General features: G+C 46.1%; 2 protein-coding genes and 1 long non-coding RNA gene across 5 annotated transcripts; 2 read left to right on the top strand and 1 right to left on the bottom strand.

The window, feature by feature from the left end:
* The first annotated feature begins 33504 nt into the window (after positions 1 to 33504).
* Positions 33505 to 80881, top strand: RFX8 (regulatory factor X8). 2 transcript variants are annotated; one of them, XM_055539060.1, is made up of 11 exons: positions 33505 to 33576; positions 54431 to 54541; positions 55568 to 55621; positions 59604 to 59717; positions 61221 to 61371; positions 63567 to 63625; positions 64933 to 65089; positions 66420 to 66514; positions 71083 to 71197; positions 75327 to 75643; positions 80518 to 80881. In XM_055539060.1, exons 1-11 carry the CDS (start codon positions 33505 to 33507, stop codon positions 80710 to 80712), a joined length of 1440 nt encoding a protein of 479 aa, XP_055395035.1. In that variant the 3' UTR covers positions 80713 to 80881. The 2 variants fall into 2 exon arrangements, with proteins under 2 accessions (XP_055395035.1, XP_055395036.1); XM_055539061.1 differs by lacking the exons at positions 33505 to 33576; positions 54431 to 54541; positions 55568 to 55621; positions 59604 to 59717; positions 61221 to 61371 and adding an exon at positions 62329 to 62918.
* An 11276-nt stretch (positions 80882 to 92157) lies between these two features.
* CREG2 (cellular repressor of E1A stimulated genes 2) lies at positions 92158 to 120992 on the top strand. 2 transcript variants are annotated; one of them, XM_055539461.1, is made up of 4 exons: positions 92158 to 92731; positions 95404 to 95573; positions 107451 to 107564; positions 120627 to 120992. In XM_055539461.1, the coding sequence occupies exons 1-4, from the start codon at positions 92324 to 92326 to the stop codon at positions 120694 to 120696; spliced, it is 762 nt and encodes a 253-aa protein (XP_055395436.1). In that variant the 5' UTR covers positions 92158 to 92323; the 3' UTR covers positions 120697 to 120992. The 2 variants fall into 2 exon arrangements, with proteins under 2 accessions (XP_055395436.1, XP_055395435.1); XM_055539460.1 differs by lacking the exon at positions 120627 to 120992 and adding an exon at positions 109775 to 110311.
* Positions 109748 to 116769, bottom strand: LOC129622798 (uncharacterized). The gene is made up of 3 exons (XR_008700136.1): positions 116630 to 116769; positions 115726 to 115918; positions 109748 to 109918 (listed from the first exon to the last, which is right to left on the bottom strand). It is a non-coding gene; the product is annotated as an uncharacterized LOC129622798 (long non-coding RNA).
* Positions 120993 to 144179: the final 23187 nt, after the last annotated feature.

The raw sequence follows: 144179 nt of genomic DNA, 5'->3' as shown, positions 1-144179 counted from the left end.
CTCCAAAATCACTGCAGATGGTAACTGCATCCATGAAATTAAAAGATGCTTACTCCTTGGAAGGAAAGTTATGACCAACCTAGATAGCATATTCAAAAGCAGAGACATTACTTTGCCAACAAAGGTCCATCTAGTCAAGGCTATGGTTTTTCCAGTGGTCATGTATGGATGTGAGAGTTGGGCTGTGAAGAAGGCTGAGCGCCGAAGAATTGATGCTTTTGAACTGTGGTGTTGGAGAAGACTCTTGCGAGTCCCTTGGACTGCAAGGAGATCCAACCAGTCCATTCTGAAGGAGATCAGCCCTGGGATTTCTTTGGAAGGAATGATGCTAAAGCTGAAACTCCAGTCCTTTGGCCGCTTCATGCCAAGAGTTGACTCATTGGAAAAGACTCTGATGCTGGGAGGGATTGGGGGCAAGAGGAGAAGGGGATGACAGAGGATGAGATGGCTGGATGGCATCAGTGACTTGATAGACGTGAGTCTGAGTGAACTCCGGGAGTTGGTGATGGACATGGAGGCCTGGCGTGCTGCGATTCATGGGGTCACAAAGAGTCAGACACGACTGAGCGACTGATCTGATCTGATCTGAAGAAAGCACAAAATATGGTCATTTGTAGAGATGTGGATGGGCCTAGAGTCCTTCATACAGAGTGAAGTAAGTCAGGAAGAGAAAAACAAATATTGTATATTAATGCAAATATATGGAATCTAGAAAAATGGCACTCTGTGCTTCTGAGATTGACTTTTTCTTAGTCTACATATAAGTGAGCTCATGCAGTATTTGTCTTCCTGTGTCTGGCTTTTCCCACTTGGCATAAGGTCCTTCTGGTTCATCCACATTGTCACAAATGGCAGGGTTGCTTTCTTTTTTATGAATAATGTTTATATATATAATATATATATACTTTATATATATTATATATATACTTTATATATATATATATAGTAGTATGTTCTCCATCCATCAAGGACTTAGGTGGTTTCCATGTCTTAACAAAGAAGGCTGAGCACCAAAGAATTGATGCTTTCAAACTGTGGTGCTGGAGAAGACTTTTGAGAGCCTCTTTGACAGCAAGGAAATCAAGCCAGTCAATCCCAAAGGAAATCTACCCTGAGTATTCATTGGAAGGACTGATGCTGGGCTCCAATACTTCAGCCCCCTGATGCAAAGAGCCGACTCATTGGAAAAGACCCAGATGCTGGGAAAGACTGAGGGCAGGAGAAGGGGGCAACAGAGGATGAGATGGTTGGATGGCATCATCGACTCAATGGACATGCGTTTCTGCAAATTTCGGGAAATAGTGAAGGACAGGGAATCCTAGCGTGCTGCAGTCTGTGGGGTCAAAAAGAGTCAGACACGACTTAGTAACTGAACAACAAACATCTTAACTATTGTGAAGAGTGTGGCAATGAAAAGGTGAGTGCAGATGTGTCTTCTAGATACTGATTCCATGTTTTTGGATGCTTATTCAGAAGTGAGAGCTGTTCTAAGTCACTGTGTTTGTGGCCCTGTGTTATTCAGAAATAGAAACACTAAGGAATAAGTAACACAAGTATGCTAAAGTTTACATAAACATTATTAAAAATCGGCAATAATTGCACCAATTGTTTAGGACATAAGCCAAAAAAGATTCTTGAAGGGAGGACTATTCTATCACTGATTTTGTTTGAATTGCTTGAGCATGGCAATAATAAAAAGCTGATGGACTTTTAGTTGGTCTTATTATTTTAAAATTATTTGCAGATGGTGCATCTCCTTACTGCCTGCAGCTGCGGCGGCTGCTCCCTTTGTTCTGCTCTTGGTGAGCCGCTGAGAACCTGGGACCCAAAGGAAGGAAGAACTTTCTGGATCAGTTACTTCCCAGCAGAGCAGAAACACAACCAAGAGCCCCTTCCCCTCATCCCAGGTGGCGCTAGTGGTAAAGAGTTCACCTGCCAAAGCAGAAGATCTAAGAGCCGAGGGTTCAATACCTGGGTCGGGAAGATTCCCTAGAGAAGGGAATAGCAACCCACTCCAGTATTCTTGCCTGGATAATTCCATGGACAGAGAAGTCTGGAGGACCCCCAAAGGTGAGAGGAGTGAAGAAAAGAAAGCTCAACTACCATACACTTTTGCCGAGAGCAGGTACTAATTACTTAAGATTAAAAAAAAACCCAAATCCTACTGACCCATCACGAGCATCCCAAGAAAGTAAGTACAGAATACCCTCTGTTTGAAGTCTGTGCATATCTCAGAAACATCTAACTGTTCCAGGGGGCCTTTTGGGGATGATATTCTGGAATAAATAGCTCACGCACACTCGTGTGTGTGTGTGTGTGCGCGCATGCGCGCACACGTGCTCACTCGTGTCTGACTCTTTGCAACCCCATGGACTTTAGTCCACCAGACCCCTCTGTCCATGAAATTTTCCAGGCAAGAATACTGGAGTGGGTTGCATTTCCTCCTCCAGGGGATCCAAACTCGGGTCTCTTTTGTCTCCTGCATTGACAGGTGGATTCTTTACCACTAATGCCACCTGGGAAGACCCTGGAATAAACAGTGACTAGGATCAAGTCCCTGCCTATAGGAACCTCAGGAGCTGGGCAGTACATCTCTCCTGACCACCTGTCTACCCAGCTTTCCCATCCTGTCCACCTGGCCAGGAGCCTGGTTGTTCTGTTGTGATGATTGAATTAGGCTTTCTTCAGAGGTAGAGGACAGCTTAGCCTTCCTGCTCTGATACCTGTTTCCAAACTTACCTTGAGTAACATTATTTTGATACATATTGCACAAAAATGTTTAAAGTGTACTTTATAAAACAATGCGAAAGCAGATACACACTACTCTGCATAAAACAGATAAATAAGGTCCTACAGTACAGAATCTTGTTTTTTAATTTTTAATGAAATAATCTGAAAGCTATTTCTGCAAATAGACTAAAAAGAATTATTTCTTTAAAAAAAAGCAATATGTCTTCTCATTTTGCCATTCACAAGATGCCTGAGAATGATGTGCAGAAATACTTTTCTGAAAGGTTACAAAATAACTTGCATTGCACTCCATGGCTCTTTGATTTGGTAATAAAAAGCAATCACAGTAGCTTATTCACTTACAGAGACTAATTCAAGCCCGGGGATGCAGTCTAGAATTTGGTAGGCAGTTACTAACAGCTGCAGAAAAACACCGTGAATCCTGGGGCGGAGAAGAATCATCATAAAAATTATAGCAATAGGATCTGCAAGGATTAAGGAGCAGCAACAATTAAACTGCACCCAGATGAATTTCACTGTACAAAACATATCATACAGATGACTGGCGTCCCTAGATTCAACCTCAACTCAGGAAAAAACGGAGAGAAACTAGGATATGCCAAGATGAGTTGTTCTTGTTTAGTTGCTCAGTCATGTCCAACCCTTTGCAACCGCATGGACTTTAGCCCACCAGGCTCCCCTGTCCATGGGATTTCCCAGGCAAGGATACTGAAGTGGGTTGCCATTTCACTCCCCAGGGGGTCTTCCTGACCCAGGGATTGAACCCAGGCCTCCAGCATTGGCAGGTGGAGTCTATCACCGAGCCACCAGGGAAGCACATCCCAAAGTGTACATGGGCCATATAGACAAAGCAGCTACGATTAGACAGTGCCTCCCTTCCAGAAGCACAGTGGAGGAAATGACTAATTCTCACCAAGGTTTGGGAAGATTTCTGAGAATAAATGCCTTCTGTCCACCATTTGGACATAAGGTAGAGAAAGAAGAAAGGAGGAAACCAAAATATCTTATGGCATGAAAGCCCAGATGTCAAGACAGTTGAGCCTAACTAACCAAGCCTCGGGCGCAGGCTTGGAAGGGTGTCTGCCCACCTAACATTGAACATGCCCGCAGGATTTTCACGTGGTTCTGGGGGAATTAGAACGACAATATATTTTCTATTTTTTGTAAGACTACAAACACACTCTATTTCATACAAAGAAGGCGGGCTGCCAATCTTCTGGAGCTGAGATTCTTAAATTATTCTTGGCTATAGACTTGAATGTGTGTGAACTCAGAGCCCTTCTTTGTTTTCTTATCTCATTCCGGGGGAACCCAGATAATTTCTGGTCACAGCTGCAGATCTGGGGTTGTAAGTGATCGCCTGGAAAATCACCGTTAAGTTGCTGAAATTATCCTTTAAACTTTTTATTTCATTTCATGACATAACACACTTGAGCTTTGTTCTTATGGCTCCATCTCGATTCCTGGCATTTCCCCAGCCATGCTGTATCATCAAAGAGCTTCATGCATTTTTAAACAAAATGATCCTACTTTCCCAGAGCCTTTCATTTCTTTTTTCAGGGTCTTTGACTTTTTAAAGATCAATTACACTTGCAAAAAAAATAATTCCAGAGTATTACTAACTGTGGCTTCCATTATCCACCACCTCATATGTGAACTTTTAACTTCTTTAAATACATTCTTGAAAAATTATTCAATCTTTTGTTCTTCTAATAACGTCATCTCTTTCTCAGCGTGCCACTGTTTATGACTATGAAATTAATTTTTCCTTCCAGACCTAAATTTGTTGACTCTTAATAATTACCCAACTTCCAGAGTATCCAGAATATATCAACAGATAAGGATGTTACATCAATCTCTACTTTCTAAGAAATTCTAAGCTGAAAAAGCATATATATATTATTTTCTCTTGATACTAGGATCACAAATTACATGTTTAAAGATTAACTACATAAAACATAAGATTTTTAAAGATTAACTACATAAAATATAAGATTTGTTCACAGCAAAAATTTACCCAAACAATAAATTAATTATATACTTAACAAAGCAAAGGAAAGGCACAGGAAAATGTTTGCAGAATATCCATGTGAAATGAATAGCATCCAAATTACATCTTACTAGAGAAAGGAAGCCTCCTATACTGTTGGTGGGAAAGTAAACTGGTGCAGTCACTATGGAGAACAGTATGGAGGTTCCTTAAAAATGAAAAATACAGTTACCACATGATCATACAATTCCACTCCTGGGCATATATCCAGAGACGAACATGATGCAAAAGGATATATCACCCCAATGATCACTGCAGCACTGTTTACAATAGCCGGGACATAGAAGCAACCTAAGCGTCTATCAACAGAGGAATAGATAAAGAAGATGTGGCACATATATACGATGGAATATTATTCAGCCATTAAAGAGAATGAAATAATGCCATTTGCAGCAACATGGATGGACCTAGAGATCGTCATACTGAATGAAGTAATTCAGACAGAGAAGGAGAAATACCATATGACATTCCTTATGTGGAGTCTAAAAAGAAATGATACAAACGAACTTACTTACAAAACAGAAAGAAACACACAGACTTAGAGAACGAACTTATGGTTGCTGGGGAGAAGGCTGGGGGGAAGAACAGTTAGGGAGTTTGGGGCGGATATGCACACACTACTGTATTTAAAATGGGTAATCAGCAAGGACCTGCTGTCCAGCACAGGGAACTCTGCTCAAGGTCGTGTGGCGGGCTGCGTGGGAGGGGAGCTTGAGGGAGAATGGGTTCATGCGTGTGCATGACTGAGTCCCTTTGCTGTCCATCTGAAACCATCACCGCATTCTTCATCGGCTATAACCCAATACAAAATAAAACACATACAGATCCTTATGAAGAGCTGTTACAAATCAATGAGAAAAGAACAAATATCCTAGTAGAAAAGCAGGTAAAGAACATGAACTGAGAAAGGAAAACAACTTTATTAATAATCAAAGAAAGAAAACTTAAAATTGAAATGAGACAAAAGGTACTGATTAGATCAACAACTTTTTTGGGGGGGGGGCGCAGGTAGAATTGGCTTACAAGATAAATCAGGATATGAAAACATAGGCAAGCAGGTGCAAGGATTGTGTGTTTCATGAAAAGTAAGAATAACTTTACCAAGGAGCAATTTGATGGCCTCTATTAAAAATTTAAACATGCTTTGGGTTTGATCCCTGGATGGGGAAGATGCCCTAGTGGAGGAAATGGCAACTCACTCCAGTATTCTTGCCTGGAGAATCCTATAGACAGAGGAGCCTGGCGGGCTACAGTCCATGAGGTCACAAACAGTCGGACATGAGTGAGTGACTAAAAAAGAACAAACATGCTTCTTAACCCAACAATTTCATGTCTAAGAGACTATATTGAGAAAAGAATCATCCACTTGTAGACAGAACTCTGTAGAACTGTATTATTGCTCTATTGTTTAAAATGAAGGGAGAGGATGAGATTTCCTATTTGTTTAAATGACAAAAAAATACTGCCTATTAAATATCAACAACAAAGCTAGTATTATTGAAGAGGAAATAAAGTACATGATTGAAACTTTTCCAAAAATGAGTAGAATTCTTTCTTATTTATACTGTAGTGTTAGTCGCTCAGTCGTGTCAAACTCTTTGCGACTCCATGGACTGTAGCCCACCAGGCCCCTCTGTTCATGGGATTCTCCAGCAAGAATACTGGAGTGCATGGCACATTTATAGAGAAGCAAATAATTCCTCATTCACTTGACATAATTTGGGAAACCTGAGAGGTGACTGAGTGCTGAGAGTGTCTGTCAAACATTAAAACAACGCAAAGGTCAGTTTAAACCAGTGTAATGTTAATAGCTAAGACAGTTCAGTTGGATCTATTGTCACTTATGACATCTGCTGGATCATCAAAAAAGCAAGAGAGCTCCAGAAAAACATCTATTTCTGCTTTATTGACTATAACAAAGCCTTTGACTGTGTGGATCACAATAAACTGTGGAATATTCTGAAAGAGACGAGAATACCAAACCACCTGACCTGCCTCTTGAGAAATCTGTATGCAGGTCAGGAAGCAACAGTTAGAACTGGACATGGAACAACAGACTGGTTCCAAATAGGAAAAGGAGTATGTCAAGGCTGTATATTGTCACCCTGCTTATTTAACTTATATGCAGAGTACATCATGAGAAACACTGAGCTGGAGGAAGCACAAGTTGGAATCAAGACTGCCAGGAGAAACATCAATAACCTCAGATATGCAGATGACACCACCCTTATGGCAGAAAGCGAAGAAGAACTAAAGAGCCTCTTGATGAAAGTGAAAGAGGAGAGTGAAAAAGTTGGCTTAAAGCTCAATATTCAGAAAACTAAGATCATGCCACTGATCCCATCACTTCATAGCAAATAGATGGGGAAACAGTGGAAACAGTGGCTGATTTTATTTTGGAGGGACTCCAAAATCACTGCAGATGGTGACTGCGGCCATGAAATTAAAAGACGCTTTCTCCTTGGAAGGAAAGTTATGACCAATCTAGATAGCATATTAAAAAGCAGAGACACTACTTTGCCAACAAAGGTCCGTCTAGTCAAGGCTATGGTTTTTCCAGTAGCCATGTATGGATGTGAGAGTTGAACTATAAAGAAAGCTGAGTGCTGGAGAATTGATGCTTTTGAACTGGGGTGTTGGAGAAGACTCTTGAGAGTCCCTTGGACTGCAAGGAGATCCAACCAGTCCATCCTAAAGGAGATGGTTATTGGAAGGACTGATGTTGAAGCTGAAATTCCAATACTTTGGCCACCTGATGCGAAGAGCTGACTCATTTGAAAAAACCCTGATGCTGGGAAAGACTGAAGGTGGGAGAAGGGGACGACAGAGGATGAGATGGTTGGATGGCATCACCGACTCAATGGACATGAGTTTGGGTAAACTCTGGGAGTTGGTGATGGACAGGGAGGCCTGGCATGCTGCAGTCCATGGGGTCACAAACAGTCAGACATGACTGAGTGACTGAACGGAACTGAACTGATATTAATTATTCATATGAAAATAGCTCTTATAATGTAAATTTAAACATCTATGGGGAAAAAATTAATATTAGTTTCTTAGATCCATTTTTCCCACAGTACAATGACTTGATTTAAACCAAGGGCTAAAATAAGGAATTCCCTGGTGGTCCAGTGATTAGGACTTGGCACTTTCATCGCTGAGGGTATGGATTTGATCCCTGGTTGGGAATTCTTCAAGCTTCGTGACATGGTCAAAAAAGAAAAGTAAGCCAGTGACTAAATTAATGGATGAATACTTACACATTTATTATAAATTTTGTTGTGACTTTTCAATCTATACATAAATTGAAAGAGGCAATACAAGAGTTTTACTCTTATTAAATGAAATTTGCAAATAACTTAATCTTGGAGAAATTCCATTGAGTATAATTCCAGACTGACAATTCTCTAATACACATTGTAGATCACTTATTTTCCTAACCTCTTGTATTGTCTCTTGTTTGTTTTTACATTTTTGGTGTATTTGTTACACAGGTGAAAAAAAAAAAAAAAACTATGCCAAATTGGGATTACGATAAAAGACTGACTGCATTTCCTTTCAGTATTATTTTGGGACATTGTTGAACAGTCCTGCTCAAAGATTATTTGATTCTCTAGGGAACGTAGCTTTGTTTGTTATTAAGTTCTACTAACTATGGCCCAGATTCTTAATTGTAGGTTTTTGTCCAGTAGACTTGCAAAGATTTGTCTGGTGAAGAGAGTTCCACCAAAGATTACCGTTTTCTTGCCCTGTCAGGACATAATTAGCTTTGTTTCTAACAGTCTTATGGGCTGAATGTTGTACCCTCACCAAATTCATATGCTGAAGTCCTGACCCCCAGTGCCTCAGAATGTACTTGGAGATAGAGTTTTAAAGAGGTACTTCGGTTAAAATGGGGTCATTGGCGTGGGCCCTAATCCAGTAGAAATGGTGTCCTCTGGGAAGACAGGGGAAGAGGAGATCAGGATGCAGTATACACAGAGGACAGACTGCATGAGGACACAGAGAAGCCGGCCATCTTCAGCCCACCCGAGAGGGCAAGGAAAAAGCTGCCCCCCAACACCTCAGCCTCTGACCTCTAGCCCCTAAGATCACGAGCTACCAGATTTCTGTCATGGAGACCTGCAGCCTGTGCTACTTTGCATGGTAGCCTTAGTAAACCAATACACTTAGCAAAGTTATTTCAGCACAACTTTCCTGACTGAATAAACAAATTCTTCCAAGAAGGAGCTTTAACATCTTGCTGAATCGCCAACTAATGTGTTAAATAAACACTCTATATTTGAATGAAAGTCAAATAAACTTTTAACGTTTCAGACATTGCATTTTGACAAAAAGTGATAAATCTTCTCCCTGTTCTCCTATTGGACATTTATTCCATCCAAGTCTTCGTTTCCAAATGTCCTATTGTTATTTCTTTTGATATCTGATAACACACCCACCAGTCAGTCATCAGCCAATATTTTTATCAGCTTTTTTGTTTGTTTGTTTTTGTATTTTTTTTTTTTAGCGTCCTCCAGAGACTTCAGTTAGAATGCCCTGTGCCAGCCCTTTTCCAGGTCACCCAGATATTTTTCCTGCCTTCTTTGTGTTATCGTAGGTCACAGGTTGCTGACAGATTCTTGCCCACTAAAAGGTCCAAGCCTTAAATTCCAGAGGGCAGGCAGGTGAGGGAAACTGAGGCTTTTCGGGCTTAAGAAAAGGTGTTAGGGGGACTTCTCTAGTGGTCCAGTGGTTAAGAATCCGCCTGTCAGTATAGAGAATGCGGGTTCCACCCCTGGCCCAGGAACCGAGATCTCACGTGCTGTCGAGCAACCAGGCCCATGTGCCACAGCTACTGAGCCTGTGCTCTAGAGCCGGGAAGCCACAGCTACTGAAGCCCATGTGCTCCACAGCGCATGCTCCCCAACAAGAGAAGCTGGGGCCTTGTAAGGAAGAGGAGTCCCTGCTCACCGCAACTAAGGAAAGCCCTTGTGCAGCCAAAAGTAAATAAATAAATAGATAGACACTTAAAAAAAAAAAAGCTATTATGGAGCAGTCATCTGGCCCATCATGGGGGTTGTTCTGCAGGGAGCGTGACACTAGGGATTCTGTGTCAGCCCCATTTCAGTGATGTTAGCAGACATAAAGTCTAATAGAGCCCTGTTGCAATGCATCTGGGACCTTATCTGTAATCTCACCCATTAGAATCTGACACTTTATTCACAGCAAGGCACTCTCTGCTTATATTACAAAAATAGCTATTCCACATCTCTAGGGTGGATTCGGTTGGGGCCATTTGCTGAAGACAGGGAACAGGCCTGATTCCTTACAATGCAATGGGAGGTAGTTGTTTCCAACTAAAGAAAAACACGAGTGTTAGTTGCTCCATAGTGTCCACCTCTCTGTGACCCAGGGCCTGCAACCCACCAGGCTCCCCCGTCCCTGGGATTTCCCAGGCAAGAATGGCCACCACCGGTGGTATCCATTCCCCTCTCCAGGGCATCTTCCTGACCCAGGGATTGAACCCAGGTATCCTACATTACAAGCAGATTCTTTTCCATCTGAGCTGCCAGGGAAGCACCCCCACCGAAAAAAAAAGCCAACACTAAATCCTTTTCAATTAGAAAAACATGTGTTAGGTGACTCAAGGCACTTGGAGGCCACAAGGAAGCCCTTAGCCCAGGGGAGAAAATGTTTCGCAGTGTCTGGAATAATTAGTTATTAATAGCTATGTAATTGAATAATTCATTGCAAATTAAATAAATGATTCACATAAAAATAAATAAGTAAAATTATATTTCAATTGTAATTACAAATTTAACAGAATTAGCTGGCACTAATTTAGAGGACTGCTGGATTGGGGCAGGCACACAGGGCCAGAGACGTCAGTCTGGAGGCTCGGCACCCAGGCCCAAGTGAGGAGGCCCTGTAACAGGAAACAGAGACACCACCACACTTATTTTCTTTTATCCCCAAGAGGAAACAGCAGGAAATATGTTATGTGTCTGTCTTCTGTAAGGTGCTATGCTGTCCTGTCCACTGCCGAGGAGTCAGGTAGGGGGTCTGCAGGGCCATCCTTGAGCCAAGATAACAAGAGTAGGCGCTGCCCACATCAGACACGTGACGGTCATTGTCTCAAGTCACTTAGCCTTCACAGCTAGCCCTGAGGAGGAGCTACTCTCCCCCTCTTTACAGGTGAGGGAACAAAGTCCATGACGTTAGGAACCTCGCTCACAGTCACATAGTGGCCAAGCTGGGTGCTAAATTCTGAACTCTGGTCTCATCGATTCCCCAAAGTCATCCCTTGCTGCTGCTGCCGCTAAGTCGCTTCAGTCGTATCCAACTCTGTGCAACCCCATAGACAGCAGCCCACTAGGCTCCTCTGTCCCTGGGATTCTCCAGGCAAGAACACTGGAGTGGGTTGCCATTTCCTTCTCCAATGCGTGAAAGTGAAGTCGCTCGGTCGTGCCCGACTCTTAGCGACCCCATGGACTGCAGCCCACCAGGCTTCTCCGTCCTGGATTTTCCGGCAAGAGTACTGGAGTGGGGTGCCATTGCCTTCTCCAAAGTCATCCCTTAGGCACCGAAAATTCCAAAGTGAGTCATCAAATGAATTAGGCATGACTGGACTCAATGAGCATTTTTTAAATTTAATTAAATGAATTGATATATTTATTTTGAAAATTCTTATTGGAGTATAGGTGTTTTACAACGTTTTGTTACTTTCTACTATACAGCAAAGTATGACCCCATGGACTGTAGCCCACCAGGCTCCTCTGTAAATGGGATTTCCCAGTCAAGAATACTGGAGTGGGTAGCCATCCCTTCTCCAGGGGATCTTCAAAACCAAGGATCAAACTTGCATCTCCTGCATTGGCAGGCAGATTCTTTACCACTGAGCCACCAGGGAAGCCCAGGGGAATACAAACCACATTTTGAGTCCTTTTGGTGACTCAGAAAATCTCTAATGCTGAAGATATTTTTGAAGTCATACTCTATTACTAGAGCATCCACACATCCGACAGAAATGAAAACCTTTTGTAAAGGAAGACAACATAACTCTAAACTTCAAATTATTTCTACATATTATTTCTCAAACAATATCAAGCACATAATGAGGAATAGTCAGGTACGACATCACACCCATTTAGATGACTATTAAAAACAAAAAGAAAGAAAGAACAGAAAATAACAAGGACTGATGAGGATGGGAGATACTGGAGCCCCGGTGGACTGTTGGTGTGAATGTAAAATGGTGTGGCCACTGTGCAAAATACTATCCTGGTTCCTCAAAACATTAAACATAGAATTACCATGTGATCTAGGTCCCACTCCTGGGTATACACCTCAAAGTTGAAAGCAGCACCTCAAAGGGACATTTCTATACCCATTTTCATAGCAGAAGTATTCACAACAGCTAAAGTGTAGAAATAACCCAAGTGTTCATCAGTGGATAAGCAAACTGTGGTCTCTACACCCAGTGGAATATTATTCAGCCTTCAAAAGAAAGGAGGACTTTCCTGCTGGTCCAGTGGTTAAGGATCTACCTACCAATGCAGGGGACACAGGTTCAATCTCTGGTCCAGGAAGATTCCACATGTAGCAGGGGTGGAGGGTGGGCAACTAACCCCATACACCACAACCTCTGAGTCTGAGCTCCAGAGCCTGGGAGCCTCAGCTACTGAAGCCCTCCTGGCTACAGCCCATGCTCGGCAACAGGACAGCCCAGCACAATGAGAAGCCCGTGGACTGCAACTAAAGAGTAGTCCCTGCTCCCTGCAACTAGAGAAGGCCTGTGTGCAGCAACAAAGACCCAGGGAAACCAATAAATAAATAAAATTTTAAAAATAAAGAAGTGTTTAAAAAAGGAAGGAAATTATAACACTTGCTATGACGTGGATGAAACTTGAAGCCATGATGCTAAGTGAAATAAGCCGGTAGCAAAACCACAAGTACTGAATGGTTCCAGTTCCATGAGGTACCTAGAGTAGTCAAATTCACTGAGACATAGAAGAATGGTGGTTTCAAAGAGCTAGCGTGTGTGCAAGCTAAGTTGCTTCAGTCATGTCCAACTCTTTGCGATCCCACGAACTATATCCCTCCAGGCGCCTCTGTCCTTGGGATTCTCCAGGCAAGGCTACTGGAGTGGGTTGCATGCCTTCCTCCAGGGGATCTCCCCGACTCAGGGATCAAACCCATGTCTCTTATGTCTCCTGCACTGGCAGACGGGTTCTTTACAACCAGCGCTACCTGGGAAGCCCTCAAGAGCTAGAAGGGAGGAGACATGAAAGAGTTATCATTTAATGAGTATACAGATTCAGCTTTGTAAGATGAAAACAGTTCTGGAAATGGGTGGTGGTGAAGGTCGCACAACAATATGAATGTACTTACTAGCTCTGAACTGTACACTTAAAAATGGTTAAGATGAAAAAAAAATGGCTAAGATGGTAAATTTCATGTTAGGTGTGCTCTGCTGTCTCAGTCGCTCAGTCATGTCTGACTCTGCAACCCCGGGCTCCTCTGTCCATGGGAATTCTCCAGGCAAGAATATTGGAGTACGTTGCCATGCCCTCCTCCAGGGGATCTTCCCAACCCAGGGATTGAACTCAGGTCTCTTGCATCACAAGCGGATTCCTTACCATCTGAACCACCGGGTATTTACCATAACAAAAAACATTGAGAAAAATATTTGAAACAAACTAAAAATTACCAGGCATCCAAAAGACAGATAAACAGTAGCAACGGGAACGCCAGACAGGGGAATTGCCAGATTATAAAGAACCACAATCACTATGCTCAAAGAAGTAAAAGCTTGCAATGTGGGGCATGGAATCGGAAGGTATAAACAAAATCAAGTGCTCGCTAGGGATTCAGGGGGAAAGAGTGGAGGACCGAAAAGCACTGGGGTTTTTAGGACAATGAAATTGTTCTGTATGCTATCCTGGGGATGGGTACATGACGTCATGTTTGTGCATGTGTACCTAAAGACTCTGCATAGGATGAAGTGTGCACTGCATTATTCAAAACATCCCAAACTGGAAGCAACCCAAATATCCATGAAGAGCAGAGAGGATAGATAAATTGCAGTATAATTAGACAACCATGCAGACTGCTCTACTGCAAAGAACATGGGCTAACAGCAACTAAAGGAGGCCACATGGATGAATTTTACAACCATAAGTTAAAAATGTCTTGCTGCAAAAAAATTAAGTGATTTCATATATAGTGCCCAAAACAGTTAAATTATCTGTACTGTTTAAGGATGCATACCTGGGTGTTCAGGCTGTTTAGAAAAGCAAAGATGAGATTATCATAAAAGCCAATATAGTGATTCTGTTTGTGAGAGCAATTATGATTAAGAAGGGCTGAGACAGGCAATATTTCATTTCTTAACTTGGTTGATGGTTACAGGAATGATTACATATTAGTATAAGTGACTGTAGAGTCAACAAACTATGACCTGTGGGCTAAATCCTATCTGCCACCTGTTCGTGTAAATAAAGTTTTACTGGAACACAGCCTTACTCCTTTGCTTACATATGTAAGCAAGAACACTTAGTCTCTATTTCACTGTTTACACAACCATGTGGGGCTCCATGGCCCCTATTTTCTCTAACACATTTGAAGATTCATGGTGTGTTTTTAAACATGTGTATTGTCCAAAGATGCTCAATTCAGTTCAGTCGCTCAGTCGTGTCCGACTCTTTGCGACCCCATGAACCGCAATACGCCAGGCCTCCCTGTCCATCACCAACTCCCGGAGTTCACTCAGACTCACGTCCATCGAGTCAGTGATGCCATCCAGCCATCTCATCCTCTGTCGTCCCCGTCTCCTCCTGCCCCCAATCCCTCCCAGCATCAGCCAAAGATGCTACAATTCATTAATTCGTATTTGTAGTCCATCCCATCCTTAAAGCTAAGTGACTCCACACTCCAGTGGGGATCTGATAGCCCCTCCTCCCTTGACCTGCCTGTGGATTTGCAAAGTGACTTGACTGTCAACTGTGTTGTGAATGTTCCTCTCATTCTCAGCAAAGCTGCTTTATCCAGGAAGAAGAGTCACCTTTCTTGGGTTTGAGGAACTCTCTTCTTTGTGTAAGACAAATAGTTTTTCAGCTACATGAGAGCTGAGTTTGGGCGCCATTGTTTAAGCTTTCCTGTGCTGCATTTCGTGATAAATTGAGACTTTTGTTTTGTTTTGTTTTTCTTCCTTGCAGAGGAAATCAAGTACAGGAGACGTCTTTATGGTGGGCTATATCTGATGCAGCAAGGGCAACAAACTCAGGAAGTTCAAATGTTGTCTCCTTGGATGGGCCCAAACACAAAAACACCACCTCCATCTAGAAAAGTAGAAAACACTATGCTGGAGCAAAAGATGCAAGAAATGGTCTTTTTAAGAAACACAGTATCAAGGTTTTTTTTTTTATCACCTCTTCTTAGAGGCCCTTTCTCATTAGTCATTGAACAAACATTACCCGTATCTATCCAGTACTATGCTAGGAACTCCCCACATTAAGGAGCTTACATTATAGAGGAGGGATAGGACTTTCTTGGTGCTCCAGTGGTTAAGAATCTGCCTGCCAATGCAGGGGACATAGGTTTGATCCCTGGTCCAGGAAGATTCCACATGCCATGGGGCAACTAAGCCTGGGCACCACAGCTACTGAAGCCTGTGCACTCTAGCGTCCATGCTCTGCAACAAAAGAAGCCAGTGCCATGAGAAGTCTGCACACAGCAACTAAAGAGTAGCCCCCACTTGCTGAAACTAGAGAAAGCCCATGCCCAGCAATGAAGACCAAGCATAGCTAAAACTTAATTAATTTAATTTTTTAAAACGTATAAGAGGAGGGACAGCCCAGTGTGAGCAATGCTGGAGTGGGGTTGAGCCCAGGTGGGTATGGAGGACACTGGGGACCCCCGACTTAAACTGGTTGAAGAAGAGGGGGGCCTGGGAAGTCCCCAGGACAAGGGGAAATTGAGCTGAAGTAGCCTGAACACCAGTTAGCCAGAAGATGAGAAGACCCAAAATTCCAGGCAGTCAGAACAGCTTGTGCAAAGGCCCTGACCTGTGCAAATATGTAGCTCCTCACGAAACTGCAAGTTCTGTGCTTTAGGGACGTGAGTGAGATAGGGCTAGAGTGACAAGTTGTTCAAATCTGAATAATTTCTATACAAATATTCGAAACTATTGGCTTCCATCTGTAGGGAAGAAAAGAAGTCCTAAGGCATGTGGTCATGGACTTGTCCTGCTTTTTGGTAAACAGGACCCAGAGTGTGACAGAAATGTGCACAATCAGGGCACATTTAGTTGCAATAAAAATTGCAACTGTATGATCCTGAGCTAAATGCTCCACTTCTCTAAGGCCTCAGTTGATTTACCTACAGAGCAAAAAGCATGTCTATTCCACAAATGGCTGCACATGAAAGGGTTCTGCGAGCAAATGTGATGTGATGGGAGCCACGGATGCACTAGGTCTCGCTGCGTTTCCCATCAGTGTTATGATCACAATTTTTGTAATTATATTACTACCATAGTTTTCACCATCTTGATGAAGTCAATCACTTCCCAGCATGATGAGCGATGAAAAGAAAGGAGAATAGAGAGGATAAAGTAGAGGGGGAAGGGAGGAGAGGCCCAGGGACTCCAAACCCCAGAGTCCCTGGGGGCAATGGCAGAGGGAAGCCTGCACGCAGGGCCAGGAGGAAGGCCACAGGTGGCGTTTGGCTGGGCCGTATGAGGGGCAGGAAGGGGAAGTGGCTCGTTGTGTGGCGGGCAGAGAAATAATAAAAAAAGTGAGCCTGTGAGTCAACAGTTTGCGGCTCTCAGCATATTTCTTGAGCAGCTATGATCACACTCTGTTTTTTGTTTTTAAACGAATAAAAGCAAGGAAATCCTAAAGTGATGGGTCTGTTCAGGTTGCATGAAGCCTTCCAGTGCATAGCCAACACGCGAGCTCAAGTGCCGACTAGAGGAAAATCCCAGAAAGTCTATTCATATCCTAGCAGAATGCAGAATGTATAAAACACGACTCCATATGTGTTTTTAGTTCCATATGTTACCTCTCCTTGGACACAGCCGAAGGCTGGCACAGATCCTGTGACAGAAGAAACGGCACTGCGTGCAATCGTGGGGGGCTGGGGGTGTCAGGCCTTCACCCCCATACCAGGGAGAGCACATGTCCCCAGCGCCTCCTGTTCACACTGCTCCTGCGGGCGGGGTAGGCGCAATGAGCTCAGGAGGTGCCTCCCCCGATCTCTGGCTGTGGGGTGGGCCGTGGGGAAGAGGTTATAGAAGCAGAGAGGTGCTCAAAGGAAGCCAGAGAGTAGGACCATTTGTTTAAAGCAGGCTGGCTTCTGGGACATCCGGAGATATCTGACTTATTCCACACCACAGCTCAGTGCAGCTCATTTGCCAGACTTAGTGCCGTGGAACCCCAGGACCCGTCAAGAGGCTCGTTTGTGGTAATCAATGTCATGCAGAAACAAATAAGCCAAAAATGGGGGAGGGGTGGGATTCTGCAGACAATGAAACTCAGAAACAAGAAATAAAATGGAGTGAAACAAACCTATTTCCCACAGGACCTCTCAACAATACAGTGATACCAGGTGGCACTAGTGGTAAAGAACCCACCTGCTAACGCAGGAGACACAAGAGATGCAGCTTCAATCCCTGGGTCAGGAAGATCCCTAGGAGGAGGGCATGGCAACCCACTCCAGTACTCTTGCCTGGAGAATCCCCTATGGACAGATAGTCCACAGGGCCGCAAAGAGTTGCATACAACTTAGCACTCACACCCATGAATCATCAAGATAGGATTTGGGAGTTTCAAAAGGAGAATCTTTTTCTTTTGGCAGAACGCTAAACCAGAGTCCTCATAATGCCATATTGATAAAACACTAGTGTTAATTATACTGTTAATAACATAGCACATTTGAATATCTGACATGTTGAAGAAAGTTTTTAAGGCAGACCTGAAACTACTTTGTGTGTATATGAATGTCTTTTATGGATCATCCCCTAGAATACAGCGTGTGTGTGTGTGTGTGTGTGTGTGTGTGTAGTCATGTACAGATGTGAGAGTTGGACCATGTAGGCTGAGCACCAAAGAATTGATGCTTTTATACTGTGGTGCTGGAGAAGACCCTTGAGAGTCCCTTGGACTGCAAGGAGATCAAACCAGTCAATCCTAAAGGAAAACAACCCTGAATACTCATTGGAAAGACTGATGCTGAAGCTGAAGTTCCAAAACTTTGGCCACCTGATCAAAGAGCCAACTCACTGGAAAAGTCCCTGATGTTGGGAAAGACTGAAGGCAGGAGAAGAGAGGGTGAAACAGAGGGTGAGATGGTTGGATGACATCACCGACTCAATGGACATGAGTTTGAGCAAACTCCGGGAGAAAGTGAAGGACAGGGAAGCCTGGTGTGCTGCAGTCCATGGGGTTGCAAAAAGTCAGATGCAACTTAGCAACTGAACAACAACAGTACATATATGAAATAACTGAAATCATGTTAACAATTTCTTTCCAAAGGCAGCTGGACATAGGTAACAGTCACAAGTTTACTGAGCACTTACTGTGTGCCAGGCACCATGCTGAAAGCTTCATCCACCTGCTCTTAACCTCTCAGCTACACTCACTGGTAGCGAGCGCCCTATTTCAGAAACAAGGAAAGTGCCTCTTAGACCTCCCCCAAGAGTGGTCAAGCCCATGGCCCTCTGCAGCCATGTGACTTTGAATGTGGGTCTACAAGCCTTGTTTTCCTCCCTGTAAAATGAGGCAAATAGTACTATCAATTCAAGTGGACTTACAGCCTCGTGAATAGGACCCTAAGGGTCTATTGCACATTCTCTTGCATGTGTGGGGTGCCGGGTTGGGGCAATCTAAATTTTAGTCCAATCTTCTAGAATTAGCTCCATGTAATGATTCATTCAGCCCTCTGAGCTCACTCCCGGTCTCCTTAGGTAAACAGGATCTCTCTTTCAGTTTCTTTTCCCTCCTCTGACTTTCCCCAGGATGGCCCGAGGCCACATGGGGTCTGTGTGGGAAGACCACATTACTCATGGTTCAGGCCAGGCCACTCCGGAGCATGACTAAGACTGCTAGAAACAGTGGCACAAGGGCCTCAGGCATAAACTGCACTGTCCCTGGCAAACCCACCCCCGTGGGTCCCCTGGCACATCTTGCCCTCTTCTCTGGCTGCTGGGACTCAGAGGCCACAGCCTTGTCCTCTGGTGACAGGAAGGCCAGTGTCTAAGGCTGAGCATGGCTGAACCTCAGTCACCCTCCCTGGAGACTTGCTCCCTCTCCCTCCGGAGGGTTCAAGGAGGACCAAGGAGGTCTGGATGTGCCTACCCCAAGGTGGCTCCATGCCAAGAGACCCACCCTGTGACCCTGAGTCACATGACCTTTCTGCTGAGATCCGCATCAACCACTGTCTGATGTGTTCTATTGTACAGAATATTTGGGGGTAGCCCTGTTTTCATTCCTAGGCCTTAGTTAGTGACAGCGATGGCTGTGGGTACCACCAGCTCAGGTACCGTTGCAATGTGTTCTTACTGAGACCTCTGCAGCCTCGAACATGCATGCCTTACGCACGTGCTTCATAAGTATTCATTGAGCGATGGCTCAAACCTAGCCATCCCTATGCTGAGCCATGATCACCAAGAGTACCTCAACGTGGTCCCCTCCAGGTTGGTGTGGGAGCAACCTGCCTCTCCCAGAACCCTCCCTGAGAAGATACAAGTGTTAAAACCGCATCCATTCATCATAAGGAGATCTTCTTTAACTAGCTCAAGTGCAAAGGCAGTTTGCTGGAAAACACAGAGGAATCCTGCAGAACTCAGCTTCAGGAGGGACAGCTGAGCCACCTAGGGAATAGAAAGTCCTCAGGCATCAGCCCTCTCCAGCTCTCGCCACCTGTATCCTTGGCCCCTCACTGCAGGGAGCTTCCCTCAGCTCATCTACCTCCTGGACAAGGTCCTAAGAAGTGTGGCCAAGCTAAGCGATCCAGGTTAGCTGAGGCTGGACATGGCTGGACCTCGGTCACCCTCCCTGGAGACTTACTCCCTCTCCCTCCAGAGGGTTCAAGGAGGACCAAGGCGGTCAGGACCTTACATGGATCTCCCTCGACTGCTCAGGTGCATGTAAACATGGATAGAAGGGGTTATGTAAGCATCTAGGCTTCTGGCACAGTGATGACATGTGAAAATTATATTTGAGAATGACGATCTTGACAATCTGTTTACAGCTTGGATTGGCTCTTTGTGGTCTTTTTTTTTTGGCTGCACTGTGCCACTTTTGTGATCTTAGCTCCCTGAAAGGATAAGCGCAGAGTCCTAACCACTGGACTGCCAGGAAAGTACCCTCTTTGGGGTCTTAATGTGAGCAATTTTTAACCCAAGTGGAGACATGCTTCTTTTCATCAAACAGACTTGAACAATCTTCAGGCACCTATTGGTATGAGTACTGTTGTCTGGAAACAAAGCATCCAGGCAGATGCTCTTTATAAGACATGCCTCTGTTTTTAGATTTATTTTGTAATTATAAATTAATTATTTATTTGGAGTATAATCAGTCTACAATGTTGTGTTAGTTTCTGCTGTATGTATCAGCTATATGTATACCAAGATACAGCTATGAAAGTGAGAGTGTTAGTTGCTCAGTCATGTATGACTCTTTGCGACCCCATGGACTGTAGCCCACCATGCTCCTCTGTCCGTGTGATTCTCCAGGCAAGAACAATAGAGTGGGTTGCCATTCCCTTCTCCAGGGGATCTTCCTGACCCAGGGATAGAACCCAGGTTTCCTGCATTGGTAGGTGGATTCTTTACCATCTGAGTCACCAGCTGCTGCTGCTGCTAAGTCGCTTCAGTTGTGTCTGACTCTGTGCGACCCCATAGACGGCAGCCCACCAGGCTCCCTGGTCCCTGGGATTCTCCAGGCAAGAACACTGGAGTGGGTTGCCATTTCCTTCTCCAATGCATGAAAGTGAAAAGTGAAAGTGAAGTCGCTCAGTCGTGTCTGACTCTTAGCGACCCCATGGACTGCAGCCCATCAGGCTCCTCTGTACATGGGATTTTCCAGGCAAGAGTACTGGAGTGGGGTGCCATGGCCTTCTCCCCTGAGTCACCAGGGAAGCCCCTATATACAGCTATATGTACACATATATCCCCTCCCTCTTGAACCTCCCTCCCTCCTACAGCGCCCCCATCCCACCTCTCTGGCTCATCATAGAGCACTGAACTGAGCGCCTTCTGACAAAGCAGGCTTCTTGCCTCTCCAGGCTGGGGAACTCTGTTTGTTAGTTAGCAGGAGGGGGGTCACACATCCACTTGAAAGGTGTCTACTGTCCTTCAGTTGCTTTCAGAGAGATGTGGCAAACAGTGACTCTGGGGATGCTTTAGTGAAAGTTATTTCATGGTGAGCATCATGAGATAATTCCATGCAGACAGCAAGGAACAAACAGCTGTCAGAGTATGTTTTTACCAAAGAATAACATGAACTATGAAATAAGACAAAGGTCTGTCATACCAGAGAGTCAGCTCATGCTACCATTTTAAAACTGCTTAGAAAATACTTCCTCCACACTCATGAAAACTTAAACAAAAAAAGTATTTATGAAGTCTGAATTAATTGCTGGGGGTTCCCCAATGGCTCAAGCAGTAAAGAGTCCACCTGAAATGCAGGAGACTCGGGGCGATCCCTGAGTTGGGAGGATCCCCTGGAGGAGGAAATGGCAACACACTCCAATATTCTTGCCTGGGAAATCCCCTGGACAGAGAAGCCTGGCGGGCTGCAGTCCACAGGGTCACAAACGACTGCGCACACAAGCACAGCAATTGCTTAATATGCTTTTGCCCATTCTCTTGGGAAATTATTAAATGTGTCAAGGTATAATTTATGATTTTGCACACGATCATGATTTGAACAAGTGCCTTCTGAGGTTATGTGACATCTAAAAAGACGACTTCTTTCATTCCTATGTTCCTTTGAGCACAAGGAAGCCACTTTTCCTTTTGTTTTTGCTTTGTGTTCTATCAGGCTTCCAGAAAAATCCCACTTTGAATGTAACAAAAGAGTTCAAATGTGTTACTCTACAAATTACAGTTTGCAAGCAGTCAGTGAGGAACGAAGTCCATTCCTTCTCTTTCCACACATTCTGAGAGTTGCCGGCAGATAGTACCGTTGGACACACTGCAGGTGGCCCACCTTTCACATGAACTGAGAGGAAGGGAGGCCGTGGTCAGTGGAAAGCGAGCTGTGCGGAAATGGCTGCCCCTGCACGGCTCCAGACCACAGGCTGCAGAGCAGGAAATGGCAAAAAGATGCTTGCTGCCATCTTGGAGCTGTCCGTCACCCGCATGCCTGGGAGTGTCATGCCCCCATCAGTTTCAACTAGAGCTTGATCCAGACACTCAGAAGGTGAATCCAGACCAAGGAAAATTTCAACATATGGTAGTGATCTGGAATCTCTCCAATGAGATTGTCTTGATCCAGCACAGTTTGAAAGTCACCATGGCTTATGGGTTTAGAGCCCAGTGATTTTAAAAGGTCCCTTTTAGGGGCTTCCCTGTTGGCTTGGTGGTAAAGAATCCGCCTGCCAATGCGGGAGACACAGGTTCCATCCCTGATCTGGGAATATTCCACATGGCTTGGAGAGTTCCAGAAAAACATCTATTTCTGCTTTATTGACTATGCCAAAGCTTTTGACTGTGTGGATCACAAGAAACTGTGGAAAATACTGAAAGAGATGGGAATACCAGTCCACCTGACCTGCCTCTTGAGAAACCTGTATGCAGGTCAGGAAGCAACAGTTAGAACTGGACATGGAACAACAGACTGGTTCCAAATAGGAAAAGGAGTATGTCAAGGTTGTGTATTGTCACCCTACTTATTTAACTTATATGCAGAGTACATCATGAGAAACGCTGGGCTGGAAGAAGCACAAGCTGGAATCAAGCTTGCCGGGAAAAATATTAATAACCTCAGATATGCAGATGACACCACCCTTATGGCAGAAAGCGAAGAAGAACTAAAGAGCCTCTTGATGAAAGTGAAAGAGGAGAGTGAAAAAGTTGGCTTAAAGCTCAACATTCAGAAAACTAAGATCATGGCATCCTGTCCCATCACTTCATGGCAAATAGATGGGGAAACAGTGGAAACAGTGGCTGACTTTGTCTTTCTGGGCTCCAAAATCACTACAGATGATGACTGCAGCCATGAAATTAAAAGACGCTTTCTCCTTGGAAGGAAAGTTATGACCAACCTAGACAGCATATAAAAAAGCAGAGACATTACTTTGTCAACAAAGGTCCATCTAGTCAAGGCTATGGTTTTTCCAGTGGTCATGTGTGGATATGAGAGTTGGACTATAAAGAAAGCTGAGCACAGAAGAATTGATGCTCTTGAACTGTGGTGTTGGAGAAGACTCTTGAGAGTCCCTTGGACTGCAAGATGGACTGCATCCTAAAGGAAATCAGTCCTGGGTGTTCATTGGAAGGACTGATGTTGAAGCTGAAACTCCAATACTTTGGCCACCTGATGTGAAGCACTGACTCATTGGAAAAGACCGTGATGCTGGGAAAGATTGAGGGCAGGAGGAGAAGGGAATGACAGAGGATGAGATGGTTGGATGGCATCACTGACTCAATGGACATGGGTTTGGGTGGACTCCGGGAGTTGGTGATGGACAGGGAGGCCTGGAGTGCTGTGGTTCATGGGGTCTCAAAGAGTCAGACACAACTGAGCAACTAAACTGAACTGGAGCAACTGAGCCCATGCACCACAACTACTGAGCCTATGCTCTAGAGCCCAGGAGCTGCAACTATTGAGCCCTGCAACCACTAAAGCCCTCGCACCCCAGAGCCCGTGCTCTGCAACAAGAGAAGAAACCACAACCAGAAGCCAGAACACGGCAATGAGAGTAGCCTTGCTCGCTGCAACCAGAGAAAACCCTCACAGCAACGAAGACCCAGCACAGCCAAAAACAAAGAAATAAATTAAATTATTAAGAAAGGTCCCTTCCAGGCAAAAATGGAACATACAGTTGTCTGTTTTCTAAAATGCTCTGTCCGTGCAGATGCCAAATACATTCTACATTCTTGATCGAGTGCATCCGACTCATTAGCTGTATTTAACACTATACCTATTGCCCAGAGACACCTGGTACATCAACAGAAAGTGAATAATTGTGAGGATTGAATGAAATTAAGCACCCTGGATCAGAGATGGTTTTGTGCAAGGAAAAGGCACAGCTGTTGCCCTTTTAAAAGGTGAAATGTGACTAACTGGATCATCTGGAAATCAATTAGACTGAAGTAGGCCAAAGATATAGCTGTTTGGCTAAAAGAGAGATATTCTCTGGCAGAGGGGAGACAGAGCTTTGTGTGCACAAAATGTGACATCAGGCGCTGGAATTCTGTGGATATAAACTTTAAGATTTCCTTTCCCTTGTGATAACAAGGGGACATTTTGAGGGCAGAGGCTGAGCCTGAATTAAGAGAGAGGTTGGACTTTTCAGGTGCAAGAGAGCCTAGAACTAGGTCTGACTGCTTCATGAAAATTTTTGTTATGTCTGTTGCAAGGCCACATTCTTTGAAAAGAAAATGGATTTTATACCTAATTCTATTTAGCAGTCTATGTGGCTATAAGCTCAACTCAAATGAAAGCTGTAATTATGCTGCTAGTGGAAGGATCATGTACAGAGGTAAGTGTCCTTTCCACATCCAGCACATAAGGAAGGCAGAAACTGTGAAAAAAAAAACCCTGACTGTTACAGTGCTGACATGTATCTATTCAAATGCTTCATCTTAAGGGACTGGTTGAACTAGAGACACCAGCGGTGGTGGGTGAAATTAACCCATCCTTTGGGTGGAGGGTGTGAAATTGACCCAAAGGCCTCATTAGCAATGTCCTCTCACCACCAGACCTCAATAGCTCTGGAGCAAAACGAGGTAACGTGTGCACTTTACAGCATCTCATATTTGATGCGGTAAACAGCAGAGAGACCAACCGTCAACCGAAGAATCCTGGTATCCTACTGTATTTCCAGGGTGTCTCAGTGCTTGGTGCTTGCTGGGGCTCAGTAAATATGCCAATGTTACATAATCAGCAATGACACAATAGGACCACAAGTTGCCCTTGAATAACAGTGAGCTCGCCTCTTGGTTATTTCCAATGTCTATAGAAATGGGTGGGCATCTTGGGGAGCTTCTTGGGTGGCAGGGAGCTACTGCAGGATGGAAGCAGACATGCTCTCAGCTCCCACCGGCCACCAAAAAGGATGTCCACCGCTGGGGACCCAGGATCTGAGCACTCAGGCCAAAGCAAAGCCCATGAAGGGGCCTCACAGGGCCCCCACCCAAGTGGGTGCTACCTCTTCTCAAGACAACTAGAGAAGGGCTGCCCTCAAGGTACCTTGGAGGAGCTGCCATGTCATTTTCCCTGTGGCTTCCTCTCTCCTCCTGCAGGTCCTCCTTCACCTCTGCCTTTCTGCTTTCTCCATCAGCGGTGCTTCCTGGCACTGCCTGAAACCTGCGCCAACCTGCTCCTTGCCCACGCTGCTGGCCTCCCATGCTTGCTCCATGAAGGAGTCTCTACAGACACTGTTCCCCTCAGTTCCTGTCTTGAGAGGCTGACGTGGGGTCAGGCTTTCCAGGTGACACAGTGATGAAGAACCTTCCTGTCAATGCAGGAGACCTGGGTTCCATCCCTGGTCAGGATGATCTCCTGGAGAAGGGAACGGCAACCCACTCCAGTATTCTTGCCTGGAGAATCCCATGGACAGAGGAGCCTGGCGGGCTACAGTCCATGGGGTTGCAAAGAGTTGGACACGACTGAAGGGACTCAGCATGCACACATGATGTGGGGTCAGCTGTTCCCTGCTGGATGACTTTTTAAAGAAGTCAGTCCATAAAAAGGACATTCAGCTGAAAAGAGAAATAGGGCAGACGGCGGTCCCATCACTTAATACAAGTTCTTCCAACATATCCGCCCATCCTACTATTACCTTCCCCAAAAAAAACCTCCCCAATTTTCAGGACCAGGGTGATCCCTGGCACAGCTCAGCAAAGGAGAGTCAGGTACCATCTGGGGTCAGCTCCATTGACCTGGTCAAACCTCAAGGCTCGGACTCTGCAAGGAACATCCTACGATGTCTCCACTGGGACTGCCTTGGAGCCTTCCCCTGACACCCTGATGATGGGACCCCCTGACAACGGCATCACAGAGCTGTCACGCGGAAGGCAGTTGACACTGTCTGTGGACTGAATCTCTGCCCTGCTTCCAGAAATGGTTGTCAAATGTACATGTAGTGTTATTGGTGGTGCCTCGTTTCTTATTTTGATCTGTTTTTTGACATTTTTAGAAATTTTGGTAGAATACACATCAGTTCAGTTCAGTTGCTCAGTCGTGTCTGACTCTTTGCGACCCCATGAACCGCAGCACGCCAGGCCTCCCTGTCCATCACCAACTCCCAGAGTTTACTCAAACTCGTCTCCATTGAGTCAGTGATGCCATCCAACCATCTCATCCTCTGTCGTCCCCTTCTCCTCCTGCCTTCAATCTTTCCCAGCATCAGGGTCTTTTCCAATGGGTTAGCGCTTCACATCAGGTGGCCAAAGTACTGGAGTTTCAGCTTCAACATCAGTCCTTCCAATGAACACCCAGGACTGATCTCCTTTAGGATGGACTGGTTGGATCTCCTTGCAGTCCAAGGGACTCTCAAGAGTCTTCTCCAACACCACAGTTCAAAAGCATCAATTCTTCGGCGCTCAGCTTTCTTTATATCCAGGTCCCACATCCATACATAACTACTGGAAAATACACATAGAACATAAAATTTGCCATTTTAACCATTTTAAAGTGTACAATTCTGTGGCATTAAGTACTTTTACATTGTGATGCAACTATTCCCACTATTAATCTCCAGAACTTTTTCATCATCCCAAACTTAAATTTTGTATCCACTGCACAGCTCTCCATCTCTCTTCCCCCAGCACCTATATATATATACTTTATATATAATTCTTTGGTGATGGACAGGGAAGCCTGGCATGCTGCAGTCCATGGGATGGCACAACTGAGTAACTGAACTGATACAATTGTTTATATCTAATATATACTCTTTATCTTTACTCTTTTAAAAAAAATAATAGCAATCTCAATGAGTATGGCATGGTAAATCAGCACGGGTTTTGATTTGCATTTCCCTCTTGATGAAAGTGAAAGAGGAGAGTGAAAAAGTTGGCTTAAAGCTCAACATTCAGAAAACTAAGATCATGGCATCTGGTCCCATCACTTCATGGGAAATAGATGGGGAAACAGTGGAAACAGTGTCAGACTTTATTTTTGGGGGCTCCAAAATCACTGCAGATGGTGATTGCAGCCATGAAATTAAAAGATGCTTACTCCTTGGAAGGAAAGTTATGACCAACCTAGATAGCATATTGAAAAGCAGAGACATTACTTTGCCAACAAAGGTCCATCTAGTCAAGGCTATGATTTTTCCAGTGGTCATGTGTGGATGTGAGAGTTGGACTGTGAAGAAAACTGAGTGCTGAAGAATTGATGCTTGTGGTGTTGGAGAAGACTTTTGAGAGTCCCTTGGACTGCAAGAAGATCCAACCAGTCCATCCTAAAGGAGATCAGTCCTGGGTGTTCATTGGAAGGACTGATGTTGAAGCTGAAACTCCAATACTTTGGCCACGTCATGTGAAGAGTTGACTCACTGGAAAAAACCCTGATGCTGGGAGGGATTCGGGGCAGGAGGAGAAGGGGACGACAGAGGATGAGATGGCTGGATGGCATCACTGACTCGATGGACATGAGTTTGGGTAAACTCCAGGAATTGGTGATGGATAGGGAGGCCTGGCGTGCTGCGGTTCATGGGGTCGCAAGGAGTCGGACACGACTGAGTGACTGAACTGAACTGAATGACTAATGATGTTGAGCATCTTGTGCTTATTGGCCATCTGGATATCTTCTTTGGGAGAACAAAATCCTTTGCTCATTTTTTAACTGGGCAATTCTATTGTTCTTACAGTTTCCCTGGTGTCTCAGAAGGTAAAGAATCTGCCTGCAATGCGAGAGACTTGGGTTTGATCCCTGGGTCGGGAATATTCCCTGCAGACGGGAATGGCAACTCACTGCAGTATTCTTGCCTGGAGAATCCCATGGACAGAGTAACCTGGTGGGCTACAATCCATGGGGTTGCAAAGAGTCAGACATGACTGTTCTTATCATTCAGCTGTCCAATGTGTTTTTAATCTAGATGAAGAAGTCCTTTCTAGGGACTTTGGAGCTGTCAGGGGCCCAAGTAATAGTGGCCTGACTGAGCCTGTGTCCCTGCCACCTGCCCTACATTTATGGGCTGCTTAATAATACACATGCCAGGCCCCTGAGAAGTGGGGTTAGGCAAGACCAAGCAGCTGGTCTCTCCGAAAGGTAGTCATTAAATAGTTCTTGAGGGAAGGACCGCTAAGGCAAGGCTGCAGGTGGCCTCACTAGGCTCCAGTTGGAGTCGCCCCCACCTCCCCTCCCTCCAATTCCCAGCACCAGAGGTTCTCACCGCAGGTCGCAGGTTAGCATCACTAACCTCTGAGGAGCTTATAAAAGCGGGTTTGAGCAAGCCTTCCCCTCAAACCCCAGACCCTCTGGGGGTGTCTCTTGGGAGGCTACGTCTTTGAAACGTGCCCAAGTAACTCCAAAGCGCAGTCAAGGTTGAGGACCACCGTTCATCAGATGCCCTTACTCGGTGCGTGCACTGGGTTTTGTGTGTTGCAACCTTGTCTGACTGGTTGGAAGGGGGAAGAGCGCTACGTGTATTTCTGTTCTACGGTCTTTGGATCTGGGAGAGGCGAGGACACCGCCCTCCAAACCTTCCCAGCAGGCGCGGGGCGTGGCCCAACGCCACCACAGGCCCAGGGGCCCCCCGGACCACCCGCCCAGGCCCGCAGCCCAGCTCCCTACGCGTCCCCCCCCCCTGCCCCCAGCAACCCCCACCTCGCGCTCTCCAGCCCTCCTCCAACCACGCGCCCCCCATGCGCGCCCCGCCCCTGATGTCCCCCGCCCCTGCCCAGACCTCCACGCGCCCCCTGCGGACCCCCGAGGTCCCCAGCCCCTCGCTGCCCCCGCGCGCCTCTTCCCGACCCCCGCGCGCCCGGCTCTAAAGTAAACAGCAGGAGCGGCGGCGGCCCGACGGTGCCGCTGCTGACTCGCCTCCTCGGAGCAGCGGGCGGGTCTAGCCATGGCCGAGGGCGTGCCGGCCTCCCCGTTGGGCGGCGCGGGCGGCCGGGGCCTGCACAGCGGCATCATCCAGTGGTGAGCGGCCCGGAGGCGGGGGGCGCCCGGCGGAGGGCAGGGGAGAAGGAGGGGCGAGGAAGAGGGGCACAGCTCCCTCCGCTGCTGCCCCTGGGGCCTCCGGCCAAGTGCCAGGGGCCACCGCCTGCGTCCGGGGCAGATAAAAGGCTCGAAAGGACAGCCGTTCACTCTCAGGAAGGACCAGCGCTTTCTAATGTTGGTGGGATAGGTCTAGAGACACACACACACACACACACACACACACACACACGATGGGCCATGTGGTTTTCCCACTTACCGCTGATGGAATGGGACTAGACACACACTATCGGCCATTTGGGTTTCCCGCCTGGGGGCTACCTTGCTGGTCTCTGTCATACACACACACACCATGGGCCATGGGGGTTTCCCACCTGGGGGCTCCCTGTTGGTCACACGTCCCTGCAGGAAGTAATCCAGCCCGCCCTCAAGGGGCTTGATGGTGGGTCTGGGCTACCGTGTACATGGAGAGCACCCAGCTAAGCCAGGAGAGTATTTTCTCTGAGTGTGCCATTCCGCCTGGGAAGTTCTCTAAGTTAAGGCAAAGCCGTTTTTTTAGCTCTAACAATGCACTCCACATTTGCTTGTGAAGTTCACTTCTGGCTATTTAAATAGAGGAAGAAGAAACTGGAAGAAAAACACCGCCAGCCCTTGGGACTGATGAACTCAGGGGTTTGTAGCTCTTCCTAAGTAGCAAAATAATTCAAACCAGCCCTAAAATCTTCGCTTTAGAAGTTGAACAACGAGTAGACAGCTGATTACTTCTCTTTTTAAGTTTTAAGGCTTATTTCTCAAGAAAGACTTTCTGGAAAGTTTCAATGGGTGAGATAGAAACAATGAACAGTGTGTTTGTGATTGGAACCCCAAAAGTCCTAATTGGCCACCCCTTTTCTCCAAAAGGAGATTCTCAATGTCTTTCCTCTGGCATAAGAAAGAAAATCAAAAGAATAAATATTTTTTAATGTTTTAAAATAATTTTAAAATATTGAAAACAGTAACCACAGTACACACAGTATTTTCAAAGTGTTACAAGCAGGCCTCTGCTTCTTTCACACTCAGACCCCTCATCATATCAGCAACCTTCTTACAAAAAAGGGCTCTGAGGAGGCCGTTGTCAATTTTCAGGTCACCCTTTAGTCAATTAGACTTTCTAGGACTGGAAAAAGTCTAGAGACTCGAAAGAATGATTAGAGATTCAAAAAAATACCTGGACCTTCTCCTCAGGTCATTTGTAAACTGGTGAGATGCAGGCTGCCCACAAAGCTGGTGCCCTAAAAGCAGGATGGTGTTTAAAGCCTGTGTCACCAGTTCTGCCCCTGCAGGCCTGGGATCCTGGGGTGGGGTTGTGCCCTTCAAGGTTGGGAGGGCAGGAGGTGAGGAGGGGCAGAGTTTCCCCAGGATGACTGATCTTTAGGCATCCAGTCTATGAAGTGCTAGAGAAGACTCCTGAGAGTCCCTTGGGCTGGAAGGAAATCAAACCAGTCAATCTTAAAGAAAATCAACCCTGAATATTCATTGGAAGGACTGATGCTGAAGCTCCCATACTTTGGCCACCTGATGCAAAGAGCCGACTCATTGCAAAAGACCCTGATGCTGGGAAGGATTGAGGGCAGGAGGACAAGGGGATGACAGAGGATGAGATGGTTGGATGGCATGAAGAAATTAGAACCCTTTTGCACTGTTGGTGGAATGTAAATTGGTACAGCCACTATGGAAAATTATAGTGATTCCTCAGAACATTGAAAAGAGAACCACCGTGTTATCCAGTAATTCCCCTTGAAAGCAAGGATTGGAACAGATATTTGTACCCCCATGTTCATAGCAGCGTTATGCACAATAGTCAGAGATGGAAGTAACCCAAGTGTCCATCAGTGGATGGATGGATAAACAAAATGTGGTCTATACATAATGCACCATTTTTCAGATATAGAAAGGAAGGAAATTCTGATGCAGACAGCAACATGGATGAACCTTGAAGACATTATGCTAAATGAAATAAGCTAGTCCCAAAAGGATAAACACTGTATGATTTCACATGTATGAGGCACTGAGAGGAGTCAGATTTGTTGAGACAGAAAGAAGAATGGTGGTTAGCAGGAGCTAGAGAGCTTCCCAGGAAGTGCCAGCAGTAAAGAACCTGCCTGCCAATGCAAGAATCTTGAAGAGATGAGAGTTCGATCCCTGGATCAAGAAGTTCCCCTGAAGGAGGGCACGGCAACCCACTCCGGCTTGCCTGGAGAATCCCATAGACAGAGGAGCCTGGTGGGCTACAGTCCATAAGGGTCACAAAGAGTCAGACATGACTGAAGTGACTTAGTACGCACACACATGGGCAAGGGCAGGGAATGGAGAGTGTTTCTGACCGGTACAGAGTTTTAGTTTTGTGAGACAGCCGGAGTTCTCTGGATGGATGGTGATACACAGCAGGGCACGAGCAATTTCACAGTAATGAGGAGATACTTAACGGCATTAACTGAACTCTGCATTTTAAAATACGCTTTATGTTATATATATTTTATCAGAATTTAAAAAAATGAACTGTTAAAAAAACAAACAAACAGAACCCCTCAGCTTGTAACGGAGCCAGCCTGGTGTCCTGGAGGATATTGGAAGATGGTCTTTGCAGATGTAACCAGTTAAGGGCTCTCACTGGATTTGGGGGCACTGGAGTGGAGCATCCATCCACAAGCCAAGGAAGGCCAAGGGTTCCTGGCATCTGCAGCAGTGAGGAGGGAAGGACAGAGCACATGCTCCCCCAAGCCTCAGGAGGAACCGACTCGGCTGAGCCCTGGTTTCTGGACCGTCGGCTTCCCCAGCTGTGACAGCGTACATTTCTGTTGCTTAAAGCCACCTGGCCTACGGTAGTTTGTTACCTGAGGAAATCAAGACAGGGTCAAAGCTTCCCTCCATCCCTATATGTTGACTTTTCCTCCTTCCAGAAAGCAGATGGGATTAACAACTGTGGCCTCTAGCTTGCAAGGAAATAGGCCTCAGCGTGCCTCATCCCAGAAAATAAGCCGTAGGTCATCAGTAAGAAAGGAGATGCATTGTTGGTAAAGTGTTAGTCACTCAGTCGTGCCTGACTCTTTGTGACCCCACGGACTGCCACCCACCAGGCTCCTCTGTCCATGGGATTTTCCAGGCAAGGATACTGGAATGGGTTGCCATTTCCTTCTCCAGGGGATCTTCCCAACCCAGGGATCAAACTCGGGTCTCCTGCCGTGCAGGCAGATTCTTTACCGTCTAAGCTACGAAGGAATCCCACATTGTTGGTAAATTCCCTGCTAAAAAATGCTTCTGTGTTTAAAAACTGTGCTGGCTTCGCCAAGGAGGGAAAGTTGGTGGGATGAATTGGGAGATTGGAATTGACCCATATACACTACTGATACTACATATAAAATCGATACCTAATGAGAACCTACAGGGAACTCTCTTCAGTGGTCTGTGGTGACCTAAATGGGAAAGAAATGCAAGAAAGAGGGGATAGATGTATATGTATAGCTAGTTCTTTACTGTCTGAGCCATCTAGTTTTGGTCCCTAGGTCAGGAAGATCCCCTGGAGAAGGAAATGGCTACCCACTCCAGTATTCTTGCCTGGAAAACCTCAGGGACAGAAGAGCCTGGTGGGCCACTGTCCATGGGTTGCAACTAACACTTCATGGCTAGTTCACTTTGCTGTACAGCAGAAACATGTAACTGTAAATCAACTACACTCCAATACAAATTAATTTTTAAAAATTAATCAAATATGTAGTGGCTGCCCTAAGTCACTTGGGTTTAAAAGTTATGTAAACAACTGTTTCAGAGAAAGAGGGGCAAGGAGGGCTGTGTACACATGTCCCAGGTCACAGGCACATGGGCACTGGGAAGCCACATGGGCTCCAGCTGTCACCCTCAGGGGTGTTGACTCTATGGGGGCAGGGGGAGTGGCCTTGTTTTGTGTCCTGGTGAGTAAATAATCCTGTGTCATAGTTACAGAGATCTTGGCTGCCACCTTTGTAAAGTTACATGAAGCAGTGTCTGCTGAAGCCAACAATTTGGGCTTCTTATTAATATGCCTGCACACCAAAAAGATATAAAAGCAACAGTACTGCACCATATTGGAAGTTTAAAGTCACAGTCAACATATTGATATTTAACTCTGGGCTAAGCACGAAAGGGTACATTGCAGATACTGACAGATGAGCCATGGCATTCATTCAATAAACTAAGCATATTTCATTTAGTTAGATCCACCCTTGTCTCTGACCCTTATGAAAGCATCCTGCCCTAGAATCACTGATGCCAACCTCCTCTTCCTGTTCTTCCTCCCCACCCCACCCCACCCCCAGGTTGGTTGACAATTTCTGCATCTGCGAAGGATACAGTGTGCCTCGCTGCCTCATGTATGAGATTTATGTGGAGACCTGTGGGCAGAATGCTCAGAATCAAGTCAACCCAGCCACGTTTGGGAAGGTATGTTGTGAAGATAAAAATACGGTGTCCACTGAGTAAAAAAGTATGCAAGTTATTAATAATCAGTGAGGAAATGCTGGGGTTTATTTGGGTCTAAGTGGATATAACCGGCTTCACCCTGGAAACCAGCCAGATGATTAGCCTACTTCCTCACACCTTCCCAAAGCCATCCCATCCTTTGTCCACACTTCATAGTGAGGGGCCAGGAAAGGGAAGGGTGGGGTTACATTCACCAGAGAAAATGCAGCTCTGGCAGCCCCAGAGATCCCCAGCGCTCAGCCAGGCTTGCCAGGTCATTGTTCCCTGCATAGACATGCCACAGCTCAGGACCCCACAAGTGCTAAGAGCTGCCTTGTGAGGTCAAACAGCTGATCCTTCCCACAATTTGCTCATATCTAGAGAACTCTTGGGCTCTCAAAGGTTTCTTCTGGGGGTTAAGAGCTCCGTCAGGGGCTTTGTTTATACCACGCAATACACAGCAAACGATAGCACAAGGATGGCCCATCTAAGACCCTCTACATCCAACAAATATTCATTGAGCAACTGCTATTTCAGCACTGTTTTAGATGCTGAGAGTACAGCAATTAACAGAGAACAGAGAGAAATCCCTGCCTTCACTGCACTTATTACTTTTTTATTTAAATTTACTGTATTTATGTATTTATTTTGTCTGCACGTGGGCTTTCTGTAGTTGCAGCAAGCCAGGGTTTCTCTCTGCTTGTGATGCTTGGGTTTCTCAATGCAGTAGCTTCTCTGGTTGCAGAGCACAGTCTCTAGAGTGCAGCCTGACTAGTTGTGGCACATGAGTTTAGTTGGTCGTGGCATGTGAAATCTTCCCGGACGGACCAAGGGTCAACCCATATCCCCTACCTTGGCAGGCAGATTCTTAACTACTATACCACTGGGGAAGTCCTGTGTTTATTATTAATATATTATAGTTGATGGAGACAGATAAAGAATATAAAATATATAGTCTATTAGATTGTGTAAATGGAGAAGGCAATGGCACCCCACTCCAGTACTCCTGCCTGGAAAATCCCATGGACGGAGAAGCCTGGTGGGCTGCAGTCCATGCGGTCGCAAAGAGTCAGACACAACTGAGCGACTTCACTTTCCCTTTTCACTTTCATGCATTGGAGAAGGAAATGGCAACCCACTCCAGTGTTCTTGCCTGGAGAATCCTGGGGACAGAGGAACCTGGTGAGTTGTCTATGGGGTCACACCGAGTCAGACGCAACTGAAGTGACTTAGCAACGGCAGCAGCAGATTGTGCAAATGCAAAGTAGAGTAGAAAGAGTAAAGGGTGTGTGTGTGTGTGTGCCTGTGTGCATATGTATATGGATGTGTGTGTTAGGGGAAGGTCTGTAATTTGAGGGGAGGCAAGAAGTAACTTTTGAGTCCAGACTTCCAGAAGATGAAACAGTGAGTATGGGGTTATATGAGCAAAGAGCAGAGCAGGCAGAGCCAATGTCAAAGACGCGAGGCAGGAGGGGGCTGACACAGAAAGGAGGCTGCAGTGGTTGGAGGGCAGAGACCAGGGAGAGAGGATCAGAGGCTCAACTCTGGGAGGTGGGAGAAGCCCAGGTGTGTAGGGGTCAAATCCTGGGTGTATTTGGAAGACAGCCAATAGGATTTGTTGATGGAAAGAATTAATAGAATCACAGAGCTTAATTGTTATTAAAATAACAATAATAGCTTTCATATTGCATCATATTTATTTTCAGTCTGGTTTTCAAGAATAGACAGAATCCACTCAAAACAAGTTAAAAGGAGAATTTTGATTATTATCATTTTTAAAATTTTCTTTTGGCTGCACTGGGTCCTAATGGTGGCACGTGGGCTTCCCTAATTGCAGCGCTTGGGATCCGTTGCCCTATGGCGTGTGGGATCTTAGCTCCTGAGCAGGGATCGAACGTTTATCCCCTGCATTGGGAGGTGGATTCTTAACCACTGGACCACCAAAGGTCTCGAAAGGAGAATTTTTTTAGAGGGATATCTCATTTAATCCAATGGCAAGAAGTTTGACTGGACCTCATAGAATCTAATCTAGTGCTGCCCAATAGAAATGTAATAGGAGCCAGATATATAATTTTTAAATATTCTAGATCCTCCTTTTCAAAGTTTTTTAGGTGAAATTGATTTTATAAATTTTAAATTTCATCCCAAATATTCAAAATACTATCATTTCAAGATGGAATCAGTATTTAAAACTCACTGAGTTGTTTTGTTCATTCTTCATGCTAGATCTCAAAAATCAAATGCATTATTTTACACGTTGTTCTTCAGTCACCTAGTCGTGTCCGACTCTTTGCAACCCCATGGACTGCAGCACACCAGGTCTCCCTGTGCCTCACCATCTCCCGTAATTTGGCCAAGTTCATGTCCATTGCATTAGTGATGCCATCCAGCCATCTCATCCTCTGACACCTTCTTCTCCTTCTGCCCTCAATCTCTCCCAGCATCAGGGATTTTTCCAGTGAGTTGTCTTTTTGCATCAGATGACCAAATTACTGGAGCTTCAGCTTCAGTATCAGTCCTTCCAGTGAGTATTCAGAGTCGATCTCCCTGAAGATTCACTGGTTTGATCTCCTTGCTCTCCAGGGTACTTCTAGGAGTCTTCTCTAGCACCACAATTCAAAGGCATTAATTCTTTGGTGTTCTGCCTTCATTACAGTCCAGCGCTCACAACTGTACGTGACTACTGGGAAGACCATAGCCTTGACTGTATGGACCCTTTACATGTATAGCCCATCAATCAGACCAGCCCATTTCAAGTGCTCAGTGGCCACTTGTGGCTGCTGGGTCCCCTCTCAGACAACCTAGACTAGATTCTGAGTCACCAGGCATCTCCTCTCTCCCTCTGGTGTGCCTATAAACCACTATGATGCGCTTCTCCTGCCAGGCCTGCTCCAGGCCCATCCCAGAAGCCAGCTTCCTCCTCCAGTGTCACAATTTCCCATGATGGCTGCTTGTATGGTGCTTGCTTCCCAAGATGCTTTACTTGACCTTCTGCTCCAGGGCCTGACCCTGTAACAATCTGCAGGCAAAAGAGGCCTGCAGGAAGGATGGGTGGGTGGGAGCAAACAGTTGGCATCTTTAATGCTTGGTGTTGTGACCACCATCCACCGAGGCAGATAGCATTAAAAGTCAAGGAACGAACCATGAGTGACTACGGTCAAGGTTCCCACAGCCTGCTACAACGCTGGGGCAGTTGACTTCATTATGGACTTCATTCAATTGACTTCATTCAGACCTCTTTCCACCTGTTATTCCCTCAAAAGTACCCAAAAGTACTGAACTCCCAAAAGACCTTGGCGGTCACTGGTCCAACTCCACATCCAATGACAAGCCCTTCAAAGTCACCTCCAGCTGGGAGCTTTGTATGAGAACAGAATGTCCTCTGGGGGCAGAGACAAGCCTGGGACTCAGAGCTGTGAGGGGGCAGCGTGTTTTTATGTCTCCATTACAAGGAAGTGACTCTTCCCCTGGACAAACAGTCCTCCCCCAGGATCCGTGCTTGGCAAGCAGAGCACAGGCGGCTGGAAAGCCGCCTGGCTCCTTGCAGGCCTTGGGGCAGCTCATAGCCTGCAGGATCAGACCCCCACAGGAGGCCCCTAGCTGGTGCTGAAATGACCTGGGGATAAGGAGCCTGCTCACGGGCCGCAGAGGTGTCAGTCCAGCCTCCCTCCGTTTTCCAGTCTTTCTTCCCTTCCTGTCTGCTGCCTTTCTCAGTGTTCCTCAGTGGACAGAGTGGAACTGGTTCCTGACATGCCCTCATCTTCCATCCACTCACGGCCTGATTCTCTCTGGTTCTTTTGTTCTTTTAAACAACATGATAAGCATCTGTGAATCCACCACCCTATAGGAACCATGTGGTCAGAAACCCCTCTCCCCGCCTTCCCCAGCTCCTGGCAACCATCAACCCCTTCATCATTATCTTGCCTTAAAAATTTTTTTTTAATTTTTTGGGCTGCATTGTGCATTATGTGGGAACTTAGTTCCCCAACCAGGGATGGAACCCGTGCCCCTGCATTGGCAGCGTGGAGTCTTAACCACTGGACCACCAGGGAAGTCCCTTTCTTGCCTTTTTAAAAAGAATCTTACTACATTTATATCATTTCTTTTTTTCTTAAACTTTTGATCCCTTTAACCCATTTTGCCCATGCCCTACCCCCCCTGTGACGTCTGGCAACAACCAATCTCTTCTCTGTGATCAGTGAGTTTGTTTGTTTGTTTGTTTTTAGTTTTGCTTTTGTTTTGTCACTGTTTCTTAGATTCCACATATAAGCAAGATCATACCATCTTTGGCTTCCTCTGTCTGACTTATTTTATAGATTACATTTCTTTCAAAAAGCCCAGTTTTAATTTTTGTGGCTTGAATTTTTTTAGAAGGGAGATCATGTTATGTGTCATCTTTGGGGACTTGTTCCACTTACTCTTATATCAAGACTCCTCTACATTCATTTGACTGCTGCATAATATTTCAGTTGACTCGTTCGCTCTCCAATTGAGCATTTGAGTTGTTTCCCGATTTTGCTGTTGTGAACATTCACATGTGTCTCCTACTGTGCACGTGGAACCGTTCTCTTGGGCGTGTGTCTGGGGGTTAATTTGCAAGTTGATGGGTTGTTTGACATCATTTTCTGAAATGATGGCTCCCATTGGGCTCCCAAGGGCAATTCTGTGAATTCCAGTGATGTTTCCACTGATATTCACTTCTCCACTGAATATTCTTGGCTCCCAACTTTTAATTTCCCTGCCCATTTGTTTCATTAAGACTTCAATTTATTGGTGTTTCTCTTCAAAGATAGGTTCCCCAGGGGTACAACTCAGTGTCTCAGGAGGGCTCAGGATGGAGCTTTTATTTTTATTTTTTGTTACTTTTTGGGTACTAACCTTTTTATCCTTCCCTGCCATTATGTTGGTTTCATTTAAAGCTTGTGGTCAGCAAAAGTAACCCTTCATTATTTTTTTTTTTTTAACACATGAATTAGAAGTAAGGTGGCTTAGTGATGAAGAATCCACCTGCCAATGCAGGAGACAAAGGAGATGCGGCTTCATTTCCTGGGTTGGGAAGATCCCCTGGAGTAGAAAATGGCAATCCACTCCAGTATTCTTGCCTGGGAAATCCCATGGACAGAGGAGCCTGGTGGGCTACAGTCCTGGAGGGTCGCAAAAGAGTCAGACAACACTGAGAGACTGGGCACAGGCCTCCCAAAACTGCTTTGTAAACTGTAAAACACTCCAGATAAATAGAATATTTTGTCCTTGTTATCAGATTGTTGTCAATGCAGATGGGTGTCGGAACCCAAGAGTGGCTGTTTCCTTATTCTAAGTTGCAGCTTCTTACTTCCGACCTGCTGAATCTTCTAGACTCAGAGTCATCCAGCCGTGTCAGCTGCTGAAGCTCACACTTAGCCCGCCCTCAATAAATCAAAAGTGATGTGGGCATGAATGAGGTGTTAGGCTCTAGAGCTCCCTGAATGTCTCTGGGTGAGGTCTTCCAACTCACCAGGAACTCCCCAGCTGTCTTATCACTCAGCCCACATTTTGCCCTTTCATCACTCAACATATTGATTGGGACACTTCCTCTAAGGCTTTTGAGTCTGGGCATCCTGGCACTACAGCACTTTCCTTATCTGGCAGCCTTATCAGATGGGAATGGGGTGACTTGAGCTTGACACATTTGGGCTCTGGATCATCCCTGCCTCCTTTTTTAAGAAACCTAAGGCTCCTGTTCAAAACCTCTCTTGGATTTCCTTCTCAGTCGTTTCTCATCCAGGGTGGTCCCACTGCAGTGTTCCAAAGAAAGTGTTAAAAAGAGCCTCCGGTATGATCGAGGGCATTTGTCCAGCGTTTTTGATCTTCTGACTTCCTTTCAAATCCATCTCCCAAGACACTGGGGTCCTGGCTTTCAGTTCCTGTTGGGAATTTGCCCAAAGAATGAGCCAGTTTAGTGTTGCTGGTCTTGGAAAGGGACTCTGAGTTGCTGAATCTGTGACTCAAAGAAGGGAGAGGAAGGGGAAAAGGATATGATCCCAAAGCTTGTTTACAAGAGAAACAACAAAATACCCACTTCTCACTTCCTGCCTCTTCCCCTGGGAATAGAGTTGATTCCAGGTTCCACACAAGTTCCTGTGCAGATGTTGGGGTGTTTCTTGCTCTGCTCCACAGTCCCGGGTACATGACGGGTCATCTCACTCCCAGTGCAAGTAACAGGCTTATGAGGATGAGGAAACTTCCCAAACGCTGACTTCCTTTTTTGTTAAAGTAACATTTCCTGATGCTTTTCTGATTATGAAATAATACATTCCCTTAATAGAAAATGTGGAGATTCAAGAAACGTGTACAAAAGAAGAAGGCAAATGTTGGCCATGGCCTCATTGTCCAGAAATGCAGCCTGACCTCCCTAGAAATCCTTGGGTGATACAAAGCCCTATTGTCATTCTAGTTTACCAAAGGGTACCTGTCTAACAAGGTCCAGCCCCATGTGACAGCCACACTCTGAGCTGAGGTTAAAGTGGAATGATTTCCCCAATCCTCCAGCAAGGTTTCTCATGAGCAGGCTACTAGGAATGGGGACCTGCTTTTCCTCCCGCCCCTCTCCCACCACCTCTCTGGGTTTTGGGAGAAGTAAAAGTGGACGGAAAATTTCTACCACACATCTTCACATTTGGGGGCTAGGCAGACCCTTGTCTTCTGGTCCCCCCGGTGGCTTCTGCAGGGCAACCCTTGAGAATGTTCTAGAATGCATCCCTGGCTTTAGTGAATAACTCATTCCAAAACCTGACTGCCCATCCTGAGGCCTTGCTGGGCAGAATCTGGCCCTCTCACCTGTCAGCTTTTGTTTTTTTTATGATTTTTTTTTTAATATGGACCATTTTTTAAAATTTTCTTAAAAGTTTTTTATTGAACTTGTTACAATAATGCTTCTGTTTCATGTTTTGGTTTTTTGGCAATGAAGCATGTGGGATCTTAGCTTCTTGACCAGGAATCAAACCCGCATCCACTGCATTGGAAGGTAAACTCTTTACCACAGGACTGCCGGGGAAGTCCTCTACCTGTCAGCTCTTTACCACTTGTGGCCAGCGTCTGGGTGTGGAAACTTCTCAGCCATCCTTGTCTTGAACAGGCTGTGGGTATGTTGGGGCCAGGGCAGTGACCACAGTCCTCGGCCTGCCCCCAAGGCCACTGGCCAGCTGTCTCTCGTCAACTTGGAGTCCGGTGCCCAAGCCAGACATTGAACGCAGGGGCCTCAACATCAGTCCTTGACGCTAATTCTTGAATCTTCTTCCCCAGGGTCTGAGGTGATTGGACCACCCCATCCTACCCACTGTTCACAGGTCAAGGGGTGATCTGAGGGAGCTCTGAGGGAGAGAGACTCTGAGGGAGCTGTGAGCAAGATAAGGTCTGCAGGAGCGCTGAGCAAGCAAGGCTCTGAGGGAGGGAGGGCTGGCTGAGGCAGCCAGGCTTTCAGGGAGCTCTGAGTGAGAGGGTCTGAGAGTCTGAGGGGGCTCTGGTCCAGAGACTCTGAGGGAGTGCTGAGAAAGGGAGGCTTTGAGGGAGCTCTGATCCAGAGAGGCTCTGAGAGAGCCGTGAGCAAGACAGGGTCTGAGGGGCCAGTTTGGGAGAGAGGCTCTGAGGGAGCAAGTCTGCGGGAGCACTGAGGGAGGGAGAGTCTGGGGGAGCACGGCTCTAGGGGAGCTGGAGTGAGGAATGGTCTACTGGTCTGAGGGACCTCTGATCCAGAGAGGCTCTGAGGGAGTGCTGAGCGAGAGAGGGTCTGATGGCCTGAGGGAGCTGTGATAGAGAGAGACTCTGTGCGATCTCTTAAAGAGGGACTTTTTTGAGGCAGCTCTGATTGAGGGAAGCTCTGAGGGAGCCGCGATGAAGAGGCGCCGAGGGAGCTCTGAGTGAGGAAGGGTCCTCAGGAGCTCTGAGTGGAAAAGCGTGTGAGGGTGAGGGAGCTCTGGAGGTTAGTTGGTCTGAGTTAGTTCTGAGGAAGAGAGGCTCAGAGGCAGCTCTGAGTGAGGGTGGGTCTGAGGCAGCTGTGAGGGAGGGAAGCCCTGAGGCTCTGAGGGAGGGAGCCTCTGAGGGAGCTCTCTCCTGTGGCTTATGTTTTGCATCCCTTTCGGTTCTCCTTCCTTGATTTGGCCTCCTGACTTTGATGTTAATTGTGCCAGACCTAAAGCAATTATACTCCAATTAAAACATATGTAAAGTAAATATGGAAAAAAAAATAACGTTCCAGACCTGCCCTCCTCTCCCTTTCTGTGCCTCCACACAGGGTCTGGCGGGGCGGGGGAAGTGGGGGAGCCTTCCTGTAGGAAGAGGTAGGGTCTGAGGCAGGCAGGAGAAATGTTTTATGACATCCAACCCTCCCACTTGGAAGCTGAGAATAAAAGAGAGAGGAAGGCAGACCCAGAGATGTGGAGAACATGGAAGAAATCATTACACGGCCGCCTGGAACATCCTGCCCTCCTGCTCTGTAGTTTTGTAGTTTTACCAGGATACAGGATTTCCCTTTTCAACAGTCATGCACTTGGATACTATGTTTGTCACGGACCTTCAGACAGAACAGACTTCTGGTTTTTAAAAAATATAATTGGTCATAGATATCATATCAGTGCTAACAGAATGTACATCAGAAAGATAGTGGGAGGGAGGTGGGAGGGAGGCTCAAGAGGGAGGAGACGAGTATACCTATGGCTGATCCATATTGATGTTTGACAGAAACCAACACAGATACTGTAAAGCAATCATCCTTCAATTAAAAATAAATAAATTTTTTTTAAAAAAAGATAGTGGGGATGGGGACTTCCCTGGTGGTCCAGTGGTTGGGACTCTGCCCTCCCAATGCAGGTTTGATTCCCTGGTTGGAAAACTAAGATTCCACAGCCACTTGGAATGGCCAAAAATAAATAAATAAATGGTGGGGAGATGAAACATTGAGTCAGAAGTAGCTCTCATTTAATATTTTGTACATTTGCTAACAAAATCTTTCAAATGAAAAGTAAATGAATACATTTTAACATGAAAATGCCAATCACATTGGAAAAAGGAAAGTAGCATGATGGACTGCTTGCAGGGTTAGTAATGCCCTGCTTTTAGAGGATTTTTAATGACAAGGGGAAATGTTTACAGTACAAGGTAGGGGGAAGAAAGTGGGAAGCAGAAATGCTGACACGAGAATTGTGACGATGCCAGTATTTCCAGTGTAGACTTGCAGAATCCACTCGCACAGCGAGGCTTTGGGAAAAAGTCAGGAATGAACTGCATTGGAGTTTACAAGGTGGTTCCCTTGGAGTGTTGTGTTTCCTTCTTTTTACTTGTCTGATTATTCCAAATTTCATTTATTTGTATTTTCTTTATGATTAGAAAAGAGGGAATGCAGGTTAAACATGGCAAAAGATGAAGCTGAAAGTTCTATTTCTAAATTTTAAAATTGCAACTTTAAATCTAACTTACTCTTTTAGCTCGTGCACTTGGTTTTCCCTGATCTTGGCACCCGGAGGCTGGGAACGAGAGGCAGTGCCAGGTAGGTTGATCATTTTGGCTTTATTCTAAATGTTAAAAACATACATTTTGAAAAAATCACAAAATGGATGACCAAAAAGTGCAAAACTAAACAAACTATAAATATCAACTCTTCCCAAAGAATTCCCATAATTAAATGAAATTCCCAGTGCCTGATACAATTCAGGTGATGCCAGAACCGAATTTGAGTCTCTGTCTTCTCAAGAGATTGTGTTAAAGTACAAAAGTCACAGTGTATTTTTCTGTTTCAACAGTTTCAATGTTTAGACATGTAAATGTCTAATAGTTAAGTAATGATAGCCCTAGGACAATAAAACTATTTTAATTACTCTTTGAACTAAAATTGCTAAGTGTTCCATCTAATTCGCATATTTGAATTATATTCAAGAGACCAAGGTACCCAGGTGATATTTTTAACACAAAAGGAAATTCCAGCATTATCGGGTGCATCCTGTTTTAATTATCACTCAGTTATCATTGTTACTTGTTGTTTGTTTTAAATCAAGAAAAGTCAGGAGAAATCAGCGAGAGCAAGAAATCACTAAGAAGGGACAGAAGCCAAGTTAGGGAAGGACTTGCCACCCATGAAGGAGTTGAAGGCATGGGAAGTGTTTGCCAAGTTAAGCATTGGGCAATAGTTAATTTGAAAAAAAAAAATTGTTGGGCTGCTATGAGCCCATACAAGCTGCTGCCTTTCCTGGGCTTAGCAGAGGAGGAACCAAACTTCCTTCTGGGGGTTTGAGAATCTGAGTCCATTCAGCAGAGGGAACACTGGCGTTGGTCTGCATTTCTTTGAGGAAGTTGATGGCAGAGACGACAGGAGGCTTTCCCTGTGGCATCTCTCAGATTCAAGTGTCATAAGTCAGGAAAGCAGAGGAGGACATACGCAAGCTTGTTTCAAAGCTGATGCGTGTGAAATAGTATGAAATGGTCCACCTACCAAAGCCTGGTCGGGCTGAATGACTGATTAGCTTTTCCTGCTAAATGGGGTCAATGATGAAACCCAGAGAACAGCTGTAAGTCCTCCTTGGGTAGGCTGTTCTGTGTCTTCTCCCAAGCCCACTTAGTGGTTTGACACCATCTTTAAGACCATGTTTATTTTTCAGGTATCATTACGACGGAATCTGTATCAAGAGAAGTTCTTTCTTCTATGCCCAGTACTGCTCCCTTCTGGGTGGAAAAAGGTGCACCAGGTTAGTACCTGTCACTTAGGTACTTTGGTCTTGGTCACAGCCTGGTTCATATTAGGACCGTTTGTACTTGCGTTGACTCGAACTGGCTCTTTGGCTGTTGTGCCATTCATCCTTCTTAAGGATGGAAACACGCACATCACATCAACACTCCTCTGACATGGACGTCAGTCTCTGGCAACATCGTCTGCCAGAGAAATGTGTACCGCGTTCATTTCCTCAGTTACGGCTCATTTTCATCATCATCTCAACGGCCAGGGCCATTTTGCACTGTCTTTGTTCTTCTCCTCTGTCAAATTTGACAGAATTGGCCACGTCCTGCTTGAACTTTCCTTTAGCCCTCAGGACTCTGCGTCATCTAGTCCCTTCCCTAGAATGAGCCCTTCCCCTCCCCACCAGGGCAGGCATCTCCACGCTTCATCATTAATGACGCTTTTCCTACATTTTGACCCCAGGACACCGCATTCTTTTCTATCTCTCACTTGCTGCTATCACTTCTCCTGCTCCTCGTCTCACCCACCCCCAGGGATGTTCTGTTTGGCCATCTCCTGGATGTTCCCACGCAGAGGACCCACTGGTCCCTCCCACTGAAGACGTAGAACTTTAACTTCATTCTCTCCCTCCCATCACCTCTGCCTCTTGATGCCCTCATTTCCATCTGTGATCCCAAGAGATAGAACCTATGCAGAGGATCACCCCGCAGCCCTCCCTGACTCCCCGGGTCACAAGTCCTGTTAATTCTCCCTTCCTGGGTCTCCTGATGGCTCTTCCTGGTTACAGGTGTTTCCTGTATGTCCTCATCATCTCACATCGAGATGATTTTCATGGGTCCTGTGTAAGCTCCCTCCCTTCACCTCACCACTATCTGAACACAGCCGTGAGACTAACCTGCCCCCAGTTCTTCAGTTTTTCTCTTTCTTGCTCAGAAATCTCAGGAGCTTGCTCTTACCTCCTGTGTAGAGCCTACAGCCCCCTCTTCCCAGACTGGTGACCTTCCCCAGCTCTTTCTATAGGCACTTCCCATCCACGTTGCCAATTTCTCCCAAATGCACAGCCTTGGTTTCAGCCATGCTCGCTTTGCTCGGAGGACATCAAATGCGTGTCTGTCTTGGCTCCCCATCATCCCGTCCTTGCAAGACGTCATTCCTTCTCTCTCAATCCAGCTATCAATCCAACCGCTTGGATGAAGCCCTAGGGAATTACAGAGTGGGGTGGAGGAGGAAACCATCTCAAAGGGTTCCATACTGTGTGATTTCGTTTATAAAACATTTTGAAATGACAAAGTTTTTTTCCTTTCTAGTTGAAGGGTAGTTGATTCACAATGTTGTGTTAGTTTTCAAGTGTAGAGCAAAATGATTCACACACACACACACACACATATATTCTCTTTCATATTCTTTTCTATATGGTTTATCACAGAATATTGAATGCAGCTCCCTGTGCTCCAGAGCAGGACCTTGTTTATCTACCTATGTATAACAGTTTGCGTCCGCTAACCCCACCCCGCCAAATCCACTCCTCCCCCACCCTCCTTGCCTTTGACTACGTCAAGTCTGCTCTCTATGTCTGTGACCCTGTTTGTGTCTTGTAGATTAGTTTGTTTGTGTCATATTTCAGGTTCCACAAATAAGTGATATCATGTAGTATTTGTGAAATGGCAACATTTCTGGAATGGAAGACAGCTTCTTCATTGCCGGGAGTTAGGGGCATTGGGCTGAGGGAGCAAGAGACGGTGCAGCCGTGGTCACCTTGTGATGAGACACGCACTGTGTCCCAGCCGTGGTGCTGGATGCACGCATTTCCATAGGCGAGCTACATGCCCACATGCAAAAATGAGTTTAAGGAAGACTTGGGAAATCCGAGTGAGATCAGTGGATTTGTATCAGTGTCAAAACCAGATTGTGATATTGTACTAGAGTTTGGCAGGATGTCACCATTGGGGAAGATCAGGCAGAGGTAAAATGGAGCTCTCTGAATGATTATTTTATTTTTTATTGGAGTATAATTGCTTTATAATGTTGTGTTGGTTTCTGCTGTACAATAAAATGAGTCAGCCATAGGTATTTATATATCCCCTCCCTCTTGGACCTCCCTCCTTTCCCCTCGCCCCATCTCCACCCCTCTAGGTCATCAGAGAGTGGATTCTGAAAAAGAAAAACAAATATCGTATATTAACGCATATATGTGGAATCTAGAAAAATGGTGGTGATGAACCTATTTGCAGGGCAGGAGTAGAGACAGACATACAGAACAGACTTGTGGACACAGCAGGGGAAGGGGAGGGTGGGGTGAATTGAGAGAGGAGGATTGACATATAGATACTGTATGTGTGTAAAACAGACAGCTGGTGGGGGCCTGCTGTTAGCGGGGAGCTCAGCTTGGGACCCTGAATGATTTCTTGCTTCTGCTACCTACATTACAAATAATGAATCAAGCCTGACCCTTCAGTCCAGGAAAACGTGTGATGACAGGTCCTAGGAAGTGGCCAGTCTTCCCCTGCCAACGTCTTCTGCTGGCATCCATTCCCCCTTTGGCAGTTAGAGTCCGGATTGTCCTTGAGTCTCAGAGCCCTCCTCACTCTGGCCTGGGTGTGTGTGTGTGTGTTGGGGGCCGGGGGGCTGGACAGGTAGCACAGGTGTTCACACGGTGCCCTAACCAAGCACCTCCCCCTCTGTCCTCACACACCGAGGCAGGCAGGTGGCTGGGTCCGCCCAGGGCACACCCTCAGGTCCCGCTGTTACAGGCTCACTAGCATTCAGAACCCGGAGGGGATCCCCCAGCCAACCACAGACCAGCATCTTCCTTGTTCCCCAGAGTGACAGAGTGACAGAGAAGCCAGGCGCTTCTCTGAGGGTGCAGCCAACTGAGGTCTGATTAGCACTTTGCTGCTAATATTTGCCTCGGGAAGGAGAAGGCATCTGGATTTTTCAAGGGCATCTTGTGTGTGTGTGTGTGTGTGTGTGTGTGTGTTTTTCTGGACCTCATATTAAGGAAAGAAATGGAAACCGCGGATGAGAGCATCAGCATAGAGATTTGGCTGGGAGCCAGGCTGGTGGCTTTAAGGGACTCGGACTCTGGGGGTTTTTTGCTTTCTCATCACTGCCACCACCAGGCACTGCAGAAAAAGCAGATAATCTAATTAAAATCAGTTTAGTCTTGAGATAAGCCCCTGTCTCCTCCCTGTCTCCCCATATTGTCCCTCGGAGCCCCTTCAGAGGAGAAATTCTACTGTCAGCTCTCTGCCACCATCCACCCCGCCCTCTCCCGATGCCAGCGGCTTAGCAGGAGGACAGGATGCCTAGCCCGGGACCTCTTTCACTGGACTCCTCACAGGTGGCCCAGGAGCAAGCAGACCCGGAGCCCTGGTGTCAGCAGCGTTTGTTTTCCCTGGAGGTGAGGGAGGGGGGCAGCGGTGGACGACCGTGTTGTGGTGGATCCCACTGAAAACTGCTGAGGCAGCATTTCCAAGAAGAGACCAAGATTTGATTTGCAAAACCAACGAGCAGCTTGAGGCTTTTTTTTTTTTTTTTTTTAAGGAAAATGACTATAAATATGCAGCGTGTGCCAGATGCAAAGAAGCCCTTTCCCAACTCCAGGGCACTTCCTGCCTTGCTCCCCTCTCCAGGGTAACATCTTTATACAGGGAACAGACCTCCCCAGATCCCAGTCTTGTTTAGCTGGCAGCTGGACTGAGCCCTGGACCAGTGTCTAAGCGCTGACCTAGAAATTCTTGGCGAATGGAGGCCAAAGTATAAAATGCTCTGTTATGGTCAGGGGAAGGGGAGGGAAATGGAGAGAGAGTGTGTGTGTGAGTGTGTGTGTGGTTGTCACATCTAGAGAAGCAGCTCTGCTTAACATGTTTATTCTCCACCTCGTAAGCAACATTCCTGGCTGACATGTCACAAGCAAGACGTTGTCATTTTCCAAATAGATGAGTCCCTGGTCTATCTAATGTGACTTCTGAGATTAGTGGGACGGAGGCCCAGGTTTCTCTCAGGACATATGAAAACTAGCCCTTGCCCTCATCCGTCCCCCAGTCCACACACACGCGCACACACACACACACACGCACACACTCACTCAGCTTTTCCAACTTAGCATATTAAAAGCCTGTAAAAAGCTTCTAAAATCGGGCCTTCCCAAGTCACGCCTGCCTTTGTTCTCTGTGCGTTTGTTCCTCTGCCAGCTCATGAGCTCAGGGGGCTGCCTGGCAGCCCGCAGAACCCAGGACCTTGGGTCCATGGCTGGCCGGTTGTGCCCAGGGGAGCAGAAAGGCTCCGGTTTATCTTTCACATTCATCACCCTGGGAGGGCGAGTTCAAGGGAGCCGTCAGCCAAGCAATCGTGGGCACCGCAGACCCAGAACATCTCAGTGTCTTTCCCACGGAGTCCACGTGGCCCCAGTGCCTGCAGGAGGTAAACCTTCCTGGGGCCAGCCCTCCCCCGACAGCAGGGCTCTGCTGCTTCCCGGGCGGCCTCCTTCTCAGGTATAATCAGGGGTCCAAGTTGCAACCCGCCCTTGGGCCGTGTCCACCCTGTGCTTTGCAAGGCTGGTTGGAACTTGTTAAGGTGTTTTGTTTTTTTTGTTTTTTTTTTAAATAGGCATTACTTGGTTGTTGTCTAGCAGCTCACAAAACATAGGTGTGGAGGATCCCGCCCTGGACTGCACCCTTGCTGGGGGGAGGTTTGAAAAGCAGGTGAAGCTCCCAAACCATCTCACCTGTTCAAAGCACCCCTCACATCCTCCCCTCCATCCCAGACGCCCAGACAAGGTGGCATGCAGTCTGTCTGCCGAGGAGGCCTGGCTTCCGGTTGCTGTTTTCCCTTGTGAACGACAGACTTTCAGCAGTTTCAAAGGTGTCCCGTTAGATCATCATTTTGCAATTAAGTTGCTCATAAAAATCTAATGGGGATAGAGTTAAGCAATGTAAAAGCAACAGCCCCCAGCACAGAAAATAAGGAGTCCACGCCTCTCAGCCACACTCAGCCAATCCAGTTTAAAAAGAAAGCTGTTCTTCCTAAATGGGAAAAGAATGAAAAAGAATAGATATATGTATGTGTATAACTGAATCACTTGGCTGCACACCTAAAACTAACACAACTTTGTTAATCAACTATGTGCCAATAGAAAATAAAATAGACAACCAGCGAGGACCCACTGTAGAGCACAGGGAACTCTGCTCAATATTCTGTAATAAGCTAAATGGGAAAAGAATTTGCAAAACAGTAGATAGATACATGTATTTGTGTGTGTATATATATATATAACTGAATAACTTTTCTGTATACCTGAAACTAACACCACATTGCTAATCAGCTATACTCCAATATAAAATAAAAATTTTAAAAGTTGTTCTTTTCCACTTTGTTTCAAAACCCTCGCATCTTCCTTTGCCCTCCTCATGTGCATTCTTTATTATCACACATATGTGTGTCTTACAGCAGTGGTCCCCAACCTTTTTGGTACCAGAGAGCAGTTTCGTGGAAGACAGTTTTTCCATGGACTGGGGTGGGAGATGATTTCGGGATGGTTCAAGTGTGCTACATTTCCTGTGCACTTTATTTCTGTTATTATTGCATCAGTTATACCTCAGGTCATCCAGCATTAGCTCCTGGAGGTTGGGGGACCCCTGTCTTAAAAGACGAAAGAGTGGAAGAGGTAATAGTGATGAAGATGTGAAGTCAGAGCTGGATTTCTGGCTCTGTGAATTGTTTCTTGTTTCCTGTACGTAATTGGGGAAAATAATGAATTTTTCTCCACTACCTAATGGATTGTTGTGAGGAGTAAGGGGGAGTGAATAAGGCACTTAGCAATGGGTAAATGCTCAGTATATTTTAGTCGTTAGTGTTGTGTGTGTGCTTAGTGCAATCAAAAGTATATTAAATAAAGCTTTTTGCAATCATAAGACCTACCCTGATATGAATATATACATTGTCTATTTAACTTGAGATGTAAAAGTATCAAGTTGATAAAAAAATAAAGTGGGAAAAAAATATATCAAGTTGAGAGGTTGAGATGTAAAAGTATCAAGTTGATAAAAAAAATAAAGTGGGAAAAAAATATATCAAGTTGAGAGGCTTCCCTGGTAGTCCAGTGGTTAAGACTCTGAGCTCCCAATGCAGGGGGCACGCGTTCAGTTCCTGGTTGGGGAACTAAGACCCCACATGCCGCATGGCACGGCCTAAAATTTAAAAAACAAGTTAAGGGTGTCTTAACCAGATTCATTCCCTGGGTCAGGAAGATCCCCTGGAGGAGGAAAATGGCAACCCACTCCAGGATTCTTGCCTGGAAAATCCCATGCACCGAGGAGCCTGGTGGTCACAAAGAGTCAGACACGACTGAGCGACTAACATACACTCCTAACCAAAAACAGAGTTGTTGATTCATGTTCTTTGAGTAAAAATGGAAATGAAGTCCGTCAACGGTGAGAAGATGGAACACCTTCCCTCCGCAGTCTGAGGCTGAGCACGTCCGGGACGTGAATTGGGTGTTATTACATTTTTATCTTCTTACCTTTGTGATTGCTTCACGTTGTTGTTTCACTGCTCTTAGGATGATTTGCAAGGGCAAATGATGATGCCAAAATGATGCAAATGCAAGTCTGGATTAATGACAAATGATGTCAGAACCTGAGAATGTGGATGCAAATTGTAGTTAAGCTAGAAGAAAGTTATATGCCAGAAAGCGTTTTAAGCTAACACAACACTTGAGATTTTCCGGGAAAAGGAAAAAAAAAGGCTGAGTCGTGTGGCATATAATCATGTCCCAGCCCTCTTTACGCTGGACCCTTCTTAGCCAAATTGATAGTAAAAGCTAATGAAAGTCAAATGTGTTTTTTATGTGTCTACACTGTGCTGAGTGAAGCAGACAGTCTGCAGGACCCAGAAGGGACCCTGACCTTCCTCTGACCCTCTTGGTGAGGCTGGGAGAATCCGCTAACCTTCATGCACACCCTGGAGACTCTGAGCAAAGGTTACAGGCTCTGGGGGTTGAAAAAGTTCTTTTAGTGGTGGGAGATTGTTATTGTTTAGACGATAGTTGGTATCCAACTCTTTGCAACTCCATGGACCATAGCCAGCCATGCTCCTCTATCCGTGGAATTCTCCGGGCAAGAATACTGGAGTGGGTTGCCATTTCCTTCTCCAGGGGCTCTTCCCAACTAAGGGATGGAACCTACCCCATCCTTCCCCTTCGTCGGGTGGAAAATTGAAGCTCTCAGAGCTCAAGTGACACAAATAAGAGCAGCCAAGGATGCCTGTTCTGTTGTGGAGTTAGCTGCCACCTCCTTCCCAAGCTGCCCTTCCCTGTCCCCCAGCAGTTAAATCTTAACCGCCTGGGCCCTGCCTGTGGGGCAGGAGCCAAGGGGACAGCCCGCATGGAAGCCAAGTGACCTCTCTGGGCCAACTCACCTCCAGGTAACTCCTGCACCCTGGCTTTGTTTCTGTTGTGGTCATTAGACACCTTTTTTGTTGCTGTTCAGTCACTAAGTCGTATCCGACTCTGCAACTGCATGGACTGTAGCTCACCAGGCTTCCCTGTCCTTCAGTGTCTCCCAGGCTTTGCTTAAATTCATGTCCATTGAGTCGGTGATGCTATCTAACCATCTCATCCTCTGTCGCCCCCTTCTGCTGCTGGTGAGTCGGCTCTTTGTATCAGGTGGCCAAAGTATTGAAGCTGCAGCTTCAGTATCAGTCCTTCCAGTGAATATTCATGGTTGATTTCCTTTAGGATTGACTGGTTTGGTCTCCTTGCTGTCCAAGGGACTCTCAAGAGTCTTCTCTAGCACCACAGTTCGAAAGCATCAGTTCTTCAGCGCCCAGCCTTCTTTATGGTCCAGCTTTCACATCCGTACATGACTGTTGGAGAATGGACTGACCCAAACCTAAGGTCAAGGGAGAGCTCCTGGGACTTTAGAGAGCCTTGGAGGGGATGAAGGACCTTCCTGCGTGAGATGAAAGGCATTTTCCTCCACTTCCTTCTGACTACCACCATCCCAGGCCATCCCTGCCTTGAAGACCTTGCACTTGCATCCAGAAGCAGAAGCAGAGTGTTGGTCTGCTACCTCACACCACGTGCACAGAACTGAATCTACTCTCCATGATGACACGTGGTGTGCTGACATGGACCTTACATATTATTCCTTCTCAGTTTCCTTGTTCTGTGAAAGTGCCCTGCCTCATCCATTGACTCACAGGATATTATTATCATTTCTGAGTTGACCATTTTCAAAGCTCGAAATCAGAAAGTAGAAGACTTCATCTGCATGATGATTTTTCTTTTCTCACCAGAGCAAGTCCTAACCATGAGGACATCATATTCTTGCTTCTAAAGGGAATAAACTTTTAAAAATAAATACGTGGTTGTCACAGTTATACAAATGAATTAAAAAAAAACACTTTAAGCAGGTGATAATCAGCAGTTGTGGAGAGAAACTTGGAGGAGGGTTTTGAAATCAAAGTTGTGTGTGTGTGTATGTGTGTGTGCTGTGTGCTCAGTTGGTTCCGATGCAACCCTATGGACGGTATTCCCCCCACACAAATAACTTCATTGCAAAAGAACCTTTATGCCTGAGCTCAGAAATAGGGGTCTAACTAAAATTATTTCTCTCTTATCTGTTATGTCACAGTGGAGACGTTGTTGCCTTTGAAAAGTCTACTAATTATAACCGCATTCTCCAAGAAGACGGAGCAGTGAGTGTTGAATAAAATAGATTTGCTATGATAGACCCTGAAATATTCAGTAATTGTTGAATTAGATGCAATTATTTTCCTGTGTATAACGTTATTATGGGCAGCCCTTAGCCACTCACCCCCCTGATCCTCAAGGTGATGCTGGCTGATAATGAGGGAGCATCAGGTGAGGAGGAAGCCGGTGGCAGTGCCCGTGGGACACAGTCGGGGTGGCACTCCTAGCCCTCCGGATAGGGCGGGCAGTTCAGAAGACCTCTCTGTCCTCCCGTGGCATGTAGACAAGGGCCTACTGCAAACCCACATCAACGATCTGCTAAGCAAATTGAGAAGCTCAGAAGTGAATAGCTCAGCGAGAAGCTTAGGAAGGCTCAGAGTGCAGAACGAGAAAGCCAAGGAGGATATACTGACCCTGGAGCCATGCTGCCACAGAGCAGGCCATTAGGTTGGAGAGGATGAAGGGGACTCCCCTGCCCCAGGTGCAGTCCAGCAGGGCAGGCTATGGGGCTCAACCTCCAGCTTCCCAGGAATGCTCTCACCTACTCTATTAGCATGGAAATTATTCAAAAGATGTCAGGGAAATCCTGAAGAAATCTTTTGAGTACAGTCCTTCATGCAAATCAGGAACAGCCATGCCTCCCCTTGCTCCGGGGTGGGAGTAGGGCAGGGAGGTGAGCAGCAGGATTGTTGAGTTCACTTTCTGCCGCATGGCCTTTTTCCATTCTTAATGAAAATGTTTTATATTCTGTAATCTGTTCTTCGAAAGGAAAGTCAGTGCCCCTCACTTTCCTTGTTCATTCGGCCCTGAGATTTTATATATGACTGACCATTTCTGTAATCCAGGGATGGTGACCCAAACAGGAGATGGTTTTAGTTCAAGGGCGGACAACCATGTAGACAAGCATTGTAGAATGTGTTTATGGCATCGGATTTTTCATAGGTAGGCTTTTTATTGTTACTATACAGCATTTGTGGGCTTCCCAGGTGGCACTAGTGAAGAACCCACTTGCCAGTGCAAGAGATAGACGCGGGTTTGATCCCTGGCTCGGGAAGGTCCACCGTAGGAGGGCATGGCAACCCACTCCAGTATTCTTGCCTGGAGAATCCCATGGACAGAGGAGCCTGGTGGGCTACAGTCCATAGGGTCCCAAGGAGTTGGACACTACTGAAGCGATTTAGCATGCACACACACATACAGCATTTGTAATGCAAGGTCATTTTGAAATATTAAATATGTGAAATATTAAATCCTAATTGCTCCCTGGTGACTAGAGAGTATAGTCTAATAGAGGAAGGTTAGTATCATTTTCAATGAAACAAGAGAGAATAGTTGCTGGGATCAAGAAAGTGCCCGGGGGTGTGGATGAAAGACTAACCTATAGTAGCAGTGAATAATTATTATCTGACTTAAAGAAATAATCTGTGTGAAAATGGTTTTAGGGTGACAGTCATTCACCGATCAAGACAGAACCCGTTGGATCCCCTTTGTCTGAATTCAGGAGATGTCTATTCTGGGAGCAGGAACTGGCAAAGAAATACTCCTACCACGTGGTAGGCTTGGGACTTCCCTGGTGGTCTGGTGGTTGAGAGTTTGTGCTTCCATTGCAGGGGACATGAATTTGATCCCTGGTTGGGAAGTTGCACATACTACACAGGGTGGGGGAAAAAAAAATTTTTTTTAACAGTAAGATTGCACACATCAGGGGGACTAATGCTCCATGCCTTGCTGCCTAGGGCAGTAAATGGCTTCTTAGTCTGCCAGTGATCACAGTTGTACAAAATGGACTAAGATTTGCCTTCTGCCAGGCCTGTGAGGACTGTCATTCCCTCCTGGGCTGGGTGATGGTCAGGAAATTCAGGGCTTCTCCTCACGCCCTATAAAAAGACTCCACCTGGAATCATGTCACATTCTAGAATGAGGGTCTCCATCACAGAGCAAGAAAGAGGTCTGTGCATTTTCTAGCAACTGGGTCTGGGGGCATGTGGAAGGGGAAATTGGGCTTTAGAGGGAAAGGTGGCAAAGATGGGTGGTCTTTAGAGTGGGTGGTACAGACCCGGAAATAAATGAGTTATGGTATCAAAAACGAAGCGACTTCAATTTTAGTTGAAGTTATGCATTACTCCACATGAAATGAAAATGTCGCTCAGTCATGTCTGACTTTTGTGACTTCATGAACTGTACCCCACCAGGCTCCTCTGTCCATGGGATTCTCCAGGCAAGACTACTGGAGTGGGGTACCACTTCGCATCACTATCAGTAAAAACACACGGCCCCAGGAAAGAGTTTGGCTGATGCCACAGCCAGATGGTATTATTATAGGGCCTGCAATGCAGGAGACCTGGGTTCAATCCTTGGGTCAGAAAGATCCCCTGGAGAAGAACATGGCAACCCACTCCAGGATTCTTGCCTGGAGAATTCCATGGACAGAGGAGCCTGGTGGCCTGGAGGCCACGGGGTTGCAAAGAGTCAGAGCCAGCTGAGCGGCTGACACACACAAGGGCCTCAGCAAGGTCTGTGAGAAGCAGGTAATTCTAGAAGTGGGCTGCAAGCCGAAACGACTCTCCGTATCCTCCTAGGTGGCCTTCCTTGCTGATGAATACTGCAAGTGCTGCCAAGACATTCTGCAACATGTGAGGAGCCAAGAACTCGAGAGGGTAGGCTTTTATCTACAAAACCCAAGCATTTATGACTTGTTCTTAACCTTTCGGCTCAAGACCCCTCAAGGGATGTGGAGTAGGAATTCATCGCACTAAAGTGCTTAGAATGCAGCTGTTTTACAGTCAGTGAGCTCTTGAAGGTGATATGTTTATTCAGTTTAATCATCTGGACATTTTCCAAGGTGCTCATATGGATAATTTTACGCTTTAAATATAAACTCAGCTATTTTTAGATCCTAATTCCAGCTGATCTGGAATAAAGTACTGATGGCCCAGTGGTAAAGAATCTGCCTGCCAACGCAGGAGACGCAGGAAACATGGGTTCTAGTCCTGGGTCGGGAAGATGCCCTGGAAAAGGAAATGGCCACCCACTCCAGTAGTTTTGCCTGGGAAATCCCATGGACAGAGGAGCCTGGTGGGCTACAGCCCATGGGTTCCCAAAGAGTTGGACACAATTTAGCAACTAAAGAACAACAACTTTATTTACCCTGGGATCCTCAGTGATGGTTTTCAGAGCTGTTATTGATACATGCTAATGCACAAGATAGAGAAGGCAAAGGCACCCCACTCCAGGGCTCTTTCCTGGAAAATCCCATGGACAGGGGAGCCTGGTGGGCTGCAGTCCATGGGGTCGCTAAGAGTCAGACACGACTGAGTGGCTTCACTTTCACTTTTCACTTTCATGCACTGGAGAAGGAAATGGCAACCCACTCCAGTGTTCTTGCCTGGAGAATCCCAGGGATGGGGGAGCCTGGTGGGCTGCCGTCTATGGGGTCACATAGAGTCGGACACGACTGAAGCAATTTAGCAGCAGCAGCAATGCGCAAGAAGCAGTTCGAAGCAGGGTGCTCTGACATGGGAATCATCAAGAGTGGATTGTATTCTAGAGTTGGCCATGAAAGGCATGAAGAAATCTTTTAACGATTCTGAATTCTATCTTTTACCATATAAAATGAAACTCCAGAGAAGCAAGTGTACATTTAAATGAAAAGTCTTCTGAGGCTTCAGTGTTCTAAGCACTTCCACTTTGGGAGATAATATTTACTCAGCATGAAGGCATTTCATGCTTTGTAGAAAACATTGGCCTGAGGGAGGGACCAGGCTATCTTCAGAGTGATCCCTGGCCTATTAACACCATGTTATAAACACCCCCCAAGTTGAATATCCAATCCACTTCTTGTCTATGATGCTTCATCAAGTACTAACTGAATACTTACCCTGTGACCAGCACCGTTTCTGGAACAAAGAGGGAGTCTTGGAGTCTTGAGAAGCTGATAGTCTGGTACTGAGAGGAACAGTGTAAGCCAATGAGTGTGATACAGTATGGAAAGTTCTAGAACACAGTGTGATCAGACTGTTCTCGGCTCCCAAGGGAAGAAAAACAGAGATGCCTGGAGAAGTTTCCCTGGAAGAGAAACTCGCCATGTTGCGGGCGAGTCTCATAGAAAAGCAGAAGTCCAACAGATGCTACGTGGGGGAGAAGAGGGATTCTGGGAGGAACGCATGGTGCAGGCAGAGGCAGAGGGTGGTCCCAGGCGTCACAGGACAGGAAGGTCAGTATGACCGGACTTATGATCTCACCGGCCCCGTGGGAAACCCTGACTTATTGAGAAGATGGTGGGTTGGCAGTGACATCGGATGCCTTATTATGGGAGCAGAGGGTGGGGAGGAGGCTTTGCCACTGTCAAGGTGACAAGGAAGGAGGGATGGGTTGGGAGCAGCGACAATGACATCAGAGAGAAGGAGGGACAAATCAGAGAAATATTTCTGTAGCAGGCGAATCGGGATGGATGACTCGGAACGTGGGAGGCGGGACGAGGGGTGGGCTAAGACAATGCTCTCTGATCCAGACCCATGAGCCCCAGAAGCCTCCAGCCTGGGAGTCAAAGGATTACTCCACCCTGCTCAGGCCGTTCTTGTCTTTCTCGTTAAATACCTGAGTCTCTTTGGAGATGTCTTCTTTTGAAGAGAAATCTGAAGAGATTTTCAAATCAGGTACTCCGGGGTCGGCACTCACAGCCTACACAGAAGAAACAGCTTAAGAGTCTGGGGTTCTTGGAGTACTTGGAGTCAGTACTGTGTTGCCTCAGGATATCTGAGCTGCAGAAATCTCAGAAGGCTAGAGTCTTCATGAGCTGGCAACTCAGATGGGCCACCAGGTCCACATGGGAGGAAATAAAGAAAGGGCCCTGCCATTTTGTTCGTCAACAGAAGTCTTTAAAGAAGGCTCCTTAGGCTCGGGGAAGAATGGACACGTGTATACGTGGCTGAGTCCCTTTGCTGTCCACTTGAAACTATCACAGCACTATTAATTGGCTAGACGCCAATACAAAATAAAAAGTTAAAAAGATGCAGCTGGCTTTCAGGAGGTACACTCAGAATAAAGTGGCAAATACGCTATTTATGGAATTATAGGCTCTTTTACCAAGGTTTATAGCATTAACCCAGTTCATGATAAAATGCTATTTCACTTTAAAATGAATAAATATTTTGCTAATAATAAAAAGAAGTACCCTTTGTAGAATCACACTGGCTCTCTTTAGCTGGCACTGTCCTTAGTCAAAGCTATGGTTTTTCCAGTAGTCTTGTATGGATGTGAGAGCTGGACTATAAAGAAAGCTGAGCGCCAAAAAATTGATGCTTTTGAACTGTGGTGTTGGAAAAGACTCTTGAGAGTCCCTTGGACAACAAGGAGATCCAACCAGTCCATTCTGAAGGAGATCAGCCCTGGGATTTCTTTGGAGGGAATGATGCTGAAGCTGAAACTCCAGTACTTTGGCCACCTCATGCGAAGAGGTGACTCATTGGAAAAGACTCTGATGCTGGGAAGGATTGGGGGCAGGAGGAGAAGGGGACGACAGAGGATGAGATGGTTGAATGGCATCACCGACTCGATGGAGATGAGTTTGAGTAAGCTCCGGGAGTTGGTGATGGACAGGGAAGCCTGGCGCGCTGCAGTCTGCAAAGAGTTGGACACGACTGAGTGACTGAACTGAACTGAACTGTCGTAGGTGAATTCCAACATGATATCAAGGAGGAGGCAATGTATCTTCGGTTACATATGGTTACATGTCTTCCTGAGCTGAAAATAATTGAAGGGGTCAGTCACTGAAAATGCATTCTGAACTCTGTTTGTGCCCCCAGGGCCCGATCTTCGTCCTGCTGTAATCAGTAGAGCCCCCTTGTTATCATAACCAGCCTTCCTTCTAGAAAACTGCCTCGGGACCAGTCTTCCACCCACCCAGCAGGTGCCCTCTGATGGATGTAAAATCACTTCTAAAATACAGCTTGGGAGACCTTCCTTAGTGCTCCAGTGGCAGACTCTGTGCTCCCCAGGCCGGGGGCCTGAGTTCCATCCCTGGTCAGGGAACGAGATCCCACAAGGCACACTAAGAGTTCGCATGAAAGTGAAAGTGTTAGTCGCTCAGTCATGTCTCACTCTTTGCGACCCCATGGATGTAGCCCTCCAGGCTCCTCTGTCTGTGGGACTCTCCAGGCAAGAATACTGGAGTGGGTTGCCATTCCCTTCTCCAGCAGACCTTCCAGACCCAGGGATCAAACTTGGGTCTGCTACATTGCAGGGGATTCTCTAACATCTGAGCCACCAGGAAGCCCTAAGAGTTCGCATGCTGCAGCTAAAAGCTCCTGTGTGCCACAACTGAGACCTGGAGCAGGTCTTAGTTATATTATAGATAAATTTATTATTTATTAATAAATATCATTTATAAAGCATTTATTATTAATAAATAATGAGATTTACTTACTTAGATAAACATTTTTAAAAGTAAAATATGATACATTAAATACAGCTTGGAAAAGCCGACAGGCAAAGCTTTCCATGGGTTGGAATGAAATTCATCCAGTTACCGTTCGGGGTTGATGAACTGCCTGTGGGGGACTGGTCTCACCAGGCACAAAAGCAGGGCTCAGAGCTATGTTCTGTCCCTCACGTCAGGTGGAGGACTTGCTGATGTCCTTCTGGAAGTCTCTGCAGCAAGACACAGTGATGCTCCTGTCGCTGCCTGACGTGTGCCGGCTCCTTAAGTACTACGACATGCAGCTGTACAAGGTAGGCTGCTCCTTCCAGGTGCTGGATTGTGTCCTGTCCAGAAGTTGGTACCCAGTGCTGGGGGCTTCCCAGGTGGCACTGCTGGTACAAACCCGCCTGCCAGTGCGGGAGACGCAGGAGAGGGGGGGTTGATCCCTGGGTTCAGGAAGATCTCCTGGAGAAGGAAATAGCAGCCCACTCCAGTACTCTTGCCTGAAAAATTCCATAGACAGAGAAGCCTGGCGGGCTACCGTCCATGGAGTTGCAGACATGACTGAAGCGACTTAGCATGCACACACTGGGGTTAGAACCACAGCCCTCACCCTCTGGGGTGTCCATGGATCTCAGATCTGAGAAATCAGTGGTGGAGCCAATGGACCAGGAGCCTTAGATCTTTCCCTCAGACTCAGTTTTCCTTTCTGAATTCACTGAGAATCCGAGTGACCTCGTGTAGAGAAAAAGCCAGTGAGTGTGATACAGTATGGAAAGTTCTGGAACACAGTGTGATTGGACTGTTCTGGGCCCTCAAAGGAAGAACAGAGATGCCTGGAGAGGGCTTCCCAGAGGAGGCCATGTTGCTGGCAAGTCTCGCAGGAAAGGAGAAATTCTACGGACTCGAAACAGAGGAGAAAACACGTGCAGGCAGGAACACGTGGGGCAGGCAGAGGCAGAGAGTGGTCATAGGCGTCACAGGGCGGGAAGGCCGCTGTGACCGGACTTACTGCCTCACTTGCCCTGTGGGAGACTTGGGACTTCCTCAGGAGACGGTGGGCTGGCAGTGACATTGGATGCCATATTATTGGAGCAGAGGGTGGGGAGGAGGCTTTGCCACAGTCAAGGTGACAAGGGAGGAAGGCTGAGAGATCCGATGACATCAGAGAGAAAGAGGGACAAATTAGAAAGAGGGACGGACACAGGGTGACTGGCCGAATTGAGTCAGAGTCCTTACTCTGATGTTTTAACAAAAGAGGACTTTTAAAAATAGGTAATTGGAGCCGTTGCTTTGGATTGTACAAAGCTTCTGGGGTTTGTAGGTTTGTTTTTTGAACGCTGTGTCTAGAATGATTAATTGTGGTTTGGGAGTCAATTATATGTAATTTCTGGAGTGAAATGTGCTTTCCTTAAGCTTGTCGTGAACTTTTACCTTTTATATTTTTTTTTAGGGGAAAAAAAAAATCTAGGGCTTCTAAAATTTTTAACATAAAGGTTGAAAACTTGAGGCTGGGTTCAGCTCTTAAGTATTTTGGTTTGACCTCAAAACCAAAACCAGTCTCAGCCAACTTTATGGTGTGTACACTTGTGAATCCGTCCTCAATATTTTGAAATCTTTGGAAGAGTTCTGATTCCAGCCTCTGCAGCCTGCTGTCCTGCCCAGTGGGCAGCAGCCAAGACTCCGTGGTGGCTGCGTCCTTAGCTGGGTGGGGGCCCCTCTCTCGGGCTGCGGCTCGCGTGACCCCCGGCCTCTTGTGACCGGAGGCTGCCCGCACTGGCTGGCGGCCATGTGTCTTGTCACTTCTGTTGTAGGGAATTGAGGACGTCCTCCTCCATGACTTTTTGGAAGATGTTTCTATTCAGTATTTGAAATCTGTCCGGTTGTTTAGTAAGAAATTCAAGCTGTGGCTCGTCTCTGCTCTGGAGGGCTTTCCAGCCCTCTTACAGATCTCCAAACTCAAAGGTGGGTTTCCATGGAGAATGTGGATTCTGGGAATGCAAGTGCAGCATCTCACTTTCCACGTGGGGTAGGTCATCTCCCCTTTACTGCAGCCTGAGGCATACAGGATCTTAGTTCCCCAGCCAGGAATCAAACCCACACCCCCTGCAATGGAAGCATGAAGTCTTAACCACTGGACTGCCAGGGAAGACCCGTCTCCCCTCTGGTGTCACTTTGCCTTCGTGCACTGAACTGCAGTCCACAAGTCCTGGCCGCTGCAGCTTTCTCAACTTTTCCTTTAATGCCCATAAGGGAGGCGTGTGTTGATCCATCCACACCCTCTTGCCGATTCCCCAAGCAGGGCCAAGGGGGTGAGGAGGTAGAAAAGGCAAGGGAGAGGCCAACCAGCTCCACCATCCTTGGCTCACTGCCCACCCAAGCAGGGCCAACAAGGGTCCTGGCCTCTCTGTGCTCTGCTCAGGCCGCACGAGGCTCCAAGAGTATCGCTCCTTCCTTAGAAATTCCTCCCAAGGCCCAACTTGCCCACACTCTAGGCCTCCGGACATTCACACCCACGTGGAGTGTGAACACAGGAGGCTGTTGGTCTGCTCAAGCCTGCAGCGGCCGCTCTAGGCCTTCCTGAAGCTGACTGTTGGTGTCCCTCTGACGCCGTGGCCCTCATAAACTCCAGCACACGCCCGCTGGACGGACAGTGTCTTTTACAGTCCTGGAAATACCCTTGTTTCCCACTCCTGCCTTTGTGAGGTTCTCCATCATTGCCTCTAGCTCTCCCCGCCCAGCCCCACCCTTCCTGGGCAGCTCAGGCCTCTCCCGGCACCCAGCCCTCCCCACCTATTCCCCTCCGCCCTGCAAGTCCACCTCCCTGGCACCCTGTGTGTGCCATCTCCCCCGAGGGCCCACAGAACCGGCCATGCCTTATCTTCAATCCCTGGCAACCCCAGCGCCCTTGGCTGCATTGATTGCTGTTTGACCCATTTGAAAACTCACAGGCCCAGGGTGTGTGATCACCAGTCAGGAATGTGCCAGGAAGGGTCCCCCAGAGAGAACCGTGAGGTCTGGTGCGTGCTTGGAAAGGGGGCCCAGGACAGGGGTCCAGTTTTCCGTGGCCCCTTCCCCACCTGCTCTCATCCTGCCCTCCGGCTCTCATCCCTTACCCTCCCAGGCTCTTCAGTAGCTTCCACACTGATGGTTCTGCCTTCAACCTCACTCTCCTTGGTCACACAGCCCTCCCCTCCCATCACCCCAGTACCTCTGGCTGTGTTGATCCCTCTTTGACCCACTTGGAAACTCACAGGCCCAGGTTGTGTGATCACCATGTCCCTGTTGTGTGGGTGGGCCACGCTTCTTCACTGCTTGACCTCTGACCCATCCCCGCCCACCTGCCCCCAGGGACCTCCAGCACCTACTGGCGCTCCCCAGAGACTCCTGACTGGTTGTGCCCAAGAAGCTCTTGTTCCTGCTTCTGTTTGCACCCCATCGGCCTTCCCCAACCCCTTGCCTGGCCAACTCCTACTTACATGTTAAGACCCAGACTAAAGATCCACTTCCAGGTGGAGCTGCTCCCGACACTTTCTACCCCAAGAAGCCTTCGCTCCTTTCTCCCCATGGCTTATGTTGCCGGGAGTGCTTGCCCTGCTGGTGGGAGACTGTGCCTTGGTGACCCGTCCCTAGCCAGAGCCCCTGGACAATGGAGGTCCCTGTCCTTCCTCCAGCCGTGAAGGCGCTGGAGGGAGTATCCCCATGAATGAACACATGAATAAAATGAGTGAATGAGTCCATCCAGGAGGGCGTCCCCCTCTCTCATCTTCGCATTTCTGGTCATTTCCCAAGGAGAGCATGCAAAGATGTGGAAGCTGGAGGAATTCAGAGTTCCTGGGCAAAATGGTCACCTGTACAGAGCCCACAAGGCAGATGCTGCTGACACCATTTTTCTAGCATTGGGCGGGGGAGGGGGTTAGTCACCTTGCCCCGGAGGATCTAGAGCCATGTGGGAAAAGGCAAGGGAGGCAAGGGTACTGGGGGCCTGGCTGTGTGGGGCAGGCCGGCGGCTGTGCCATTCTAGGCAGAGAGGTGTGCCAGCTGTGGGCACCACCTGTGTGCGCCTCCTCTCCCTGCCTGCTCCCTCCCCCCGCCCCCAGTCAGTCATGTGAACTTGAAGTTATAGGATCAGTAATGGCCATTTGTATTGTTCTTGACAGAGGTTACTGTGTTTGTCAAAAGGCTAAGAAGAAAGACATACCTTTCCAACATGGCGAAGGTAGGTTTCCTGAGTGTGCCCCAGGCCCTGTCCTGGCCCCCCACCCACCCAGGTGTGTGTTGGGGTCACCAGGTTCTGGGCTCTGACCTTCTCTGTCTTGCGTGACCACGCAGCTTCACTGTTAGAGGAGGGGAGGAGAGGGGCCAGAGAAAAGGTTCTGGACTCTGTTCTGAAATCCCATGGCAGCAGAGGGGGACAGAGCCTGGGACCAGTCCTCTGCCCTAAAGCAGCCCCGGCCAGGGAGGCATCCAGCCAGGCCCGCCTTTGACAGTCTCCATCGTCCCGGCGCAGAACTTCTCCCCCAGACCCAGCTCCTCCAGCTGGTTCCCCCTTCTGTGCTCGAGGGCTGATGGCCAGGACTTTGCAGCACAGCCTCCATCCCGACCCGTCTGCAGCAGCCACCTCAGGCTCCAGAGCCAGCCCTGCTCAGAGCCAGCCCTTCAGTATTGCCCTGGGGGGTTTACTTAGCTCCCTTAGCACCCAAGGGCCGGTTTCCTCTCCATAAAACTGAAATGACTGTAGCGCCTGCTGCTGGGGCTGGGATACGGGTGACCCACCTCCCGTCCTGCAGACCCTGAGTGTGGAAGGGATTGGATTGTCCCCTTGGGTGTACATGTGCGTGCTCATTCACGTCCGACTCCTTGTGACTGCATGGACTGTAGCCCGCCAGGCTCCTCTGCCCATGCGATCCTCCAGGCAAGAATACTGGAGTGGGTTTCCATTCGCCTCTCCAGGGGATCTTCCTGACACAGGGATTGAACCCATATCTCCTACGTCTCCTGCATCTGCAGGCTGATTCTTTACTGCTGAGCCACCAGGGAAGCATCCCCTTGGACATTGGAGGCCAAATTCACTGCCCAGGGCTCCCAGGGGAAGAAAAGACATGGCTTCTGAGTCCCCTCGGCCACCCTGTAGAGTCCACCCACCTTTTGCTTTTCCAGAAACACACTTGCCTTGTAGACCCCGAGTCACCCACTGGTTCTCTCTCTGGAGCATTCAGGCTCCTTGCTGGGGGCACAGAGGATAAGGAGCTGGGAGAGGAGGCGCCACAGGCCCTGAGACCCCGCACCCACCTGCCCCCAAGCAGACGTGTTCTAAATGCTGCATTTCAGAAAGGCAGTTATAGAATGTGGGAAATTCAGACATTTTCATTGTCAGCTGGGATTCCATTTTAGTGGGCAATACCCCCAATCCAGTTTTCTTTCTCTTTGATAACTACACAATCATGGTAATTTGGAGAGGGGGGCATCAGGCCACAGTAAGATGATGAGATTTCAGTAAGTGTTGTGTGTGCCCTTTGTCTTCAGACCATGAGGATGGTGCTGAGAAACAGCAGGAGGGTCAGCGTCCTGAAGTCGGATCTATGCACCATCTTCCATCAGGGCGTTTTGGATAGTTCCCAGAAAGTCCTGCCCAGGGACCTGAGCGGCGCCGATGTCCTGGGAGAGAACACAGAGATGAAATGTAATCCTCCTTCAGCCACTGCTTTGTGCAGTGTTTGGTATATGATCGGGGCTGGCATGGCCATCCCCAGTATATGAATCTGATGAACTAACTAGGGGCTTCCCTGGTGGCTCAGTGGTAAAGAATCCGTCTGCCAATGCAGGAGACACGGGTTCAATTCCTGGGTCAGGAATATCTCCTGGAGAAGGAAATGGCAACCCACTCCAGTATTCTTGGCTGGGAAATCCTATGGACAGAGGAGCCTGGCGGGCTTACGGTTCATGGGGTTGCAAAGAGTCGGACATGACCTAGCAACTAAACAACAGTCCTTGATAAGTAGCCCCTCCCCTACCACTCGTCTGTCCCTTGAAGATTTCCCTGTTCCCCACTACCCGGCTGTCCCAAGTCCCAGATCCTCCCCCAGGAGACTCCCCTCCAACCAAACCAGCATCTGAACCCAGTAGACCTCAGGGCTACGGAAACCCCCCTTCCAGGCCACTGACTCCTCTAGACATCCCAGGTGACTCCCCAAATCTTGCTCTCACCCTCAGCCCAAGCTCAGAGAGACCCAGGAGGCATGAGGCCTCTCCCCCAAGTGCCTGCCAGCCTTCCAGGGGCTCCCGGGCTCCTGATGGCCTCTTTGTGTGTCTCTCCAAGGGGGCACAGGTCTGGCAGGGAGACAGCATGTCGCCTGACAGGTGAATGCTCAAGGCGTGCCTGGAGATACTTCCGGATGGAGTCTGGTGGTGCCTCTGCCAGGGCCGAGGCAGTCCACTGGGTTTTCCAAATCTTCCTGGTGTGTGGTGGCACTCAGCTGGGGGGACCAAAGGCTGTCCTTACGCCCTCTCTCCCCCACTGCTGCCTGCACAGGTGGGGGGCCCTGGTCCCCCCATCACTTCCCAGCCTCCACCCCTCAGGTCTGTGCTGACAGAGTCCACAGCCCCCGGCAAGGCACCTAACATCCCTCAGCGGCTTTGATGTCCTTCATCCCCTTTATAAAAACAGCGGGGATGGGTGAGGTCATGTCTGTATCATGCAGTGAGCTCACTTGGAGCCAGGTTCTGTGTAATTACAAGGTGTAGTTATGATTTCAAAATCTTTCTTCCCCTTTCAACAAGGAGCAGAGGGGGTCACTGGAAGGCAAAAGCACAGAGCTCTGAACCAGACGACCTGGGGTGACACACCCCACCCAAGAAGGCAGCCTTTGTGCTCACAATGAGTGTGAGGCCCCAGGGGATGCCTTTGAACCGCTGTGAGGATGCGGTCCCCTAGGTTACCTGGTATACAAATACCTACTGGGAAATTCTGCCGCATGGCTCACCATCTTTTGGTTTGTTTTGTCTGTTGATAGGTTTGAGCAGTTTAATTTCTTTGCTGGGGACATCAACAGATCTCAGTGTATTCATGAATTGTCTGTCTTCAAATCTCCAAGAATTTGTCTTCCAGGTACAAAAACATATATTTTTTTTTAAACAAAAGAAGCAAGTGTTGGTCATTCTAGCTACATTATAGCACTGAGTGCTCAGGACCTGGTGCAGAGGGAAAGGGTTTTCTCTGGGGCTCTGGACAAAAGTGTGTCATGGTGGAGATGGCACTTCAGGATGGGGAAGTGGTATCTCGGAGGCTTGTACGTCATACAAGTGTGTGTGTGTTTGCTTGCAAGTGCCACATGTGTGCATGGGTGAGCATGTGTGTGGGTGTGTGTAGGCAGGTAAGTGTGAGCACATTTGCCCTTGTGAGTGTGTGAACACCAAGCAGGAGTGTTTAGGAGGGAGATGGGTTTGTCCATTGAGGGATATTGACTTAAAAATAAAGTCACAACCTAAAAGTTGAGAGTTATGTTTAATTCAGCGGAAATTTTTAGGACTTGAAGCCTGGGAGACAGCGTCTCAAATGACCCCGAGAGAACTACTGCAAGGAGGCAGAGGGAAGAGTCCGGTTATATAGAAATTTGCAACAAAGAAAGGGCAGGTAGTCTGAACATCAAAAGCATTTTGTGAATTAAAACCAGATATCCCAAGTTAAGCAATTTAGTGCTTTTCTGTGTGTGGACGATGCAGGAGTTGGGGCTCTCTGAAATCATTCCTTTCATACGCATCTCAGCCATCTGGGGCCAGAATCCTGTGATTTTCACACCCAGAGATCCTCAGGACTCACCGTAGGGAATGGCTGCAGCCTGTGGGTGCCAGATTGCAGCTATTCTTTTCCTTCCTCGGTGCCCTTAGGGCTCAGGAATTCACTTTTGGAGGGCTGGAATCACTGATGACCCTGATGTCCTTGTTTACTGATATGCCAGGAAATACTCCATTTCTCAGGGAGAACGGTGCTCATATGGGGGTTTTACATACAGTCCCAGGAAAGTGTTAGGCTTCGGTTCATGAAAGCCAGGATGGATTGGTTTTGGATGTGGGTGGGTTTGGGCCTTCTGACAGACATGCCACTTGGGTTCAGTACACCCTTTGGCTTGATTGTCATCATCACCGGTATCAGAAAGTCACATTACTGAATCAGGTTCAGCTGCTCACTGCTCAAAAATCAATACTGGAGTGAAGCAAATGTCAGTAGAGAAGAAAATTGCTTTTGATCAAAATGCTTGCAATCTGGAGAGATGATGAAACTCGGTGTCCCCAAAACTACCTCTAGAGATTCTGCTTGGCCCTGAACATCTTTAAAGGGAAACAGGGAAGTGATCTCAGTTAATCACTGAGAAGAGGCGGGAAGGGTCCTCGCCGTCCTCCACTGCATGCAGGCTTGTGTCCAGGCTCGTCCGCTCCTTGTGATCTCTCTCTCTTTTTACTTTTTTTGTCATGTGTGCATGTGTGCTTCAGTTGTGTCCGACTTTTTGCAGCCGCATAGACTGTAGGCTGCCAGCCTCCTCTATCCGTGTGGTTCTCCAGGCAAGACTACTGGAGTTGGCGCCATTTCCTTCTCTTTAGATGCTCTTTTGTTCACACACTTTGTTCAGGAGATTACTGAAGGGGAAGCTGGGAAAGAGATCTGGTCATCTGTTGATTCTTACTCTTCATTTCTACTTCTTTAACCATTGCATGATCAGAAGGTCTGCAAGGTGTGCTTGGGCAGGAAATGCGCAGGGCAGAGCCGGGAGGTGGTGGGCGGTGGTGCCTGGTTCGAGGTTAATGACAGAATGGAAGGGGCCTCCTCCAGAGAGCACCTCCTGCCAAAGGCTGCTTCCAGTCACCCTGTTGGAGCTGATGATGCTACTGGGGGAACCCCAGCACCAGGCCCCAGTGGACCCCAAACGCCTTCTGCCCATGAAGATACCACCCTTTGAAAGCTAAGGCATCTGGGAATGGGCTTGACTGGGAGGTGAAGGGCAGGTAAGAGTAAATTAAGCTGAGAAAGGGAGGCAGCATTCCTGAGAGAGGTCGGCAGGAGCGGAGTGGGCATAGGGAAAGCAGGGGACCAGTCTAGGGAAGAGGGGAGACATCTCTGTAGCAGAGAGCCCTGGAGGGCCTGGAACCAGAATGTGACTGGCGTTTTCTCCAGCAGTCTCCAACAACAGGTCTTCCCAATCCCTCCCTCCCCCAGAAAGCCCAGGGAGGAGCTTGACAGCTGGGTTCTAAGCCTTGGCAGGTGTCGATTCTCATTCTTTGCTTCTTAGAAATAATCTTTTCAGATTCTGTGTGGTTTTTTTTTATCATTTTATTTATCTGTTAAATTTTGGCTGGGTCTTCTCGCTCCGTGGGCTTCTCTCTAGCTGCAGTGAGCGGGGCTGACTCTCGAGTGGCGGTGGCTTCTCCTGTGGCAGAGCACTTGCTCTGGGGTGCACAGGCTTCACTTGCAGCATGTGGGCTCAGTAGTTATGGCTCCCAGACTCTAGAACTCCGGCTCAGTAGTTGTGGCACATGGGCTTAGCTGCTCCACAGCACGTGGGTCTTCCCGGACCAGGGATCGAACCAGCGTCTAGGTTGGCAGGTGGGTTCTTTACCACTGAGCCATCAGGGAAGCCCTGCTGCGTGGTTTTGATTTCTCCTCCTTGGTCCTTGGCAAAGTTCACTTGTGCCAGAGGTCACGTGCACAGTTGCATAGCTATGGAGGCTCCGATTTGTTCAGTAGGGTGAAGCTCTGTCCTCTGGTCCTTGTTTCGGGCACTCACGCAGCCTAGCTGTACCTTAGCCGAGCCCACTGAGACCACGGGTACCAGTCCTGCCCCGCAGCAGCACAGGCCCATCCTGTGTCCGAGCCCATGTGACATGGTGTGTCCACCCTCACCCCCACAGCACTCATGAATGAGACATCTCAGGAAAGCGGTGATTTTGTGTCTGCCTGCATTTGATGGGCTTGTTTTTCTAAAACAGCTTGTCTGATGAAAAAAAAAAGACTACTGTCAATAAAATACTCAGACTGTTAAAATGTGAAGCCTCAGGCATGTCCAAGATGACTAATCATCTCAAGTTGTTAGCATCTGGAACACAGGGAGACACTCAGCTGTGTTGTGTTTCATTTGGTTCCCCCAGTTCTCGTGCAGTTTGGGCCCAAGAGTAATTTCTAAACATGGGAACCCAAGGCGTCATGCTACTGGCAAGAGGAGGAAAGCTCGGGGATTGGGCTGAGATCGCCCACTGTGCCTTCTCTGGGTGGTTTAGGGACATCTTTGTGTGTGCTGAACCCCAGCAGGGGTCCTCCCAAGAGCCCCCCTATCAAGGAGGTCTAGAGGCATGGGGAAAGGATAACCCTGCTAAGGGGAGTCTGTTACCAAACCCAGGTTCATGTTCAGGATGCACTGAGAAGCCGAACAAACTGGAAGGTCAGAGGTTGGAGAAGAGAAAGGTTTATTGCAGGGCCATGCAAGGAGAACAAGGGGCTTATGCTCAAAACTCCCCAGAGGCTTTCAGCAAAGCATTTTCAAGGGCCAGGTTGGGGAGGGTCTCGGGGTGTGTGATTAGCTTTGCACAGTTCTCTGATTTGTTGATGTTGAGATAACAGGGCAGTTAACGTTACTGATCCTTAGACACTGGAAGGCCTGCGGGCTGTGTGCTCCTGATCATTAAGCAGTTAGTTTCTTCCACTTGTTGGTGATGTTTACATTGGAAAAACTCAGGAAAAATACAGAAGATGCTATCATCTGGGTACTTCAGCGAGGAGCCCCAGTAGAGGATATGGGGGTGGGGAATGTCTGTCCCAGGGAGGACCCCCCATAGGGTCTTGCTTGGTTACAGGTCCACACCCACCCAGAGCCCCGAGTGGTCCTTTGGGGGTTCTTGGTGGGGGCTGAAGATAAGCAGAGATGGAAAGGCACCTCTTTATTCCTGGCCAGTCGCTGCAACTCTTCCTTGGAGGCTGTGGTTGAGGCTGTGGGTGGTCCCCACGCAGGGGAGGTTCAGGGGGTTCACCCCAGCCTGTGCGGGGGAGCTCCTGCGGCTCTGTCAGTTTGTAATTCACCAGAAGCGCAACCCAAGGCTGCTGTCAGTCTCGCGGGGGAGTTCCTTGGTCTGCACATACAGTATCCCCCAGCGCCCAGTTTAGTGCCGCTCAGGCCATCGGATGACCACACAGGTGGACCTTCCGGACCTCGATAATTCACCCAGTGCAGCAGCCAGCTTGGTGTTTTCCAAAATCGGCCCCCTTCCTCCCATCACTGTGGGATTCTGGGCCCCTTTATCACAGCATCAGATTTGCCAAGTATAAATTAGCCCCCGATGTCCCCGATGGCAACTGCCAAGGGGGCCTCAGCGGGACTGCCCTGCAGGGGTCACCCTGAAGGGGTCCTCACAAGTGACCTCTTTTTTAAAAACTGTGGGGATTAAAAAAAGAAGTAGGCCCCTCTCCCACCTCCTGCCTTCTCTCCCTGCACTTCAAAAGGTCTTGCCAGGAATCACCCCCAACAAGGGATGGCGAGAGACCAGGCCTGGGCCTCCCACCCTGCCCTTCCCGCCTCCTCTCCCACTTTGGCCACGTCAGTGTCTACACCCACCGTGGGCGACTTTGACAACATGCTCACCTCAATTTTTATCATAAACCCCAGCATTTTTTTTCTCCCTAAAATGTAACAGCCAAGCAGAAGCAAAGAGGAGTTTCTCCAACTGGCCGCCAGCTTCCAGCTGAGGTGGAATTTCCTCCTCACAGCAGTGAGCAAAGCCATGACCCTCTATCATAGAGACAGCTTCGGTAAGTCTAAGAACGGAGTGCTGTGTAGTCTACCTGCCACAGGTGTGGTTACAGTTAAGTGCTTTCCATATGGCTACACGAACCCCACTCCCCGTCTTCTCGCCTTTCTATGTAAAATACAACGCGGACACAGAGAATCACACAAAACCATGCTAATCTTTTTATAATAACACCGAACAATGATTCATCAAATGGCTGAACCCTGCCTCACTCTCCTGTCCATGAAAATAATCAGTAAACAATCAAAAATAAGAACAAAGGACCAGCCCTCGCAGGTAGCCCTGGTGGTAAACAATCCTCCTGTCAATGCAGGAGTTGTGGATTCGATCAGTGTGTCAGGAAGATCCCCTGGGGGAGGGCGTGGCAACCCACTCCAGTATTCTTGCCTGGAGAATCCCATGGATAGAGGAGCCTGGCGGGCTACAGTCCATGGGGTCGCAGAGAGTCAGACATGAGTGAAGCAACTTAACACACACGCACTAGGTCTGGCCCACAAGCCCGCTCTCCAGATGACCCTGAGAAGCTGCTCTGGATGCTCTGGAGAGCAGCACAGTTTCATATCTTGTCAGAACAAAGAATATTAAGCAAGTCATTTCCTCAATGTTTAAAAAAAGAGAGAGACCAGCACACACACAGCAAGTCAGCATGGCCTTGGCACCTGGAAGGGGAGTCTTATCATTGAAGGGGGATCAGCGTTGGTGTCCCCAGAAGGGAGGCATTTAATCTTTGTTTTCAACATGGACGTTCTTTACTTCTTGTCAATATGTCCTTTTCTCTAACAGTCAAAGCAGAAGACCTGTGTAGGGTTGATAGGCCACAAACTTGATACTATTTTCTTTAGCATCAGAGTCAAGTTCACTCATGTATAAAGCCAGACGCCTCCTCTAGAGTTCAATATGTGGAAGTTTCTTTTATCATTCCCCTGCCGTCATTGTCAGATATGCAGGAAACCTCCTCTGACTTTTAAATTATCTGCTTTGGGACATTCTGAGAAAAGAACCAGGTACCCTCTTTTACTCCCAACTGAGATGGAGGAAAAAAAATTGGTTCTTTGGGGCACCTGGATTTAACTTCCAGGAATAACAATTGATAAAGTTCCCCCTGTGGGCTTCCCTGGTGACTCAGACTGTAAGGAATTCACCTGCCCGTGCAGGAGACCTTGATTCAATCCCTGGATGGGGAAGATCCCCTAGAGAAGGGAAAGGCTACCCACTCCAGTATTCTTGCCTGGAGAACTCCACAGACAGAGGAGCCTGGTGTTACAAAGAGTTGGACATGACTGAATGACTGACGCCACTGTGTGCAGATGGAAGAATAAAGCAGAGTCTGTCTTGCAAGCTTTCTTGTCAAATGGGTGGCCTTCCTGTGCTGGGGAGGCCTCACCTGTCACAGCTGTGGTGCTGACACACGGGACAGGAGAGTCGCGGGGGGACAGTCAGCCCCGAGGCCCGCAGCCCCGTTGGGGGGACAGTCAGCCCCGAGGCCCGCAGCCCCATGGGGGGGACAGTCAGCCCCGAGGCCCACAGCCCCGTGGGGGGGACAGTCAGCCCCGAGGCCCGCAGCCCCGTGGTGGGGACAGTCAGCCCCGAGGCCCGCAGCCCCGTGGGGGGATCCCTCGCTTCAGCAGGTACCTGTGCATCCTGCAAAGTCCCAGGCTCCTTCCTGGACACTGGACACACAGCCATGGACAGACAGACAGAGCCTCCAGCACACGCGCGCGCACACCAGTCAGGGTGAGGAACCCCTGCCCCAGGGCTGCCAGAGGCCCTTGCATCGGGTACGGGGATCAGGAAGAGCGGACAAAGAGCAGACAAGCCCTATTCTAGACCATTCTGCAAACTCTGGGTCTCTTTGGAGGGTTTCGGCTGTAAGCAGCCACACAGGTGACACCCGTTCATCATGAGGCTCTGCCCATGAAGGTCAGGACAACAGGCTTAATGTTGGTGCTCTTCCAGGGCCGAGTTCAGGCACAACCTCAAAAGGAAAACCAACCCTTTCAGCAGTTTGTACTGCCGACTGAAAAAAATGCACAAGCTGAAAGTTAAGAGTAATGTTTTATTTAATGGACAAAACTGAGGTCGTAAGCCTAGGACACAGCATCTCAGGTACCTCTGAGGGACTGAAGAGGTGAGGGGCGGAGCCAGGATGTACATGAGTTTTTTGCAACAAAGACCAAGTAGCGGAACATCAAAAGATTGCTTTTAATTAAAGAAAACCTGACATCTCAACTTAAGGAATGTGTGTGTGTGTGTGTGTATATTAGTCCCTCAGTCATGCCCGACTCTTTGAGACCCCGTGGACTGTAACCCGCCAGGCTCCTCTGTCCATGGGATTTTCCAGGCAAGAATACTGGAGTGGGTTGCCATGCCCTCTTCCAGGGGATCTTCCCAACCTAGGAATGGAAGCTGGGTCTCCTGCATTGCAGGCAGGTTCTTTACCATCTGAGCCACCAGGGAAGACCTAAGGAATTTAGTGCTCTTCTGTCCATGGGAGGATGCAAGAGTCTGGGCTCACTGAAATCATTCCTTTGATATGCTTCTCGGCTCTCCAGGGCCAGTATCCAGTGTTTTCTCACCCTGAGTCTCCTCGGGGGGTGCTGCTGGGACGGCTGCAGCAGCTGATTACTAGACGCGGGGTGGACACCCTGCCTCCATCCCGAGGACACCCTGCCTCCATCCCGAGTCCCCCCCAGGGCTTGCTGTCGGGGGCTGTAATGGGATGGCTTGGAAGCTGCAGCATCCTTTGATAACTCATAGAGCGGGTGCCCTCCACCTTCTTGGACCTTCATATGAAGTCAGAGTACTCACACCACCCATTCTTTCTCTGCACACGGACCGCGGTTTCACAAAGTCAAACAAGTGAAGAGTTGTTTTGGGGTCAGACTTATTCCAGACCATGTCATGTCACAGAACCAGGCTCTCTCACCCAAGACCTAGCAGATAAGAGTGGACCTTGTGCAGAGCTTTGAATTGCACAGAAAGGGTCCACACGCCCTTCTGGGGTTTGTGCCATCGTTCATGGTCTGAGTTATTTTACAAGTCTTGTAAATCGTATCAAACAGGTAATATGATTCTCCTGCCCAGAAATGCAAACTGTCGTGTGTCAGGTGGGTACAGCTGAGGACAGCCGTGTGGCATCTCTTTGTAAATTAATGTCAGTGGCATGCTTTACTGTCTGTGTATGCTTAGTCCTTTGAATTCTCTTTTTTAAATTTATTTTTTATTGGCATATAATTACAATTATACTGGCGGTTTCTGCCGTACAACAACATGAATCGGCTGTATGTATACATACATCCCCTCCTCTTGGGCCTCCCTCCCACTGCCCCATCCCTCCCCTGTAAGTCATCACAGAGCACCGAGCTGAGCTCCCAGTGCTATAATCAGTTGCAGCAGCTTGCTATTTCTCTCATGAATTGAGTCCCATAAAATCTTTGAAATGCGTCCATTCTACATCTGTGTGAGAATCACGGTTTATCTTCATTAAAAAATTACCTTTTGATATGTGGCAGAAACCAACGCAATTCTGTAAAGCAATTATCCCTCAGTTAAAAAATAAGTAAATTTAAAATAAAAAAAACGATTTTTAAAGATTAATTTAAAAAATTGTCTTTTAAGAACTGTTCTAAGCTAGATCTCCTCCCACCCTTTTTCTTAACTGAACGTTAATTATCCTTTTGTTTTCTGGAGCCAGAGGCCTTGGAATTCAGAGCACTCAGCTGGCCCTTGCCCACCAGCTCCCTGAGGACAGCCCCTGCGCCCCTCACCCGTTTCCCCCCCAGGAGATGTAGCCAGGTAGTGGGCGGTCGAGGGGCTCTCTCTCCACCTCCGGGAAGGGCACCCGTTTCTCTGCAGGCTGGCCCTCCTCCCATGTCACAGCAGCTGTGTTGATGTTCCCTGTCATAACTCAGCTCACTGAGCACCTTGTGCTAAAGCCACCTTCTGGGGTCCTCTGGGTGTGGGATGCTGTGAGGGTGATGGACGCTGCAGGGACTCAGGCTTTGCCAGGAGGCTGAGGCTCTAGTGCACAGGAGCTGAGAGCCCTGGAAAAGCTGTTCGTTCCACCGGGATCCGTTTACCTGTCCATCTGTCTGTCTGCTTATTCACTGGGGGTTGTTATTTCAATGTAGGCTCCTGGCACCTGTTTCACTTGCTGCTTTCGGAATATGTGATTCACATACTTCAGTCGTGCATTGAGGAGGAAGAGGAGGAGGACAACGTGGGAAGTCTCAAGGAGATACTGCCAGATGACCAGTCTCCTGTCCAGCCAGACCATGAGCCCCACCACCCTCCAGACTGCCCCCCAGCTCAGGAGCATGAAAGCCTGAGTGCGGATCCCCCCCGGGTGATGCTCAGATGCAAGGGCCAGAGCCCCGGTGCCATGGCGGGGAGCAGTGTGGTGGTCAGGGTGCCTGGCTTCCTGGTAGACACCGTCACGGGCAACAAGGTATGTACACCGTGGCCCGGCCTTCCATCCACCGGTGTTCTCAGAGAAGTGAGAACCCAGGGGGCTAGGAAACCCACGTGCTGTGCGTAGTCACTCAGTTGTGTCTGACTCTTTGCAGTCCCATGGACTGTAGCCCATCAGGCTCCCCTGTCCATGGGATTCTTCAGGCAAGAATCCTGCAGTGGGTTGTCATTCCCTACTCCAGGGGATCTTCCCAACCCAGGGATCAAACCCAGGTCTCCCACACTGCACGCAGATTCTTTACCATCTGAGCCACCAGGGAAGCCCTAAGAAACCCATAGAGGGGGTTATACATTGTCCAAACAAGGACACAGGATTCTAGATTCATCTCTGCTATAAGCGATTTTGCCAATGTGTCTGTTGACCACCGCTCAGCTCCAAAACGTGCCTGGTCTGATGAGAGCTGTGGAATATGGGGACTGCTCTCCCCTGGCCCTCCCAGAGCCTGCCTGGCATGAACAGACTCACTGAGCAGCAGATCACTACAGCTAAGAGGAGTGACATGCCCTGAAAAGGCCTCTGGCAGCGTTTAAAGAAAGGAAACACTGCACAGTCTGAGTACAAAGGATTTTTGAAAGGATAGAATTGGGGTCCATCTTGAAAGATACAAAAATAAGGATTGCAGGAATTCTCTGGTAGTCCAGTGGGTAGGACTCTGCGGTTTCAGTCCCAGGGCCTGAGGTTTGATCCCTGGTTGGGAAATTAGGATTCTGAAAGCCTTGCAGCATGGCCAAAAAATTAAAATAATGAAAAGTAAGGCAATTTCTCTGGTGGTCCAGTGGCTAAGACTCCATACTCCCAATGCAGGACGCGGCGGTTCGATCCCTGGTCAGGGAACTAGATCCCGCGTGCTGCAGCTAAGACCTGGGGCAGCCAAGTAAAAAAAAAATAAATACATATTAAAAAAATAATGAAAGTAAGAACGGCTACTTATCGAATATACTGTGCACACTTGATATATATTGTCTCAAAGCCATACAACCCTGCACAGTATTTGTTCTTATCATTTTCATGCCATGGATGAGGAGACAGAGGCTCAGAAAAGCTAAGCGGAGGCCCCGAGTCACACAGCAAGTAAACTGCAGAACGGAGGCTGACACCCTGGCCTGCTTGATCTCATCATTCTTCTCCTACAGTGCTAGATGGGAGGAGGATGGTCCAGGCCCCCAGAAGACTAGGACGTAGGATGCAGAGATCTGAGATGGGGTCTTGAGTGCCAGGGAGGGGAGGCAGATTGAGCAGGAAGTTCAGCTAGATGCGAGGCAGGGGAGTGGGCTGGTTGGGGGAAAAAACCCTGACAACAACTGTCAGTAGTAATTTCTAAAACTCCTGCACACATGTTTGGAAGCTTGGCCTCTTTACCTGGCATTCTTTTCACATCCACAAGTTCCCCTTCTGAGTAGATGAGGAGTCTGCTTAGGAGACCACTGAGGGCAGAAATGTGACCTCAACCTGGATGAAACGTGATCAAAGCCACGTGGCTGAGTCACAGCTGGAACTGTCTGTACCCTGCACGCATGCTAAGTCGCTTCGGTCATGTCCAGCTCTTTGTGACCTCATAGACTGTAGCCCGCCAGGCTCCTCTGTCCGTGGGATTCTCCAGGCAAGAATACTGGAGTCCATTGCCATTTCCTTCTCCAGGGGATCTTCCTGACCCAGGGATCAAACTCGTGTCTCCTGCATTGGCAGGTGCGTTCTTTACTACTCACGCCACCTGGGACGCCCATCCATGCCCTGCAGCCCTTCCCCTTTCCAAGCACACAGAACCTCGGCAGACTGTTACTGAGCTGGACTGGACGAGACACCCACCAGCCTGGACAAATGAAACAGGAGCCAAAGAGCCAATTCTCACAGTCACCAGCCCTCTGTCTCCATCAGGCGTTCATTCGCTGACCTCGAGACAGTAAATTCAACACCCGGTGCTTCCGTGCTCTCGGTGCTAGAGACTCTAATGTGAGTCTGTAAATAAGAAACTCATCTCCCCTGGGAGTGTGTATATGAAGCCAACAAGACAGAGGAGACCGGGAAACGGGAAAAGACTGGCCCCCAATCAGGACTGGTGAGGTGGGAGGAGCGCTGGGCCACTGAGAGAAGGAGCAGATGGAGGCGGTTCAGGCTGCACTCATTGAGCTGGTGATTCAGGGCCGTGGGCAGAGAGAAGGCCCAGCTCAGTCTGGAGAAGGGACAGGTTGGCCAGACTGTGCCCTAGAGAACCCTCTCCAGGCTCCTGACCCTCTGGAGAACACACCCTGTCCTGGGTGACAGGACCCGTCGGGGGGCTTACCCTAGTCGCTTGGGAGCCCCAACAGGATGCGTGTCTGAGCTGGACGTTCAAGTCTGATGATTTGGGAAAATATCTGTAGCCCACTGTGAGCAGTTCTGGTACATAACTTTTTGGGTTCAAATCCCACGTCTTCCACTTAAGTGGGTTTCCTGGGTGGCTCAGTGGTAAACTGAGCCCTGCCAGTGTCCCCCTGCCAGTGCAGGAGACATGGGTTTGATCCCTGGGTCGGGAAGATGCCCTGGAGTAGGAGATGGCAACCCACTCCAGTATCCTTGTCTGGGAAATCCCCTGGACAGAGGAGCTGAGAACGTTGGGCAAGTTGCTTTATTTGTCTGCTCAGCTTCCTCTTCTACAAAATGGAAATAAAGACGTCTAATTCCATAGGCTATAATGAGGTATAAATACGTTAATTATTTGTAAAATTCTTAGAAGCATAAAAAGTACCCATAATCCTAGTCCTTGTTATTATTTCTCCAACAAAACCTCCTAATCTGAACACCTTTACAGAACATTCTCTACCCAATCCCCTAGTCACTCTGAGGTTTATTGCAGGGGTTGCATTCCACCTATATTTAATTGGTGGCAACAGTAGAGAGGACGTTAAATAATTGAACAACATAATAAAGCAATACAAGCAGATCAATGTCAGATAACCCAAGGTAATATGCATTAGAGATTAATTAAGCCTGCTTGTGCTCGCGCGAGCCTACCAATTTAGCTATAATGACTTAAACACTCCAACACTGAAAAGTTAGGCTTGCCTAATTTCCATTGCACTCACTAGTCAGCCTGTGCACTTGTCCTCAACAAAAAAGCACACGCTCAGGGTCCCATCTGCTTTCATCTGCCACGAGCTAACACCTGTTCAGCTGCACCCCTGGGGCTGACCCCCCTGGACAGTTCAGCTCAGTCCCTGCATCTACAGCAGCAACTCAAGTCAGCAGTCCCCACCGCCGCTTCCATCTGTCGCTCTTGTCCATTCGCCCGATGCTCAAAATAGTAAGATGCCAAGGCATGTCTTAAGAATAAAGGAAAAATTATACTGATATTAAATAAAGGCCATTCTCCTTAACCTGGCAACCAGTTCCAGTATTCTTGCCTGGGAAACCCATGGACAGAGGAGTCTGGTGGGCTCCAGTCTGTGGAGTTGCAAAGTCAGACACAGCTGAGCATGCGTGTGCGCGCGCGCGCGCACACACACACACACACACACGCACACACACACACAGTGTTCAGTTTAGGTCATATACTCAAGCATGAAAGCAAGGCAAAAATATTTAAAAATAAGTGACTTCAGCCAAAAGGTAAAGATGAAGACAGGTGGTATTTGGGGTTTTTTTGTTTGTTTTTTTATTTTGAGAGACAGAAGAAAAACACCTTTTCCTTGGTTGGTAATGGTTATCATTGAATTTATGGAGGATGGGTGAGATATGTACTTTCATTAACCTTGCATTCAAAGTCACCTTCTGCACATCTTTGTCAAAATATGCTAGCTTATGGGGATGGAGGGGGCACTGTTGAAGAAATCACACCAAGAAAATACATCTCTGTCAGTTTGAAAGTAATCATATCCGAGGATTTGCCCATCTTTCGAATATCCTTGGAGCTGAGGGTGGCGTATTATCCTTGTTTCTCTGATAGGAAGGTTTGCTCAGGCAACTTGATGACTATCTGAGAGCCAACATCAGAGTCTGTGAATGTCTCATGTCAATTACTACCTTATAGAGTGTTAATGTACAGAGAAGGCAATGGCACCCCACTCCAGTACTCTTGCCTGGAATATCCCATGGATGGAGGAGCCTCGTAGGCTGCAGTCCATGGGGTCACACAGTGTCGGACACGACTGAAGCAGCTTAGCAGCAGCAGCAGCCGAGTATTAATGTAACCCATGAGAGTCTTCACAGACTTCCTCCTTTATATACTGGTCTGTTTGACCAGTGGTGGAGGGAGGGTCTGTGTGGGAACTTGAGCCAACTGTGTCGGCTCATAGGGTCAGTATCCATCTGGAAAGCAGCCAAGGTGACGAGCGTTACAGCTGCGAGGTGACCCGTGGGCACTTCACAGGCTCCCTCCTGACTTTCACAACTGATCCAGGCTCTCTGCGTCTGTTTTAAGTTTTAAGTTTTTGGCCGAGCTTCATGGCATGAAGGATCCTAGTTCCCCAACCAGGGATCGCACCCACACCTCCTGCGTTGGACGCACAGGATCTTCACCCCTGGACTGCCAGGGAAGCCCTCCCCTGTGCCTTTAATGGCAGCGTCGTCCCTCTCTGGCCTCAAACACCTGCAGTGCCCCCGTCCTTTTCCTCAAGGGAGCCACCCATCCCACTCTTGCACCAGCCCCCAACACCCTCTCTTGTGCCATCCTGGGTTTGAGATTCCTTCCACAAAGTCTTCAGCAGCCCCTGCGTGCTCCCCTGGGAAGTCGGGGTCCCCTGCACTAGGTCCAGGGTGAGATGAGCGTGTGCTAGCAGAATTCAAATGGTGGGTCCTGAAACAGAAAAGCGTAACTTTCTCTTTTCATCTTTTCTTCTAAACTCCGCTTCCCTGCCCCACCCACCCCACAACAGCTCATCCAGGTATTGTTGGAAGATAAAGCCACGGAAAGCACCATCAAAGTCAACCTTCCTCTGGGACAAGAGACCCTCATAACCCTGACAGATGGACAGAAATTTGTGATCCACATATCGGATGTATCCCAAAGCTCTGAGGATATTTATCTTACGGAAAGTAATGCTGACACGGGAGATTCTTTATTGGACTAGGACCTGAGAAAGCATACATTTTTTTCATTAAGGATAGAGTAAATGGTAACACTTTTGTATTGGTAAGAAAAAAGATTTTGTGTAAATGATAGAGGTAGCACTGTTTTCTGTTTATATGTATTTCAAGGAATTGGTTTTGATGAATCATATAAATTGATTTGGAGAATAATTTTTGCCTCTCTTGCCTTTATTCAGGGCTTTTGCAGTATTTCTGTGGGGACTTGAGAGAAATTTGAGAAATCCTGTTGGTAATAAAAACATGGATCATTCTCCAGTGAAAGATGAAGTTTGTAGAATAGCAAGTAGTACAAGCAGTCAAAGGCCCCTCATAATATTTTTCGTCCCCTCAGGAGTACCCTAATCAACATAGAGTTTGTAGAAAGATCCCTTCAGGCCTGGAGGAAGAGGGGAAAAACTCAATTATTTGATAGAGCTGTTAGAGTTACTCACTGCTCCAATATAGCAGGGGTCCCCATCCCCCGGGATCTAATGCCTGATGCTCTGAGGTGGAGCTGATGCAATAACAATGGAAATAAAGTGCACGAGGGATGTAATGCACTTCAATCGTCCCCCAGGCCCCAGTGCATGAAAAAATGGTCTTCCAAGAAACTGGTCCCTTGTGCCAAAAAGTTTGGGGACCCCTGCTAAGGATCCCACCTTGGCTTCGTTCACATGGCTCTTTTCTTAAAGTGATACAGAACTATGAACTCAGCAGTGTCTGCCACAAATGTCGATGTCCTGCTGATGCTCTGTTCCTCTCTAGCACAATCCCAAAAAACCCTGACACTGAGCGTAGATCCCTGTTAAACCAGACCATTTTTATGTAACCGATTATGATACTTAAAGGAATTTAACAATTCATGCTTAACAATGTCTGGTAGCAGTGGAAATAAGGGAATGTTTTATTGATTCCAATTACATAAGAAATGAATTAAATTTCCTGAAATGCTTGGGAATTTTAAAGAAACATCAGAACTCTAGATCACTAGATTCATTAAGAATTATTCATCATTATGGTTTAAAAAGTAATCATGTTTTAGAGCCTTTACTACTACATTGAATATGTGATCTCATTTCTTAAGCCATCTGGGAGCAGTTATTTGTCAGAAGAAAAAAAACACACACACACTCAGAGGCCTGCATCCCTTGGCTTACTGTTCAGTGACTTCGCGTATCCTTTGCTCACATCTAAGCGGACAGGTGATGGGCTGAGTCAGGAAACAAAGGCAACGATAAGCTTTCTGGGTCGGGGAACAGCGAATTGTGTTTGCATACTTTGGGGTAAACTGATTAGCTGAGAGCTGGCAGAGGGCATTCATCCTTGAAAAGACCATCCAGGCAAGCAAAGAAAATTCCACTTGTCTGTTTATCTGCAGGGTTTGAAGTTAGGATAGGGGGTGGGCGGGGGGCGAGTAACAGAGAGGAGAGGAACGGGCTTCTGGGGCCCTCATCTGCTCCAGCTCTTGGTCTGGGGGTGGCCCTACGGCATGTTCGCCTTGTAAAAATGTGTTTCAAAGCTTCACATTTGCTTTGATTGCATTTCTGTATATGTTCTATATGACAACGTACTTTTTAAAACAGAAGTCTATGCACGTAGGGAGGGGGTGGGGGAGAGAAGGACAGGGAGTCTGGGGGTTAGTGAACTCTTACAAACTACTACAGTGAGGGCCGAGTGCTCAGTCGCTTCAGTCTTGTCTATTTGTGACCCTATGGACTGTAGCCTGTCAAGCTCCTCTGTCCATGGGATTCTCTAGGCAAGAATACTGGAGTGGGTTGCCATTTCCTTCTCCAAGTAATCTTCCCAACCCAGGGATCGAACCTAGGTCTCTTAAGGCTCCTGCATTGCAGGTGGATTTTTTACTGCTGAGCCACCAGGGAAGCCCATAAACTACTACAAACTACATATAGATATGTTATACTACTGTTATAATTAGGATCAATAAACAACAAAGCCGTACTGTATAGCATAGGGAACTATATTCAATATCCTGTGATAAACCATCATGGAAAAGAATATTTTAAAAAGAAGGTCTATATATGTATGATTGAGTCACTTTGCTGTACAGCAGAGATTGGCATGACATCACAAATCAACTATACTTCAATAAAAAGTTTAAATTAAAAAAAAGAAATCAGTACACACATTGTAGGAGAAAATGAGGCTAAGACGCACACAGGAGGGTTTGGAAAGCAACGAGGGCCCTGTATCTCTCATTCTCCCTCATCGGCAGGTGCTCGGATGGTTCTGCTAATCTGGACTTGGTGAACCTGGGCTGGGCCCACTCAGCCAGCTGCTGTCTCTGACAGGCTCATGGGGGCTGGCAGTTCTAGGGTGGTCTCCCCTGGGATCCCTAGGCTCCTCTCCCACATCCCTCCAGCAGCCCAGCCCAGGCACATTCTCACAGCAGAGCTGGGGGCCAAGGAAGCAGAAATAGAAACAGGTTTTCATGCTTCTGTTTGCATCAGTGCCTGCCCCATGTTCCAAAGCAAAGTGGAGACGGTTCTAGGAAAGGGTGTGCACACAGAGGGGATGTCGAATGGGTGGATTTTTCCAATCTGCCATATCAAGGTCAATGCTACCTGCTACCCAAATCATTATCCCAGATGTTTGATTAGGGAGACAGTTTTGCAGGAGAATGACCTGCTCAAGGTCATTTGGACAACAGTGAGAGCCTGATCATCGGAACAGGCATCATCCACTGTGACACTTTGACAGCACTGCCTTCATGCAACATAACCTGATAAACTTAGACATTAGCTCCTTAGTGCTGCGAAGAGCCCACAGTAGTTTCCGAAACAGTCACTTTAAGTCGGAATAACAATGAGAACTTGTGCAGATGGAAATCTCCCCAGGGCACATCACTGATCGTCACTGTGGTGCCTACAGCGAGAGCAGCACATTGAACTTTCTTCACATAATAACAACAACTCCACCCACGGAGATCTGGGAACATGAATTTTCACTCCTGATGATGGTGAGTCGGAGGCCCACTAACACTGTCAGTGGATTTTCCTGAAACCAGAAATTTCATCTAAAATGTACAGTGATGTGTCACAAAACTGTCATGCACTCATTTACCAGGTCCTTTTTAAATATGGGGGATCATCAAAGAACAAAAGAGGCATCTCCCTGCTCTTAGAGGATGAAGAAGTTCAGAACCCCAGAATGTTCCACTTTGGCATGGGGGCCCTGCAGGCTTCAAAGAAACATATTCCCTCCCTTGACTATCTATACTTGAATCTCATACTTTGGCCACCTGATGCAAACAGCCGATTCATTGGAAAAGACCCTGACACAGGGAAAGATTGAAGGCAAAAGGAGAAGTGCGTGGCAGAGGATGAGATGGTTGGATGGCATCACCGACTCAATGGCCATGAGTTTGAGCAAACTCTGGGAGATGGTGAAGGACAGAGAAACCTGGCGTGCTGCAATCCATGGGGTCGCAAAGAGTCGGACACTCTGCAACTGAACAACAGCAGCCTTGACTACCTAAAAGAATTTAAAGCCAAGAAGAGAGTCCTCACCAGATATCTGCTGGCCCCTTTATTCTGAACTTCCCAGCTTTCAGAACCATGAAAAATAAATGTCTTTTTTTGAACCACCTAGCCTATGATATTTTGCTATAGCAGCCCAAACAGACTAAGACAGCCCTTTGTCCCACTATGAGTGACATTAAGAACTGAGATTGGTCAGTGGACTCAGGTGTGATGTGGACCAGGCTGATGCTTCCATTACAGGATTCCACATCAATATTTCATTTAATAATTTTTACATAGATTATTGCCGCCTATACTGATTGATCCATTCAGTTCTGTTCAGTCGCTCAATCATGTCCAACTCTTTGTGACCCCCATGGACTGCAGCATGCCAGGCTTTCCTGTCCATCACCAACTCCTGGAGCTTGCTCAAACCCATGTCCATCCTGTTGGTAATGCCATCGAACCATCTCAGCCTCTGTTGTCCCCTTCTCTTTTCACCTTCAATCTTTCCCAGCATCAGGGTCTTTTCCAGTGAGTCAGTTCTTCGCATCATGTGGCCAAAGTATCGGTCAGCATCGGTCCTTCCAATGAATCAGTTCAGTTCAGTCACTCAGTCGTGTCTGACTCTTTACGACCCCATGAACCGCAGCACGCCAGGCCTCCCTGTCCATCACCAACTCCAGGAGTTCACTCAGACTCACGTCCATCAAGTCAGTGATGCCATCCAGCCATATCATCCCCTTCTCCTCCTGCCCCCAATCCCTCCCAGCATCAGAGTCTTTTCCAATGAGTCAACTCTTCGCGTGAGGTGGCCAAAGTACTGGAGTTTCAGCTTTAGCATCATTCTTTCCAAAGAAATCCCAGGGCTGATCTCCTTCAGAATGGACTGGTTGGATCTCCTTGCAGTCCAAGGGACTCTCAAGAGTCTTCTCCAACACCACAGTTCAAAAGCATCAATTCTTCGGCGCTCAGCCTTCTTCACAGTCCAACTCTCACAACCATACATGACCACAGGAAAAACCATAGTCTTGACTAGATGGACCTTTGTTGGCAAAGTAATGTCTCTGCTTTTCAATATGCTATCTAGGTTGGTCATAACTTTCCTTCCAAGGAGTAAGCGTCTTTTAATTTCATGGCTGCAGTCACCATCTGCAGTGATTTTGGAGCCCCAAAAAATAAAGTCTGACACTGTTTCCACTGTTTCCCCATCTATTTCCCATGAAGTGATGGGACCGGATGCCATGATCTTAGTTTTCTGAATGTTGAGCTTTAAGCCCACTTTTTCACTCTCCACTTTCACTTTCATCAGAAGGCTTTTTAGTTCCTCTTCACTTTCTGCCATAAGGGTGGTGTCATCTGCATATCTGAGGTTATTGGTATTTCCCCCAGCAATCTTGATTCCAGCTTGTGCTTCATCCAGCCCAGCGTTTCTCATGATGTACTCTGCATAGAAGTTAAATAAGCAGGGTGACAATATACAGCCTTGACGTATTCCTTTTCCTATTTGGAACCAGTCTGTTGTTTCATGTCCAGTTCTAACTGTTGCTTCCTGACCTGCATACAAATTTCTCAAGAGGCAGGTCAGGTGGTCTGGTATTCCCATCTCTTTCAGAATTTTCCACAGTTTATTGTGATCCACACAGTCAAAGGCTTTGGCATAGTCAATAAAGCAGAAATAGATGTTTTTCTGGAACTCTCTTGCTTTTTCCATGATCCAGCGGATGTCGGCAATTTGATCTCTGGTTCCTCTGCCTTTTCTAAAACCAGCTTTAACATCAGGAAGTTCACGGTTCATGTATTGCTGAAGCCTGGCTTGGAGAATTTTGAGCATTACTTTACTAGCGTGTGAGATGAGTGCGATTGTGCAGTAGTTTGAGCATTCTTTGGCATTGCCTTTCTTTGGGATTGGAATGAAAACTGACCTTTTCCAGTCCTGTGGCCACTGCTGAGTTTTCCCAATTTGCTGGCATATTGAATGCAGCACTTTCACAGCATCATCTTTCAGGATTTGAAATAGCTCAACTGGAATTCCATCCCCTCCACTAGCTTTGTTCGTAGTGATGCTTTCTAAGGCCCACTTGACTTCACACTCCAGGATGTCTGGCTCTAGGTCAGTGATCACATCATCGTGATTATCTGGGTCGTGAAGATCTTTTTTGTACAGTTCTTCTGTGTATTCTTGCCACCTCTTCTTAATATCTTCTGCTTCTGTTAGGTCCATACCATTTCTGTCCTTTATCAAGCCCATCTTTGCATGAAATGTTCCCTTGGTATCTCTAATTTTCTTGAAGAGATCTCTAGTCTTTCCCATTCTGTTGTTTTCCTCTATTTCTTTGCATTGATCGCTGAGGAAGGCTTTCTTATCTCTTCTTGCTATTCTTTGGAACTCTGCATTCAGATGCTTATATCTTTCCTTTTCTCCTTTGCTTTTCACTTCTCTTCTTTTCACAGCTATTTGTAAGGCCTCCACAGACAGCCATTTTGCTTTTTTGCATTTCTTTTCCATGGGGATGGTCTTGATCCTTGTCTCCTGTACAATGTCACGAACCTCATTCCATAGTTCATCAGGCACTCTATCTATCAGATCTAGGCACTTAAATCTATTTCTCACTTCCACTGTATAATCATAAGGGATTTGATTTAGGTCATACCTGAATGGTCTAGTGGTTTTCCCTACTTTCTTCAATTTAAGTCTGAATTTGGTAATAAGGAGTTCATGATCTGAGCCACAATGAATACTCAGGACTGATTTCCTTCAGGATGGACTGGTTGGATCTCCTTGCAGTCTAAGGGATTCTCATGAGTCTTCTCCAACACCACAGTTCAAAAGCATCAACTCTTCGACTTTCAGCTTTCTTTATGGTCCAACTCTCACATCCGTACATGACTACTGGAAAAACCATAGCTTTGAGTAGACTGACCTTTGTTGGTTTTTTAATATGCTGTCTAGATTGGTCATAGCTTTTCTTCGAAGAAACCAGTGTGTTTTAATTTCATGGTTGCAGTCACCATCTGCAGTGATTTTGGAGCCCAGAAAAGAAAGTCTGTCACTTGTTTTCACTGTTTCCCCATCTATTTGCCATGAAGTGATGGGACCAAATGCCATGATCTTAGTTTTCTGAATATTGAGTTTTAAGCCAGGTTTTTCACTCTCCTCTTTCACTCTCATCAAGAGGCTCTTTAGTTCCTCTTTGCTTTCTGCCATAAGGGTGGTGTCATCTGCATATCCGAGGTTATTAATATTTCTGTCAGCAATCTTGATTCCAGCTTGTGCTTCTTCCAGCCCAGCATCTCTCATGATGCTTAAGTTAAATAAGCAGGGTGACAATATTCAGCCTTGATGTACTCCTTTTCCTATTTGGAACCAGTCTGTTCCATGACCAGTTCTAATTGTTGCTTCTTGACCTGCATACAGATTTCTCAGGAGGCAGGTAAGGTGGTCTAGTATTCCCATCTCTTTAAGAATTTTCCACAGTTTGTTGTGATCCACACAGTTAAAGGCTTTGCCGTAGTCAATGAAGCAGAAGTGGATGTTTTTCTGGAATTCTCTTGCTTTTTCTATGATCCAATGGATGTTGCAAAATGATGACTTTTTCAATTTTATGATTGTTGCTAACGTATTAGCTGGAGTTCATATAGAAAGCAAATTTTTCCCTCATCAACAATTTGGTGGTTGTTGTTCAGTCCCCTAGTCGTACCTGCCTCTTTGTGACCCTGTGCATTGCAGCACGTCAGGCCTCCCTGTCCCTCACCATCTCATGAAGTTTGCCCAGGTTCATGTCCACTGCATCAGTGATGCCATCCAGCCGTCTCATCCTCTGATGCCCTCTTCTCTTCCTGCATTCAATCTTTCCCAGCATCAGAGACTTTCCCAATGAGTCTGCTGTTTGAATCAGCGACCAAAATACTGGAACTTCAGCTTCAGCATCAGTCCTTCCAATGAATATTCAGGGTTGATTTCCTTTAGGATTGACTGGTTTGATCTTGCTGTACAAGGAACTCTCAGGAGTCTTCTCCAGAACAATTTGGTTACCTTGAAATATAATTCATAGAGGGAAGGCAGGATCAATGCTTGAGTTATTTTTGCTTTAAAAAAAAAATAAAAGTGGGGGAGGGATAAATTGGGAATTTGGGATTGACATATTCACACCAGTGTACATAAAATAGGGAACCAACAAGGACCTACTGCATAGCACAGAAAACTGTTTTCAATATTCTGTAATAGCCTAAATGGGAAAAGAATTTGAAAAAGCATAGATAGATGTGTGTGTATAACCAAATCACTTTGCCGTACACCTGAAACTAACACAATGTTGTTAATTAATTGAACTCCAATATAAAATAAAATTTTTAATTGTTTAGAATTATCTGGAAAAAGAAAAACTTTTTTCAGATTAAGTTGGATGTCCTAACAGTTTCCTAATGAGGGTTTGTTTTCAGTTGTTTCTAATCATTATTAACTCAGAGACGTGTGCACTCTCTACCCAGTTTCCCCCATACTAATTTACATAATTTGATTATAACATCAAAAGCCGGAATTTGCCATGGGTGCAGTCTGTGTGTATAGCTCTGGGACCTCCTCTCGCCTGTGGGCAACGAACCCCACAGTCAAGACACAGAACTGTGATTCCGCAGAGCTCCCTCATGCTGCAGCTGTTTACAGCCACACACCGTCACTAACCCTGAGCAACCTGCTGTTTCCCATTCCTACCATTTTGTCCTTTTGAGAATGTTACGGAAATGAAATCATACAATACGTAACCTTTGAGACTAGCTTCTGTTCTCCATAGGATGCTTTTAAGATCCACCCAAGTTGTTGCATGTATTAATAGTTTCTTTTTAATGCTGAGGGGTATCCCATGGTATGGATACACTGCTGTTCATCCACTTATTGAGGGGTATTTGGATTGTTTCCAGTTTGGGGTTATCATGAATAAAGCTGCTATGAACAGTGGTGTATATAAGATTTTGTGGGGAACAAAATTTTTCTATTTCTCTGAGATAGATGCTCATAAGTGCAATTGCTGGGAAGTATGGTAAATTGGTAAATGTAAGTTTAGACTTTTTTTTTAAACTGCCATCATTTTTCGTTTTGATACTTAAATTATTCCATCTTTTCCCAGTGGAAGATCTTTCAAGTTGCCTCTTTGATATGTTCAATTTGTCTTTTCTAGCTGCTGCTGCTTTTCTTTCTTTCTTTCTTTTTTGACTCAAGAAAACATCCCAGGCTCCCCTTGTAAATCTCCAGCCCCAGACTTTAAATTGTGCTTTGTTATCTTTGACTGTTTGCCTCTCATTGTCCTTAACAAAGTATTCATTAACGAGAAGTGATGGGTAAGCAGCAGACCTACAATCTAATTTCTCCTATTACTAGTCAAATCTGCTTGTAAATATACCAAGGACCAGTTTCCGGCAACCAAACCTCACATTATTTGCTAGTAGGGGAATACTTTTCTATAACTACACATACTTGATGGTTCAGGATTGTTTACAATACACAAATCTGAAACCTGTGGGAAATGTTACTAAGCCACGTGACTGAGCTCCAATTCCAAACAGCTCCTTTGCATCATTTAGCGACCTCATGGAGTCATATATTCCCAGTAGGACTATAACATGGCACACACACACACAAAAATCACTTTGGAAAATGGTTTGAAAGTGTTTCTTTCTGCTTGGGCTGTCATAACAAAATGTCATAAACTGAGTGACTTAGAAAAGAAATATCTGTCCCTCCTGTGGAGGCTGGAAGTTCAGAGATCAAGGAGTCAGGTTTCTCATGAAGGCTCTCCTCCCGTTTTGCAAATATCTGCCTTCTGGCTGTGTCTGTACATGGGCTTCCCCAGTACACAGAGTGAGGCAGGGGTATGGGCACTCTGACTCTTCCTTTTCTTAAGGCCATTAAACCCATCAAGACCTAATCTAACCCTAATTACCTTCAAAAAGCCCCACCTCCAGATACCATCCCATTAGGGGTTAGAACTTTAACATATGAATTTGGTGGGCACAAATATTCAGACCAGAACAGAAAATTCTGTATAAAATTAAACATATATCTATTCTAGGACCCAATGATTTCATTCCTAAGTACTTACCCAAAGGAAAGAAAACATATATTCACAAAAAGACTTGTAAAAGAGGGCTTATAGCAACTTTAGTCATAATAGATAACACCTGAAAACAATACTGATAACCATCCATGGGAGAGTGGATAAACCAGCTTCAGTGTATTTATGGTATTCATCTAATATACCACAGACTGACGGCTTAAACAACAGAAGTTTATTTTCTCATAGTTCTAGAGCCTGGCAAGCACCAGATCAGGTACCAGCTGGTCTGTAAGGCTTGTGGGCTCTCGAAACTGACAGCTGACAACTCAAAGGCTTGAGAACCAGAGGAAGCAATACAGTGGGTCCCAGCCCGAGTCCAAAGGCTCCAGAACCACGAGAGTCCATGTCCAAGGGCAAATGCACAGGGTGTCCCGATCAGGCAGAGAGCAGATCGGTCCTCCCCCTGCCTTTCTGTCCTGTTCAGGTCCTCAGTGGATGATGCCCACTGCATCAGTGAGCGTGATGCTCTTTATTCAATCTGATTCAAATGCTAACCTCTCCCAGTAATACAGACACACCCAGAAATAACATTTTACCAGCTATCTGGACATCTCTTTCTCCATTGGAGCTGACACATGAAATGAACCATCACCACAGGCCAAAGACAATTTGTAACACAACACCCAAAACCGGGAGCATAGGAAATAAAATTAATTCTTATGAATCAACACAAGAAAACACAGACAACCCAATAAAAACAGACAAGAGGTATTAACAGGCATTTCACAAAATGAGAGTATCCAACTGACCAACACATGTATGAGAAGGCAATGAGCCACATGAGCCATTAAAATAGAAATGAGTTATCAGGGACTACTTTGGTGGTCCCAGGATTAAGACTCCACCCTTCCAATGCAGGGAGCACAAGTTCGATGTCTGGTTGAGGAAGGAAGATCCCACATGCTGTGTGGCACAGCCAAAAAACAAAAATCAAACATTAAAAAAAAAAGAATTATCATTACTCATCCATAGATTGCAGGGGGTGGTTAGAGAACCTAACAGTAATATGCCGATGAGAATATGGAGCAGCAGAAACCACCACACACTAATGGTAGTGATAAACTGATACAACCGTTCAGGAAATCAGTGTGACGTTATATAATAAAGTGAAACACACTCGTGGCCTAGACCGCAACTCCACCGCAAGATACATTCTCTAGAGAACCCTTGTGTGTGCGCACCTGGGCCTGAGCTTGGCTTCCTCCCAAGAACTGAGTCTAAGAAGTGGACTTGACGTAGGTGCTCGCTCTGGGATGTGGTCCTGCAGAACCGCAGTGGAGGGCACTGGCCAGAATTACAGGGATATGGCAGAAGGAGAGCCACTCCAGGGGAGCATCACTGAGCCGCTTACCACTGTGTGGAACCGGGGCTCGGCCCTGTTGGAGTTTGGGTTCTTTACTTCTTGGAGTTTTAGATGAACTGGTGGCAATGCTCTCCTGTCACAGCCAAGTGTAAGACGACCACGGTCCTTACAGAGCAAGAGGACAGGGCTTTGGCCTCAGAAGACTTGGTAAGACTAATCTTACCATCCCCCTTCGCTCAGCTTCCTCCTTGACCAAACGGCAACCACCCCTGCCTCTTGTCTATTTCACAGCTCATAGCGCTTGCTTCACGCCACACACTGGCCTAAACCTCTCCGAACATGAACCGCTTTCATCCTCCCATCCCTCACCCCCGCGATGGTAAATACTGTTTTCTGTGTTTCCTAATGAAGGAACCGGGCACAGAGAGGTTACGTGACTCTGCAGGGCCGCACAGTTGGTGAGTGGAGGAGTGCGCTGAGCCGGGACCTCAACGGCCCCGCGTCGGGCTGGAGAACGCTGTGCCATCCACCCGGAAAAGGAGCGCAGCCCCGGCCGGGCGCGCAGGGAGGACTGCGCACCGCGGCTGCAGTGCGTGCGGGAGCCCCACCTCCAAGCGCAGCGCGCGGCTGCGAGGACCGCCCGGGGCCCCACCCCGGCACCTGCGGCGGGGGCGGCGCGTCCCTCTCGGGGTCCCCGGGGCCCCGCGCGCTCCTCAAGATGTCGCGGCGCCGCGGCCGGCGGCCCGGGCCCCGCCTGTCCTGGCTGCTGTGGTGTGGCGCCCTGCTGTCTCCGGCCGCGGGCTACGTGATCGTGAGCTCCGTGTCCTGGGCCGTCACCAACGAGGTGGACGAGGAGCTGGACGGAGCCTCCACGGAGGAGACGCTGCCCGCGCTGCTGGGGGACTCGGGCAGCCTCTGGCAGCGGAGCTTCCCGGCCTCGGCGCACAAGGAGGACGCACACCTGCCTCCCCCGGAGGGCGCCGCCCGCACCAGGCCGCCCCCCGCGCCGCCCGGGATGTTCTCCTACCCGCGCGAGGGCGGCGCGAGGCTGCGCCCGGGCATCGCCCGCTTCCTGGCCCACGCCAGCGCCTGGGGCTGTCTGGCCACCGTGTCCGCCCATGAGAAGGTAAGCCGCCCCCGCCGGAGCCGCGTGCGGGGGGGTGCCTGGCGCGCCCAGGGGACCCGGAGAGCCTGGGGCCACTCCCGTGCTCCGATCCAGGTCTAGCAGACGCGCGCGGGGGTCTGGATCGGGGTGGACAGCGTGTAATTAATGAAAGCAGATTTTGCGTCGGTTACCCGGACAAACCGGGGGCGGGGGCGGGGGCGCGAGGGGAAGGACTACAAGCAGGCTTCCTACCAGGTGGATGAGGACCGAAGCGCGGTCTTGAAATGGCCAAAGAGGGGGTGCAAATCACCACGCCTGACCAGAGACCTGGACAAAAGACGCCAGAGCCGCCTTTGGCATCACCAAGCAGCACAGCCAGCCCCCTCCCCACATCCAGCCCCATTCCCGCCCACCGACCCGAATTGCCCTGTCCCCTGCTGACGCCAGAACAGTAGCTTCGGTGGAAATTTACATTTAAAACAATGGCATTCGAGAACCGTTCTGGAAAGGAGGCTTCCTGTGCCGAAGCTGTGAGTGCTGGAGCGCTGTCACCAGCTGCAGCTCTCCTCCTTCAGTTCACAGGCTGTTTTATTCACCTGTTAGACATGATTCCACCTGAAGCTGAAATAACATGGATACTTGATGAGGATGTGGCATTCCTGCATGAGCACCCTCCGTAAAGCTTTTAGGGCTGTTGAGATAGATGTAAGGAGTCCAGTGGTGGTCCAGTGGTTGGGACTTGGCCTTCCCCTGCAAGGGGTGTGGTTCCATCCCTGATGGGCAGCTAAGATCCCACCTGCCTTGCGCCCCAAAAGACAAAAAACAGAAGTAATATTGTAACAAACTCAGTAAGTAAAAACGGTCCACTTAAAAAAAAAAACTTAAAGAGACCTATGGCAAAAACGATCACAATATTGTAAAGTAATTATCCTCCAATTAAAATAAATACAATTTTAAAAAGATAGCTGTAAGGGTTTTATTCAAATTACAGGGCAGTAATTTGAACCCCTATTTATTTAATGCAAAAAAAATTTATTTTATTATGACATTTGTAGGTCATGGGGTAGGGCGGCAGGGGAAGGTTCTGGGCCCAGATCCGGGTCTCACCAGCTCCGAAACTGTGACTAAGTCACTGGGTCCTTCTCTTCGCTTTTCTCATCTATGAAAGTGTATTGGACTAGGTAGTTCTGAAGGTCCTTTTATGCTTTGGAAAAAAAAAAAGAATCTAAATGACAACTTTATTCTGATGATGGAGATGATCTTAACGTCTCTCGCAGCCTTCAAATAGTTTTCCACAGCAATATCTTATGCTCCTAAGACACACCTTCAGAGGATATGAAGCTGATCTTGGTTTAAAACATAGATCCCTTCCGGCAATTAAAAGTCTAATGCCAAAGTATTCAAAGATATTATGACTTTCAACATCCCTTTTCTTAGCCTTGTGAGCAGTTCCCTTTTCCTCTATTGACATTTACACCAAGTCCAATAAATTCAGAGAACTTTTACTACATGCCTGGCATGTGTGCCCAGCACGACCAGCCAGTGTGTGAATCAGTTCAGTTCAGTCACTCAGGCGTATTCAACTCTTTGCAACCCCATCACAAAGTTTGTGAATGACCAGCTGAAAACAGGATCTGGTAATGACATGTTACCATTTTGTAGGATTTCTTCAAAGGTTAAAGCCACCCCTTATCATAATTCTACATACTGTTGTTAAGTGATACTTCAAAGACAGCCCCCGAGTGCTGAGCTAAGTAACAATGAGAATCACACTCTATAAAGGGTAAAGGTCATGATGCTGGACCCAGCAGGGCTTGGGAAAAACCTGAGAAATATTTGTGTGTATGTCTGAGAATTTCACCTGCTGTACTGAATGATCGTGAACAGAAATTGCTTTTGCATGCTTCTGTGTCTTCCTTGAAGCTAATAGGGTAAGAAACAAATTCCCTTAAGTTACTGAATTATATGACTGAAATATTACTTACTACAATAAAATATATGAGTGATAAGTGAGGAAGTGGTAGAACCCTAAAGCAAACTATAACAGAAAGTTCCTGAATTCCAAAGACCAGGTAAGATGTGAGGTTTAAATTCTATCCCCAGAATTGCCAAAAATTTGGGGCAGGTGGTGAAGGCAGTGGGATTCCCGGGGCAGCTTGTGAGAAAGGTCTTTGGTAACCGTCCACCCCTCCATGAATTTCATTGCCTTTCCCCCAAATAACTTTCAATTTAATAGAGTGGTTTTTTAATTAGTTTTTTATTTTGTCCCTTAATTTTTGGTTTGTTTTGGGCCATACCACATGGCATGTGAGATCTTAGTTCCCGGACCAGGGATCGAACCTGGGCCCCCATGTAGAAGCATGGAGTCCTAACCACTAGACCACGAGGGAAGTCACAATACAGTGTGTTTGCTGTTTTTCTGAAGCTTCAAGAATTCCCTCACCACTCCCCATCCACAGGTGCCACTGCTAAGCTCCTCTATAGAAATCATGAAGCCATCAACAGGCAAAGGGGATAGATTGGGAACCACTCTGCCTGGTTTTATGACCTGTCAAAACCGTGGTGATGTCATGCTGCTGTTGCATCCCCAGTGCTCTGTTTTCTGGTCAGAGACACAGACTTAGCTCCCAGCTCAAGTCAGTCCACAGCCCTGTATTGAAAAGGCCCTTTTTTTCCCCCGTGATGTTTTTTAGATCCCAGGCCTGCCATTTGGGACCTGCCTGCCCATCAGCGATGGCCCCTTCGACAACAGTACTGGGATTCCTTTCTTCTATGTGACACCCAAGGACCTCCTGGTGGCCGATCTGATGAAGAACCCCATGGCCTCGCTCCTGCTGCCGGAATCTGAAGGAGAGTTCTGCAGGTAGGCAAGGGCCTTGGCCTCCCTCACCCAGCTCCTCTACACAAGGCAGGGAGGTTGTGGCGTTCATGGGGCCCTGAGATGCAAAGCCATTCCTCACCACTCGGCCAGGGCTGTTTCTGGTTCCGGCTCTGGGTCTCACCAGGCTCCAAGACTGGCCAAGGCACTGGGGTCTCTATGCTGCTTCATCATCTATGGAATTAAGTGATGAACTAGGTAGTTTTGAAGGTTCTTTTTTGTTTTGAAGCAACAACTTTATTCTGAGGATGGCAATGATTGTAACCACTTAGGCAGCTCCCAAATGGTTTATCATGTTTCTGTTTTATGTCCCTAAGACACACCTTTGGAAGACATGAAACTGAAATGTGAAGCTGATCTTGGTTTAAAATACAGATCATTTCAAGCAATTAAAAGTCTAGTGCTGGGGGGATTTCCCTGGTGGTCCACAGGCTAAGACTTTGAATTCCCAATGCAGGGGGCCTGGGTTTGATCCCTGGTCGGGGAACTACATCCTGCATGCCACAGCTAAGACCCAGCACAGGCAAATAAATAAACAAATAAATAAAATATTTTAAAATATATATTTTTAAAGTCTAATGCCAGGGACTTCCCTCGTGGTTCAGTGGTTAAGACTCTGTGCTTCTAACACAGGGGGTACAGTTTGATCCCCAGTTGAGGAATTAAGATCCCACCATACCAAGGTGCACGGCCAAAAAAAACAAACCTATAAAAGTCCAGTGCCAGTGTGTTCCAGATACATTGGCAACATATGTTGTAAGAATGTATTATAAGCCGTGGAATCAGATGGATAGAATTCTGCCATTCATGAGGTGTGTGATTTGGGGCACAAAGTTATTGAACTTTGGGAGCCTCCATTTCCTCATCTGTGAAATGGAAATAGCAATTTCTACCTCCTAGGGTGACGGGGAGGGTTGGAAAGATTAGAGTGTCTTGCACAACACGGGTGAGTAAATGACAGCTCTTTGTTGTGATGGCAAAGGTGGAGGCGGGGAGGAGGGTGGAGAGGCAAGAGCCAGTGGATTGTCCCCCAGGAACAGGCTGCATGGAGTCTATTTCATGTTTTCTACCTGCCCCCATGAGGCATGCGCGATGAAGACCCAGAGTCCCTAAAATCACTTTCTCAAAAACTTTCTAGGGACTTCCCTGGTGGTCCAGTGGCTAAGGCTCTACACTCCCAGTGCAGGGGGCCCGTGTCTGATCCCTGGTCTAGGGAACTAGACCCCACATGCTGAAACTAAAAGACTTAGCAAAGCCGAATAAATAAATAAATATTTAAAAATAACTAAATGTTACTTCTTTTTAAAAAGACAACTCTCTAAAAGAAAGGACAGTTAGGCGAAAATGGAACACTATAACACCTTTGTCTGAACTAAAAATGTGGTGCTGCTAGGGAGATGTCTGCACCCAGCTAGCTTCTGGAGGGTGGTGCATGGAAGGGACACCCCCACAGGAGGAGCAGAGGTGGCTGGAGACCTCGGGAGAGTCCCTTCGCCCCCGGAGCCTCACTTGTCTTCACCTGTAATGTAGTGATGCTTTGGGAACTCAGGTAAAATTCCTCCCAGCTCCAAAATGCTGTACTTCTTTATGCAAAGCATGAAAAACATACTTAAGTGAACAGATGTCAGTTCTTAGGGGGCATGCTCAGTCGCTTCACTCATGTCTGACTCTTTGGGACCCCATGGACTGTAGCCCACCAGGCTCCTCTGTCCATGGGATTCTCCAGGCAAGAATACTGGAATGGGTTGCCATGTCCTTCTCCAGGGGATATTCCTGACCCAGGGATGGAACCCGAGTCGCCTTCATTGCAGGAGAATTCTTTATTGCTGAGCCACCAGGGAAGCGCTTCTTTGGGCGAGGGAGGTGGTAATAATCAGAGCAACAATGCGCCATAAAATGCAGCCTGGCTAAGGCCCTGTTGCTTATACCCCACCCCCACCCTTCACCCCCTCCCCCCGCTCCCTGCCCCCACCCCGCTCCCCACACTGGAGCTGACAATGGAGATCCATCCAGCCAGCCGGAGGCAGTTCAGCTGACCCAGTGCTCTACCTGGGCATCTTTCAAAACCCAGACAAGATCCACAAGATCCTAAGATTCACCTGCCTAAATGCTTTCATTAGGAAAAGATAACAAAACCCTGAATATGGCCTAGGAGACCCTGCCTGGGAGCTCCACCTACCTCTCAGAATAAAAATAATGCCTGATCCCTAATAGTTAATATGATCCCTAATAATTAAGTTAATGACCCCTAATAATTAATAATTGACTTAATATGTGATTTAGGCCCTCCTTCAATGCAGGAGACACAGGTTCGATCTCTGGGTTGAAAAGATCCCCTGGAGAAGGGAATGGCAACCCACTCCAGTATTCTTGCCTGGAGAATTCCATGAATAGAGGAGCCTGGTGGGCTACTGTCCATGGGGTCACAAAGAATCAGACAAGACTGAGTGACTAACTCTATTAAGTGAGAGTTTTAACCTGAAAACTTGTCATCTAAGCTGATGTATGTGTTTGGCAAGTAGCTCAGAAGTCCTTTTTTAAAATTTGTGATAATTGACATGTTGATTTGATACATTTATGTATTACAGTATGTTACCCCTGCAGTCCTAGCTAACAACTTGATCACATCACATAATTATCATTTCTTTTTTGTGGTGAGAACAGTCTCCTAGCAACTTTGACATTTATAACACAGTAATGTTGAATATTCATTGGAAGGACTGATGCTAAAGCTCTAGTAGTTTGGTCACCTGATGCAAAGAGCCGACTCACTGGAAAAGATTCTGATGCTGGGAAAGATGGAGGGCAGGAGGAGAAGGGGCGACAGAGGATGAGATTGTTGGATGGCATCATTGACTCACTGGACATGAGTTTGAGCAAGCTCAGGGAGATGGTGAAGCACAGGGAAGCCTGGCATGCTGTGGTCCATGGGGTCGCAAAGAGTCAGACACGATGGAATGACTGAGAAACAACGTTGAGTATGATCACTGTGACTTTAGATTTCCAGGACTTAGTCATCTTCTGACTGCAAATTTGTACTCTTTGAGCAACATCTCCCCAGTTCCCAAGCCCCTAGGGTCTCATAATCACCACTGAATCTGTTTCAGTGTGTTCGGCTTTTGTAGCTTCCACATATAAGGATATCATGCAGCACTTGTCTTTATCTGACTTAGTGTAATGCCCTCGAGGTCCATGCATGTCGCTGCAAATGGCATTATTTCACTCTTTTTATGGCTGCATAATAGTCCATTGTACACATGTGCTATATCTTTATCCATTCATCTGTCGGCACTTAGATTGTTTCCATGTCCAGCTATTGTAAATAGTGCCGCTGTGAACTTCAGCATACATGTATCTTTTTGAATTAGAGCTTTTGTCTTTTCCAGATATATGCCCAGCAGTGGGGTTGCTGGATCATGTCATAACTCTATTTTTAGTTTTTTAAGGAACCTGCATACTGTTCTCTGTAGTGGTGGCACCAATTACATTCTCACCACCCGTGCAGGAGGGTTCCCTTTTCTCCAAGCCCTCCCCAGCATTTATTATTTGTAGATTTTTTGATGGTGGCCATTCTGACCAGTGTGAGGTGATATCTCACCGAGGTTTTGACCTGTGTTTCTCATAATCAGCAATCCTGAGCATCTTTTCATGTGCCTGTTAGCCATCTGTATGTCTCCTTTGGAGAAATGTCTATTTAAGTCTTCTGCCCATTTTTTGACTTTGTCTTTTTGACATTGAATTTTATGAGTTGTTAGTATCTTTTGGAGATTAACCCCTTGTCAGTCATATCATTTACAAATATTTTCTCCCAGTCCACAGGTTGTCTTTTTATTTTGTTGATGATTTCCTTTGCTGTGCAAAAGACTTTTATGTTTGATTAGGTCTCATTTCGGAGAAGGCAATGGCAACCCACTCCAGTACTCTTGCCTGGAAAATCCCATGGGTGGAGGAGCCTGATAGGCTACAGTCCAGGGGGTCGCAAAGAGTCGGACACGACTGAGCGTCTTCACTTTCACTTTTCACTTTCCTGCATTGGAGAAGGAAATGGCAACCCACTCCAGTGTTCTTGCCTGGAGAATCCCAGGGATGGCAGAGCCTGGTTGGCTGCCGCCTATGGGATCGCTCGGAGTCGGACACGACTGAAGCAGCTTAGCAGCAGCAGCAGCAGCAGGTCTCATTTGTTTATTTTTGTTTTTGTTTCTTTTGCCTAGGGAGACTGAGCTAAGAAAAATTGCTGCAATTTATATCCGAGAATGCTTTGGCTATGTTTTCTTCTAGGAATTTTATGGTGTCATGTCTTCTATTTAGGTCTTTAAAACACTCTGAATTTGTTTTTCTGTGTAGCGTGAGAGAGTGTTCTAACTTCACTGATTTATGTGAGACTGTCTTTTCTCCATTGTATATTTTTGCCTCCTTTGTCAAAGATGAGTTGACCATAGGTGTATGGATTTATTTCCGGGCTCTATTCTGTTCCATTCATCTATTAATACATGTATGTTTTTGCCGGTACAGTTCTCTCGACTCCCATCTCAGGCCATATTGAATTGAATGCTATTATCCTGCACTGTATTCTCTTGGGCTTCCTAGGTGGCTCAGTGGGTAAAGAATCCGTCTGCAATTCAGAAGATGCAGAGACGTGTTTGATCCCTGGGCCAGGAAGATCCCCTGGAGGAGGGCATGGCAACCCACTCCAGTATTCTTGCCTGGAGAATCCCAAGGACAGAGGAGCCTGGCGGGCTGTGGTAATAGGGTCACAAAGAGTCAGACACTGAGCGACTAAGCACATGTCCTCTAATCTGATCTTCTGCCTCCCTCTCTAAGGAGCCTTGTGTTTACACTGGGCCCATCCAGATAATCCAGGATAAACTGCCCATCTCACAGTCATTAACCTAATCGTATCTATGAAGTCCTTATTGCCATATAAATAACAGTCATACGTTCTGGGGACTAGGACATGGACATCTTTGCAGGGAGGCTTTATTCAACCCACCACAGATGGATGTGCAGTTTCAGTGCATTTGCAAGTGTGGAGAGAACATGGTAATTCATTCTGATTCACGCTAAGGCTCTTATTGGTATTTTGAGGGTTCATGATTGTTCCTGTTTATAATATACATGGTTTTTAAATATAGATATTAAAATGACTCACACGTGATATGCAATCAATTCATATAAATTTTAATATATTCTTAGCACGGCAAAATGATAGAGAAAGGTGGAAACTTCAGACAAATGGGTTGTAAATTGAATGGTCCTGTGAAATCGTGATTTGCCCGTTAGAGTGAACTGTTCTTGGCGTCCCTGCTGCTCTCCTGCCTGGAAGTGGACCTAGCTCCCCCTTTTGCATGTCTTGTCCCTCTGCACATGTCCCTCTGGAGTCTATTGAATCACAAGACTTGATGCTGGATCAGAGAAAATCCTAGCCCAAGACACACACAGAAATGTAGCAGCCTGTCCTACAAAGACACATGGCCAAGGCTTCCAAATGACAATGATTTCATCCCAAGAAACTCAGAGAAGCCATGGATAAGAACATCAAACTGCGGAGTGGAAATGGCATCAACAGCATAAAAATGGACCAACTTGTTCAGAGTCTCAAAAAATAGAGGCTGGAAGGGCCTGCTGCTGCTGCTGCTAAGTTGCTTCAGTCGTGTCCGACTGTGCGACCCCATAGACGGCAGCCCACCAGGCTCCCCTGTCCCTGGGATTCTCAAGGCAGGAATACAGGAATGGGTTGCCATTTCCTTCTCCAATGCATGAAAGTGAAAAGTGAAAGTGAAGTCGCTCAGTCATGTCCAATTCTTAGCGACCCCATGGACTGTAGCCCACCAGGCTCCTCCATCCATGGGATTTTCCAGGCAAGAGTACTGGAGTGGGGTGCCATTGCCTTCTCCGGAAGGGCCTGCAGATGAACCCAAATAACTTTCAGTTATTCCAGAACAGACTGTTGAAAAAAAAATAGTGTTGGACTCCCTGGTGGTCCAGTGGTTAAGGTTCTGTGCTCCCAAGGCAGGAGGCACAGGTTCCCTGGTCAGGGAACTAAGATCCCACATGCCACATGACAAAAAGCAAAAATAAATAAATATAAATATATATATTGGGCCAAATATTTAAAAAAAGACTATTTGAAAAGAAAAAGTGACTCTTCCTGAAATCAATTTGCTCCCCTCCATTATCACCACCACCTCAACTTCAGTCACACAGAGATGCACAAATGCAAAATCGGCAGCAGTCACTATTAAAAATCTTTAATAGTGATGTTTTCTTGCTCCATTAGGAGCCAAGGAATGAAGTTAAGCTAGAGTCGGAGGTCAAGGAGTAGCAGATGGTGTCTCAGACTAGGGAGCCTGTATACATGCTAAACAGGAAACAGGAGGGGTATGGAGGCCTCTGGAGGTTCAGGGAGGCAGAGCAGGTGGTTCCTTTGTGCCTGCTAACACCCCCAGATAGGGGAGTGGGCCCCTAAAAACCCTGGACTGGTCCAGACAGAACAAGACCATTCAAGGATTCCAAACAGTACCAGCAACATCTCTTCCATTATTTTGCTCTATAACCCTTGTAAGATGTAATATTTTGTCTAAAGAACAGATAACAAGCTTCAGGGAAAATTCATTCTCTTGCCTTTTCCAGCTTCTAGAGGCTCTCTCCTCTCCTGGGTTCAGCCCCCGCTCCCATATTCACAGCCAGCTATGGCCAGGAGAGTCTTTTTCCCATCACATCACTCCAACCTTCTCTTTTGCCTCCCTCTTCCATTTTTAAGGACCTTTGTGATCACACTGATCCCAAGTTGATAATCCAGGTCAGCTGATTAACTCCCCTTGGCCATGAAAGGTGACACATTAGAGAGTTTGGAGTGGACATGGCAATGGCACCCCACTCCAGTACTCTTGCCTGGAAAATCCCATGGACGGAGGAGCCTGGTAGGCTGCAGTCCATGGGGTCACGAAGAGTCGGACACGACTAAGCAACTTCACTTTCACTTTTCACTTTCCTGCATTGGAGAAGGAAATGGCAACCCACTCCAGTGTTCTTGCCTGGAGAATCCCAGGGACGGGGGAGCCTGGTGGGCTGCAGCCTATGGGGTCGCACAGAGTCGGACACGACTGAAGCAACTTAGCAGCAGCAGCAGCAGCAGCAGTACACACTGCCATGTTTAAAATGGGTAACCAACAAGGATCTACTGTATAGCACAGGGAACTCTGCTCAGTGTTATGTGGCAGCCTGAGCGGGGAGGGGAGTTTGGGGGAGAATGGACACATGTATTTGTATAGCTGAGTTGCTCTGCTGTGCACCTGAAATCATCACAACATTATTAATTGGTTATACACCAATATAAAACTAAAAGTTAAAAAGGTAACACAGTCACACGTTTCAAAGATTAGTATGTGGACTTTTTCAGGGGCTATTATCCTGCCTATCATAGGTGGGAAGGAAGTTATATGATGTTTAGAGGGGTTACCTACCATGTAAATGAAAAGCTTTCAATTTACCTATTTAAACACATTATCTTCTTTCTTGGAGAAGGAAATAGCAACCCACTCCAGTTCTCTTGCCTGGAGAATTCCATGGATGGAGGAGCCTGGTAGGCTACAGTCCATGGGGTCCCAAAGAGTCAGACACGACTGAGCGGCTTCACTTTCTTTCTTTCTATAGTTCCTTTTGGAGAAGGAAATGGCAACCCACTCCAGTGTTCTTGCCTGGAGAATCCCAAGGACAGAGGGGCCTGGTGGGCTAAAGTCCATGGGGTTGCAAAGAGTCAGATACGACTAAGCAACTAACACACACACACACACACACACATGTCTTTTCTAGCTGGTGTAATCACCACCAGTGGAGATGCAAAATGCTCCCTTCTTAAATGCAGTGTGTTCTTCTATTATGACTTACTTATGAATCCTCATTTCATTGCTTTCACGAAGGAGCAACTTTGTGGGGGAAAAATGGCTTTAATAGCAAACATATTCAGTACAACTGATGACAGTCTTGTCGGGTATATGTAAATTTAGTTCCCATTTACTATTTTTACTTTCTCCTATCCATCTCAGGTTTTTATACAAACTTCAATGTCAATTCAGTGTTTACAGCTGTTATGTAGATTGCCTCCCATCCTTCTTTCATCTTAGAAAAATTCACAATTCAGCAACAACAGTTTTGCAATGTCAAAACCACCATGAATGGTAACACTTTCAAATGGTACACAATGTTCTCACATGAAGCAATTTATGTGGGCATGGCCACTCTTTCTCCTGTTATGATTCAACAGGGTGTGTAATAAAGAAAAACTTGAAGGCAGGTGAAAACAAGTTCCCTAAGTATAAGCAAAACATGTGTTTTGCTTAACAAATGTACCTTTCTCAAGTTAATGTTATAATGGACAGGAATGAGTTCTGACGAGTCAAGCCTCAAAGCCGCCGTTTTGTGATATACACCATCTTTGAAAAGAGCATCCTCAGAGTCTCCTTGGTCATCTGTACCTGGGGTCCCAAGACCACCCTCAAGTTCCTTGGAAGAACTCACAGGACTCAACAGCTCGTGGTTTATTCCAGTGAGAGGATACAGATCAAGGTCATCAAGGGCAAAAGGTGCATGAAATGAAGTCCAGGAAAAACCAGGCCTGAGCTTCCGAGGGCTCCTTCCCACTAAAATTTCAACACAGGGATGCACTTAATCCTCCCACAAATGATGTGTGACGACAGATGCAAGATATCGCCAACGCGGGATGCTCACCTGAGCCTTGGTGTCCAGGGTTTTTATTGGAATCCAGTCACTTGGCAGTTTCAACATCTGCATGATTGGTCTTAGCTACTCAGACTCAGGGCCCAGGAGGTCATGACCCAGCATGGCCCAGGGCCGCAGGCACGAAAACATGCTTATGAAGTGGGAGATCTCAAGGGCTCGGAGGCATCTTCGAGGAGCCAGTCGGGGGTTGGTTCTCCTGAAGACAGGCCTTTCAGAACCCAGGTCTGCCGAGTTACCCCTTCACTGCCCACCAGGAGACAATGGTATGTGACCGTTATTATTTTTTTTTTTGGTCTTTTTCCAGCTTTATTGGGGTATAATTGACAAACCTATAAGATATTTAAAGTACACACCCTGATGATTTGATATACATACACATTGTGCAAAAATTCCCACCACCTTACAGCCAGTAAGGAGAAGAGTAGAGAGAGTCCTTAAAAAAATAAAACTAGAGCTACCATATGACCCTGCAATCAGGGCATATATCTGGAGAAAAACATGATCCAAAAGGATACATGCACCTCAGTGTTCATTATAGCACTGTTTACAATAGCCAGGACACAGAAGCAAGCTAAATGGCCCTCAACCGAAGGATGGATACAGATGTGAAAGAAAATGTGGTGTGTGTGTGTATATATATATATATATATACAATGGAATGTTATTCAGTCATTAAAAAGAATGAGATAATGCCATTAGCAGCAACATGGATGGACCTCGAGTTTGTCATCAAGTGAAGTAAGTCAGAGAAGGAATAATATCGTATGATATCCCTTATATGTAGTATCTAAGAAAAAATGATACAAATGAACTTACTTACAAAACAAAAAATGACTCACAGATTTAGAGCATGAACTTATGGTTGTGGGGAGTGGGAGGAAGGAAGGGGAGAAGGGATAGTTAGGGAATTCGGGATGGATATGTACACTATATTTAAAATGGATCACCAACAAGGAAGTGCTGTGTGACACAAGGACACACAATGTTACCTGCTCAATGGAAGGCTTCCATGGAAGCCTGATGGGAGGGGAGTTTGGGGAGAAGGGATACATGTATCTGTGTAGCTGAGCCCCTTTGCTGTCCACCTGAAACTATCACATTGTTAATTGGCTGTATGCCAATACAAAATAAAAAGTTTTTAAAAATCCCACCATGCAGTTAATTAACATATCTGTCACCTCCTGTTTATCTTTTTTATGAGAACATTCAAGTTCTCAGAAAATTTCAACTATACAGTATAGCATTGTTAACAAGAGTTGCCATGTTATAAATTAGATTCTCAGATTTTCTTTACCTTGTAGCTGCAAGTTCATACCCTTTTACCAAACTCCCTATCTGCCCCCCTAGCCCCTGGAAACCACTTTTCTGCATTACATAATTGTAATATTCAAAGAATATAGAAATATATAAAATAAAAAGAACGTTTCCCCAACACCTCAAGCCCCTGAAATCTCTTTCTGACTTCACTCAGTGTGATCATTTCTAGGTCTGTCTATCCATGTTGCTACAAATGGCATTATTTCACTCTTTTTTATGGCTGAGTAATATTCCATTGTATATATGTACCACATCTGTCAGAAAGAAAAAGACAAATATCATATAATATCACTTATATGTGGATCACTACAGATGGTAACTGCAGCCATGAAATTAAAAGACACTTACTCCTTGGAAGGAAAGTTATGACCAACCTAAATAGCATATTCAAAAGCAGAGACATTACTTTGCCAACAAAGGTCCGTCTAGTCAAGGCTATGGTTTTTCCAGTGGTCATGTATGGATGTGAGAGTTGGACTGTGAGGAAGGCTGAGCGCCGAAGAATTGATGCTTTTGAACTGTGGTGTTGGAGAAGACTCTTGAGAGTCCCTTGGACTGCAAGGAGATCCAACCAGTCCATTCTGAAGGAGATCAGCCCTGGGATTTCTTTGGAAGGAATGATGCTAAAGCTGAAACTCCAGTACTTTGGCCACCTCACGTGAAGAGTTGACTCATTGGAAAAGACTCTGATGCTGGGAGGGATTGGGGGCAGGAGGAGAAGGGGATGACAGAGGATGAGATGGCTGGATGGCATCACTGACTCGATGGACGTGAGTCTGAGTGAACTCTGGGAGTTGGTAAGGGACAGGGAGGCCTGGCGTGCTGCGATCCATGGGGTCGCAAAGAGTTGGACACGACTGAGCGACTGATCTGATCTGATCTGATATGTGGAATCTAAACTATGACACGATGAACTTACCTACGAAAGAGAAATAGACTCACATACATAGAGAACAGACTTGCGATTGCCAAGGGGGAGGGTATTAGGGGAGGGATGGGCTGGGAGTCTGGGGTTGGTAGATGTGAACTATCACATTTAGAATGGATAAACAAGGCCCTACTGTATAGCACAGGGAACTATATTCACTATCCTATGATAAACCATCATGTAAAAGAATATTTTTAAATAATAAAATATATTAAATATTTTAGTATTTTATATATATATATATATATATATATGTGTATAAAACTGAAGCACTTTGCTGCACAGCAGGAATTAACACAACCTTCCAGTAATTTTGTTGGAACACAGTACATCAACTGTGTTCCAATAAAATTAAAAAGTTAAACTATTTTCACACAGGCAGTGTGACAGGTGTGTTTGTGTGTACACTAGATGTCAGTCTGTACCCTTGGGGCAGGAGACAACTTGGGAAGTGCTAGTCAAGAGCACCCAGGCCAGGCCAGGGCTCTGCAAGACCCTCAGTGGGAGCCCCTGTTCAGTCAGCTCGCTGCTCTGTACAGCTCCAGGGGGCGCCACTCACCTGACCCTATCTTCATCCATCCATCTGTCGATGGACATCGAGGTTGTTCGCTTGTCTTGGCTATTGTGTGTAGTGCTGCAGAAAAAAGTGGGGTGTGTGTATCTTTTTGGATTATGGTTTTCTCTGGATATATGCCTAGCAGTGGGATTTCTGGATCAGATGTGTCAAAGTATTTTCAAGTAATTCCAGAAAAATGTAAAAACCTGAATGATATAACTAGCAATGTAACTATTATTTTCTCTTTTTAGTAAAATCCTTCATCTGTCCAGCTGATGTTCTATCATCATTTTAATATCTGGAAACTGTCCTTCAAATGCAGAAAAAACATCGTGGACCCAGAAGATCCTCGCTGTGCCCGGTTAACACTCACTGGTCGGATGGTCGCAGTGTCTCCAGAAGAAGTCGAATTTGCCAAGCAAGCCATGTTTTCAAGGTTGGTATATGGTTTAAGTGTTTGTTCTTACCAAACCCTTAAAAGTTACTAAGACACTGACATCAATAATGTCTTCCTTCATGTGTAAATATTTGTGGAGTTATTGACCCGCCCTAACAGCCTTTTTGGAGAAGGAAATGGCAACCCACTCCAGTATTCTTGCCTGGAGAATCCCATGGACAAAGGAGCCTGGTGGGCTACAGTCCATGGGGTGTCAAAGAGTCGGACACAACTGAGCGACTAACACACACACACATACACACACACACATATGGTTTAAGGGGCTTGCCTCTGTGGCTTAGCCTTAAAGAATCTGCATGCAATGCTGGAGATGTGGGTTCGATCTTTGGTCCAGGAAGTAAGATCCCACATGCTGTGCGGCAACTGAACCCAAGCAGCTCGACTACTGAGCCTGCACACCATGACTAAGACCTGGTGCAGCCAAATAAACAGCAGCATACTAAAAAGCAGAGACATCCTGCCAACTACGCCAAAAAATAAAAAAGCAGAGACAGCACTTTGCCGAAAAAGGTCCACCTAGTCAAGTCTATGGTTTTTCCAGCAGTCATGTATGAATGTGAGAGTTGGACCATAAAGAAGGCTGAGCGCTGAAGAATTGATGCTTTCGAATTGTCGTGGTGGAGAAGACCCTTGAGAGTTCCTTGGACAGCAAGGAGATCAAATCAGTCAATCCTAAGAGAGATCAACCCTGAATGTTCATTGGAAGGCGGATGCTGAAGCTGAAGCCCCAATACTTTGGCCACCTGATACAAAGAGCTGACTCACGGAATAAGACCCTGATGCTGGGAAAGATTGAAGGCAAAAGGAGAAGGAGATGATAGAGGATGAGATGGTCAGATAGCATCACCGACTCAACAGACATGAGTCTGAACAAACTCTGGGAGATAGTGAAGGACGGCGGAGCCTGCCGTGCTGCAGTCCATGGGGTCGCAAAGAATTGAACATGACTTAGCAACAGAACAACAACATTTATTTATATTTATTTTGGCTGCACTGGGGCTTCTTGCTAGTTGTAGCTCATGGGCTTAATTGCTCCAAGGCAAGTGGGATCTTAGTTCCCAGACCAGGGATCAAACCTGAGTCCCCTGTATTGGAAGGTGGATTCTTAACCACTGGACAGCCAGAGAATTCCCAATAAATTTTTAGAAAATAAATAAATACTCAGTTTTTAAACAACAAAATAAAAAGAGAGGGGGCTCAAAATTCTTTAAACATTTCATACAGAGATTTAACCACTCTTTATATCCTTAATTAGGAGAAGGCAATGGCACCCCACTCCAGTACTCTTGCCTGGAAAATCCCATGGATGGAGGAGCCTGGTGGGCTGCAGTCCATGGGGTCACTAAGAGTCAGACACGACTGAGCGATTTCACTTTCACGCATTGGAGAAGGAAATGGCAACCCACTGCAGTGTTCTTGCCTGGAGAATCCCAGGGACGGGGGAGCCTGGTGGGCTGCTGTCTATGGGGTCACACCGAGTCGGACACGACTGAAGTGACTTAGCATAGCATAACACAGAGATATTTTAAGCCTTTCTTGATGCTTCCTGATAGCAATGACCCACGTCCCCTGAACACTTCCTCCATGCAGGTTCCTTATGAGTCTCACTGTTCCCCACGCAGCCCTGTGATCCCAGCAGCGTCCCTCTCACCCCAGATGACCAGCGAGGAGAGGGCAAAGAGTGCATGAGGCGTCCCGGTTAATCAGCAGCCAAACTGTGGTTCACACCACGTTGCCTGGCTCCAGACTTGAGCTGTCCACCACCCTCTGGGGATGACAATGTCCCACCCTCCTTTCGGGGTCCCAGACCCCAGCCCTGGCTCCCTGGCTTTGGCCTCTGGCTGGTTTGAGCAGGTTTCACAGAGACCTGGGGGCTTCCCAGGTAGCCCAGTGAGTAAAGAATGCAGTGCAGGAGATGCAGGTTCCATCCCCGCATCAGGAAGATCCCCTGGAGAAGGGAGTGGCACCCCACTCTAGTATTCTTGCCTGGAGAATCCCAGGGACAGAGGAGCCTGGCAGGGTCTAGTCCGTGGGTTCGCAAAGAGTCAGACACGACTGAGCAACTGAGCACAAACCCAAGAGACCTGGCGTCTGGCCCTGTGACCTGGCCAAGGCTACGTCCGGCCCTGTGCTCCAGAGGCGCACCCTCTAATGAAAAGTGCTCTATGGTGACTTCTTTATTTCTGCAGACACCCAGTGATGAGAAAGTGGCCTCGGCCATATGAATGGTTCTTCATGAAGATGAAGGTAGAACACATCTGGCTTCAGAAATGGTATGGAGGAGTAGCCGACATCTCCAGGGAGGAGTACTTCAGAGCCGTTCCAAGAAAGGCCTGATGGAGGGAGAAGAAAGTCCATGATGCTTGCGTGAAATGGAAACCTTTTATACAGCGCTGCCAGACAGTGGTTGACTGCTGTCTCTTTTTGGAAGGGTTCACAGCAGGCCTGTCTCCCTGACAGCAAGCAGGACGAGAACAGGCCACCAGGGACCCCTGTGCTGGCAGGAGAGTGAAGTGGCTATTTGCAAATACCCAGATCACACAGGGACTCCACCTAGAGAGTCTGTTCACATGCTTTCAAACCAGACTCACCTGTGTGGGAGCATTGTTGTTGCCATAGTGACATGTTGAGACAGCTGCTGTTCCATTCAAACAAAAAGTATGCCTGTATGTACAACGTGATTGTTTTGTATTATAAGAATATGTTTGTTGCTTGTTGTGCCCAAAGCCGTGTCTTGGTTCTAAGCTCATTGCAACCACAGAAGAACTAAATACGCATCATATAGCTGTCATCTTGTGTTCAGGCTGAGGGTGCAGGAATCTTTGTCTATGGGTTACTATCCTGCTGGGCTTCCCTGGTGGCTCAGTGGTAAAGAATCTCACCTGCAGGAGACCCAGGTTCAATCCCTGGGTCGAGAAGATCCCCTGGAGAAAGAAATGGCAACCCACTCCAGTATTGTTGCCTGGAAAATTCCATGGACAGAGGAGCCTGGTGGGCTACAGTCCATGGGATCATAAAGAGCTGGACATGACTGAGCAACTAACACTTTCACTTTTTCCCTACCATCCCTCTACTGAATGGTGGATGCATTCTTGAATCTCATTTGCTAAAATGTACTGGTCACTCATGAAGCTTTTTTTCCCACTGTAACGTGACAAACCACGTGAGAACCCCTGAGTTTGATGCGCAGCCCTGTTCTAGGTCATGATAGTGCATTAGTGGAGGGGCAGCTCCACCATCAGGCTCCCCAGACCCCCTCTCCTGGTGCTGTGACAAAGTGTCCCCTTCTCTTAGACACAGGGAGTGGTACTCAGTCTGTAGTGTAGAGAGAAGAGGAGAGAGGGAGAGGCTGGAAAGGAAGAAGAGGCCACATATAGGAAAAGGGAGGAAGGAAGTCAGTAGCTGAAGGCATGCTTCCTGCCCATCCGTGGGCCAGGCCCTCGACAGGATCCTCTCACTGGAGTCTGACAACCAAGGAGACACATCATTGTTGCCACTTTCAGGCAAGAACACTGAAGCTCAGAGCGCTGAGGTCAGCATCCGAGGGTCTGACTCCAGCACGCGCTGCACACAGTGGACAAACGGGCACCCAGACGGCCTCCGTCTCCCAGCATGCACTGCACACCATGGACAGAGTGGTGCCCAGACAACTTCCAGTTCTGAGAACAAGACAAAGAGTTACTGAAATACACAGGTAGTCACTGAATCAGCAAAATCAGTAAAGCGATGACTAACCTGCCTGTGGATGATCAGCTACCATTTTCTACGAAAAAAAGAAAAGTCTCTGAAATTTGATTCTTACTTTAGATTTTAAATTTTCTACAAATTATACACAGGAGCACCCACATCATACCTTTGTATACACCTAAGGCCTTCAAGGACCTATGAGTACACATTGGAGACCGCTTATATTTGAAATTTATAAGGCATCTAGCAAGACCCGGTTTTCTGCCTTTTTATGACTCTTAACCCTCTTTGGTGGCTTAGGTAGGTTGTATAAACATTAAAAACACAGCCTGCAAAATATAGGAAGTATTCACTTAATAAATAATAGTGTTATTAATTGTTACATTTTTGTTTAAAAAATTAAGACATAAAGAGAGTTTGAGTTGTCAAAATATTTTTAAGTGCCTATTCATAAAAGCATAGTCAAATGCACAGAACTCTTTATTTATCAAAAGTCAAGTCACAAAAGCATTCTTTAACAATAGCAATGTCTAATATAGAAGAATAAAGTAAATTTGAGGGTAAAAATAGAGCTACCATATGACCCAGCAATCCCACTGCTGGGCAAGAGGAGAGGAAAAAACATAATTCAAAAAGACACACACACCCTGATGTTCATAGCAGCACTGTTTATAACAGTCAGGACACAGAAGCAGCCTAAATGTCCATCAACAGAGAAATGGATAAAGAAGGTGTGCTACATATATACAACAGAATATTAATCAGCCATAAAAATAAACAAAACTGTGCAATTTGACTAGAGACTTATACGGAATGAAGTAAGTCAGAGAAAAACAAATAACGTACAATGCACTTATATGTGGAATCTAGAAAAAAATGATACAGATGAACTTATTTGCAGGGCAGAAATAGAGATAGAGAGAACGGATGTATGGATACTGGGAGGGGATGGAATGAACAGGGAGATTGGGATTGACATATATGCATTACTATGTATAAAATAGATGACCAATGAGGACCTACTGTGTAGCACAAGGAACTCTACTCAATGCTCTGTAGTGACCTGATTGGGAAAGAAACCCAAAGAAGAGGGAATACATGTAAACGTATAACTGATTCACTTTGCTGCACAGCAGAAAATAATACAACATTGTAAAGCAACTATACTTCAATAAAAATCCATTTAAAAAATAGATCATAACCCTAAACATGAAATATAAAGCCATAAAACTTTTTTTAAAAGATAGAAAATCTATGAGACCCAGGGCTGAACTAAGCTAAGCCTTCTTAGACTTGACACCAAAGGCCTAAAGTCCATAAAAGGGAAGTCTGATAAATTGGACTTCCATCAAAATTTTAAACTTTCATTCTACGAAAGATCATCATGTTAAGAAAATGAAAAGATGGGCTACCTACTGGGAGGAAAAACCTGCCAATGGCATATTCAACAAAAGCCTACCATCTGGAATAGATGGAGAATGTGTAAAACTCAACAGTTTTTAAAAAATCCAATTAGACGATGGAGAACATGAACACACTTCCTCTGACGATAATATGGCAGATGAGCACATGAAAAGATATTCAACATCATCAGTCATTAGGGAATTGCAAATTAAAATGCCAATGAATACCATGGGGCACCTACCAAAATTGCTAAATTATAGTGACAACATCAAATGTTAGCAAAGATGCAGAGCAATGGGATCAGTCTATAGCTGGTGGGAAAATCAAACAGAACTGCCACTCTGGAGAACCAACTCACAGTTTTTTACAAAGCTAAACAAGTGACTGTCATACCACTCAGCAATTGCACTCCTGTGCATTTAACCCAGAGAGGTGCAAACTTATGTTCACACAGAAACTTGTACATGAATGTTCAAAGCATTTTTATTCATAATATTCCAAATCTGTAAACAACCCGATGTCCTCTAACGGTTGATTGGTGAGACAAGTTGTGATAGAGTCAAGCCGTGGAATACTATGCAGCAATAAAAAACAATTTCCGATACAAGCAACCACTTGGATGAGTCTTCAGAGAATTATGCTGAGTGAAAAAGCCCATCCCCAAAGGTTACATACCATGTAGCTCCATTTATAGAACATTTTGAAATGTAAACTTCTAGAAACGGAGAGTAGATCAGGGTTACCAGGGAGGAGGGTGGAGAAGGAGAGAGGTGAGTGTGACCATAAAGGGGGTACTTGCTGTGATGGAAATGTTCTCTAGCTTGTTTGTATCAATGTCAAAATCCTGGCTGTGAAACTATATCATTTTGCAAGACTGGGGGCAAAAGAGATAAAAGGCACACAGAGTCTCCCTATTCAATCTTTCAACTCCCTTGAATCTACAATTATCGGCAATTCTTCAGAATCTACGATTCTCTCAGAGTAAAAAGTTTAACAAACAAAATTTAAGGCTTAGCTTAAATAAGACATTTATGTCCTCTTAATGGTTTCTAATCAAGTTAAGGACTGATCTTGTGCCAAAGCCTAGCAAAACAGACGACAGTTTGTTTTCTTTAGCCATTAATATATGCACTTTTTGGAAGAGGGAGAATGTTTCTTTCAAAGTTTTCGAGAGGCATTCAACTTAATACTGAATACAACTTAATAAGAATTCAACAAATCTGCTGTATGGATTTTATGTGGGCCACTTAGAAGAGGAGGAAATCTTCCAGTTTCTGGCAGAAACACATTAAGGTATAGGCGTATATGGGCCTCCAAGTCTGGGCACAGTGACTCTCCACTGATGCTCATAGCAAAGAGCTGTATTTACACATATCTTCCACTAAAAATTCTTTTTGTTTCTATGAATAAGCTATATCCTGCCCCACACGTTTTTATTTTCCATGATTGTACAATCTATGATGTTGATGTAGACAGTGTAATTCTGATGTGACTTGTTTCAATACGCCTTTTATATGTCAACATATACATATATATGTATATGTATACATATACATACATGACATTTACAGTCTTGTATATGTCAACTCATTCTAAGAGAGTTGTCTGGGGTTGAAATGTATTTCTACAATTTTTCCAGAAAGTCTGTATTTCATTTTTAATAATTTAACCATCAAATACTGTCCTGAAAATAAAACTTCTCTAGAATAATTTCTTGATGCTTGATTGCTTATACCAAGTCAATTGCTAAAAAAAAATTTGAATTATAATGAAGCTATGGTTTGTGCTATGTAATGCATGTGGAGTGTAAAATATATTTTTGCAACTGGATATGTCTATCTAATTAAACACTATTTCATTCTGGATATGATTTCCATGCTCAATTAAATAAATGTATAATATTTCTACACAGCCCTTTCATGGAATATTACCAATTGACATTATTAGATTAATAAGAAAATAGATGCTATTATAATAAATCAGCAGTTACATTTCCAAGAGAAAGAAAAGAACTAGCTGGGTGACTGTTGTTGATCTGGCTTCTTTTTTTTTTTTAATTTGGCTGCAGCACACATCTTTGTCACATGCGGGATTGGCATGTGGGATCTCCTTCCCTGACAAGGGATCAAATTCAGACCCCCTGCATTAAGAGCACTGAGTCTTAACCGCTGGGCCACCAGGGAAGTCCCTTGATATGATTTTTTTTAAAGCTCTGAGTACAATGCAGTTAATTTGCAGACTGGAAATGCTGATATAACCACATTTCAGTGTTCCCACTCTTAGACATCTTTGCCATTTTTAGCATAGTTGTTATTCCTAGAATTCAGGGCTACCAAAAAAAAAGCTCCCTTTTGCTGATGAGAAAATACACCACACACACTTAAGCGTAGGTCAAAAGATGACGCATGCCTGCAAGCATGATCGACCCTGCAGCTTTCGCAGACCAGCCTCTGACACTTGGGCTTCTCAGAGATGCTCTTGTCTTGGAGAAAAAGCAAAGCACGACCAGCAGCCCAAGTGACCCAGGACTGAGGGGTGCCCAGGACACAGGACTTTCAGTGGTAAAGTCAGAAAGCTCAGGGCAAACCAAGATGGATTGGTCACCCTACCTTCACTCCATCTCACACTCCCGGTCCTGAGCGGGTCATCTCCAGAACCGGCCCACCTCGGAAAATGCATTCAGACATCCAGGCACGTCCTCCAACGTCTCCACCCTCCTCCCATCCCTCTCTTCCTGCTCTGGAGCCCCGAGCCTCTTCTCTGACACCGTCTGACTCACTTGCCCAAGCAGGCGTCTGACAACATGGTGGGATTACAGTGGAGAAGAAGGCGCAGCCCCCAGGAGGCTTGTGTTCTGTAAACAATAGCTGAACAAGCAGGTTTTGAAGCCAGGTGATACGGTAATGCCTGTGGACTCGGCTCCATCACGTTAGCCAGGATCCTCAGCATCCCCAACGTACAGCAGACCCTGTCCTGGATAAATTCCGTGACCATCTCTGCAGCTTCACTTGTAACAGAGAAAAGCCACAGCCACCAGGAGCGGTCTCACCTTAAATCAGGGTTCCTCATCCTTGACCAGCCCTCCAGCTGCCTGGGGACTCCGACATGGTTCTCCCTGAAGCTCTTTCCGGCTCTCATACGCAGTGGTCTTCGGGGCCATCTACAGTCGTCAGCCCCTGGGAGCCCATCCCCTCAACCTCCTCGCTCTCCAGCCAAAAAAGAAAAAAGTGCTTCCCGGAGAACTGTCAAATAAACACAACCTCCATCACAGAATTGTCTCCTCCTCTGTTGCTTCCCCTCTCTGAACACTCTCTGCAGCTGGGTGAGTTTTCTGGATGCAAGTGTGAGCAAGGCTTGGAGAAGGCAATGGCAACCCACTCCAGTACTCTTGCCTGGAAAATCCCATGGATGGAGGAGCCTGGTAGGCTGCAGTCCATGCGGTCGCTAAGAGTCGGGTATGACTGAGCAACTTCACTTTCACTTTTCACTTTCATGCATTGGAGAAGGAAACGGCAACCCCCTCCAGTGTTCTTGCCTGGAGAATCCCAGGGATGGAGGAACCTGGTGGGCTGCCGTCTATGGGGTCGCACAGAGTCAGACACGACTGAAGCGACTTAGCAGTAGCAGCAGCAGCAAGTGCCATGGAGGAGGGTCAGACAAGGGGGAGTTTAGAGTGTCTTTAAGAGTAGGGGCTTAAAGGGGTCAACTGAGGGGCTTCCCTGGCGGCTCCGTAGTAACAAATCCGCCAGTGCAGGGGACTCAGGGCTAGAGATGAAGGCGTCATATGTCTCATTATTCTCCTGTGCATGTCGGTCATCTGCCCACGGGTCAGCCTCCTCAGTAAGGCTGTGAGCCACGCGAGGGGCCAATTAACACGCCAGCCGTTTGTGGCTCTTGGTTAAGTGCTTGGCGAGTGGATAAATGATCTGTGGGCTGTGTGCCAGAGCCCCTACCTTTCAGTCACATGTATTCTTTCCTCCTCCTCTAGCTCTGGCCCTCCTCCTAGCCTGCGTGTCCTCACGAAGGTCGTCCCTCCTGACCATTTCCTGATGAGCCTCTGAACCATCCTCCCAGAGCTTCTGACAAAGCAGTTAGTCCCAACAGCCGCGGCAAAGAACCGTCGCGCCCCCTGGTGGCTAGATCTGGAAACTTCCCCTTGTTTAGACCAGACTCCTGGCGGAGGAAGAACCTAGAATGTATACAGTCCAGGCCAGTTCCCAGAGGCACCAGCCATGTGCACCGAGTGCTCTGCACTCACTTGGAAAATACAGTGTTTTCCTGCATGTGATGGCAGGACAAACACAAATACTTTGACATTTGGATAGTGATATTTTCATTGATAATTAATTATTAATTACCTGGTGGCTCAGAAGGTAAAGAATCCACCTGCAAGGCAACAGACCTGGGTTTGATCCCTGGTTTAGGAAGATCCCCTAGAGAAGGAAATGGCAACCCACTCCAGTATTCTGGCCTGGAGAATCCCATGGACGGAGGAGCCTGGTGGTCTATAGTCCTTGGGGTCCCAAAGAGTCAGACATGACTGAGTGACTAACACTTTCACTTTTAAATTATTTATTTATATTTTAGTTATGTATAAATAATTAACTAATTGCAGCAGTTACTGTAATTTAACTCATCCTGTGAGCTAGGTATTTTATATACTTTTTAAGAAATCTCTTTTAGTTTCTACATCCGCCCTGCAAGAAAAGAAAGAACTTCCGTTTTCTATGTGGGAAATCTGCTCAGTAAGCAGTTCTCAGACCAGCGTTCCTGGGAACTAGGACCAGGTAGGAGGCCCAGTGGGTACTAAACCCAGGACCGTCTGAGGACTGACACCAGCCTCCTCTCCCTCTTCTCAATGCTTGGTGGGTGGGGAGGGGATTGGAGGAGAGCCAGGTAGATCTCTAGTTTTGCTTCTCTGCCTTCTTTCCGCAGCCCCAGGTGAGTGGCTGTCCTGGGTGTGCCCTCAGGCTCAGGGAGGGGCAGGTGCAAAGACAGTGGAGAAGTCACTAAGTGCTCTGTTAGCTCTTCACAAGCTGGGCCTGGTTTAGTTATCCTACCAACCACAGGATGTAGAGAATTCTAATTGCCAAGTGAGAAAACCTGAACAGACTCCCCAACTAGTAAACAGTGATGAAAAAAGAAATCATTAACAGGACTTTCCTGGTGGCCCAGTGGTTAAGAATCCACCTGCCAGTTCAGGGAACACGGATTTGATCCCCAATCCAGGAAGATTCCGGAGAAGGCAATGGCAAGCCACTCCAGTACTCTTGCCTGGAAAATCCCATGGACGGAGAAGCCTGGTGGGCTGCAGTCCATGGGTCGCTAAGACTGGGACACGACTGAGTGACTTCCCTTTCACTTTTCACTTTCACGCATTGGAGAAGGAAATGGCAACCCACTCCAGTGTTCCTGCCTGGAGTATCCTAGGGACGGGGGAGCCTGGTAGGCTGCCGTCTATGGGGTCGCACAGAGTCAGACATGACTGAAGCGACTTAGCAGCAGCAGCAGCCAGGAAGATTCTACATGTCATGGAGCAACTAAACCGGTATGCCACAACTCCCAAGCCTGGGAGGCGCAGCTGCTGAAGCCCGAGCACCGAAAGCCTGTGCTCCACAACAGGAGAAGCCAACACAGTGAGAAGGTCTCACACCACAGCAAAGAGTAGCCCTCTGCTATCCAAAGCTAGGAAAAGCCCGAGCAAAGCAAAGACCCAGCGCAGCCAAAAAAGTAATACAAAAACAGAGAAACCAAAAAAAATTATAATAAGAAATGCCTAAACAGAAACTCTTATGGCAAAAAGTGAAGAAGTAAAGACCCTCTTGATGAAAGTGAAAGAGGAGAGTGAAAAAGTTGGCTTAAAACTCAAAATTTAGAAAACTAAGATCATGGCATCTGGTCTCATCACTTCATGGGAAATAGATGGGGAAAGAATAGAAACCGTGACAGACTTTATTTGGGGGGCTCCAAAATCACTGCAGATGGTGACTGCAGTCATGAAATTAAAAGATGCTTGCTCCTTGGAAGAAAAGCTATGAACAACCTAGACAGCATGTTTAAAAGCAGAGACATTACTTTGCCAACAAAGGTCCATCTAGTCAAAGCTACGGTTTTTCCAGTAGTCATGTATGGATGTGAGAGTTGGACCATAAAGAAAGCTGATGCTTTTGAACTGTGGTGTTGGAGAAGACTCTTGAGAGTCCCTTGGACTGCAAGGAGATCAAACCAGTCAATCCTAAAGGAAATGAACCCTGAATATTCATTGGAAGGACTGACGCTGAAGCTGAAACTCCAATACTTTGACCACCTGATTCGAAGAACTGACTCTTTGGAAAAGACCCTGATGCTGGGAAAGATTGAAGGCAGGAGGAGAAGGGGACAACATAAGATGAGATGGTTGGATGGCATCACCGACTTGATGGACGTAAGTTTGAGTAAGCTCCAGGAGATGTTGATGGACGGGGAAGCCTGGCGGTAGTGCATGCAGTCCATGGGGTCGCCAACAGTCAGGCCCGACTGAGCGGCTGAACGGAAACAGAAACCTCAATTATATAGAGCCAGGTGACCAGAAGGGGGCGCTCTCACGCTGTGGGAGGAAGCTGCCCTAGCAGATTCTCTGATTGCAGTTGAGCCAAGGAAAATCCACAGGCTCTGCGTTTACTCTAGCCCTCCGGTCTTCGTTTTCCCACTCCAAAAGAGTTCTTCTTTTGCTGTGCAGGCACTTGCACTTGCCCCCCAGGGTCGCAGACCCCAAAGTATGTTTCCTGCTGATCCCTGTGTGTGCTCAGTCGTGTCCGACTCTGGGACTCCATGGACTGTAGCCAAACAGACTCTGGTGTCCATGGGATTTCCCAGGCAAGACTACTGGAGTGAGTTGCCACTTAATCCCTTTGTTTTTTTTTTTTTTGCTGGAAAAATAGCTGACCTTTGTTTAGGTCAGCAGTGGCACCCATGTGAGCCCAGACCTTCAAGTCCATGCTCTGAACCACCACCCAAGAGGCTTCCTCAGGCTTCTTTGAGTCTTTTTCAGTATCAATTTGTGATTCACATTTTAATTTTGATTCAATAATACTTCCAAGAACAGTAACTCAAGTGTGGACTCACAGCCTCCACCCAGGCAGTAGGAGCTTTTGCCATCTTCCCGGCCCCCAACCCCAGCTTCCCAACCTCCCACTTCCTCAGATCTCCCAGCTTCTTCTTGACCAAGTCCCTGCATTAAACCCCTCTTTACTTGAAATACCTGGAGTGATTGAGTGCTGCCTGACTTGCCTTTCAACATAAAAGAAACGTTTGTGGCATGGATCTCTGAGTTTCTCATGCAAGAAAAAAGCCTTTGTTCTGTCATGACTGTGTCTGACATTTCCTAATTTATCATATAATATTTTACTAAACCTTTGTTCTGAACTTATATGAATGCCACTGTTTATAGGCAGTTTAAAAGGATTTTGTAGTTGACCTAAAAAAAGTTCCCGAAAGTGTCTGGAAATAATAAAACAGGGATTTTTATTTGTTTTTTAACCCAGCAGGGTTTTTGTCTTTTGTTTATTTTTTAAATGTATGTAATTTTTAGATGGCAAAGGACAGGGAAGCCTGGCATGCTGCAGTTCATGGTGTTGCAAAGAGTCAAACACTGTTTAGCCACTCAATAACAAATTTCTTTTTTTAGATATTTTTTTAATGTGAGGTGAAGTCACTCAGTCATGCCTGACTCTTTGCAACCCCATGGACAGTAGCCTGCACCAAGCTCCTCCGTCCATGGGATTTTCTAGGCAAGAGTACTGAAGTGGGTTTCCATGTCCTTCTCCAGGGAATCTTCCCGATCCAGGGATAGAACCTACGTCTCCCACGTTGTAGACAGACACTTTACCGTCTGAGCCACCAGGGAAGTGGATCATTTTAAAAATCTTTTGTTGAATTTGTTACAATATTCTTTTTGTTTTTATGTTTCAGGGTTTGGGCCATGAGGCATGTGGGATCTCAGCTCCCAGAGCAGCTATTGAACTTGCACCTCCTGCATTAAAAGGTGGCCTTAAGCCCTGGATCACCAGGGAAGTCCCTAGAAGTTATTTTTAAATAAAAATTGTACTCATGGTATCCTTCTGGAATGTAGCTGGTGGTTCTGAAATTTTTGAATAAAGATTCAATTCTCTCTCCAGACACTATACTGAGAAAGGAAAACTGCCCTGCCCTTGCCCTGAATCTGGCTGGCACACTAGACGTAGAGTCAGTTGTAAACTTAACTGGCAACATTTCTCGCAAGATCATGCTACAACTGTAAAATGTCATAACCAACCCCTTTTTGAGTGACTTCTGATTTCTCAGTGAGAAATCATGTTCTAAATTCAGCAGCTGTCAGAAACTTTGATGTTTGAAGTCTAATCAGTAACGTTACTGCAAAATTGGGCTCACTTCTTGGTAAGTGTCAAGCCAAAAGGCACAACGAAGCCAGAGATGGGGAAAAGGAAGGATGGGAAAGAAGGAATTCATTATCTGCAACAAATAAGGAGAACACTGGGGCTCTTTCCCAAAGCAGTGCCTCCCAAAATCGAGATGATTTTAAGCTAACGGGTACATGCACATGCATGAAGGGGCTTGAGTAGAGGAGAATTTGGCATAGAATTGGGGCAAAGGTCAACAGAGTCCAGGCTTTACTAGATAAAAGTCAAGGGTCAGAAAAAGTTAACATCATCATCTCTTCAGTCTATCAGTTCAGTCACTCAGTAGTGTCTGACTCTTTGTGACCCCATGAAATGAAGCATGCTGGGCTTCCCTGTCCATCACCAACTCCTGGAGCTTGCTCAAACTCATGTCCATCCATCTGGTGATGCCATCCAACCATCTCATCCTCTGTCATCCCCTTCTCCTCCTGCCCTCAATCTTTCCCAGCATCAGGGTCTTTTCCAATGAGTCAGTTCTCCGCATCAGGTGGCCAAAGTATTGGAGTTTCAGCTTCAGCATCAGTCCCTCCAATGAATATTCAGGGTTGATGTCTTTTAGGATTGATTGGTTTGATCTCCTTGCAGTCCGAGGGACTCTCAAGAGTCTTCTCCAAAACCCAGTTGAAAAGCACCAATTCTTTAGCGCTCAACTTTCTTTACAGTCCAACTTACATTCATATATGACCACTGGAAAAGCCATAGCTTTGATGAGATGAACTTTTGTTGGCAAGGTAATGTCTCTGCTTTTTAATATGCTGTCTAGGTTGGTCATAGCTTTTCTTCCAAGGAGCAAGCATCTTTTAATTTCATGGCTGCAGTCACCATCTGCAGTGATTTTGGAGCCCAAGAAAAGAAAGTCTGTCACTGTTTCTATTGTTTCCCCATCTACTTGCCATGAAGTGATGGGGCCAGATGCCATAATCTTAGTTTTTTGAGTATTGAGTTTTAAGCCAACTTTTTCACTTTCCTCTTTCACTTTCATCAGGGGCTCTTTAGTTCTTCTTCACTTTCTGCCATAAGGGTGGTGTCATCTGCATATCTGAGGTTATTGATATTTCTCCCAGCAACCTTGATTCCAGCTTGTGCTTCATCCAACGCAGCATTTCGCATAACGTACTCTGCATATAAGTTAAATAAGCAGGGTGACAATATGTAGCCTTGACATACTTCTTTCCCAGTTTGGAACCAGTTGGTTGTTCCATGTCTGGTACTAACTGTTGCATCTTGATCTGCACACAGGTTTCTCAGGAGGCAGGTAAGGTGGTCTGCCTTCTCATCTCTTTAAGAAATTTCCACAATTTGTTGTGATCTACACAGTCAAAGGATTTAGCATAGTCAATGAAGCAGAAGTAGATATTTTTCTGGAATTCTCTTGCTTTTCCTGTGATCCAATGGATGTTGGCAATCTGATCTCTTGTTCCTATGCCTTTTCTAAATCTAGCTTGAACATCTGGAAGTTCTCAGTTCACGTACTGTTGAAGCCTAGCTTGGAGAATTTTCAGCATTACTTTGCTAGCTTGTGAGTGAGGTTGCTCAGTCGTGTCCGACTCTGCGACTCTGTGAACTGTGTCCATGGGATTTTCCAGGCAAGAGTACTGAAGTGGGTTGCCAATGTGAGATGAGGGTAATTGTGTGGTAGTTTGAGCATTCTCTGACATTGCCTTTCTTTAGGACTGGAATGAAAACTGACCTTTTCCAGTCTTGTGGCCACTGCTGAGTTTTCCAAATTTGCTCATCTTATCCTGTGAGAACTCCAGAATTGCAACTCGCTGCTGAACAACCATGAACAGGAGAACGTTGGATGCCACCAAAAAATGATAGCCCAAGGCCCAGGGCAAAGGAGAAGCCTCAACAAGATGGTAGGAGGGGCAAAATTGCATTTAGAATCAAAGTCCATACCTGGCAGAACCTTGTGCGCACCAGGACCCAGAGACCCCACAAGAGACTGAGCCAGACCTGCCTTTGAGTGTTTGAGTGTCTCCTGCAGAGGCTCAGGTCAGCAGTGGCCTGCCTGAGGGACAGGGCCTCCGGCTGCAGCAGCCTAGGAAGTGCAGCATGTGGCGTAAGTCATCCTGGAGAAGGTCGCCATTAGCCCCAACAAAGAGCACAGGCAGACAGCCCACAAACTGGAGAGGCTCCAGTTGATCCGGTGGTTGAGCGCTCAAGGAAGGAGGGGTTGAAATTCTGCAAAACAGCTCAAGACAGCTTCAGGTTAATCTTTACCATGTAAACAGAACTTGGAGTCTTTACAACTGATTTATTATCTTTGCTATTGTTATTTCTGTTGCCTGATAACAGCTGCTTGTTCTTTGTTCCTGTAAGATCAGTACTACTGAGACCTGTTCAAGGGCAAGCATTGTGACCAGGCTTAGATCACAAAATGGCTTAGACCTGGGACTTCCCTGGTGGTCCAGTGGTTAAAACCCCAAGCTCCCAAATGCAAGGCACATAGTTCACTCCCTGGTCAAGAAACTAAGATCTTAAAATAAATAAAAAGAGAAAAAAATTGAAAAAGCAAAACAAAAAAGAACTAAGACCCTCCATGCCACATTGTGCAACCAAAAAGTAAAAAATAGTAGAAGACCAAATATACATATATTTTTAAATGGCTTAGACCTAAAATGGAGCTTCTCCGGTGGCTCAGATGGTAAAGAATATGCCTGCAATGCAGGAGACCCAGGTTCGATCTCTGGGTTGAGAAGATCCCCTGGAGAAGGGAATGGCAACCCACTCCAGTATTCTTGCCTGGAGAATCCCATGGACAGAGGAGCCTGGTGGGCTATAGTCCTTGGGGTCATGAAGAGTTGGACATGACTGAGCGAAAAACACTTAAGACCTAAAATGGCTTCTCTTGTGTCAAACGGCAACATCTAGGGGACTTCCCTGGCACTTACAATGCAGGGAGCACAGGTTCAGTCCCTGGTTGGGGGATGAGGATCCCACATGCTGAATGGTGCAGCCAAAAAAAAAGCTACGTCTGGTTCTTTTTCTCCAGGAACCCACTACCTTATCTGCTTATAGTAGAAAGGAAATATTCCACTTTGCCTGGAAGATCTATGTCTTTAACATAGAAAGTAGCCTCTATTTCAACCCCAATGCAGGCTCCAAACATAAGTCTTTATAGGAAAGACCTTGTGTTGGTATCTTGACTTGTCATTTCCAAGAAACAGGGCCCTAAGTCCACTTTGCAGTTTAGACCCAAAGCTGACCCCCGTTTGCCTCATTGAGGCTACCCAAACATTGCTTCATTTAAATTTGACTCCTTTCCCCCTGTATCACATAATAACCTGGTCTCCTTCTTTCACTGATGAAATGCCTTAGGCTCTTCTGGAATGCAGTCTACCTTCCCAGGAGCTGGGAAACCTGGTGACCGTGGGGTTTGTCCTCAGGATACTGGCTGCCGGAACCCGGTGATGCTATCAAAGCATCTCATCCTCTGTTGCCCCCGCTCCTCCTACCCTCAACCTTCCCCAGCATCAGGATCTTTCTTTTCTAATGAGTCATCTCTTCATATCAGGTAGGGGGATGGCATCATCGACTCCATGGACATGAGTTTGAGCAAACTCCAAGAGATAGTGAAGGACAGGGGAGCCTGGCATGCTGCAGTCCATGGGGTGACAAAGAGCTGGAAATGACTTCTTTACTAAACAACAACAACATGAATTGAATCCACACGCAACTGATTTATAAGCCATCATGCTAACTTATTAATGTTCAGTTCAGTTCAGTCGCTCAGTTGTGTCCAACTCTTTGCGACCCCATGAACCGCAACACGCCAGGCCTCCCCGTCCATCACCAACTCCCAGAGTCCTCCCAAACCCATGTCCATGGAGTTGGTGATGTCATCCAACCATCTCATCCTCTGTCATCCCCTTCTCCTCCTGCCCTCAATCTTTCCCAGCATCAGGGTCTTTTCAAATGAGTCAGCTCTTCACATCAGGTGGCCAAAGTACTGGAGTTTCAGCTTCAAAATCAGTCCTACCAATAAACACCCAGGACTAATCTCCTTTAGGATTGACTAGTTGGATCTCCTTGCAGTCCAAGGGACTCTCAAGAGTCTTCTCCAACACCACAGTTCAAAAGCATCAATTCTTCTGTGCTCAGCTTTCTTTATAGTCCAACTCTCACATCCATACATGACCACTGGAAAAACCACAGCCTTGACTAGATGGACCTTTGTTGACAAAGTAATGTCTCTGCTTTTTAATATGCTATCTAGGTTGGTCATAACTTTCCTCCCAAGGAGTAAGCGTCTTTTAATTTCATGGCTGCAATCACCATCTGCAGTGATTTTGGAGCCCACTAGATCATTCAGATTGGAGAAGGCAATGGCACCCCACTCCAGTACTCTTGCCTGGAAAATCCCATGGACAGAGGAGCCTGGTAGGCTGTAGTCCATGGGGTCACTAGGAGTCGGACACGACTGAGCGACTTCACTTTCACTTTTCACTTTCATACATTGGAGAAGGAAATGGCAACCCACTCCAGTGCTCTTGCCTGGAGAATCCCAGGAACGGGGGAGCCTGGTGGGCTGCCGTCTATGGGGTAGCACAGAGTCGGACACGACTGAAGCAACTTAGCAGCAGCAGCAGCAGCAGCAGATCATTCAGATATGACCTAAATCAAATCCCTTATGACTATACAGTGGAAGTGAGAAATAGATTTAAGGGACTAGATCTGACAGACAGTGCCTGATGAACTATGGACAGAGGATCGTGACATTGTACAGGAGACAGGGATCAAGACCATCCCCAAGAAAAAGAAATGCAAAAAAGCAAAGTGGCTGTCTGAGGAGGCCTTACAAATAGCTGTGGAAAGAAGAGAAGCCAAAAGCAAAGGAGAAAAGGAAAGATATACCCATTTGAATGCTGAGTTCCAAAGAATAGCAAGAAGAGATAAGAAAGCCTTCCTCAGTGATCAATGCAAAGAAATAGAGGAAAACAATCGAATGGGAAAGACTAGAGATCTCTTCAAGAAAATAGAGATACCGAGGGAACATTTCATGCAAAGATGGGCTCAATAAAGGACAGAAATGGTAGGGACCTAACAGAAGCAGAAGATATTAAGAAGAGGTGGCAAGAATACACAGAAGAACTGTTCAAAAAGGATCATCATGACCAAGATAATCACAATGGTGTGATCACTCACCTAGAGCCAGACATCCTGGAATGTGAAGTCAAGTGGGCCTTAGGAAGCATCACTATGAACAAAGCTAATGGAGGTGATGGAATTCCAGTTGAGCTCTTTCAAATCCTGAAAGATGATGCTGTGAAAGTGCTGCACTCAATATGCCAGCAAATTTGGAAAACTCAGCAGTGGCCACAGGACTGGAAAAGGTCAGTTTTCATTCCGATCCCAAAGAAAGGAAATGCTAAAGAATGCTCAAACTTATTAATGTTAAAAAAATAAAATATTTGTAGTAAACCATAATCGTTGGTTTTGATATTAGAACTATTAGGTTTGAAGAAGCCAAATTAGCAATACTGCAAGGTAAGCCTCATGACAAAGGAAGACGGAGGCGGTGGGGAGACTTTTCTGGATCTCTGAGATGCCATGAGCAGGTGTGGGAAGCTTCTGCAGAGGAGAGGGAGCCGAGATTCTGGCATCTTCTTTCTGGCAAGTGGAGATAGGGCGGCTGCCATCAGAACACTGACTCAGCCTTAGTAATATCTCTGCTTCTTTCTTTCTGCTACATAGTAGCCAGTTAAAAAGAATTTTGATCTTGCTGCACTTTTCCTTTATTTGTTCAATAAACATTTATTAAGTATGAGCATGGCAATTGTACTGGGTATTGGCACTACAGTGCTGAGTAAGGCATGAGCCTGCTCTTCACTTGCAGTGATAATGTAAAATATATAGATAAATGGCTAGACTCTATCTCTAGAAGACGCCACCCTCTGCTTTCTTTTCTTCATCCTCCAGGGGCCCCACGTGGATGAGCCTTGCCAACTGGTTTTACCACAAGTTCCTGGATTTAGTTGCAGCTGGGCTCCCAGTGGTCTTCAGAAATCCGTTTGCCCATATCTAGCCTACTCGGAGTCTCAGTCCCCAGCAGCTGTTTCAGTTCTTTCCTTTATCCTCAAAACCCCACACCCGCCCCATCGCAGTCTCTGGTGACCTCACTTTCCGTCCTCTTGAGAAATGTGAGTTGCCCACAGAGAATGCCTTTGGCTTCCTGATCTGTCTTTGGATCCAAACTTGCCATTTCATCCTCTCCTGTGATGAAAGAAGGGTATACCCCTTTTCTTCTAAGCTTGTCGATCCCACCCTTTTTGCAACTTTTTGCAGACCTGATCACTCACTCACTCACCCTAACCGTCACCCTCTATCTCCACTTATCCCTGGTTCTGTCTGCTCAGCTTACACACTTTCCCAGCTCCCCCACTCCAAGAAAGAAAATGTTTCCCTCAATCCTACATTGTTGTCGTTTAGTCGCTCAGTCCTCTCCGACTCTTTTCAACTCCTTGGACTGTAGCCCACCAGCTCCTCTGTCCATGGGATTTCCTGGGATACTGGAGGGGGTTGCCATTTCCTTCTCCAAGGGAACTTCCTGACCCAGGGATTGAACCTTCATTCCCAGTCTTGCTTCTCCTCAAGTGACTTAGAAGGGCATATACTTACAGCCCCCAATCCTACAGTCAATAATGTCCTTGTGGTCTTCTTCCTTCCAATGCCTCCTCTTCATTCTCTTGCCCTTCCCAACCACTACTCCTTCCCCTCAAGGTCTTCTACCTTCTCTCATCAAATAGTTTCCTTTGCTGGGCATTTCAGTCCTTATGGCTCCCTCATCATCTTTATGCCGTCACCTCTCAAATTAGGATCCGAGACCTCACCTCTGTCTCTAGCTGCTGACCTACCTTGCCAGCGCACATTTCTCCATGAGTGACTTGCCAAGCACCTCAAACTCAATCCAAGCCAACTCATCATTGTCCCACCAAACCAGTTCTTCCTGCTGCTTTCTCTACCTTTGCTTGGCACTGTCATCCTTCCAAGCACCCTTTCTTTCCCGTGTTGTTCATATTTGAGCAGTTTTAAAACCTATAAATACTGCCTCAATCACAGCTCTTTATACACTGTCATTCCACCCAGATCCTGCCACCAATACCCTTGTTCAGTCCATCCTATTGGTCTCTTATTATGTAAATAGTCCCTTAGTCTTCGTTCACTCCAGTCTCATCCTCTGTAGATGTCTGGTCCTCAAAGATATGAGGTTAATCTTCTAAATCAAAGTAGAATCATGTCACTTCCTGGTTTAAAAAAATGTCAGTGGGTCCCTCTTGTCCTCCAAGTCAAGGGTAAACTTCATGGTATGGAATACAAGTCCTATGTAACTTGGCCTCAAATACATTCTGACCTTCAGTCAGTTCAGTTCAGTTCAGTCACTCAGTTGTGTCCGACTCTGTGTGACCCCATGAATCATAGCACACCAGGCCTCCCTGTCCATCACCAACTCCCAGAGTTCACTCAGACTCATGTCCATCAAGTCGGTGATGCCATCCAGCCATCCCATCCTCTGTTGTCCCCTTCTCCTCCTGCCCCCAATCCCTCCCAGCATCCAGGTCTTTTCCAATGAGTCAACTCTTTGCATGAGGTGGCCAAAGTACTGGAGTTTCAGCTTCAGCACCTCCAAAGAAATCCCAGGGCTGATCTCCTTCAGAATGGACTGGTTGGATCTCCTTGCAGTCCAAGGGACTCTCAAGAGTCTTCTCTAACACCACAGTTCAAAAGCATCAATTCTTCAGCACTCAGCTTTCTTCACAGTCCAGCTCTCACATCCATACATGACCACTCTGACCTTATCTCACTCTAACTTCTATACCTATTTACCATTCAAAATTGGCTACTTGCTGGGCTCCAAACACAACCCTCATTTTCCCACTTCCAAATCTTTTCTTATACTATGTCCTACATCAAATGCCTCATCTTTTCACCTTATCAACCCCATCAAAATCTTAACCATCACTCATAACCCAATTAAACAGTGGAGAGGATCCAAATAGACAGTTTTTCCAAGAAGACATACAAACAGTCAAAAGGTATATGAAAAGATTAATCATCATGGAAATGCAAATCAAAACTACAGTGAGATATTGCCTCACAGCTGTTAGAACTACTATTATCAAAAAGATAAGAGATGAGTGTTGGCAAGGATGTGGAGAAAGAAAACCCTGTTAGTGGGAAAGTAACCTGGTACAGCCACTGTGGAAAATGTTATGCAGTTTCCTCAAAAAATTAAAAATAGAACTACTATACAATCTGGACTTCCCTGGTGGCTCAGATGGTACAGAATCTGCCTGTGGGAGATTCTCCTGTGGGAGACCTGAGTTCAATCCCTGAGTCGGGAAGATCCTCTGGAGAAGGGAATGGCAACCCCCTCCAGTATTCTTGCCTGGAGAATCCCATGAACAGAGGATCTCAGTGGGCTGCAGTTCATGGGGTCACAAAGAGTTGGACACAACTGAGCGACTAACACATGCACACGCCATACAATCTAGCAATCTCATTTCTGCTTGTATAACCAAAGGAAATGAAATCCTCATCTTGAAGAGATATCTTCATCCATTCAACACTATTCACAATAGGTAAGATATGGTACAACCTAAGTGTCTGTCAATGGATGAATGGATAAAGAATACACATAGTTCATCCATAAAAAAGAGGAAAATTTTGCCATTTGTGACAACATAAAAGAAGCTAAAGGACATTATGATAAGTAAAATAACCCAGGCACTGAAAGACAAAGACAAACAATATGGTATGACATATTTAAAACCTAAAAAGACTGAACTCACATACAGATGATTCAAACTGATGTACAGCAGAAACTAACACACTATTGCACAGCAATTATTCTCCAGTAAAAAATGAATTAAAAAGAAGAAAAAAAATTAAACTTGCACAAACAGAGAGTAGACTGGTGGTTTCTAGGGGTTGAGTGGTGGGGGAAATAGGGAAATGTTGGTCAAAAAGCACAAACTCTCAGTTATAAGGTGAATAAATTCTGGGGATGTAATGTACAAGATGGTGAAAAGAGTTAGTAATACTATATTTAATACTTGAAAATTGCTTTTAAAATGGTAGTTATGTGGGTGAGTGCTAAGTTGCTTCAGTCATGTCCAACTCTTTTCGACCCCATGGACTGTAGCCCACCAGCCTCCTCTGTCCATGGGATTCTCCAGACAAGAATACTGGAGTGGGTTGCCATGCCCTCCTCCAGGGGAGTCTTCCCAACCCAGGGATCAAACCCATGTCTCTTATGTCTCTTGCTTTGGCAGGCAGGTTCTTTACCACTAGCACCACCTGGGAAGCCTGGGTAGTTACATGAGATTATTATATTAACTTGACTGGTAATTATTGCACAATGTATATCGAATCACCATTTGTACAATATACATCAATACCGTATACATCATACACCATATACATCAATTTTCATTTGTCAATTATGCCTCAATAAAGCTGAAAAAAATATTTTTCTCCCTAAAAGTTTTTTTTCAACATCATTCAAATTTTAGTTCATACTCACTGCTTCCTTTAAGCATCACCAGATTTTTCCACTAGAAAGTTCTCTTATTATTTGGAGCTTCTCTGATACGTACTAAAACTTGCCCAGTAATGAGACATAGAAAAATGTGCATCTTATCCCTGCTACTCGATTGTAAATAATCTTGTATCTGATCTATCTTTGCATCTTCCCATACAGTGCCTCATGGGCTTTGCTGGTGACTCAGTGGTTAAGAATCCGCCTGCCAATGAAGGAGACATGGGTTCAGTCCCTGGGTTGGGAAGATCCTCTGGAGGAGGAAATGAAACCCACTCCAGTGTTCTTGCCTGGAGAATCCCATGGACAGAGGAGCCTGGTGGGCTACAGTCCATGAGGTTGCAAAGAGTGGGACATGATTTAACGACTAAACAACAGCAATAGAGTGCCTCATGCAAAGTATGGTCCCTGTCACTAAGCGCACTACTCAGTTCAGCTGAATTTTTTTCTTTTTATGTCAAAGCTTTTTTTTGATAAGGGAAACAGTAGATTGATTTACCCTCTGGCACAAGCCCCTTGTCCCTTGGCAGACCATTGACAAGCAGCTTACTGACTGGCCCCAGTCCACATACAGGTAGGGCCGCCCTGGGACACAGTATCTTCCAATACATATTTTAAATGAATAGTACGCTGGTCAATGGGCAGTCTGACTCCTCTCTATTAAAAGTCATTATCGATAACCTTATTCACTAGTTTTCACTTAGTGTCACATGCTAGTTCCCTATCTGTCTTAGTTTCCTGTAATTTGTTTTTCATCGCTTCTTGATATAGAATCTTTCATCTTGGCAAGTTAACATGAAGATAAGTTTATCAAATGTAATACACAGAGAAAGAAAACTTCTGGATTAGCCAATTAAGAACCTCTGAAAGCCAAATCTCCACAAAAGCAATAAAAACACTCCCAGGAAACAGACTAAATCAACTTTTCAGATCTGTGGAAGTTAGCCTAAGTTTTGCAACAATCTGAAAGGCATTAATTCAAGAAAAATGGCCAAATCTCCATGAAAACAGCAAGCTTTGTGTTTTTTTTGACACACCCTGCCTCCCTCCACGTCTCCCCAGCTCCAGAGTTTAAAACCAACCTTGGGAACTTCCCTGGTGGTGCAGTGGCTAGAACCTGCCTGCCAATGCAGGGAACATGGGTTCAATCCTTGGTCCTAAAAGATTCCACGTGCCAAGGTTCCACATGTATCAGCGCAACTAAGCCCGTGCGCCACAGCTACTGAGGCCACGTGCTGTAACTACTGAAGCCCGTGCGCCTAGACCCTGAGCTCCACAACAGAAGCCTGTGCACCGCAACAAAGAGATGGCTTTGCTCTCCACAACAAGAGAAAACTCCAGCACAGCAGTGAAGACCCAGTGCCGCCAAAAATAAATAAATAAATAATTATAAAAAAAAAAGAAAACCAGCCTGGGACTTTCCTGGCATCCAGTGGTTAAGACTCTGAGCTTTCACTGCAGGGGCATGGGTTCCATCCCTGGTTGGAGAACTAAGATCCCGCATGCCTCACAGCACAGTAGCACATAAATTTTAAAAATCTGCTATTGAACATTTACCAAAGGTTAAAAGAAAACAAAAACCGCCTTGCAATTGTAATAGTCACGAAAACCAGTAATCTAGCAACCAGCTCAGTCTAGCATGATGGGCTCAGAGCGCCCAATAATGCCCCATTCCCAGAGAACTGCATTATTTAAGCTATCTGGAAGTTCCCTGGAAACACAATAGTTTATCTGTTTGACCTCATTCAGAGCTTGTTTAGTGGGACTAGCCTTTCCCTGGGGATATTTGTTTAAAATAGCCAGCAATTATTATATTTGTCAGCTGCCTGAAGTTGTATTGTATGTACATAAGTATTGTATGAATCCAGGCTTCAACAATACGTGAACCAAGAACTTCAAGATGTTCAAGAAAAGGCATAGGAACAAGAGCAAATTGCCAACATACAGTCGATCATAGAAAAAGCAAAAGAATTCCAGAAAAACATCTACTTCTGCTTTATTGACTACACCAAAGACTTTGACTGTGTGGATCACAACAAACTGTGGTAAATTCTTCAACAGATGGGAAGGCAGACCACCTTACCTGCCTCCTGAGAAACCTGCATGCAGATCAAGATGCAAAAGCTAGAAGCGGACATGGAACAACGGACTGATTCAAAATTGGGAAATGAGTACATCAAGTCTTTATACTGTCACCCTGCTTATTTAACTTCTATGCAGAATACTTTATGCGAAATGCCAGGCTGGATGAAGCACAAGCTGGAATCAAGATTGCCGGGAGAAGTATCAATAACCTCATATATGCAGATGACACCACCCTCATGGCAGAAAGCGAAGAAGAACTAAAGAGCCTCTTAATGAAAGTGAAAGAAGAGAGTGAAAAAGTTGGCTTAAAATTCAACATTCAAAAGACAAAGATCATGGCATCCAGTACCATCACTTCATGGCAAAAAATGGGTAAACAATAGAAACAGTGACAGGCTTTCTTTTCTTGGGCTCCAAAATCACTGCAGATGTTAACTGCAGCCATGAAATTAAAAGATGCTTGCTCCTTGGAAGAAAAGTTATGACCAACCTAGACAGCATATTAAAAAGCAGAGACATTACTTTGCCAACAAAGGTCCATCTAGTCAAAGCTATGGTTTTTCCAGTAGTTATGTACAGATGTGCGAGTTGGACTATAAAGCAAATTGAGCACCAAAGAATTGATGCTTTTGAACTGTGGTGTTGGAGAAGACTCTTGGGAGTCTCTTGGACTGAAAGGGAATCCAACCAGTCAATCCTAAAGGAAATGAACCCTGAATATTCATTGGAAGGACTGATGCTGAAGCTGAAGCTCCAATAATTTGGTCATGTGATGCGAAGACCTGACTCATTAGAAAAGATCCTGATGCTGGGAAAGATTGAGGGCAGGAGCAGAAAGGGACAACAGAGGATGAGATGGTTGGATGGCATCACCAACTGGATGGACATGAGTTTGAGTAAGCTCCGGGAGTTGGTGATGGACAGGGAGGCCTGGCGTGCCAAAGTCCATGGGCTCGCAAAGAGTTGGACACGACTGAGTGATTGAACTGTACTGTACTGAAGTAGTATTAATATTTGCAGCAAATAAGAAGCTGATCAAAACAACTTGAAAAGCTGATGAATTAAAGTATAGGGACTTTGAAAACCCCCAGCATATTCTTTTTTCCCCCCTAACTTTTTATTTTGTATTGGAGTACAGCTGATTAATAAACAATGTTGAGATAGTTTCAAGTGAACGTCAAAGGGACTCAGCCATACGTATACAGGTGTCCATTCTCCCCCTTACTCCCCTCCTATCCAGCTCCAGCATATTCTTGGGACTCTAAAGGTACATGCCCGCACAGAACTGAAAAGGCCCTGATATCTCACCCACAATAACCTTGAGGCTTTGCACAACTCAGAAAGGAAAATTAAGGCAGAATTGTAAACTGTCTTCCGGAACATTGAAAAAAAACATGCCCCATTGTGTACACAGAGCCCTTAAACAAAGGCTAGGAGATGTAATGGTTCAAGGCACCTAAGAAAATCTCAGACCATTCATTAACCAATATTCAGAAAATATTAATATTCAGAAAATATAGCCCAAGGATTCTATATTTAGGAAAACTGTACTTCAAAAAAAAAATGTAGAAGCAATTAAGACATTACAAGATAAACAAACAAAAAATTAGGAGAATGCATTTGTCAGCAAACCTGCTTTACAAGAAATTTAAAGAGGGTCCATTAGATTGAAATGAAAAGAACACTTTTAAAGTTCTCAATAAGTTTAAGATAATTGAAATCATGAGAAGTGTGTCCCCCAAACACAGTGGAATTAAATTAGAAGTTGTAACAGAAATAAATTTGGGAAATTCACAAATATGTGGAAATTAGGCAACTCACTTCTAAATAACTTATGGGTCAAAAATTTAAAAAAAAATAAGGAAAAATTAGAAAATAATTTGAAATGAATGAAAATGAAAAATAAAACATACCCAAAACATATCAAACAGGATGCAGCTAGAGCTGTGCCTAGAGCAAAATTTATACCAGTAAATTCCTTCATTAAAAAAGAATAATCTCGAATCAATAACCTAAACTTTCACTCGGAAGAGATGAGCAAACTAAACCCAAAGCAAGCAGAAAGTCATATGTAATGGAGCTTAAAATAGAAATAAACGAGGGACAGAATAGGGGAAATGATAGAGAAAATCAATGCAAATAGGCTCTTTGAAAAGACAGAAAAAACTGACAAACATTCAGTTAGACTGACCAGAGAAAATGAACTCAAATTACTAAATCAGGAACAAGAGGTGACATTATTTCTGACCTTCCAGAAATAAAAAGAGTTCTAAGAGAATATTATGAACATTTGTTTGTCAACATAGATAACTAGATGAAACAGAAAAATTCTCAGAAAGACAAATATAAGTTACCTACAAAATGCTGCTATATTTATTTGCCTGTCCATAAGCACATATGTTCAAAGACTAACTGAAAATTAAGGAAGGAGATAGAACATTTTGAATATTGGTAAAAGAGCCTGTCATATGCCTCCTTTTTTTATGATTTTTTTTTTTTACCTTGCTGGGTCTCCATTGCTTTGCTCCAGCTTTCTCTAGTTGCAATGCACAGGCTTCTTCTTGCATGGCTTCTCCTGTGGTGGAGCACAGGCTCGAGGCACGCAGGCTTCAGTACTTGCAGCACGCAGGCTCAGCAGTTGAGGTGCACAGGCCTAGGTGCTCCACAGCATGCGGAATCTTCCCAGACCAGGAATCGAACCTGTGTCCCCTGCACTGCCAGGCTGATTCTTATCCACTGAGCCACCAGGGAAGTCCCTAGTTGCTACTGCTACTAAGTCACTTCAGTCGTGTCTGACTCTGTGCGACCCCCATAGATGGCAGCCCACCAGGCTGTTCTTAGGTTCCCTCTAAAGGTACAAGTGTTAGTCATTCAGTTGTGTCTGACTCTTTGCAACCCCACGTACTGTAACCTGCCAGGCTCCTCTGTCCATGGAATTTTCCAGGCAAGAATACTGGAGTGACTTGTCATTCCCTTCTCCAAAGGATCTTCCCGGCCCAGGGATCGAACCCGGGTCTCCTGCATTGCAGGCATTCTTTACCATCTGAGCCACTAGGGAAGCCCCAAAGGTACAAGTGATTATCTAAATAGGATTAATGAAGGACAGTTGAAAAACCTTGCCTCTTTTTTTAAATGTCCTCAGAAAAGCCCCTCATTATATAAATGAATTAATGTACTACTTGCTTCCAGAAAAGCAGTGCAACACACAAGCTTGAGAAAATGGAAGACTTTTTACCAGGATGAACTATGACATTGCATAACAGGCTCTGCTAACACAAGGTATAATCATTGGATGACCTTGTATTAGGAATGCTTTTAAGAACTTACAAATTGCAGGCTACACCAGCAGCAAAGCCTTATACACACCCCCGTTTGTGAGCATTTAACAACCATTTACAAATCTATGTATTTATGAAGTTTGTAGAATGCCACAGTCACTTATTTCAGTAGGATAGAGAAAGGTCTATAAGTATTTTGGTAAATATCCAACCTCACAATTTCTCACCATCTGGTAACCTATCTGTTTCATATACTGGTGCTAAATTTTCAGATGGTTGTAAGGCAAAGTTTCCATTGATCCATTTAGAAATATTTATTAGAGAATCATGGGCTGCCCAGGTGGCTCAATGGTAAAGAATCCTCCTGCCAATGAAGAAGACACAAGAGATATGGATTTGATCCCTGGGTTGGGAAGATCCCCTGGAGGAGGAAATGGCAACCCACTCCAGTATTCTTGCCTGGAGAATCCCCATGGACAGAGGAGCCTGGCGGGCTATGGTCCATAGGGTTGCAAGAGTTGGACATGACTGAAGTGACTTACGCACGCACGAGCCTAGAGAGATCTCTTCTCTCTAGAAGCCACCAGAGGTTTTCAGACTGAATAAAGCAAGTGGAAGTTCACCCTGGGGTGTGCGCCTCTGGGTTCTGTACCACCCGCCTGGGGTCAGCCAGGCTGAGCTGTCGCCGCAGGCCCCAGGGAGCCCAGCAAAGCCCTGTCCTGTCCCAATGGGTGTGTGCCCTGTTCTCTCTTGACGTGCTCCTAACACCCCAAACCAAACCCGGAAGGCTTTGCAGACCTGGAGACCTAAGCTTCACTTAAGCTTCTAAGATTTGTTTTTCCACCAATGAAGTCAGATACATGCATTAAAGAGAAGTTCTAAAATAGAGGAGTTTTTTTGCAATTTTTTGTTTGTTTGTTATTTGCTCAGCCATGTCCAATTCTTTGCAACTGCCATAGACTGTAGGCCACCAGGCTCCTCTGTCTTTGGGATTCTCCAGGCAAGAATACTGGAGTGGGTGGCCATTTGTTCTTCCAGAGGATCTTCCCAACCCAAGGGTAGAACTTGGGTTTCCTGCACTGCAGGCAGATTCTTTACCATCTGAGCCACCAGAGAAGCCCATAAAAATTTAAAAATTCATAGTGAAATAAAGCTAAATCCAGAAAATTTACTCAGAGAGGGCCTTCCTTGACAATCCAGTGGTTAAGACTCCAAGCTTTCAATGCAGGGAGCGTGGGTTTGATTTCTGGTTGGGGACCTAAGGTCCCCCATACCACACAGCATGGCCAAAAAAAAAGAAAATTTACTCAGAGTAGTACTGTCACGCAAGTGTATGTTCCTCGGTTCTTTGTCTTGTCACAACAAAGATTTGGAGCAACGGACATTAAAGCCCTCGGCGCGTCACAGCTCTTGGGTCTTGGACAGACCATGCTACAGCTCTTAGGCAAATCAGTGTTACAGCTCTATTTTATTTATATTTATATATATTTATATATAAATATATATATTTATATATATATTTTATATATATATTAAATAAATATATATATTTATAGTAGGAGAGTGAGAGAGAGAGAGAGAGACAGAAAAGAGCACACGCACGCGGGAGAGACAGTCCGTGAGAAAGCGCTTTGGCTCCTCCTTTTATATGTTTTTTCCTCCACCTGGGCCTGCCCTATGCAAACTGGGCTTAGCCAGGAGTGCTGTTTGTTCTGCCTGAAGTCTTCACTCTGGTCCTCGGACCTTCCTTTGACCTTCCTTGTCTTTTAGCCACCGCCATTTTGGACTCCTTTTCCCTATTCTACCTACCTAACAACCCTATGGACGATGTTGGACTCTGTGAGACCCTGTGGACTGTAGCCCACCAGGCTTCTCTCTCCATGGGATTCTCCAGGCAAGAATACTGCAGTGGGTTGCCATGCCTTTCTCCAGGACATCTTGCCCATCCAGGATCAAACCTTCATTCTTGTGTCTCCTGCATTGTCAGGTGGGCTCTTTACCAGTAGTGCCGCCTGGGAAGCCACAAGTATTTCAGAACAGATATTACCAGTTTGAAATTATAAAATTGGGTTCCATGATGAAAGCATCACTTATCTGATTTCTATGTGGACTATATGCACATTAGAATTCCATTGGGATTTTAAAAAGTTTCTAAAGAAGCTTAAAACCTCCTTTCCTAGACAAGGGACCTTCCTGTTGGTAGGGGTTGTGACTTTTAGATTTGTGTACTCACAGTGATGAATGAATGAATGAATAAATCATAACTTACTAAAATTCTCCTCTTGACCCAACCTGAGTATGTCTGGGAAAGGACCTTAATAGAAATCATGTAGTTGTTAATAGTAGTTGTTTTCATGGTTGGTACTGTTAGGTAGGTAGAATAGGGAAAAGGAGTCCAAAATGGCGGTGGCTAAAAGACAAGGAAGGTCAAAGGAAGGTCCGAGGACCAGAGTGAAGACTTCAGGCAGAACAAACAGCACTCCTGGCTAAGCCCAGTTTGCATAGGGCAGGCCCAGGTGGAAGAAAAAACATATAAAAGGAGGGGCCAAAGCGCTTTCTCACAGACTCTCTCTCCCACGTGCGTGCACTCTTTTCTCTCTCTCTCTCTCTCTCTCTCTCTCACTCACTCTCCTACTATCTTCTAAATAAAATAGAGCTGTAACACTGATTTGCCTAAGAGCTGTAGCATGGTCTGTCCAAGACCCAAGAGCTGTGACGCGCCGAGGGCTTTAATGTCCGTTGCTCCAAATCTTTGTTGTGACGAGACAAAGAACCGAGGAACATACACTCTCGTGACAGGGTCACACAGAGTCCAACACAGCTGCAGCGACTTAGCAGGCAAGCACGTTGTGAAATCCTAGTTTGTTCTCCTATCGGTGACCACATTATCTCACACCCCTCCCCCACACAAGCAGGTCCAGGGCTTGTCTTTTCGTGGCCTTGGGAAGTTTGCAGAGCAGACAACAGAAGCTGTCCTAAAGCTCTTCCATCTTTCGAAGGGGTCCTCGCCAGTGTTACAGAGAGTGCTCCTCTGAGGAGCTATGGGCTTGTTATAAATGTGGGCCCAGGGTCCCAACCAGGTCCCTGGAATCAGAATCTTTGTGGGTGAGGCCCAGGGAAATTTTGTAAGAACTTCCTCAGGCGATGAGCACACATATCAAGGTGAGGGAACCACTGTGTTAGAGGAAAAGTAACAAAGTAGAGGAAGGAGGAAAGAAAGGAGCCAGGCTCCAGGGCGGGCCCCAGGAAGATGCTGAGACCTCAGGTGAGGTGGCCTGGGGTTGCCCCCCCGGCCAAGCCTCCTCCTGCCTCCCACAATAGGCAGGGAAGCAGGGTGTGAATGAGCTTCAAGGAACCACTGGAGGCCTTGACAGTGAAGGTCAATGTGTCCACAATGGGCCGCTCATCAGAGCCCTGCCTGGTCCTCCAGCCCTGTATTCTGGACCCATTGGAGCCCACGGCATTCCACAGGGCCGTGTGGTGCGACACCCATCCAGGGACAGAGCCCACAGCCTGATTGACTGATGGCTGTGACTCACTTTGAGAAACTGCACTTGGGCTCCTGGAGCCAGGGCTCCTGCCTTGAGTCCAACATGTAGAAGCAGACTCGGGGTTAGGAGAGGGCGTGGAGAAAGTGAGGAAGGAGGACGGGGCAAGGCCACCTGTGATCCTGCTCGTTAACTGGTCGCTCTGTTGTTGTTCAGTCACTAACTCTTGCGACTGCAGCACGCCAGTGCTGGACTGTCCATCACTATCTCAAGAAGTTTGCTCAAACTCATGTCCATTGAGTCAGTGATGCCATCCAACCATCTCATCCTGTCACCCGCTTCTCTTCCTGCCCTCAGTCTTTCCCAGGATCAGAGTCTTTTCTGATGAGTCTTCACATCAGGTAGCCAAAGTATTGGAGCTTCACTTCAGCAACAGTCCCTCCAGGAAATATTCAGGATTGATTTCCTTTGTCCAACTCTCACATCTGTACATGATTACTGGAAAAATCCCTCTGACCTGGCTCAAAATTTCCCGACCACAGAACTGCCTCAGGGCTTCCCACTAACAAGACAGAATCCTCTAAATAGGAGTCACAGACTTAAATACTTTCATGGTTAGCCAAGGAACAAGTGTGGTGAAGTTCAAAATGTTAACTTATATTACAACTTGGGAGTGCAAAGAAAATGCATGTCTTAAGTTGCTCATCCTGAACCTGAAGTCTTGAGATGAGCTTTTTTTTTTTTTTTTAATCCCTTTAAGTTATATGGAGGTTTATCTGCAGGATAAATACTTAGACATGAAAATGCTGGGTAGGTACATTTATAATTATTATATTTTTAACTTTTGACCCCTTCATCCATTTTTTTCCACCCCTGACTGCCACCTCTCTCCCACCCCTGCAATCACAATCTATCTGTTCTCTGTACCTTTGAGCTTGGTTTTATTTGTTTCTTTTTAGATTCCACACATAGGAGAGGTCACACAAGGTAAGCTCTTTTCTCTGTCTGCTTTATCTCACTTAGCATAATGAGACAAGGTCCATGTTGCTGCAAATGGAAAGATTTCGCTTTTTATGACTAAATAATATTCCATTGTGCGTATACACCACAGCTTTGATCTCTTCATCCATCAACGGACATTTAGGTTGGCTACTGTGGATTGTGCTGCGATAAACTTGGGGAGTGCTATATGTTTTCAAATTAGGGTGTTTGTTTTCTTCAGATAAATTTCCAGAAGTGAAACTAAAACAACAGAATGGGAAAGACTAGGGATCTCTTCAAGAAAATCAGAGATACCAAAGGAACATTTCATGCAAAGATGGGCTCGATAAAGGACAGAAATGGTATGGACCTAACAGAAGCAGAAGATATTAAGAAGAGATGGCAAGAATACACAGGAGAACTGTACAAAAAAGATCTTCACAACCAAGATAATCACGATAGTGTGATCACTCACCAAGAGCCAGACATCCTGGAATATGAAGTCAAGTGGGCCTTAGAAAGCATCACTACGAACAAAGCTAGTGGAGGTGATGGAATTCCAGTTGAGCTATTCCAAATCCTGAAAGATGATGCTGTGAAAGTGCTGCACTCAATATGCCAGCAAATTGGGAAAACTCAGCAGTGGCCACAGGACTGGAAAAGGTCAGTTTTCATTCCAATCCCAAAGAAAGGCAATGCCAAAGAATGCTCAAACTACCACAGAATTGCACTCATCTCACATGCTAGTAAAGTAATGCTCAAAATTCTCCAAGCCAGGCTTCAGCAATATGTGAACCGTGAATTTCCTGATGTTCAAGCTGGTTTTAGAAAAGGCAGAGGAACCAGAGATCAAATTGCCGACATCCGCTGGATCATGGAAAAAGCAAGGGAGTTCCAGAAAAGCATCTATTTCTGCTTTATTGACTATTCCAAAGCCTTTGACTGTGTGGATCACAATAAACTGTGGAAAATTCTGAAAGAGATGGGAATACCAGACCACCTGACCTGCCTCTTGAGAAATTTGTATGCAGGTCAGGAAGCAACAGTTAGAACTGGACATGGAACAACAGACTGGTTCCAAATAGGAAAAGGAGTAAGTCAAGGCTATATATTGTCACCCTACTTATTTAACTTCTATGCAGAGTACATCATGAGAAACGCTGGACTGGATGAAGCACAAGCTGGAATCAGGATTGCCGGGGGAAATACCAATAACCTCAGATATGCAGATGACACCACCCTTATGGCAGAAAGTGAAGAGGAACTAAAAAGCCTTTTGATGAAAGTGAAAGTGGAGAGTGAAAAAGTGGGCTTAAAGCTCAACATTCAGAAAACTAAGATCATGGCATCCGGTCCCATCACTTCATGGCAAATAGAAGGGGAAACAGTGGAAACAGTGTCAGACTTCATTTTTCTGGGCTCCAAAATCTCTGCAGATGGTGAGTGCAGCCATGAAATTAAAAGACGCTTACTCCTTGGAAGGAAAGTTATGACCAACCTAGATAGCATATTGAAAAGCAGAGACATTACTTTGCCAACAAAGGTCCGTCTAGTCAAGGCTATGGTTTTTCCTGTGGTCATGTATGGATGTGAGAGTTGGACTGTGAAGAAGGCTGAGTGCCGAATAATTGATGCTTTTGAACTGTGGTGTTGGAGAAGACTCTTGAGAGTCCCTTGGACTGCAAGGAGATCCAACCAGTCCATTCTGAAGGAGATCAGCCCTGGGATTTCTTTGGAAGGAATGATGCTAAAGCTGAAACTCTAGTACTTTGGCCACCTCATGCGAAGAGTTGACTCATTGGAAAAGACCCTGATGCTGGGAGGGATTGGGGGCAAGAGGAGAAGGGGACGACAGAGGATGAGATGGCTGGATGGCATCACTGACTCGATGGACGTGAGTCTCAGTGAACCTCGGGAGTTGGTGATGGACAGGGAAGCCTGGCGTGCTGCGATTCATGGGGTCGCAAAGAGTCGAACACGACTGAGTGACTGATCTGATCTGATCTGATCTGATGGTAGTTCTATTTTTAGTTTTTTGAGGAACCGCCATACAAATGTCCATAGTAGCTACACCAATCTACATACCCACCAACAGAGCAGAGTTCCCTTTTCTCCACATCCTCTCCAAAACGTCTTTGTTGTCTTTTTGGCAATAGCCACCCTAGCAGGTTTGAGGTGACATCTCACTGTGGTTTTGATTTGTATTTCCCTGATGATTAGTGATGCTGAGCATGTTTTTCATGTAGATGTTGACCACCCATAAGTCTTCTTTGGAAAAACGTCTGTTCAGAACTTCTGAATTTTTTCGTAATCAGATTTTTTCCTTTTAATGTTTATTCATTTATTTTTGGCTGAGCTGGGTCTTCGTTGCTGTGAAGCTTTCTCTAGCTGCCAGGAGCAGGGGTTACTCTTCATTGCCATGCTCAGGCTTCTCACTGTATAGTGGCTTCTCTTGTTGCAGAGCACGGGCTCCAGAGCACAGGCTCAGTAGTTGTGGGGCACAGGCTTAATTGCTCCAGGGCATGTGGAATCTTCCCGGATCAGGGATCGCAGCCATGTCTCCTGCATTGGCAGGCATATTCTTGACCACTGGACCACCAGGGAAGTCCTGTTTTTGTGTTTTGTTTTTCCTATTGAGTTATATGAGTTCTTTATTTGTTTTTGATATTAACCTTTTAACAGATATATGATTCACAAATATTTTCTCCCATTTCATAGGTTACCTTTTAGTTTTGTGTATGGTTTCCCTTGCTGTGTGAAAGCTTTTTAGTTTGATGTAATCCCACTGTTCATTTTTGCTTTTGTTGCTTTTATTTTTGGTATCAGATTTTTTTTAAAAAAATCACCAAAACCTATGTAAAGGAGCTTCAGTTCAATTCAGTTCAGTTCAGTCGCTCAGTCGTGTCCAACTCTTTGCGACCCCATGAATCGCAGCACGCCAGGCCTCCCTGTCCATCACCAACTCCCGGAGTTCACTCAAACTCATGTCCATCGAGTCGGTGATGCCATCCAGCCATCTCATCCTCTGTCGTCCCTTTCTCCTCCTGCCCCCAATCCCTCCCAGCATCAGGGTCTTTTCCAATGAGTCAACTCTTCGCATGAAGTAGGCAAAGTACTGGAGTTTCAGCTTTAGGTAAAAGAGCTTACTACTTATACCATACACAAAAATGAATTCAAGATAGAGACTTACATAGTGTAAGACCTGAAACCATAAAAATCCCAAAAGAATACGTAAGTAGTAATCTCCTTTACTTATTACTTATGTATTCTTTTGGGATTTTTATGGTTTCAGGTCTTACATTATGTAAGTCTTTATCTTGAATTCATTTTTGGGTATGGTATAAGGCAGTGGTCCAGTTTTACTCTTCTGCAGTGTGACTGTCCAGTTTTCCCAACACCATTTTTTGAAGAGACTGTCCTTTCTCCATTGTATATTCATGCCTTCTTTGTTGTAGATTAATTGACCATAAGTGTGTAGTTTATTTCTGGGCTCTCTATTCTATTCTATTGATCTACATGTTTTTTGCCAATATCATATCATTAGTGTATCCTTGTGATATAGCCTGAAGTTGGAAAGCATGATACTTCCAACTTTGTTCTTCTTTCTCAAGATTGCTTTGGCAATTTTGTCTTCTGCGGTTCTATACAAATTTTAGAATTATTCATTGTAGTTCTGTGAAAATTGTCATTAG

Source organism: Bubalus kerabau, chromosome 11 (assembly GCF_029407905.1).
Source record: "Bubalus kerabau isolate K-KA32 ecotype Philippines breed swamp buffalo chromosome 11, PCC_UOA_SB_1v2, whole genome shotgun sequence".
In the NCBI taxonomy this organism is placed as follows: Eukaryota; Metazoa; Chordata; class Mammalia; order Artiodactyla; family Bovidae; genus Bubalus; species Bubalus kerabau.
Note: the sequence above shows the minus strand (reverse complement) of the source record. Positions and strands in the feature narration are given on the sequence as shown.

Bases quoted from the DNA above. Each gene is read 5' to 3' on its own strand.
- CREG2 (XM_055539460.1), top strand. From the start codon at position 92,324: ATGTCGCGGCGCCGCGGCCGGCGGCCCGGGCCCCGCCTGTCCTGGCTG. The intron at 92,732-95,403 runs GTAAGCCGCCCC...GATGTTTTTTAG, and splicing joins CCGTGTCCGCCCATGAGAAG to ATCCCAGGCCTGCCATTTGG. The intron at 107,565-109,774 runs GTTGGTATATGG...TTATTTCTGCAG, and splicing joins AAGCAAGCCATGTTTTCAAG to ACACCCAGTGATGAGAAAGT.
- RFX8 (XM_055539060.1), top strand. From the start codon at position 33,505: ATGTATGAGATTTATGTGGAGACCTGTGGGCAGAATGCTCAGAATCAA. The intron at 71,198-75,326 runs GTAAGTCTAAGA...ATTTCAATGTAG, and splicing joins CTATCATAGAGACAGCTTCG to GCTCCTGGCACCTGTTTCAC. The intron at 75,644-80,517 runs GTATGTACACCG...ACCCCACAACAG, and splicing joins ACACCGTCACGGGCAACAAG to CTCATCCAGGTATTGTTGGA.